This window comes from Vidua chalybeata, chromosome 13 (assembly GCF_026979565.1).
Source record: "Vidua chalybeata isolate OUT-0048 chromosome 13, bVidCha1 merged haplotype, whole genome shotgun sequence".
Taxonomy (NCBI): domain Eukaryota; kingdom Metazoa; phylum Chordata; class Aves; order Passeriformes; family Viduidae; genus Vidua; species Vidua chalybeata.
In genome coordinates this window covers 9030907-9167066 of record NC_071542.1, presented here as the reverse complement: position 1 = coordinate 9167066, position 136160 = coordinate 9030907, and the positions used below count along the sequence as shown (strand labels likewise).

The 136160-nt window shown below is 40.5% G+C and overlaps 4 protein-coding genes and 1 long non-coding RNA gene across 8 annotated transcripts; 2 read left to right on the top strand and 3 right to left on the bottom strand.

The window, feature by feature from the left end:
- Positions 1 to 19013: 19013 nt before the first annotated feature.
- On the top strand, positions 19014 to 64424 carry TNFAIP8L3 (TNF alpha induced protein 8 like 3). Its single transcript, XM_053955233.1, has 2 exons — positions 19014 to 19170; positions 61439 to 64424. Exons 1-2 carry the CDS (start codon positions 19119 to 19121, stop codon positions 61999 to 62001), a joined length of 615 nt encoding a protein of 204 aa, XP_053811208.1. The 5' UTR covers positions 19014 to 19118; the 3' UTR covers positions 62002 to 64424.
- A 2122-nt stretch (positions 64425 to 66546) lies between these two features.
- Positions 66547 to 87666, bottom strand: AP4E1 (adaptor related protein complex 4 subunit epsilon 1). 3 transcript variants are annotated; one of them, XM_053955025.1, is made up of 21 exons: positions 87505 to 87666; positions 87083 to 87154; positions 86093 to 86216; positions 83881 to 83954; positions 82420 to 82541; positions 81487 to 81646; positions 80830 to 80996; positions 80181 to 80254; positions 77978 to 78100; positions 77780 to 77889; positions 77378 to 77517; positions 75996 to 76108; positions 75738 to 75856; positions 74729 to 75031; positions 74057 to 74171; positions 73555 to 73690; positions 72724 to 72979; positions 71556 to 72134; positions 70048 to 70232; positions 69202 to 69359; positions 66547 to 68754 (listed from the first exon to the last, which is right to left on the bottom strand). In XM_053955025.1, the coding sequence occupies exons 1-21, from the start codon at positions 87664 to 87666 to the stop codon at positions 68594 to 68596; spliced, it is 3453 nt and encodes a 1150-aa protein (XP_053811000.1). In that variant the 3' UTR covers positions 66547 to 68593. The 3 variants fall into 3 exon arrangements, with proteins under 3 accessions (XP_053811000.1, XP_053811001.1, XP_053811002.1); XM_053955026.1 differs by having other exon boundaries at positions 87083 to 87150; positions 87505 to 87580; XM_053955027.1 differs by lacking the exons at positions 87083 to 87154; positions 87505 to 87666 and adding an exon at positions 85128 to 85413 and having other exon boundaries at positions 86093 to 86171.
- Positions 87667 to 91773: 4107 nt separating this feature from the next.
- Positions 91774 to 119894, top strand: SCG3 (secretogranin III). 2 transcript variants are annotated; one of them, XM_053955014.1, is made up of 12 exons: positions 91774 to 92029; positions 92727 to 92779; positions 93334 to 93379; positions 93474 to 93689; positions 94722 to 94864; positions 95986 to 96147; positions 96455 to 96632; positions 98499 to 98615; positions 109669 to 109752; positions 110399 to 110527; positions 112508 to 112576; positions 116655 to 119894. In XM_053955014.1, the coding sequence occupies exons 1-12, from the start codon at positions 91945 to 91947 to the stop codon at positions 116771 to 116773; spliced, it is 1401 nt and encodes a 466-aa protein (XP_053810989.1). In that variant the 5' UTR covers positions 91774 to 91944; the 3' UTR covers positions 116774 to 119894. The 2 variants fall into 2 exon arrangements, with proteins under 2 accessions (XP_053810989.1, XP_053810988.1); XM_053955013.1 differs by having other exon boundaries at positions 91775 to 92029; positions 112508 to 112588.
- Positions 100895 to 103250, bottom strand: LOC128794802 (uncharacterized). Its single transcript, XR_008433268.1, has 2 exons — positions 103119 to 103250; positions 100895 to 101105 (listed from the first exon to the last, which is right to left on the bottom strand). It is a non-coding gene; the product is annotated as an uncharacterized LOC128794802 (long non-coding RNA).
- A 2757-nt stretch (positions 119895 to 122651) lies between the features above and the next one.
- LYSMD2 (LysM domain containing 2) lies at positions 122652 to 134007 on the bottom strand. Its single transcript, XM_053955028.1, has 3 exons — positions 133766 to 134007; positions 129896 to 130233; positions 122652 to 123426 (listed from the first exon to the last, which is right to left on the bottom strand). Exons 1-3 carry the CDS (start codon positions 133961 to 133963, stop codon positions 123375 to 123377), a joined length of 588 nt encoding a protein of 195 aa, XP_053811003.1. The 5' UTR covers positions 133964 to 134007; the 3' UTR covers positions 122652 to 123374.
- Between the last annotated feature and the right edge of the window lie 2153 nt (positions 134008 to 136160).

Genomic DNA, 136160 nt, shown 5'->3' with positions numbered 1-136160 from the left:
TGGAAAAAAAAATCCAAACTCACCACTGTACCAACCAACAACCTGAATATTTCCTGAAATAGGGGCAATGATGCAGTGTGCAGTACTGACATGCAGAAATAGTGTCCAAATTTATAAACTACTAAAAACTCAGTTTTGCCATGTCCTTTAAATTTGTCAAGTTATGGATCATAAGTTTTTGAGCAGATTCAATAATGGACCTACTTAAATTTCAAAATACTTACGAAATTTTCTGTCTAAGCCTGCTAACATGTATCTGTTTCCACATTGATTTTTATAATTAAATTAATAAATTCTCTGAGAATTCAAGGAGTTCTCCACAGAACAGAGAGCAGGATCAGAACATGATTAGAGCAATAGGAGATTAAACCAATCCAAAGCATCACTTCAGTGTTTGTCTTCTGAAGAAGCTGTTAACTTAGAAGTGTGTTTCAGTGACACCATAGTCTTTCAAACAAAATACCCTGACTGGACTTGGATCAGATCAAAAACCCTTAATGAGTAATACTGGAGTGGAGCCTTTACAAATCCAGTGAGTATTTATATATTGGTCCAGTCTGAAAAGTTAAAAAAAAACCTGAAGTGTGGCATTTATTCACAAGCCTTTAGAGAACTTACAATGTGTGGTTCACAGGGGTTCATCTCAGTATTCTGAGCAAGTCTAATGAAATGTCATGTAAAGCCATTGGGATTTAGAAGTGTAAGTTTTATGATTGCTCCTGAAAACAAGGAAAATTGATCTTAAACACATTTTAAAATTAATAGCAAAGACTCCATGTGCTTCTAATTGATTAGCAATAAACAGCAGCACCCACATACAACATAAATCCTAGACTGTCTTCCTTCAGCCTGACCCTGAGGTACTGTACAGTTTACCTCATCTGCAGAGCTTTGACCCTATTTTTATAGTATTTTAATTCTGAAATATTAAGGTTGCACTTTGTGCCACAATCTGGCTTTGTGCATGGAAAACGTGTTCAGATTGTGATTTGCCTTGGAGAAAAAAAGCACTCATGTCTGAATTGTTTTCAAATCCATTTCCAGTAGATAGAAAAAAAAACCTTTTCAACTCTTGGAGATTTAACTTCAGTTTACATTCAGCAACAAATGCTCACAGGTTCTTATAGTAGCCAGACATCTGTATTAATTTCTGTATAAAAGTTAAAACACATATCTAGGTAAACTAAAGATTTAATTAACACCTCTTGAGAGCCATTTCTAAAATTGCCATTTGACCACAAGTATTTTCTAACCCTTCCGTATAATTTGGGGTTTTGGTATTACAGCATATGCAGAAATGGATGTGCCTTAACTATGCAAGACCATAAAGCATATGGTCTCCTGATTACTTTAACATGAGGAGAAATAATTGCCCTCCCCTTGCTAATGATGATTCTGCTGGGTTATTAAAGACCTTTTATACACCACATTTTTTGTGTGTAACCTAGTATGCAAATGGAGGAACAAGGACTCTTTCACCTACTACACGCATAGATACATGTAGAAATCAAAGAATAACCTGTACCTTGCTAATCCTATTTACTCAAAAATAATGGTGCATTCTTTTTCTGTGCTCTCATCCCAAATGTTTTTGTACTTAATGTAATAAAAAAAAAGAGGAAGGGAAGAAAATTTTAAACTATTTTCAGTCCCATATATACCAGTTTTCTAAAACATGCAGCAATACAAAAACAGTGTATCTGAGGAAAAAACCCCATGCTCCTAATTTATTAGATGTGATGGAGTTTTCTTACAAAGACACAAATTTTGTGCTCGCAGCTCATTAAACAAAAGTAAGCTCAAGAAATAAATTGGACTTTCTTAATCCTGGTTGCACAGAACTCTATTCCTATTCACCAAACAGAACCTTTTTGTCTTCCTCCCAGCCCTTGGGGAATTGTGTACCAGGGAGAGAAATGCCTTTGTAAACCACAAACCACAAAGACTGAAATAGGATCACTGGATCTAAACCACACAACTTCTCAAGCAAAAGCAATTGCTCCTATTGAGAACAAACTGGATGAACACTTGAACTCTGATATTATCCTTTAGAAGATGACAGAGCACCATGTGGATGAAATATAGACATCAAGAGCCATGCTTAGACAATACACTTGCCAAATAATTTCCAGTTTAATTAACTCTCAGGAGTAAAAATATCAGTTAATAAATCTGGACTGTGAAGTCAAGTCTATTGTGCTTTCAAAATTAAATGTACAAAAGAAGCTATATCCAGACTGTTAAAATTATTTAGGGAATAAGTTGCCTCCAATATCTCTTTAGAATTAAATATCTTTTGAAGACAAACAACAAGAATGAAACATTCATTACAAACTGGCTTAAATTCTTTTTCAGGTGTCATACATTAATAGCAATATATTTTGCCAAGAGGACATATAATTTTTGGGCCTAGAGCAATGACTCACAGAAATAATTATCTTTTATTAGACTGTTGCTTGTGCACAAGATAAACAACTGATAAGCAACAGAGCTGTCCATCACAACTATCCTGTGGGGCTGTTATTAAAGAATGTCAAAGGATTGATTGTTATGGGGGTGATTATATCAAGTACATGCGTGTATATAAAAAGTTGAACACTTTAAATTTATCCATTGGCAAAACCCCATCCCTGGTCAGAATACCCAACAAAAACTTTTTTTTCTTTTTTTAAATCCCATTCAATTTTGCATAAAAACACCAGTAAAGAAATTAAAAAGTCTCAGAACATGTATTAAAAGATGCAATAATTTTGCCTCACATAAGGCAGATTATCTGAGATATCTTGGCTGTATCTAATTCTTAAAAAGTAAAAGGCAATACAAAAGCCTAAACAGACTGCTGTTCCCATTTTAACCAGATTAAGAGATTTTGTCAGTACCTTTATTAAGGATACACTACATTTACTCTTTTGCAGCAAGAAGGCCTTTTGTTCTCAGTCAAATCTGCTGCAATATTTTCTCCCCATATCCATGACAGAGAAGGACATCATTCTACAGACCTCTCCTTCACACCAGTGAAATGTCTTTTTGGTATTTTTATGCCTAGAGTTCAAGTCAAATGCAACTCTCTACTAGTTTCCTCTAATTCTGCACTTTTCAGCCTTCAAAAGAAGATACTGAAAAAACTATAACTGTACCCGAACCAAAGAAGGCCTTACTCATGCAAACCCCAAATCTTGAATTCAAGTTCTTAATCATAATTAATCATGTGGCTTATTCATCACCATTTTTCTAACTTTAAAATTTTGACTTGATATCCAGAGTTGTGCAAATAAGAAAGGTCCTCCTCACAAGCCAGCCCAATCTCAATAAGGCTTTAATAATATGCTTTGGAAAGAGTATTGTTTTGTTCTAAAATTTTAACACCTTCACCATGCCTGTCAATAGTACAAAACAAAGCAGAAATGCTGTCTCAATCAAATGAGACTGATTCTTCAGTGTCCACTGTGATGGAACCAAGCAGTAGCATACATTTTTTGCCATGAAAAAGTCTTACAGGAGTGTCCTTGCCTTTCTACATGAAAGTGTGAGGTTCTGTCTTCCCTACCTCCAATCTCAGAAGCCAGGACCTTTGCCTATTTAACACATATGGACACACAGAAATCTGGGGTCTCTAGCTGGACATGATGTATTATTAACTTTGTTCAGGTCAGGCAGACAGGCCTGTTTCAGCAGCCCCAGGAAATCTTGTGGAGAGTTCTCTCTCTCCTCTTATCCAAGTTCTCCCTTTTGCTGCTCAGACATTCCAGTTCTTAGGTATTCTATGGGACATGTTGTACAGATCTCATTGTCATCGGGCACTCAGACACTCTGTATCACCACAACAATTGGGAAAGGCTCTTTTATCAAATTAAAGACAGCTTTTATTAGTCCTATTGAATTTATGTCCAGAAAAAAAAAAATCCACCCTTCTGACTGTCTGGTTCGGGTCTGTCTCTTCATGAGTTTTCACAAACTACTCCTTCCTCCTGCTTTTTAACAAATCTGCTGTTTGACAGCTCAAAAATCTTCTGTCTCACATCAAACCTCAGACAATTGTCCCACCACTGCAGCATGTGAGATAAATTCTATTTTGCATAAATCTCACTTGTGGTTTGCTCAAACTGGATGCAAAATTCTATGCAAACCAGTCAAATAGACCAGTTAAATACACAAAACTGATTGTTTGGACTACAGGAAATCTCCCTGAAACACATGTATAGCCAGCAAGACTTTCTCTCTATCACCTGTCCATGTATTTCTGTTGTGACATTGAAGTGTTTTGCCCTGCAGTCAAAGAGAGTTTCAATAATGGGGAATGTTTTTTTCCCAGGGAAATTTGCTAAAGTGCTGAAAAGGTAAAATTTGAAACTTCCCTGAGACAATGTAAAACATGCAAAATGATGCTGACATAGCTCCACAATCTCTGCATGACTGTAGTAAATTGTAAACTGAAAGCAATGAAGTACTCAGGATGATTACATGCTGGAGAAAGTCTAATTAATACAGCTGCTGTAAAAGAGTATTGCATCTTTTGATAATTGAGTTTTATCAGAAATGGAAAACAGGCATAGAATTAAATTGATTGATTAAATTGATCTATTGTTTTCAGGAAGAAAACGAACAAGAGCTAATTCTTGGCACGCACAGAAACAATCAATTTTTGAGAGACTGCAAGGTAAAACTCTAAAAAACCTTGTTAAAAGACAAATATTTCTAAAATATATTATATAAAAAAAAAAAAAGGTAGTAAAAGGTGTATTTTCCATTCTGAATAATCCTAATGCTTTGCTGGTCAGTCATGATACAGTTACCACAGCACCTTTCCATCTACCAACCTAATGGGAAAGCTTCTCAGAGCAACAGTCAGAAAATCCATAAACTCTGAATCAAAGTAGAAAATTCTGATATGGACTGTCAAAGGTAAATGTGTTTACTAATCACCCTTCCTTGTCTCTCTAAGTTTTAAAAAGGAATTACATTCAACAACCATTCTGATAAAGCAGCCAAAAATAATAATGCAACTGTCATAATAATGCAAATGTCCTTACTGGGCAACACAATGTTTGCTGAGTTGGGAATAATTCAGCAATACATATTTGGTTCATTCATGTGATTAAATAACATCTATGTAAGAAAGTTCTCCTGCATTTTAGACAGTCCTTACCTGTAAGTGGTCACTGGCTCATCTCTTCAAATTAATATACAGTATAAAAACACAAAACCAAATGAAACCACAAAACAACAAAAAAGTTAGCAAAGATTTCTACATAAAAGGGGCTGATTGTGGCATCCTCTCTTAAGCATCGTCCTGAAACACTGCTGACCCAGGAGTTCAATATTGAATAAGGAAGATGAGGCTTGGCTATTAAATATGTATACAGATTTCTGAACTGTAAGGAAGACAAAAACCTGTAAATTTACAGGTTTACCACATGTAGCATTCACATACAATTTTTCAGAGACTGGATACTGTGAACTTTATTCACAGTATTTCTTTATGTCCACTTTAAACTTGACAAGTCAAACTTGAAATCATTTCTCTAAACACCTTAAATTTCCAAGTTTGTTGAATTCAAACAGCCTCATATGATGTGATGGTTCAGGAAAAGACCAAAGTAACAATGTTCTGGAACTGGGATAAAGTTTCATGCCTTTTATACACAGTACTTATGCAATTAAGAGTTACGCTTCAGAGATTAAAGGTGAGCTCAATTAATTGGTATTTATGCAAAGAAAACGGATCAGCAAATGAAATTCTGCTACAGGATAAAAATGAATGCACTGACTGAGCTTTCTTTATCAGTTTCTATTTTTATTGTGTTCCTATTTTCCTCTTTGTTCAGTAATGAAGGGGAGGGGTTGTAAGCATCCAAGCTTGAGCCCCCATATGCAGAGCAAAGTTTCCATTGCTGTGCATTATCAAACTGGGTGTTAATTTCTTCCAATTTTATTTCAACTCTGCCATGGGACATCTGTTCCTGTATGCTGTGTTATATTATTAACACTTTCTACACTCTGTAACAAGAGCTCAGACAACAATTTTGAAAGGATGTTCCTGTTTTAACTTAAGAATTCTAGAATGTGCTTTTTAAAAATTAAAATGCCAGCACAGCTCTCTCATTATGGTAACAGCTGAGCATCCATTTCCAAGTTGAGGATGTAAGGAGAAACCAGATGTGGTGTGATATGTACTGCATGACAAACTTATTACTTAAAGTTCTGTGCCATACCATACAAAGAGGAGATATTTTCTGCTGCTAAGTCCAGAATTTGTGAACAATTAAGATCCAAATCACTCCAGATTCTTTGTAAGAGTGAAAACCCAACTGCAGTACACTTTTCTACAGCAGAATCAGACCCATTTGTTATCAATTTTTAGTGGAAGGGAGATTTCCCAAAGGGAGAATCAATCATCCAGATTCCTTTTCCACTCCAACGTAAATGAACTTCAGTTTATATAAGTAGACTAAGCTGAAATTTGTCTGAATCTTCAAAATTAACAGTGCAAAGACAACGTTGTGATAAAAAGGATAAGAAAAGGTTTAATTCATCATACAGCATTAGGTTAGAGCTGGATGTCAATTTTTTATAAAGTCACTTTTTATCAAAATGTCATTTGCCTAAACCAAGCATCCTCAGGACTGCAGCATTATTTGAGAAAAGGGAAACAAAAATCCCAAAACACTGTTTATTTAAAGCTGTTCTCTCTGTTGGCAAAAGTTTGTCTTCAGCCTAGTGAGCATTTCCATGCAGGTTTCATAGCTGAAAACAGTGTGAAGAGGTTTCCAGACCAATATGGGTTGTTCTAAGACTTAAATCTGGGAAAAAAATCAAAAGACACTTGGAAGATTTGGACCAGATTCCTAAATGTAATTGTAAAATTATAAATTACTTTCACTGATGAGATCTGGAATAATTGCATGGTAGCTGAAACCCAAGGCTGTGTGCCACTTCAAATAGGTTCAGGGTTTATTATTAATGCATCACTTGGACCATGGTTAATGGACATGGGCAGGAAAGAAAATAAAGTTCCTGGCTTCCAAACCAGTTTTCTTTGGATTACTCAGATACACAGCTTCTGTGTCAGCTTTCTTGTGCAGTGAAAGAAACAATATATGCACAAAAAACCCACCCATATGCCATATGCCTTGTCCATGTTACAGGAATCAGTCTCTGGATTTCTGTGTTGGCCTGATAAAAAGGATGCAGGAAAGGATGTACAATGCCTGACACTTGAGCCAAGGGCTTGGTTATTGCTCAAAATAAATCACTACCTAATTACACTTTGCCAGACAGCACACACAGCTTTCTTGTGGCACACAAGCAGCAAACATTCCTTACTGTAATACTTGCAATATTGACAACTTCAACTGACAAGATAGGAGTCTAACTCAATTTAATTTACTTTTTTCAGTGAACATTTCTGTGTTGCTTCTTACTGAAGGAGTTTGGTTTTAGTGGTTGCCACTTAGAAGTTCGGGAAGTTTTGGAAGTCTTGTTTTATGTGAAAAACAAAGCTAAAAAAAAAAAAAAAACACACTGCTACAAGATAAATACACAGTGCAAAGAGTTAACATTTCCACTCAGAGACCCTCATCCTGACAAGAAACTTCTCAGATAGATATGCCTTTAACCCTGCTAGCCTGCCAATAATCCAGCTGGGTTATAATGGCAGACACAATGGTAGGGGAGTGACATCCCCACCATAATAAGCAGCTAAAACAGAGACAATTTCATTACAAACCAAAACGAACATTTTGTCAGCTGTTACTATAATACACAACTGCTGAAAATAGGGTGTCACAAATAATGATAAATATTCATTAGGACATCATTTCACAGCTATGAGAGACATGGCTCAAGCAGAGCTGCCCTTGCTGGCTTTACAAGTCACTATCCCTTCTCTCGAGATGCTAAACTCTCTTCACTGATGGCCAGCAATGATTTTGCCTAAACATCAGCAGGAAACACAACTGTTTAGGATTTCATGGCAGACTCTCAGTGCCTCGCAGGAGTGAGCTTCTAAAGGGAAACAAAAGGAGAAGAGAGTCTACAGGCAGATGGCAGGCAGCCGGGGAAAAGACCTGCTGTGTTGGCTGACCAGCTAAAAAGAAACAGAGGGAGATGGTCCAGCAAACCCATTGTGGAATAGACAAGGGGAAAACTTGGGGGGGATCACAAACAGCTTGCTTCTGTTACTGGTGCCCCTATTCCCTGAAGCGCAGGGGATCAGAACGAAGGAGAACTTGGCAGAGAATATGTGATGCCATACCAACAAACCCTGGCACAACTGCCTCTTTCCTTTCTGCTCTTGGGACTCCCTAGGCTGCCACAGCTTCCATCAGGTTTTGTATTGAAATAGCTTTAGCCATCCAACAAGTAAGCAGGTAACAAAATACAGGCATGAGAGAAAGTCTCAGGTTGAGCCTGCCCTAAACAAAGGGATTACTGTATCATCAATATTGCATCCATTTGACCATATGCAACAAGGCTTTTGAGAAGTTCCAGAACAACATCTGCACTCAACAGTCATAGGAGAACTGCAACTACCATGTATATTTATGTACTTACAATGCTCCTGGAGCCTCATAACCTATCATTAACACATCATTGCATTATATTGAGACTGGCAGGCCTATTTCTATTATGGACCTTTAAGTTTTCATGATGCTAAAAAGAAATGCATTCAACCCCTCCACCCATCTCCCACATATATGTATTCATGCCCTGGCTTTGTAATGATCACCTGATTTCTACATGTCACCACCATCCCTAAAGGTTTAAAAGTCACAAATTGAGCAAATCATAGGTGTGAAGAAAAGATAGCTTAAATAATTATAACAGGGCCCATCTTTTGAAGCACAGGTTCTTGCTTTGTAAGAAATACGAAGCATCGAACGTGCAAGAGCTTTTTTTTGCAGTCGGAGCGCGCGGGCCAGGCCCGGCCAGGCGAGAAGGGCTCGGAGCAGCTGGTCCAGCTCTCCATCTGCCGGCTGCGCTCGGTGCCTGCGCTCCCGGGGCACGCCACCAATCCGACCGGCTGGACTCAGCCCTGCTGCAGAACACGTCACCTTTCCCACACTCTGTTCAAGGAGATTTTATCACCTGATGGATTATGCAAATTACAGGACATAGTACTTATAATGATACAAATTCTCATTTAAAAACAAAACAAACAAATCCCAGCACAGCGGAAAGTTGAACAGCCTGTTTCATCTCTTTACCAACCAAGACCTAAATCAGCACCAGAAGTTTCTTTGCCTAATTTTTCTTTGTTTTCATTTTATTCTAATTGATCACTGCTTATCAAATAATCTGGCAAGATAACAAAATGAGAATATGAAATTCATAAAAGGCCTATTTCTCTTAAAAATCTTTACCCACAAAACTACTTTAGCAGTAACATATAGAGTCCAACAGAGAAGAGGGGAGGTGAAATTTCTCCATTAACTCAAGGGGATGACAAAGAAAGGGAGTGAAGGAATGAGGGCAAAAGTCCAGATCACTGCCTGGGACAGAAGATGGAATTTTTAATAATCAAATATGTGAGACATAAAAATCTCAGGATTGTTCCAGGAAATGAACATATTACATTCCTCACTGAGCCCTTGAACCTCACTCATCTAAGTGCACAGGAAAGAGGAGAATTTCTTCATAAATCAGAAATAAGAGAAACAGTGTATAAAGGCTGAGTCATCACAACTAAAACTTCAGCTTCCACCTACACCTCTTACACATGCACACACAGAGAAGATGAACAGCATTGTTTATGAACACTCACACATCTTAATATCAGATGAGTCATAATACAAGGTATTTCAGGATTCATTTTATCATAGCACATTAGAGGGAAACAAAAAATGGACTGCTTAAATCCAAACCATATACACTTAGTCCAGTGCTGTCTAAGGTTGCCTTTTCATATTGCATTTTTCAATATCAACAGCATCTCACTTTAAAGTCCATTTCTGAAATTGAGGTGGTTATCCCAAAGCAGGTTTGGCTAGCAGACAGTATGGTCCTGGATGCTTTGTAGTGATAACTGTAGATATCCTTGTACTACTTATATTTATTTTCATTTCTACCTCTTAAATCTATGCATAACTTAAAAAATTTTACAAGTTACATAACCTAAGGATTTCCTCTCCTAACAGTTCCAGTACTTCATACCAAAATTTAACTGCAACTGTACTCCAGGTCTGGATATTTGACTCAGTCCCCATTTCTATTGTATGATGCTCTGAGATGACAGCAACAGCACAGGATCCTTTCCTCCTTCAGTGCTAAACTTTGCTTATCAGACCTCTTAAATCCCTAGAACTCATTAGAACAAAGAATGCTGTCCTTCAGTAAAATCATGAGTAGCCAGGCTCAGTTTTACCCCAGGTAAGATATTTTTATCTCCAGAATGATATCAGCTACTACTATGGATCCTTCTCTCTAAATTCTCAGTAGATTTATAACTTCATGGCACCTGGTTGGCTCTAATGAGGCTCTGAATGTTCTCTTTAGGGTTATGTTGTCTCATTTAGTCAGACTGGTGTTCTCTGGGTGTGATTTATTGTCATTTATTGGGTTCAATCAGGGTTCATTGTCCCTCAAAATGGTGGGAAGCTTTCTTTAATCTAAGGAAGGAGCACACTTGCTTCAGTACCCTGATGATCCCCTGCAGCATTTCACTTCACTGACTTTGGGACGAATTTCTGTGCTTCTTCAGACTCTTTTCTTATAATACCTGCTGCAGCCACTGCGCTGCCCTTGGGCTTGTGCTCTCACAGTGAGTCTCTGCAGAGACTCAGCTGCTCCCTGGGACTCTTGATGGGGAGCTGAGTGGTGTTACACAACCCACCCATGGACACCATCACAAATCTGTTCCTTCACTTTGGCTCTCAGGAAGGAACTGGGCCTCTCAGCCATGCACAGCGAGGGTTTGGAATCTCACATTCCAAAACACCTAGTGTTGTCTCCTCCTCAGGTTTTGCACCACGTGCTGCTCATCTGATCATCCCACTCCAGCACCCTTCACACCAACACTCAGTTTCCCTGTCAATCTCCAATCCCTTGTGGTGCTCAGTGCTTCCTGGGCCTCCACTTCCACCTGTTTTTCTGAAAATGGGAAATGCTCAGCCTCCCTCATGACCCAATCTTTACTTGGCATTCTTTTCAAATACCCAGACATTGCAATTTTAATATGACAAAAGCCTTGGTAGAAACAGTTGTTATAGGAATGGCAGGGTTATCATCTTTGGCTCTAAACTGCTTTCAGATAATGGATCTGATTCTCTCCTACCTACAGTTTTTGGTTTAATTCTTTAATTTTTGTATGTCTTTTACAGGTGCATAACAAACCAAGAGGGAAGATGCCCTGCAGGCTGGTGCTGTATCCTCTGAGGTTTGACTGGTTAATGCCCTGAGAGGCCTTCCAGGCTGGACTATCCTGTGATCCCAAGCAGATTTACAGCCTGATTGGCAGCCATACACATCACACTAGTTAAATTCAGCCCTAGTGCATTGTGCATTGCATAATCTTGTTTTTTCCAGCTACTTTTCTCTGCATGTCTTTGACAAATAAAGCACTGGAAGAGCAAAGGGAGTCCATCATGCAGTGAAAACAATCTGAGACTTCAAGCATCACAATGTGAATTCTTCCCACAGCAGCTCTGTCCCAAACTCCCACTCTCTATTCTAGGTCCTTGACAAGGAGCAGCAATGAAAGTCAGAAATTCAAGGTATTTTTTCTTTCCTTCAGGTTAATATTTCTCTTTCCTGAAGGAGCATAAACAGTAACCATGACCCCTCATACAAACAGTTGTAGCAGCAGGGAAACAGCTGCATGTGGCACCTCAGTGCTGAGGGTTGGTGCTAAGGTGGTGTTTGACCAAAGGTTGGACTCAATCTTGGAGGCCTTTTCCAACCTTAATGATTCTGTGATTCTATACTGGAAATAGGTAGAATTCACATAAGAGTGTTGAGTAGATATTATTACGCTGACACATCCCACAGTACTGATCCCAACAATATTAAAAGAATGTCTTAAGTCTTTTGTCTTAGCTGCAAAAAAGGACCCGAGATCTACAATCCAAAAATTTCTTTAGAAGCAATAAAGTCCCTAGATCTTATCTAAAGACAAATTTGCATTGTCCAAGTTGAATTCAAGTTCTTCATATATTGTATTTATGGGTACTCTGAGGCCCTCCGTGTGTGCAAGAGAAATAATTCACCTGAAAATGGCCTGGACAGCAAGTTTCTAAGTAATTTCATTCCCTTTAGTGGAACTGTTATAGGACTACATGTAATCTAATTGCCTATGTTGCATGTTCCCAAGACTACCCATAAAATGCAATTTTATTCCTGGGTTGATGATATTTAGTTATTTATAGATAGGTGGGCAGCAGAGTGCTTTTTGCCATGCTATTAGAGATGGTCATGAAGTAATGCCCACACAGTCAGATGAAGATGATGTTTCCATGCTGTTCCAAAAATCACATCAAGCTCTACAGAAACCACAAATGAGCATATTAACATTCTGCCATTTGAGCATTCGGATCCATTTGCGGATGTTAGTGAATTGCTCCACAAAATATTGATTCCTGCCTCTCAGAGGTCATGATTCCCTTTAGTTCAAAGGGTGCTACACTTCTTAGCAGAAACTCTACCCCAAGAGCAGCCCAAGGTGCTGCATCACGCTTTCAGTCACAGCTGTAGCACTCCTGTGCTGAAATCCACATCAGGGATTCTGTCATCTTGCCAGTGTGCAGGTACCACTTATGGCTGTGGAGTCACAGCATCAAATGTAAAGAAGCATCCAGACCCAGTCAGCTGCAAAACACTGAACGCTTTAACACTTGTCCTGATAATATCCAACTTATTAAGGTTCTACACAAAATGTGCAGGTCTGTGGATTTCAGCATTTTTCTTTTGTGGGAAAGTGTGACCTACCTGTTCTGATAAATGAGGATGCATAGGCATCATTATTATGTGAATAAATAACAGCTTTCCAAACACAACCTAATTTAAAATGCTAGGGAACTTGGGGTTTGTGTGTTAAATAAAGCTACACAGAAATAACCACAGCAAGAAAGCATTTTCTAGGATACAGAAGCGTGTAACAAACAGCATGACTATAAAAAGTGGATGCTAGCATAAAGAACAGGATTAGAGAAGTTAATTAAATAACTGATGCTACCTATAAACATTCTGGAAAGACAGTACAGTATAGGTCCTCCATGGTTTCCTAGCAACAAAATTTTCTCCGCTTTCTCAGAGTATGGTGAAGTTGTGGAATCCTCCTACACACAATTTGAAATCAGGGATGAAAACAAGGATGACCTATCTTCCAGGCTAGAAGCACAAAACTGCCTCAAAGCATCCTGAAACACAGCTCAGTACAAAGCACTGCCAGCTTAACTGTGTTTAATTTGCATATTAGGCAAGGTCAAAGGCTTAAATGTGGCAATAGGGTAATGAACCCTTGTACTGAAGGGCATAACACAATAACAGGTGAAAACTAAGGAATGTGACATATTTTAAAATAACTTCAGCGACCACCAGAAGAATTAAAAATAATTCCCAAAGAAAATGGCAGAAAGGAAAAAGGTGTAGACTGGCAGCTGTCCCCTTGGTTTCCTAGACAGCATCAGAATAGGAATAAAACAGAAAAAAATCCCCTGGTTTATTATATATTTCACAGTGATTCCCTTGAGAAAAATTCTTTAACATTTATTTCCCCACTCCCAGAACAGAGAAAGCAAAAATTTATTTCAGCTAATCAGTTTTAGCCTTTACTATTATTAGTATCCTATATGTAATGAGATTGAAAATAGCAGGTAAAATTATTTTAAAGCCCTGATAGTTATTTATAATGCCTAAATACCTCCTCATAAAAAAAAAAAAAAAAAAAAAAAGAGGGTTATTGTTTAAACAATAAAATTTCCATGCAGAAATTCCTCAAAAGAAATTTCCCACCAACAGAATTACCAGGTGGTTTTTCAATTTGGAAAGTAGCTTTCATTTCTTTAATCACTTAGAAAGCAAGGTTATGAATTCAAGAGTTTGCCAATATACAGGTAATTGCGTCTATAACATAGAGTTAAATCTTAAGAGTAACTTAAGAGTTATATCTTTCTAAGCACAGGATAAATTACCATCTCACACAAAGGAATGGTCAAGTATCTGTAAGAAAATAAAACTCAATAGCACTAAAGTAGTAGAAAACAATGAACTGCCCAGGCAATCCAATTTAGAGTTTAATACAGAAAGCCTTACTCTACAGGCAAAATCCTCTAAAACTGAACAGAAAAGTAACAACATCCTCATGGCCAAAAGTGTACATGAACATTTTGGCTGTTCAATTCCCATGGAAGGCTTTTTTTCTACAAGCTAAGAGGAAATGGGACAAGTTACTACTTTGCTTTTTCACTTTATTTCACTTGGAATTAAAATCCCCTGAGCAGCTTACAAGGCATTGAGATGATAGCAGTGAACTCAGGCTCAATCTTTAAATGTGGTATTCCAAACATCACAGCATAGGTTCACAGCAGTACCAGGCTGCAGTCTCAGCCTGTGACTGCTTCCTCAGCTCTGCTTTAAGAAGTCAGCACCAGAGGCAGAATATAATTCAGCAAGACCATGGCTAAAAATATGTCCATGCTATGGTAGGTATCCAGAACTTATGCTCCCCATCTCTTACAGTTACTTAAAAAGGGAGGGAACAGAAAATACTGAACTCTTCCATATTTATCTTCTCAACACAGGATGTACAAGCACTGCCTACATCATGTGTTGCAAAAACCTCAATCTTTGAATATCTACTGGCCCATGAGAAAGAATTAAAGTAACACTGACATCTTGTTCATCATTTGAACTCTAAATCAAATCAGACTGTTTGCAGATTACAATAGATGCATGATTGCAACAAAAATCTCCTAGCAGTGCACACAAAATGCATATCGGCAATGCATGCTGATTAGCTTCCAAACACCAGCAAGAGTCTAAGTTGCCAACATGACAAAATTGTTGACAGAGAATATACTGACACCCATTATTCATGTTCTGGCAATAACGGTGCAGGGTAGTTTTCTTCATTAAATATATACAGATACACCAGAAAGAAATTGGGAAAAAAAAAAATCTAAAACCTGCTGCAGCACATTTCAAGAGTGTGTCAGTCTGTGGGAGTTGCTGCTCTGTTTAATACATTCAGTAGCAATGGTGCTTGGCATTGTTAGGCCAGAGTGTGACTGCCAGAGGGTCTCATAAATGGTCGGACTGGAAAGGTTCCTTAACAAATACGAAAGAATTAAATAAATAATGTAACAAAATATCAGGCAACAAGTTTAGAAACAGTATAACCTAGGGGATAAATTTAAATAAAGAAATCATTTGTGAGGCAAAAATATAACCTTACATTTTTACATTTGGAACTGAGAGGAAGATACAATCCCATGCACCTGTCTGGACAGTGTAAAGGAGACAAGTCAAACAAAGATGGTAGAGGGGGTTCTGCTAGATGTAACAATGGAAAGAAAAGAGACTGCTTTCTATCATAGGTTTGAAGGCTCTGTTTCAAGGAGGAAAGCTTGAGTAGCAAACCAGAGGCAGCTTACCAGCCTCTTATTCAGCAGAAATGGATAACTGGATAGTTCACGTACAGCTCATGGGATTCAGGTGAAAGTCTATGCTCTACATTTGACTTCAAAACACAGATTCTCAGTACCTCATTTCCCTCTAAAAAAGAAAAATACTACTATCTTGATTTCACAGCAGGCCTCAAAGGATAAATGTAAGACATGGATGGAATGGTAGCTGGGCTACCTAAGCATTTAGACTACAATGAAATTGTATTTGTGTGAACAAGCAAGTGTGATTTGCCAATAGAACACTGCAAAGCATGAGTCCTAAAAGCTGTCATAGGCACATGTCCAGCACTCACACAATGAGTGGGCAGAGGAGAGTTTCAGCTAAGTTCCATATGGAATGAAGATCAAGACCAGATGCAGCTGAAATGTGAATGGAGGAGCCACACAGAGATGCAGCATCGCATAACTGGGATTGCATGGGGCAGCTCCAGTGTTACTGCCTCCCCTGCTACATCCTATTGGTAGAGATTTATAGACAAATAGATTAACTGACCCTTGAGAAAAAACATTCCAGATTCTAAACAGCCCAATCTTTAGGAAGGAATAAAGGAAGTGCTTGCAGAGCTACAGTCACAGAGATTCAGTTTATAACAATGAATATGTAATTGCACTATTTGTACCAAATGCAAAAAATAAATCACAAAATGCCAGCTTTCTCCATGTGGAGTTTCATGTAACAGGCATCCAGATAAGTGCCTATTTTGCTGTTAATAAACTTTTTGTGCTTTTCTCTGCACCAGTATTGTAAGGAGTGGAAACTATGAAGTTCAGAGCTCTAAGCATATGGAATTTTCCAGGTCACATGTTAGACCAAGTGCAGGACTGTGCTGGGCAGAGAACATTGAGAAGAAAAAAACCCCTGAATTCTAACCATATGCTTTGAAATGAAACAATATGCTCATTCTGTTACAGCTGAAAACTTTTCTAACTGCTTTATGGTTAGCTGTAATAAAAAGGGAAAGTAATCTTGAGGCAGAATTTACTGTGAAGTAGCAAGTAATTACAGCAGAGGAATGAGAATACCCAATGTATATATGGCAAGCATGAAGCAATATAATAATGATTGAGTTATACCATTTCCATCATTATATTTATTAGTGTGGTTATACAAGGATAAAAAACTGACAGGAATTAAAAGAAGTGGGGCTTGGGTCTTTCTTTTAAGTATTCCATGCTAAGACTTCCTCCTTTCAGAGGATCATGAAAAATAACTTTTCCTTATACTAACTGAACTATGATCAGTAGCAGACAAGTAGGACTATCCAAGACCTTAACATTTAATTCCAATTATAGCAAAGGCTATACACTCAGAAAAGAAAAAATGCAACACAGAAAATAGGATAAGGCCAATGTCTGGAACACACCTTGGAAAGGAATCCACAGCTGCACTGTATCAGCACCATACATGAACCAAAAATCACTGTAGAGGCAGCCCCCTTTGCCACTGAGAGAGCTGGAAGGGTTCTGCTGGACATGATCCTTCAGAAAACCACCGTGTTCCTCTGCTGATCTGATTACAGCCACTGCCATTAAATAGTCAGAATTCGTCCAGGTTAGAAATTATCATTAGTTTCTAAAAATTCAAGACAGTCCACAAAATTAATTAATTGTCCTCAAATACAAACTTGCTCTTCCTATTAAACTGTGCTTTTATTGATGAGGTGATTTAGGTTGCTTTAGACAATCATAAATGCAAACAAGAACAACAATAACAAAAAGAGAATAAAACTAAAATCCTTTTAGCTCTCAGATTCTATGCTTGGTGTGGCATCTGGGATTATTTCTGTAACATTGGGACTTTTCTGTTGCTACGTTGTTTCTGTTGCTGCGTTGTTTATATCACAACTGTAGATTCCCCACTTATTCTGCAGTCAAATTTTGCATTGGCTTTTCACCACAGAATCCTAAAATCACTTTGGTTTAGATGTTTCTCCTTACATGATACTAATTTATGAAATTATATTCAGCGGTATTTGGAATGTCATTTTAAACTTAATAAAAACATCTACGAACAAAAGTCAGAATTTGTTTTCATGGAATAAAACCCATAAGTGTCTTAACAGTATGGGCTCAGGTTATGACAGCAATGTCCCAGATTACTGGAGAACTACCTTTTCACTCCAGAGGTTGAAGGGTTTTGTGTCTAAACTGAACATAGCAATGTGTGCATTCCAGGGTCAGAAAGTTTGAGGTCTTTTCTCTCTTCAGGATCAACCTGATTTGAAGGCAGGGAAGCAACCTTAGAACATAAGCCAAAAGGGCTTCATTTTTTGTATTGTAGCACTGGAAAGAATTTGACAAAGCCCTTTGAGTTAAAATAAATACTTTTTTTTTAATCTCATGCTCTATGTTAAGAAAAAGTCTTCACACTTGTCAAGAGTGTCAAGCTTGATCTGATGCAATAGATAATTTTCTACATGCAGCCTGAAAGCAGCATGCAGACATGGCTTTTTCTAGCAACAAGGGTGGATGGTTTTGGGGAGAGAATTCCAGACTAAAGCTGTGGTCTACAGCTACAGGTATAAACCTCTGACTGGAGGTTGCAGTATGCTGCAGGTAAGTGTTGAAGGCCCCAGGCAGCTTTTAGGATGTGACATATCCATGGATCCATTAGAACTCCGAGGTCTGTTTTAGGATGGCATTTGGTTCCCAGTTAGAAAAGTAGTTTTTGCTACTACTTTCCTGAGATTCTTGTGCTAGAATTCAAATCACATTTGGTCTGTAACAGCAAGAAAAACTAGAAACTAATAAAAGCAAAGGGAAAGATCTGCCTAACCTCAGAGCTGAACAAGTGACCTCAACCCTCTGAATTAAGGGATGGCTCACAACTCTAGTAGCTTGTAGGACAGAAGTAAAGCCTACAGAATCTAACTTATACAATTTTTCACTTCAAAACAATTTAATGACATGGCCATTTACCAGATATTGCACTGTCTCCCTCAGGAAAACATATAATCAGGAAGCAACAGAATTCAGACCTTCATTATTCTTCTGGGCACTAATACCTAACAAGAACTGGCACTTCCCCATTGGATTCCTCTTCTAATTTTTGAGGACACTTAGCATTAAGGAGACAGAACCAGTGAAAAGAGACGAGGCGACTGAAGCTCAGGGGAGACGTCCACAAGAAGAGTGATGGAAAAAGACAGACGGGAGATGCGATGGCAATGTACAGGACGGTCATTTCGGTATTTTTGCGCTCGGCAGCGCTGCCTCGGGAGCTGCCCCGGGCCGTGCGGGCGGAGGGGCCGGGCAGCCCAACTCGTGTAAGACGCGGGCAGGAGCCGCTCCTCCGCCGCGCCCCCGCTGCCTCCGCCCTCGGCGCGCCCGCCCGGCCCCGCTCCGCCCGCAGCCAATGGCACTCGGCGAGGTGGCTGCATGTGGTGGCGCGGACCCAGCGCCGGCTGCGAGCGCAGGAGAAGGCAGCGGGCTGCGCTCCGCCGCTCCGGGCACTCCTCCTGCCAGCGGCGGCCCGAGCTGCCCCCCGGCCCCTGCAGCATGGACTCGGACTCCGCGGAGCTCAGCGAAGGCGAGCTGGTCTCGCCCGCAGGTAAGCGCCGGCCGCGGGCGCTGGGTCCGGGGCGACCGCGCCGAGGAAGGGGTCGGGTCCCTTCCCGTCCCCTGCTGTCGGGTGCCCGCGAGCTCCGGGCAGCGCTGGCAGGCTGAGGGCACAGGGCAGCGCCATCCCCGCTCCCGCGGCCCCGGCACTCGCGGGCACCGGCAGAGCCGAGCGCCGGCCCCGGTCCGGCCGCCGCTCCCGCGGGCTCGGGGCTGCGGCGCCGCTCCGCTGCTGCCCGGGGCGCGGGAGAGCTGCCCCAAGGGCTGTGACGTGACACCTGATTAAACAGCAGTGCTGGCGCTAGCTGATGCTTTATACCCAGAGGCTGCAAAGTTTTCGGGGGTTTGGCCGTGGCCACTCCGCTGTCGCTCCAGGACCACCGCGCCTGGCGCGCATACAGAAGGGGAGCCGCCCCCGTCCGGGGCGGGCACGCAGAGCCCCCGCGCTGCTGGGCTTTTGTTTTCAAGTCTTAACTTGTCACCAGGAACCATGCTGTCTGGCTGCTGCACCCCACATAGTTCTTGGATGAGACAGAAGGGAAAAAAAATTAAAACCTCTCCTGCCCTTTCCAAACCTTCACGTTCTTGTGTCTTACGCGAAACAAATGATGGTTTGATGCGCCGTAGTCCTGCACACACGGTAAAAACGGGGACAACGAACTTGTGTGAAACACACAGAGGTAGGTTCGCTCTACCAGCACAGCACGTGGCCCAGGGATGCGCTGTCACCTCACGGCCACACCTCTGGGTGCCCGGCCCTTGGGTCAGCGGTGGTGTCGCCCTGCCCGCAGCAGAGCAGGCAGCAGGGTGTCACACACAGGACAGGCAGAACAGGGCTGCAGGGGTGTCACACACAGGACAGGCAGAACAGGGCTGCAGGGGTGTCACACACAGGACAGGCAGAACAGGGCTGCAGGGGTGTCACACACAGGACAGGCAGAACAGGGCTGCAGGGGTGTCACACACAGGACAGGCAGAACAGGGCTGCAGGGTGTCACACACAGGACAGGCAGAACAGGGCAGCAGGGTGCCACACACAGGACAGGCAGAACAGGGCAGCAGGGTGTCACACACACACAGACAGGGCTGGGCTGCAGGGGTGTCACACACACGGCTGGCACATGACAGATGCTGGGCTGTCACTGACACCAGGTGCAGAAGGAACCTGCTTGACCTCCAGCTTCCCACAGTGAAAGTCATAGACATCCTTCTCTGAAGCCATTTAACTAGCATCAGATGCAAGTGCAATTGGAATGATGCCTGAAATAGTCCCAGTGATCATAATAAATCCAAATAGAAAGTTGCCATGTTATGTTATTAGATCTTTGAGAAAAATCTTTTCACCATAACCAGTCCAGGATGGTGTACTTCATGCCAGCTAACACCCTCCTGCATCCCCAAAAAGAAGGATTTGAACACCAATGTTCTAACTACAAAGGCAGAAAAGCATATTTTTTTGAAATATTTAACCTGTCCTATTAATACAGCAGTGATAAACAACAGAAGGAAGTCATAAGATAAATGTGTTTTCTAGAGTCCCAGCAGAACATTTCATAGCATAATCTGAAATCTAATTCAGTTTTAAATACTAGGGGTATTTACTCCTGGTATTTTGCTTTGTATATTCTTACTTGAGATCTAGAGAATTAAAGAAGACCAGCAACAGGTCACAGAGCTCCTTATATTCACAGAGCTCTGTTAGGCTGAACCTACTTGCAAAGACCACCAACAGCAATAATTTTTCATCCAAACAAATCTTCCAAGACATGCATGAAGAGCAAGTTGCAAACATTACATTTATAGACAAATTAATATAATAGAGCTCCTGCCAGAAATTTATTCCTGTTCTGAATAGGAATTTCTTTTAAATAAATATAAAATAACTATGCTCAGAGATTGCCATAAGTGGTTTTCATGTCATCACTTGTTAGCTGCCAGGAGTTGATGTTCATCAATCTCCTTTCCTCTTTTCTGTTCCTTCTTTGTTCTATTTAAGAGAAGAAAAATCTGGTATTTTGGCCATACATGGCAGATGCCTATGCACTAGAATAAAATTGGAATAGAGAGAAAACTTGGATGTTTTGTCTTACCCAGCTGCATTTTTTTTTCTGCACTAAAGAATTACATGCTCTTTGTTATCCCCCATCATCTTCTGAAAAATAGATCTTTTTGCTAGATTTCCTTTGGTCTTTTTTCTGTACTCTGCCATATGCACAGTGCAGCCTCTCTGTGTACGTGGGTGTTCAGTCAGGCTGTCAGTCACTGCTGCAGGCACAGCAGCTGAGGGGCTGCAGTGTGGGGTTCAGCCACCACCTTGCTCGGGGAGGTGCACACCCACAGCTCATAGGGCAAGCACAGTGTCTGGGAGGAAAATCTGGGATGAAGTCCTGGTGATGGTTTCATTTTGGACACTCATTTTAGTACAGCTAGACTTTTGCACTGAAATTGACAGCAAGCCCTGTGTTTAGCTTGCTCTCCTCATTACCAGTCCTCACACTTCCCCGGGTTTCAGCTGGCACAGTTCAAGCTGCCTGCAGCCACTGCTGAGGCTGTCCGATTGTTTGGGCCCCCTGGGATGCAGTTTGCTTTATCTCCAGGCTCCACCATGCTGATGCAACACAGATGTTTAAAGCATAGCCCATTTCAGGGATTGCACCACTCGTGCAATGCTTTCCCAGCCTTTTGTTCTGTCCCAGTGAGTGGCACCCTTGCCATTCCTGGACTCACACGGGGGTGCAGGAGGCTACCTAGTGCACCCCCACCATCTGCCATACACACGTGGCTTCCAAGAACCAGCTGGAATCATGCTCCAAGATCCCAGCAGCCTCATTTGCTTTAATAGCCCACTTAAAACTTGAGTCTCTCAAAGGAGGCAGAAATATTTTTTCTGTATTTATTCCGAACATGTTGTCACAATAGCATCTTCATAGTTCTTAGGTGGAAACAAAAAGCTCCTTGTATGTGAGCAGTGCAAGATGTTAGCTGTACTTTAAAGCAAACAAACAGCAAAAACCACCACACCTCTAACAACATTCAGCCCTACAGCCTTGGCTCCCACAAGTCTCCAACACCCATCTATGACTGCTTTGCACTTGAGGTGTCTATAGGGTCAAAAAGCTTTGGTTTTCAAAAATGGTTACTCATGAGACAGACTCCTATTAAGAACATTAAACAGGTCTTCATGATTCTGAGAAAATTATATATTGTGGTGCAAAAGAAGAAAAGTTACATGCTTATTAGCTAGTGAAATTTCTAGTTTTACTGCAGAGGTGACTAGTCATTTTCTTTTTTGTCCTACAGAAGAGCTTTTGAGAACTGAACAGGTAATCTTAAAATAGAATATGGTTCTCATTTTTGAATGTCCACCTATTGAGAGGTTGAGTTTTAAAAAAGCCCTTTTCAATAGAGTAATGATCTCCTTTCCCTCAGCTCTTTCATAGTCATCCTGCCACATGAAAGAATGATCCTCCATGTCATCTTTCAGAGTAACATTTCACAAAAATTCAGGTCATCACCAACAGAAATGATTTCGCAGTGGGTTTGGAAATTCTGCATACAGGAAAAAAAAGGTGTGAGACCTTCATTTGGTGTGCCTTGTCCTAGGTTCCCTGGCTGAAACAGGCAGGAATTTGGCCATGTAGCTTTTATGTGTACTGATTTAAGCCTTTATATAAGCCACCAAGTCACAGCATGGATTTCCATGTTTGTTTTAATGGAACTGTTACTTTACAGTAGTAACATAAGATAACCAGAGGCTAAATATGGTCTCTGAAACAATACAGATTATCCTCATGAAGTTTAACATACTGTGGAGAACAAAGTGTTGCTGGTCCCTTCTCTGGGTTTCCTTCCACAGAAGTCAAATATGCTTGGCCTAGGAAAGAGCAGCTTGTATTCCAAGTAGAGCTCTAAATTGGTGGCAGGGGTTTTGGTTTTTGGGTTTTTTTAAGAATTAACAGTGTGAAGCTTTCACCTTTGTATAATGGCAATGATAACAAGATGAAGGAGACCATAAGGGCAGTGGGAGCCTGATTATGACTTCAGTACCTTTTCAACACAGCCAAGATCTTACCCTGGAACCCTTAGCACAAAAAATGTTAATGCATTTAAAAGTATTTGATAAATTATCTGAGCTTGTCCCTGGGCAATAAATATATACTTGGTAAAAAACCCAACTGATTTAAACATTATTTACTGGTGTAAAACGACCTCTACAGACATGAATCATTTTTCTAAAGCTGTACTATTATTTGATTTGCAATGCTTAGCAAGTAATTTTTTCTGCAAATTATTTATCATGTTGTGTGAACTGTCTGTATTTCTGTGATGCTAATCTTTGAAGCCTGTTACATATTTTAGTCTCTGTTTTACAGAGTTAAATGCCATTAAAGAGTTAATATACTTGTAAATACAAAATTAATTAGAAAGTGTAACGAAGACATTTAAGAATTGAGGCATTAGTAACATGTTTATGTGATGTATAGTGCAAGTAGGCATTGTTTAACCTTTTGCAGTATCACACCATTTGAAAAAGAAAGCCTTTGCCCCAAGGAATATTTGTGTGAAGGAGGAGGGGTTTGGTTTACCAAAGCCTTGTCTTGATTCTACATAGAATGTTCCAAATCAGATAAACAGTAATATTTATTAGACTTCAGACAAGCCAGAAGAAATAGTAGATAACATGTTCCAAGTATGAAAACTAGAAAACTATTTTAAAAGCAAAGAATTTTTATTAAGTTCTTTCTAGCAACTATCTAATAAAGGCTCTCCCTTCGCTTTCTGCTGGACAACAAAGGAAAACAAAGCTAATTAAAAAACAGATGGACAGACAACAGACATGAGCTAACATGCCATGGGACTCGTGCACCAAACTGTTACAGGGCTGTCTGGATCACACTGCAAACTGAGGCAAGCACAGGTCCAGGTCTCTCTGCCAAGAGAGTGGGCAAGAGATGCTTTGGGATGAGCAGGCAGCAGCAGCCGGGGCAAGGATGTGAGCCAAGAGCCTGGTTGGGTGAATTTTTTCTTTTAGTGTTCCCTCCAGGAATTACCTGGGCTGCTGATTTGCATACAGACCCCTCATTAGTACAGCAGCTGCCAATTAGGGAGTCCTGTCCAGCAGGGAATAAAGAAAGAAAAAAAAAATAAAAAGAGTAAAAACTTTAAAGGGAAAAAAAATTCTAACCACACTGTAAGGATAGTTAAGACCATAAATAATCCCACTTTTGTCAAATTGACTAGACACCTTGGACAAACAATCATTCATTTTAACAAGTCAATTTTTTCAGGGTTCTGTTCTTAAAATCAAGTGAAAATATGAACTTCATGAAGCACTGGATGGAATCCCAAGCTCACTTGCTTGTGCAAGATTATGACCAAGCTGTTCCCCCACCTGAAATTTTGATGCTGCTAGCAGTCAATGAGCAGGAAGCCTCCACTCTTTCTAGATATGGACAAGGAATTTATGATGGCATGTTAAATTCATAAGTAGGAATATGACGCAACTGCTGCCACACAGCAATTATTGGCCATTCCTGTCTGCCTTGCCAAAGGTCTGGGATGAGACTGAGTTCTATTTAAAGTGATATTTTGGCAGTAAGGAGTGACCTGCACAAAGCAATGAGTGCACTGTCTCAAAAAACTCACACTTCCCCTTTGAAGAAATAAATTTTTTAGCCTTTCATCTCCTCTACAGCAAAGACTAAAAAGTCATGGTGGGAAGAGTGTGTCACTTTATTTAGCTGGTAACAGAGCAATCAAGCTATAAATCCCAGGTAAAAAGAACAACAATAGGACAGACAGATGAGAGAGTTTTCCTGAAGACCTGGCCTGTCTGAGAAACCTTTGGTACTGGCATTCTACCCACAGCATCAGCCTTAGGGTGACAGGCCCTCCCAGGAAGCGGGAGAACCCTGTAACTTTGAGACCTCACTGTTTTATCTGGTAAACTAAGCAGGACCTGGCTGTGAGCCCAAGCAGTGGTACACAATCCTCTAAACTGTTTATCTATTAATACTCTTCCTGGCACTGTTTCAGCCCGTGCTAGATAGCCTCCCACTAAATGTCCTGGCATGAGGCAGAGGATAACAGTGGCCAGTATGAATTAAACAACATTTGGAGTGTGGGAAAGAATTCAGCCTGTATCCAGATGGCACTACAATGCATGGACAAAAGGTTCTGTCCTGGTGTATCTACAGACAGGGACCCCGTGGTCAGAGGAGGGTGCAGAGGTTCTTCACTCTTACTGTGGCCTCCAATGCCTGCTCAAGGCTGCCCAGGCTCTTGGGCTGCTCAGGGACCCTGCTCAGGGCAGCTTCCCTGGGCTGAGACCTGGGTTTGGAGCCTTGCCCAATTAGAAGTGTGTTATTTGCTGTTTGCCTGCAGAAATCTCTTTGCCAATTACATTATGGGAGGTCGTTTCATGGGCTGACAAGTGCAGCTGGAGGAGATTCATGGGAGGCTGAGACTTGCTGCAATAACTACAGCTTTATAGCCAAGGATCAAACATCATCTGGAGAAGCCAAGCTGAGCTCAGACATGGGCTGGTAGCCAGTGAGTTTTTCTGCTCTTTAAGGCAGACATCTTTAACAAAATAGGCTGAGAAAGAGCAAGAGCCACTTTGATGTCTTTTCAGTGGTCACTAATTCCTCCTTGGTACAGATGCTGGTTTATATCAAGTTTGAGCAGTTGGCTCTGTTCAGCCTTTCTGCAGAGGAACAGAGTGACCAGTCCCTCTGTACAGGTGTAGATTTTGGCTGACATCTGTTGATATAACAACACAAAATAGAGCAGGAAGATTATGCCATCTATGAAACAAACACTTCACTATGGAGACATTCTCCTAGGTCTACTTACTAGTGCTAGTTTAACATGAAAGGCAATCTTCTGAAACACTAAAAGTTAGCATAATACCTCACTTATCACCATCTCATTCCTGGCATTAACTTTGTTTATCCAAGCAGTTTGTGTTGCAGGAAAAACTAAATTCTTTCCCTTTGAAGAAATGTATTAACACTGTTATTGTGTTAGTGCTTCCTTTCCAAATCATTTTCCATTTACTTTCAGAGCCTATAGTTTACATGGTCAAATCACTGACAGATGCAGATCAAATAAATACAAGTTTCTTAGACTTTTCAAAGTCAGGGGTTTTTGTTTTTTTTTCTTTAATTAAGATAACCATCTTTCAGCTTATTTTTTCAACAAAAGCTCTGTGCCATATAGTGTTATGCCAGGTGAATATCTGTAGCTTTTGTTTACTTGCATGTAATTTTAGCTTTGTGGTTTTGTGCATCATTTCCCTCTAACTCCCAGAAGTGAGAAGGAAGTAGGATAAAGGTATCAAGAATGACCTTCACGTTCACTTCAAAGCAAGTTATAGTTGGGGCCTCATTATTTTTATACATTATTAATCATCTCCACTGTTAGGAAGAACGTTTACTAGTAGATACAAAAGTAATCAGTACAGTCATCATGATGCACAGCTACTGGATTAATTAGACAGTGATAAAGAAATGGTGAGGAAAAATATTGACTGGAATTACAGTTTTAAGAATGGCATAAAAAAGTTCAAGCCTAAGTATACATAAAAACCACTTGCACAAACTTTGTACAGTGCCAGTGTGTCCCCTTCTTACCCCCTTGGACTAACCAGTGCTCTTTAAGTACACCAGGGTCTAGATAACTGAGAGGAAGTTTCTGTTCAGTGATTAAAACCTCACCTGCATCAGAAACTAGCTTCTGGTGTATGGATCTAGCCTGACCTCAGCTGAGGTTTCTCTGGCTGCTCTCTTACCTGCATTTGTTTTTAAGAGTCTATTTCTATACTAGTTCTTAAAGGTCAGATTATCCTGCATAAGAAGGATGTAACACTTTACATCCTTGGGGCAGATATAGCCCCAAGAGAGTTTACTCTTGCCTACAGCCTTGTCCATTCCTCTCCCCCAAAACAAAAACCCACAACCAAACACAAAAGCAACAAAGGGAAACGAAAACAACCACCAAAAACCCCCAGACCTGTACACTCATCCAAAACAGTCACCACTGGCATTTCACTGTAGAGCACTTCCCCTTACAGAAATCATACAGAACTGATGGAAAGCCAAGAACAAATTGTCTCAGGGACAGATGAATACCAGTGTTTTCCACAAGTCCGTGATTTAACTTCATCATTTGGATTAAATCAGATGCCGGAGGGCTTAAAGCAGTCCCAGTACTTAGTAGTGAATCAGCTGGCATCTGTTTATCCTCCAGACCTGGATATCTCCTGGAGTTCTGAAGCCAAACTGTGAGCTAGGGCTCTTAACTAGTTGCTGTTGTTCACTTCTGCACAACTTTCTCTTGAACTTGTTGACTTTACTGTGTGCTAGGTGGTTGAAAGCCTAGTTGGGGACAGACAGAAAATAGCCACTTTCAGTGTTACGTTGCCACATACTTGTGCTGGTATAAATGGATGTTCCCACTCCATCAGGAGCAGTGAGGGAGGACAGGCTGAGACTCCTCCTGCTTTGAGAAAAGCCACATGCAGGGGGCAAGGAAGGTCTAAAGTCTCCTTGCACCCTTGCTTTGACTGCCCCTGCCACCAAAGAGGCCAAGGCCCTTGCAGGAAGGCAGATTTTGGCTATATTCTCCATCTTCTAACCTCTAGAATACTTTAAAATTGTCTCTTTTCCTATGTGCTCTCCTATCTTAGACTAACAATTTGTGTTCATTCTCCAGATACCAACATCTTTCTGGGACTTAACTGATCTCTCACTTCTCCGTGCCCCAGCCAATATACTGTCCTCCTCAATTCTGCCAGTATTGATCTGATTTTTCTTCCTTAACTCATTTCTTCTCAAATGCTCTTGGGTTTATGATTTCTACCAGTGAAAGAAGGGAGTAAATGCTGTTAGGTTATATTTCAAGAAAGGGGAAATTGATGGAAGTAAGATACTGACTTGGCATTGTAATTAAAGGTTCTAGAAACAGGAACTGACCTGCCTCCTCTGGCAAACAAAAAATACAGACAGTGGGCTTGCAAGTGGGATCGGGAAAGTTAATTTGGTTTTGAAATACTGAAACAGGTAGATGCAATATTTGCCAGCAAGTGAGCAATAGCATCTTCACAGATAACAAAGGCTTCCCAGCTATTTCCAGAATGCATTCCTGAACAAACAGCTCATTGAAGAAACAGTGTATCCTCATCCATAGAAGTTCAACTCATCGGGCTTGAATAGCAGATCCAGGGAGAATTGCATCTGTCACCAGACACAGCAACTGTGACTGTCACTGATCAAACGAGGTCAGAGGAGGACACTGTTTTCTAGTGATATAACTTAACTACAAGGAATAAAGGAAATCAGAGCCTTGCTATTTTGCAGAGTATCATGTTGGATCACAGCATGCAGATCTCCCTCACACAAGGTAACAAATATATATTTATTAAAAAGTGACAATATACTTTCATTTAAAAAATATTAGAAGAGAATTCACAGAAATTGCCTCTAGAAAGCAATCAGAAGCTTTAAACAGCTGTGAAAAGGCAGTGAAAGCAAAAGATGCTTCTGTAAACTAAACTCATCTTCACTTGGGACAAGAATGTCTATTTTGATTTTCTTCTGCCAATAAGACAAGGATGAGAGCACAGAAATGCACTGAGGGAGGCTTCGGGGAAAGGGCTGAAGCACAGGAATTGCCAAGTAGGTACAGACTCACCAGAACACCAGCACAGTGCCTACATCCACCCTTCCACTCTGCTACTGACTGGCCTGAACTGAATCAAACTAAAATTGGGCCCATTCTGCCCTTTGGAGGGTCAGCAGCCACCCTGACACTCAGGTTTCATCGTCCATCACTGGGGAAGAGAAACAAGGTTCCCAGAAGCAGGGTCCCCATTTTCCACCACGGCATCTCTCCCTGGATTGCTGACTCTGTGCCACCCACCTCGCACGTCCTTGGTCAGCAGCACCCCGTGAGTGACCAGAGAGGGGACACAGTCCTGCCTGGCAGACAGGGAGGGCACAGCTCTGCCCTGCCCTGTTGGCCTGGTTCAGGGCAGCAGGACAATCCCCCACTACAGCATTGTGCAGCCAGAATATCTTGGAGATTCCCCAGAGCTGTGCCTTTGCCCATCCATGTCGGGATGATGAGTATCAGTGGCTCCTGCTCTGTTTGGAGCTCTGTGTATTCACCTTTCAGAACCCGGTGAGGGGAGCGGTGCCTTAGCAACAGCCAAGTAGTATTAAAGAAGAGACAAGTGACATGCAGGAAGAGAATTTAGGGTGATGGTGGGGGAGAGATTATTCAGTGTTTTCCATATTTTGGTATAACAGAATTTAATTTCCTTGAAGTTACTGCAGTCAATGACAAGCAGAAGTGTGCACATGAAATACCTCTGGCTGAGCACCGAAATAAAGCATGACTAGACATACCAAATAACCCATGCAGACTGCAAGGGGTTGTTTAAAAAATAATTATATACTTGTCACTGAAGAAGCTTTTCTATATTTATAATTCCTTTTTCCTCATAGCCTCATCTGATGGAATTCAGATAGCATGCATGCCATTATGTAAACCAATTCTGGAATACTTCACTCCTTTCCTCTCTTTCACAGGCATTAAGGCAGTAGTTACACTTCTTAATGGGCATTATTCTAGGGACAGTTAAGACCTATGCTTAGTCACTTCATCACTGACTAAAATACAAACTCTGCTCGTATGCCATTAAAGAGATTGAAAACAAATCTTTAAATAAGTACTTAGCTTGCTTTTAAAGCCATGTGGTTTCTTTACTATGATAAAGTGATAAAAATACATATGAGATCATAAAGCTCACAGTAATTTTGTTGCTGAAGAAGTTTTACAGCTGTCTACTTGAATTCATTTGGTTTGAAACTTGCCTTGGTCTAGCATTTTTTTGAGTTGAAAACATTATTTTATATAAACAGCATGTGATTGAATATAACTAAGCTTTTTTATACATATGTAAAGTGGACAAAAAATATTTTCCCTAAGTAAGGAAATGCTATATATAGAAGGAAATCTGAAGACTTTCAAGTCACAGACTTCAGGAGGTTTGTTAACACTATCCCCAGGGAGACAGAAAGACAAACAATAAAAAAGCAATTTCCTGCACAGGAACATACAGAACATCAGAAACACCTAGTAAAGAGAACAGAGTTGTGCAGAGTGGAAGTCATTTATCCTGCTGGTTCATGTTTTTCACTCTACTAATCATCATTCCCTGTTACCATCAATGGCAGGTGCACACACATCAGTAGGTAACACTGAGTTTTAAGTATTTTTAATAAATGTTACAACCTAAATAAGCCAGAGAAGCCTCCACAACTCTTGAGATGTAGAGTGTTAACAGCTCTGGGGAAGAAAGAATGCTACAGGGCATGATTGTGCCATTAGAATTGCAGAGCCACTGAGGACAGAGCAGTCTCTGCCCTCCAGAGCTGCCCCAAGCAGCACCATGGCCAGGAAACTGCATCCCTAGGGGGACATCATGCTGCTGAGGGAAAAATCCTGCATGCAGACCTTCTGCAACTTCTTCTCAGACCTTGAGGGTGGCAGACCTGGATTGTGGTAGGAGTTGGACCAGATGCTCTTACTTGATTTTTTTTTTCCTTCTCTTTTTTCTTTTTAGCAGACACAGCACAAAGGAGTTAATATGACCACAAACACACACAATTGGTATTCAAAGTTACTTCCACTTGGGCTCACAGACACACAGCTTTCACAATGACAAAGGGGAACCAGAAGCTTGTCCATAGCAAATAAAAATTAATCTTGGGACAGTGCTGCCTGAGCCATTGAAAGCAGGGGACTGATTCTGCAGTAGCAGTTATTTAGGTAGAGGAGACATCACAGAAGAAATGTTAGATGGCTGCACTGAAAGGGTTTAGGAAGTGCAGGATGTGCATGGATGTGTCAGATTTCAACAGATGGATTGCTGATTTGGGGTTTATGTAATTCAGAGCTGTTCTAACAGAGTACTGAGGGACAGACATGCAGAGTACCAGAGAATGTCAGTATTTAAGAAGCTTTGCCATGTTTTCACATGCTTATTTGGAAAAAAAAAAGATGGAAAGAAAATATCCAAATTAGTTTTTCCTTCATAAAAAGAACCCCAAACACATACACAAAAAAAACCCAACAAAACCTACAGTGGCAAGAATCCTTTCTTTGTGTGACATCCCAGTTAGGTTTGTGCACTAGTAACCCTGTATTCATATTAACCCAATTTAGTACATTGTAAAAGGCATCTGGAATTTGTATAGCTTTCAAAATACACTTTGCAGCTTTAGATTTCTGTTAAATAACATCTTCCTGAATTTCAAAGCAAATCAAACTGGAAATTTAAGGACACTGTAAAGATACTGGGATAATTTTTTTGTGCAACCTCCCATATGATAACTTTTCAAAATCTGATGATAAAGTACTGGACTGTCAGCAGGATCTTAATGACAGCCTTAAGCAAGTTTTTCAGTTGTATCTATTTCTCCTCCCATTCCTGTCTTGTCTGTTTTTACCTTCACTATTTTTAGGTGAGGAATGTCTTTCATTACACTTGTGCAGTAAGAACCCTGAGGTGTTTTATGAAAATCATGTAAATACTAATATCAATGCAGGGCATGGTCCCTCATGGTACTTTTATAGGTATATTATCAGAGGGCTTCCTTCCCTACCAGAGAGAAAATCTGCACTTCTGCAGTTCACACATCTTAAATGTGAAAGATACGTATGCATTCAATAAGGACTTCCAGAAGTTTTTTGTGAAAAAGACTGCAGTTTGTACACTACTTTATCTTAACCAGACTTGACTTTTTGTCACATAAATCAGATGACTGAAATTATTTTTTTCAATAAGCAGTGCTACTGCATATCATAAGACAAAGGAATGTTATAAGCAAAAGTAGAAAATTCATCTTTTTAGCAATTGCGCTAAAGAGAGCACACATTTTTCTCCTCCATTTTTCCATTTGTTTCTGATTCCAACTCTTTTGCTTTCTGGCACTGAAAGTATGTTTGGAATCAAACTAGACCCCACAATTTGAAGTTATCCTGTGTTACTTTGTTTTGCTTTTCCCTTTAATATATTCTTACTAAAATGAAGAAAGCCATTCACCCAGAGAGAATTTACCAGAAAGGGTTTGGCAGCATTAACCTGCTGATGACTGCTGGCATATTCTTTGATTCAAGTCTTTGCAGGGTGGGATCAAACACAAAAAAAGATCCTGACCAAGTGATTTGACACAGGCTTTCCTGCATGGCCCTCATACACACACCGTGGTGTAACACTACATCATCCATGAGAAACCTGCTGTAAGCCACAGGGAAAAGCATTCCCACCTCACCTAGAGCCACTTCTTTCTTTACAGCCCAAGTTTTAGCTCTTGCACCTAAAGGAGTTTGTGTGGACTTCACATATATAACCCATCTACACAATTATCTTCTCAGGAGGTGCTTGCTGCCAAGCTCCCTTGTGTGCAGGCCAAGGAATATGGACATTTTCCAGTCCTGTCTGTTAAGACTTCCCTGCAGGAAGCTGGCTTCCTAGGGTGTGAATTTGTGCTTTAAAACCATCTGCCCTGCACTGCTTCATCTCAGGCAGTGCCTTAGTGGAAGAAACAGTAAGTCCTGTTCAAAGGTCACAAGGGTGGTAACCTGGCACTGACCCTCAAGTTCTACAAACCCAGATGAAGCCTGGCCTGAAATACAACAAACTGCAAAGCCAGCTCCAGCCAAAAGACAGCTTTTCTTCGACTGAGCTCTGAGAATCACCTTGCCTGTAGAAACACAAGTTGAAGACTTCCTGGTAAACAGCTGTAGTGGATAATGTTATTTTAATTCTCTCACTTCCAAAGATCAGTTTATTTATCTGGAAATGAAATCATAGCAAGACAACGTTTTCCACAGTCACACATACTGGAAGAATACTGAACCCTGTTAATGCACAGAAGGATCAATGTCTGCTGGAGAGACAAGAAGCACTCAGCAAGTTTGCAGCCAGGGACATTCAGCCTGGCATTAGGAAAATCAGAGTTACAACCACTGAGAAGGAACGTGTGTCTTTAGGAACAGATCAGACAACTATCTCTTCTAGCCTGTTAGCCTTACCTCAGAGAAAGGAATGGATTAGATGATTGACGTAAAGGTTGTTTTTTTTTCCCTTCAACCCCAGGTTTCTATGGCACTGAAACAATACACAACAGTTCAAAGCTTTAGCTCAGTGATGTAAACCATTTTTTACACCAAACCTGACTCACTTTCCGTGTGAGGAGACACAATAACCTTTGCCAACACTCAGTCCTTAACTCCATCTCATTTTAACACTGATAGTCTTTTAGATAAAGCCTCCAATTGTTCTGGAGGGTATAATTCCTTCACTTAATAGCTGTGTAGATTGCCCCATCCTAACATCAGCCAAAGAGCCCTTGCCAGCTGTACCTCGTTCAGTGATCAGTTAGCTAATGACATTGCAGGTGATTTTTAACACAAAAATTGCTTTCCAAGGTGTAAATGCAGACAGTACAGTTGCAGAGGCTCATAAAGACGGCTGAAAAAAATATTTAAAAAAACATACTCAAATATTCTTATCCTCCAATCCGCAGCAAGCCAAAAAACCATCGTGGCATTAAGCCATGAGATCAGGTGCACCCCTTGTGTGTAACCCATGCTCTCAGATCACTTTCACAATCCATTCTCATCTGCCTAGATTCACCTCAGATTGATTCCTCCCAGCATCACCTCGGGTACTGCTGATCCTTAATTGCTACAGCAGGCACTGCCCTGCAGACTGGATTGGCCTCACCTGTCTGGAAGCCAATGTTCCTGCAGGAGCCAGGTGCAGCCACCTTCTGTGCCAGCTGGCTTTGAAAGCAGAAAGAGCCAGTCCAAATCATCAGCAGATTATACCTGGTGCTCTGTCAATAACATTTATACTCCCATACCCTATAGCCACTATTGACACCTCATGGCAAACTTCCCTCTATTAATTAATAGTAAAATGTATCACCCATAGGTAGATGCAACTTGACTAATGCCTACTAGAAGCACTTTGTGGGTATAAGTTACACCTGGAAATAGGGGAAAGTGGATTTAAATTAAAAATACACCATCTACTCCCAACCTGCAAACTGATTATACATTGATTTAGAGCTCAACAGTGCAGTGAGGCCAGGAGACAAAGGAATACCAAGTGTAGGTGCTGAGGAGGAGACACACTTTCTGTCAAACCAGACAATGTAATTTCATACCTTAAACATCTGGGTTTTTTTTATTTTAATCCTGTTATAACACAGCTATATATAGCAGGAAAAAAGAGTCTTACTAAAGTAGACCTGTTCCTGAAGTGACCTAAGATAGACTAAACAGACCATCTGTCAGGGAATCTGATTTTTAACCAGAAATAAAAAGGAATGTTAGAACCTATGAGTTATAGTTAGCCTTAGTCCTTATTTCATAGTGCTCTAACTTTCCCCTGGAAAAATGTAAACAGACTGAAAGAGGGGGAGGAAAAAAGGGTTTTCTAAAGTTTTATTGCCTAGAGGGAAGACAATGGGGAAAGTCATTTTTCCTCTCAGGGAGAGAGCTGCAAAGTCTCTCCGAGCTGTACAAGAAAAGCACAACAGAGCAAAATTACTGAAGTGCAATGTACAAACAAGACTACTAGAACAAAGAGATTGGCATCACGTTCAGCTATGCTGCTGCCAGAAATAAACTTATTAAGCCTTGATGATATTCATTTGAATATTAAAGGAGATATACATTCATTGCTCTTCTAGATGAAAATAAAATACCTCAACAGAAAGCAGCTAAAATGATAATAGAGCCATATTGCCAAGGACCATGTAAACTTGCACTACAAGAAAATACCCTTTCTGTGAACTCCTCTTGAGCATAGAGAATGTACTTATTTATACTGATTAATCCAATAGTTTCCTCTCTTTGTTTCAGACTACTAATTAATATCTCTGCTTTAAAAAAAGCAACAAACCAACCAACACAAAAAAAAAAGCCAAAACCAAACACAACAAAAAGGAAAACCACACAACCTGAACAAGCAAAAATCCAAAAATTGTCAATCTAGCTTTACTTTTAAAGTCAGAGAGTGAAGAGGTGTCCTTTAAACCCATAGTCAGACAGGCTAGTGGAGGTGTCACCACGCATAGTGCCAGGAGAATTGACTCCTTGGGTCTTGCAGAACTTTGCCAAATGCCCTGCCAGACACCACTATGAATGTATGACTAAAGAACTGTAGTGTCAGATTTTTACATTTAGCTTCTTTCAGCAAAAACAATGAAAAATTTATAGGAGTAGTTGTATCCATTCTCAGTTCTGTGAGATAACAAAACAAAACTACAGCAACTATGCAGACAACCCCAGGTTCCTCCTGTACCTGCTGCCAGAGCAACACAAAGGACCACAGACCCCTACCCTGTGCAGACCTGGGGCACTGTGACAAAGCCACCGTCTCTCACAGAGGTTTTGGCTGCAGGCCCCAAGTCCTGTTGGACAGAGCAGTCCCCAGGTGGGACCAGGGCTCCTTCCAGCCCAGCACACCATGTCTCACAGCAGCAAAACCCCAACCAACCACTGTGATACCAGCAAAGCAATTCCTCACAACAAACAGACCCAGGCAGGAAGACAAAGAGCCAGCAGCACTCAGGAGCTGCACACTCACCTTGCAAGTTGTGTGTCCCATGTTCCAGCCTTCCACAGCCACCTTCTCCTCCAGACTTCCCTGCAGGAATAGCCCCCTCCCCCACCTCTCCCACGTTTGTAGCCCCAGGTGCAGCTGGGCAGTGCAGCCCTGGCTCTGCTGATGGGGAGCACCTGGTGCCGTGGGGGGACAGCACCACATGCTTGGGTCAGGGCTCTCTCCCAGGAAGGTGCCACTGCAGAAGGGCTGGCAGGTGCCCCCATTGCTTCCTGCACCCCTGTTCTGCCCTCGGTGCCAGGTGAATTTGCCATCACAGGCTGCAGCCCTGCCTGGCCCAGTGGTGGTGCAGACACTGAAGTTCTGCATCCTGTAGGGGTTGTGCCCCTCAGGGGACCCATGAGACCCCCAGTACCTGCATAAAGCATAAAGCTCACCCCTTCCAGGGCAGATTTCCCAGCTCCCAGGAGAGGAAGTGTTACCATGTGTGTCTCCCATGGCTGCATGTTCTGTGTGCCTCAGACACATAATCCAAAATGTGGGTACCTGCCTCATCTGATTTTTGTCCTACTTTGGTACTTCAAAGTCTGCTTTTTGGTTTTCTACTTCAGTCATCCCTGTGTTCAAAAGCAGAATATAAATAGGATCACAGAAACCAATCTTCCATTTCTTCCAGAATAAAAATTAAATCTGCACTATTGACATCATCATATGCAAGTAGCAATCACAGAGTAGAACTACATAGCACGTCATAAAAGGATTCATCAAATATTAAAGAATTTGATTTTTAATTGAACTTTCAGTGGTCAGACTTTTTTTTTAATTCTGTCAATATTTTTGAAAAGCATGATAGAATTGTCTTGCAGTATAAAGTTGGTTAATACATAAAATAAGTATCTTCAGATCAGAGTAAGGTAATTTAAATGCTCAAAATACCTTATTAGGATTAAGAGGAAAAACATAATTGCTAATTTGTTACTAATAAAATAGATTTTTGTTTATTGTGATTGTGTAACACTGAAACAGGGCCTAACCTTGCAGCTTTAGTTTGGTAGAATTCCCATCAAATGAGGAACTAGTGCTAGACATAAGTCATCACATGGGAAGAATGCAGGAAATATTTTTCTTATTAAGCCTTACAAGTTTTTTTTTTGGAGTAGCCAGCAGGTATTCTCAGCTCTGAAGATGTTAAAGGCTTACATGTCATCATGGACTGGGAAAATCACACTGTCAAGAGCATAAAAGGGACATAGCACTGAAGTGGGGAAATAGAAATTTAAAATTAATTTACTGTCCCACTCTTAGTTTAGTCTAGGTGGAAGTTCTCAATCTCGAAATGATGGTATTTGGGTCTCTGTCTCACATCTTTTACATGTATTTCATGGTTGCTAAGAAACAGCAGCATTACAGCAGAGTAATCATTCGTACTTCAGTCTAAATTGTGGTTAATTAGCTGATGTGTGAAGTGGGATCCCTACCACGAGCAGAAAGAGATACCGTTTATGTTAAAAGCACAAACCAACACAACTGACAAGCTGAGGATTTGTTCTCAATCAAAATGTTCAAATGCCAAAAGCTTTGGAAAGTTTACATTCCCTGGAGTGGTCTGTAATACATGGGAAGGATAAAGGAATCATGAGTAGCTATGTCCCAAAATCTGTCCTTTTGCAGGCTTTAATGAAAATTCTCAGCTTGAGTGTGAAATCCAGTGGGTACAAAACATGGGTACAAAAGATGATATGATTGGATATATTAAAACAAAAGGAATTTGTTTTCTGACATGGATAATGTATACAGCAGGACAGGGCTTACAGCTTAGGAAAAGGTGGAGGTAAAAGATGCTACTGGGCTTTTTTAGAAGATTTGAAGGTATAATTTTATGTGGAAATTATTTGGGACTAAAAATGTTTAGGATATGCAAAATAGTTATCCTTGTCTTCTGTATTTCTCATTTACCCAAACAAGGGTAAACATCACAGTCTTGAACAGAAATCAGTCTTGGCTGTGTCATTTGCCAGGGAATTTTCTAATTAGTGCCTTTGTTGTAGTCAAACAATCTTGTCATTTGATTTCCAAACAGGAGTGAAAATTTGATATTTCATTAGGAAAGAACAATGAACAAGTGCCTGATATTTGAATGACAGATCCTTCCAGCAAATTTGATATAGCACTGATACTATTTTTTAACTAAGTACCTCAGAAACTGATTACTGTGAAACCGGGTTTTTTTTAGACAATTTTAGATAATATACAATTTTCTTAAGTTCTGGTTGGAGAGAAAAAGAATATTTTTCTGCAGTGTCTTTTCCTATTTCTTTTCCAAATATGGATGTTATGGAGAGACATTTCTAAGACAAGTGCAATGAACTTCTCAGTTCTTATTGAGCAGAGACTCTGACAGACTATCTAGGTGCCAAGTGTTAGCATTAATAACCATCTCAATCTAGCTCTGTTAGCCTTCATTTTAGTAGTTATTTTTAAGAGACAAAATGCTTTGTGTGATGGTTTATTAAGCAGGATATACACTGCAAACAAAAAGATATTTGTGTTCATTATGCTTTCAGAGCTTTCAAATTACAAAAATGTAGAAAATATGTTTTAGATCTTTATATGTTAAAAATATGTCTATTTTTGTGTGTGTTTCTATTTCCAGACTAGGATTCAAAAGTTATTACTCTGATTGTTTCTAAAGCTTCTTTTTTCCTTCCTCTCCCTGATGGCAGAAAGATTCATACATCTTGTAACAAATCAATGTTTATTTCATTTTGCTACTGATTGGGATGTCAGAGGGCTTTTAAGATGTATTGTAAATAAATAGTTTGAGTGAGGCCACATTGGCTGTGCCCCAGAGGAGAAGCTATGGTAATTTTTGGAGCAGCCCAGTGCTATTTTGGACATGAGCTGAACAACCAGCTGTTGTCACAGGGGCAGAAAGAGATTAAAGCAGGGGTGGATGCAGCCTGACCCAGGAGAGGAGGATTCACTGTGCAGCCAGGAGCACGTGATGAAATGAATGAACTGAGCAGAACTGGGGGTGGAAGTGGGATAAAACTTCCCTTTCTCCCACTCCTTCATCTGTTGATCCCAGCTCAGATTGTGAAATTCATATGGGTAAAAAAGATGCCCGTAAGGTGCACTTCAATAAAGACCTAAAGAATGTATATTGCTAAGGGCTTGTGTTGGTCTTCAGCAGTTTGGAGAGCTCTGCAGGGATTCTCTATATATCCTATTGCCCTCAGATAACACAGAATAAGAAAATCTTCAATTCTAGCAGTGAAAGATTGTCCATGGTGGATCATGACTGGTAAGAGTTTCACAGAAGATTGCTGGCTTGTGAGAATACAGTTTTCAGAAGCACGGTGGACATCCCACAGAAATCTGTTGAGGAAGTACTGTGTTGGAAGTACATAAGTATGTTGGAAGTACATAAGTATTTTAGTGTTTTGTTACTCTTTGAATGTCACTGTGTGAACTTTTGTTGCCAATTCCCAAATCGAATGCATCATTTGATTGTAAGGGATGTTACTTGAGGGACTGACAGCCCTGCCTGGGCCTAGCAGAGTGGCTTTACATTTCTTTAATGGGACTAGTCTGTGAGTAAAACTAACCATGAGCTGGAGTTGCTCAACTTTAGTAAGGACAAGCTCATCCACAGTCTTGTGAGTGCCCTTTGGCTGATGCCTCACAGACCACCTCTCTTCTGGCTTGCTCCTCGGGACTGCATTGCCCTGGAGTCCCTGGTGTTCTGGCTGTGCAATGTAAAAGAAAAGCAGGGATATTCTGCACATGGTCAGGAACCCTACCCAGGGCACATCACTCACTCACTGAATTCTGTCAGTGGAAGACATTCTCAGCAAGAGCTGCCATTGAATGTCTCCCACACAGAGATGGTTGTGGGTACCACCCATCAATGTGGGTGGTACTTCTGTGCCCAGAAAACTTGGGGTCCTGAAACCAACCCAAAGAAATCTTCATTGAAAACAGTAGACAGGTCTGTTGTTGCTGTTGAGTCAGGGAAGGAAAGAAAGACTCCAGTCTTCAGAAGGTGAACAGAAAATGCTTAATAGAAAGTAGCAGGTCTTTTATAACTCGACTCGCTAAGTTGAGACTTGATTGGTCTCAAAGTGAAAACCTCTCACACTATTGGTGAACTATGAATAGCACACTCTGGAAAATCATGTCTATAAACAACCTGTGCAGAAAGAGAGATAATAATTGTTTTAATTCTTTCTCTGAGCTTTCTCACAGCTTCCTCACAGCTTCCCAGGGTTATCCTGGGAGAGCTATGTCTCTCTCTGTTCAGAGGATATGTGATTACCACAGTCTGTAAGTGCCAGTCCCTTAAGGGATGGGCAGCATGGCTGGGCAATTCCACTCTGTGGGGAGGAGAGTGTGTTTCAAGCCCTCTTCTACCTGCAGGACTGCTGCACGTTGTTCCTGGGATGCTCTTAGAAAGGCTGGTGGAGATGCAGAATGTGACAAATGGATTTGGCTTCCCAAATCCTCTGGCTGAAACTCCTGAGTATGGCATGGGCAGCAGTAGCCACTGTTGCAGCATCTGAATTGTCCCAGCAGAAAGGGAGGAGCTGGCAGGACCTACAGCCACTGGGCAAGGACTGCACTCCTCCATTCCCAGTGGCAGGCTCTGGCAGATCTCTGTGCTCCAGTGTTTTGGCTTTCAAAGGAAGCTTTTGGAAAAAGGCTATGGAACAGCCACTCAGTTTCCACTTGACAGAAAGCAGCACTTCAGTCCCACTAACTGTAGATTCTTTTTAGAGAACAACCCTAGAAATGAATCAGTAAAAGGCACAGCACAAAATAGGCTGCTGTTTCAACTGGCAACTGCGGAATGCACTTGTGTTGGGCTATTTCTGTCTTCCTCGTACAGGAATAATTTCCATCATTTTAAATAATTTTTCCGAGTTACACAAGCTGGTTTCATTTTCCAGCACTAACCGAGGAGAAACCTTTATTTAAATCTTGTAAACGGTCATGGGTGAGTAGATGAACCCATAACAGAGCTAAATAAATGTGCCAGATACCCAAATGAGTTTGTTATCTGCTCCAGAGCGGTGAAAAAAAGAAACAATTCTGATTAAATCTTTGAGTGGCAAACTTCCAATCCCAGCAATAAAGGCAGGCCCTATGTACTCTGGAGCTGACATATTTCTTCAGCATAGAACAGAGTGAACTCTGCAGCAACGATGACTATAGCCAGCTATGGGGAGGAATAAGCACTCCCAAGGAATAAGAACCCAATAGTCTACTGCAGTGTTTTCAGTGTTCTATTTAATTTTGCAGATTATGTAACTTTTTTTTCAGTTCAGAGTGCTTACAGTAAATTTAGGCTTATAAAGACTTGACTAGGTTTTCATAATTACTTTTTTCTCAGACATCTTGGAAAAAGTTCATGGGCTGCTGTGGTCTGTATATCCTCCAGGTCTGCAGTCTAGGACTCAGCCTAGATATAAAGATGTAACTTTCTATAATATGCTTCACCCAGGAAATAAACCAGTGGAGAATTGTGGATTTTTTTCTCTATCAAGACCTGGTACCAGTGTGATATCACACATGAGTAGTGGTGCATGACCTCCCTGTAAACATCTGAGCTTCATCCAATACAAGGAGGAAAGTGAATACTTTAGGGCTTAGTGATTTTTTTTTTTTTTGTCCAGCATTTTTCTTTTTAATTAATTTGTTCTTTATTTCCCCTCTAATAAATTAGACATCATGGACTTTCAGCTATCTCTGTATAACCTGAACTGCACAGGCACAGCCATGGAAGTCAATGCTTTCAGCTCTGCACTCTTTACTCAGCTTTTTAACACAGTCATTATCAAAGACTGAACATCACAAATATAAATAAGCTATCTGAAGTTAAAAGCTTTGAAGCTTTGTATAACAACTAGTTCTAAATAAAAGCAAGGACTGAAACACCAGCAGCAGCACTTATATGGACAAGAAAGACACCTTTCATGTAGGGAGTACCTACAGAGACTCCTACTGCTCACCAGCACATGAAAGGAGACCAAAGAGGAGACGTGTGAGACTTCACTTGCACGAGGTTAATACATTGTCTGTTTGAATAATGAAAAAGCAGGAGCAAGAACACAGGACACTGAGAAGTTAAAAAAGAAAAAAAACCAAACAACTCAGCCTGATTTAATTGGAAAGCATCACTTGGCTGGCTTCTTCAGTAATTGCTGGAAGCCATCCCAACTCTTTGTATATTTAGAAGTGATACAATTCAACTCGTAAATAATTTTTTAATAAGCGACAGTGCTCCCAAAATATGTGACTTAACCCTTCAATGTGTATGACAAATAGGGTTGTTCCTTTCATGCTTCATACATTTAGAACATTTTATGATAACAATAATTTTTCTCTTGTATATTTTAGAAAGAGAATATCACAATACATGCATTTGCTGTCATCTGAAATGACAAAGGCTTCAGACAGTAGGTAACAATAACAACTGAAACAATAATAATATGCTGAAACAAGTATTAGTATTACCAGTCCTATGGTGTCACAGAGATGAAATTATCATTAAGAAGATCTACATAAGTGTATGCAAGATTAGATTTGATTAAAAGGCAGTCTTTGCACTGCAAAATCTAGTGGTGCTGCATTGTCACTGAGAATAAAAAATTTCCTGAAAAAAAAATATATTTGTGTAACATATCTATGCATAATTTTTTTTTCTGGGGTATTTGGTTTGTTTTGATGGTTTTGTTTAGGATTTTTTTCCAAAAAGACACCAAGTCTACATGACCAAGGTCAGTATCAGCTCTGTTAGTCTGGATTCCCTATTATATGGGAGAACAATTCACTTTTTCAGCCAAAATCGGTGCAGCAAGGCTAACTCAAATGGCAGACTCAAGAAAAAAGGGCTGAAAACCTGGGAGATTGACAGGAAATCACTAGGAATTTTAGAAAAAAATGCAGGCACTTCCAACAATATTTCAGCCAGCCAACATTTTCTGTCAAAATAGCTTAAGAATTCCAGCTTATTTGAATGCTAGAGACAGACTGTAACTTGTGGTTTTCCCTGTTCTCAACTGCATAAGTAGATAAAGCAGTCCAGATAAAGCATATTTGTCCAGTCTTAAGTCTCATTAGGTGCAGAGTGGGTATTGGTCTTCAGTCAACCTATTAAAAACAAATCTGATGAGGAGAGTGCTCCTTCTCTGGGTGTAGAACTGGACCAGTGTGCCAGCACAGGTAGAACTGTGCTGGTGTACACCAGAGGATTTAGCTTATTTTAAAGAAAAGCAAACCTTCTCAGAGGCTGATTCTGTACCTAGGGGCAGAGGATATAGGAAAGACCACAAATTATTTTTGATTCAGGGGTTATGTTTTTCTATGACTTCAGTGCAAATTTCAGCCATGCTCTGACTCATCTTTGGGATATTATTCAATATAGCTATTAAACATTAGATTGCATGAACAGGGTCACCTTAGAACTGGCAAAAATTTAGGACATATTTGAAAAGATATGAGGAAGGGGGGAAATCAATATTTTTTAATTCAATTTCCCAGCAAGGTCTGCTCATTTAACTCAGAACATACCCTATAAAATGACAAAGCTATTTACATTAGAAAGTTTAAGCAGCGCTTGGCTGTGAAATCCCTGGCTGTTAGGGAAGTGTGTTTTCATTAGTTTCAACTGGCTTTGGGTTTAAAAAAAGTAACAAATGGTGCTGAAAATCAGCAAGGTGCCAAGGCTGGCAACAGGGAGTCCCCTGAGCCTGCAGCCATTCTAATCAGGGTACTGCTGAAAAGCTCTGCTCTGAGAGCTGTTCTCTGGCAATGGAGAACGAAAGGAAAGTCTTTTCATTCACTTCTTCCCACTTCAGTGCCTCAGTCAGGACTGACTGGGGAGAAAAGGCTCCTTATGGCAGCTGCTCAAGGGATAAGGATTTTATATTTTTACGTGGGGGTGGCTTTGCTGGTGTGACCGCCCCTTGCAGTCTGTCATAGCACCTCGAAAGGGTTACTTTGTTCCACTTCGAGTGTTCAGTTCATTTCTGCACATCTCAATTAGGGAAAGTGGCCCCAGCAGCTTTCCTCTGCAGCTCATTCATGAGAGTGCTGCAATGTGACACTGCAAGCTCTGCAAAGAATCAGAGGAAACTTTTTTCATGGAAGCTTTTAAGGGTCCCACGTAAACCTTTGAAGACGAAAGTCCATTTTCCTTGTACGACAAAGAAAGATTGCACAAGCAGGACTGGAAGAACAGAGTGTGATTATAGTTGCCCATATTTAACCAAAATACAGTAATTAGCCTATGTGATAAAAATGACAGCCAAGAAATGACATAGAACTAAGAGTTTCAGAGATCTTACAAATCATTAGAGTTCGGTAGAATTAGCCTATTATATTTCCAAACTCCAGGGACTTTAAAGCATCCACTGCACACATTTCTGCACACATTTTACCATTCCTGTCTCTGAAGCTGTTTATTTCCTTTACTGCTTTACTGACCCATGCCTGTGGTCTCTTCACTTCTGAAGCAAAGATAATGCCATTAAAAGTCACTCCTAAATGTAGCAATTGACAGGAATAATTTATATCCCCATATTCCAGATGATTTCTATTATTTTGTGGTGAGGGAAAAAAAAAAGGAATGAGGAAAGAGCAGACACAGTAAGATTTCAGCTTGTTCTCTGAGAAGTTGTCTTGGTGAAAAATAAACATGACTAAAAGAAACCAGAAAATAGTCTTTCTCTTCATTTGCTGACTCAGTCCCCAGTGAGGAGGGTGAGAGCCTGAGTATGAGACAGACATACTTTTTAAATTCAAGACATTAATTCAGACTGGAGCCACTGTGCAATGCAGGGTTATGCTCTGACAGCTGTGGGAAATCAGAACAATAACACCAAATATCTTGTACCAAAACACATTCTGGAAAAGGTGGTGAAGCACACCCAAAAATATATAATGGTTCACTGGGATATGTCCCCTTTAAATAGTGAGTTCCCTCTGAAAGAATTGGGAAAGAGGAGCTGCTGGAGATTAAGTCAGTTTTGGATGAAAAGTGGTTGAGTCAAACCTAAGTACATCATGGAAAAAGAAAGCTCTGTGTCATCATATATGACATCATCATTTTACCTGGCCACTTTAGGCCATTATCACTTATTTCAGTAAAGACTTTCTCTCATGGAACTCTGAATATAGCAAAATAATTCTCATCTATGTAAAAGGAAGTAGAATGGAATCCTAAATCTTGTTCATATGCAACCTTTGGGATCCCCAGCTATTTCAGAGGCAAGTCCCCATACAGCAAATGCTCCTCCACAAGGCAGTATTTTCTTCACCTTTGTGAAGAAAAAAATGCAAGTATTTTCTTTAAACATTTTGTTTTCTTTAGCTTATCTGAGCAGATAACTTTTTTCTTACTACAACATCTTAGCCATATATTTCAATTTTTGTAAATTTCTTTTTGGAAAGAAAATGAAGGGGAAAAGCTGACTCCAAATGCATATAGTTTCATTGATTGTAAAATAAAGAACTTTTATGGGTAAATGTAAAATGAGAAAGCAATTAAATTGTATTAGAAGAAGCCATTACAGAAATGCCCAAACTAAGACATCCAAGTGTACACTTTTAGAATATTGAAATATGCTACATTCTTTTTATAGTGTTGGACCAAGTTTTATTCTGGAACAAAGCAGATTGCTGTACAATTGTCAAGCATCTCTAGAATTTTACAAACCGTACCTATGAGATTGTTAATGAGATTTATCAGGTTCCATTTGACCAGTTTACAAAGCAGTACCATTATTATAACCATCTTGATTAAGAAACTCAGAGCTGCCCTGAATAAACTGTGGCATATAATCCATTTATAGACCTGTGTTCAGAGCATCAGTGGTCTCACTTAACCAAAAGTCACTGGATACAAACCCTTCTTCAGCTGCTGCCTTAGGATGGATCCTTTGTGTGAGTTCCAAGAAGAAATCACATCAGCCAGCCACGAGCATGAGCATGGGACCAGAACACACACAACGACAGCTGACTTTCTTATTTTTACCCCACTCTTTCCATTTGTCAGAAATCTTGCAATCTCCAACATGCTGCTTGGATTTATAGGCTATCTCTCATTAGGTAAGAGACAGAGTTCTGGTATCTGGAGTTTTACTTCTTTGATAAAAGCTTCCCACAAGCAATTTGGTGTATATTAAAGTCAAATAAATGTCCACTGAAGCAATTTTACACTACCACCAGTGGGTTGCACTTAATGAGAGCTCACACAGTGGGGAGTCCAAGAGGCTCACTGGGGAGCCCATTTGCCATAGAAAATGCAATTTTATCACAGACATATTTTGCATTGGTTGTTAAGTAAGCCAAAAATCTAAATCTTCTACATGTGCTTTCTCTGTAAGCATGAGAGTATTTGATATCTGGGGAGAAAATACTGAAAAGTGGCAGGTGGCAAAACACCTTCTGTCTTAAGGCTTGGATAAAGGACAGACAGCTGACTGATGGGGAGGTGCTGCTCCTGAAACCCTTGAGAGACCCGTGGGCAGGGAGGGACCAACACTGCCAGAAGCTGAAGAAACGCAGATGAGCAAAGGCAGGCCTGAAGAGCTCCATGCCAAGGGGCCCTCAGCAACTGCATCAGGCCCAGAGAACAGATGCTGCAAAATAAACTATTTGAATAGATTTGGGTGGGGAAAAGGGGGAAAAAAAAGCTAAAAAAGAAAAGCAGGCCAGCTCTCTTTGGCAGCAAACCCAGCTCACTAAGGTGAGGCCCACTGGGTTAAATTGCTGCTCACTTATTTGCCAAGGGAAGCTTCAGCTATACTGAAGGGCTTGACAGCATGAGACTAGGAGCTCAGATTAGCATTGGTTAAAAGGAAATAAGAATAAACAAAAGGGCTCCTCTCCCAGACCTTTCCTGTTGAATATATAATGTGTGATGTCTCTATGCAGAGGATTGCAAACATTCTCTCTTTTGGTTTAAAGCAACCTGGGAAACTTCATTTAATTAATAATGACTGTTAGTAAAAGTTAAACTATTATTTTAAAGTATCATTCAGCTTGATGATAGAGTTTATTGAAGTGTTCCTGCCAGCAGTTTATTCCCTATGAGCAATACCTATATTCAGAGATCAAACACTGGATTATCACTCTTTAGGCTTTTTGGTGCAAACCCATAGGTATCTCAAAATTATTGTGGTTTATGGAATAATAGTAATGAATTACACATATGCAGTCATTCCTTTGTAAGGCTCCTAGCTCCATTTAAAAGCACAGAAATGTCTCATTTAATCAAAGGCTCTCTGCTTTCTGTTCATTCCTTGTGTACTTAGATGTGAATGTCCCTGGGTTATGCTATGGCAACAGCTGGAGCACAGGCAGGAACTACGGATAGATCTTGTTGCAGAGAAATCCAAACCCTACAAAAGCAGGAGCATGGGACTCTTATTTCTCCAGACAAGTGTGTGATAGGGGTTGCTAGACCCCCTCACTAAAGGGAGTTGGGCCAGTTTTGAGAACTGGGCTCCAAGCAATCTGGCCCATCCCTGCCTGACAAAGTCCTCTCTGGGGATTGCCCATCTGCAGCAGGACATGCCAGATCTGCTGAAATCCCCCTTCATGAAAGGAATTAACACTTTCCTTTGTTGTATGAGAAGTTGAATGGGAAACATAGGATTGGGCAAAATCCATTTTTTTCCTATAGGACTGATGAGAGCAGAGCGAGAAGTGGATTTTGTCACGTTTCTTCAGGCAGGAAGAGCCCTGAACCCAGTGTCTGTTGTAGCACAACATCCCTGGCTGGGTAATAATTAGCATTGACTCCATGATTCCAGAAGGCTGATCAATCACTTTCTTATACTATACTTATTAAGAAACCCATTGTCCTTACAGACAGTCTGGTACAGTTTTACCTAATTGGTCCTCCAATCCAAACACCATCACCATTGGCCAATTAAGAAATCACCCTTTGGTAAACAAATCTCCATAACACCTTCCACATGTTCACAACAGGTGCAGCAAGTGAAGGTAATTGTTTCTCATTCTTTTCTCTGATCTTCTCACAGCCTTCCCTAGGGTCTGGGGAAGTTGTGCCTGCTGCTCTCTGTGGCCAGAGACCTGCTGCCACAGTGTGTCCTCAGGCAGGACTAAGAAATGCAAGATTAATTCTCTAGGAAAGAACAATTTGCCAAGTCCTACAAAGCAGCAAGAAGAAAGTAAGCAGTATTTTCCTTCAGGTGGCTGCTGGTTTATCTGAGAAAGTTCCACAAGGTGTTCCGTCTTTTAATACCATGTCAATTCCAGGAGAGATAACATGGATCCAAACCCACCTTTGGAAACTTTCTAGGTCAGCCTCGAGAAGCTGCCTATGCTTAAAATGGCTCCAGAAGGAGCAGTAACAGGCCAGGGCCTCTGCTTCTTCAGCAGGTACCACAGATACTCTAAAAATCCATGCTGGAGATCAAGAAAGGGCTGCATTGACCAAAGTCCCTTCAGAAGTGTCAGTTGTTTGGGTGGAATGAGTTCCTGCTGGTGAGCCCAGCGTTCCCTCAGGGCCGTGGGACTCTGTTGTTCCATGCCCAGAGCCAAAGGCAGCAGCTCTGCTGGCAGCTGGAGCAGCCAGATGATAGCAGCGTGGGGGCTGAGCTGCATTGCTTTCTCTTAGCCAGATTCAGATTCAGATTTCTCTGGGCCAGATTCAGTTCTTGTGGAGCCTCTCTCCAGAGCCAATGTCACTGCTGCACTCAGAGGTTCCACTCTGCACTGCCCACTGGATGCTCTCTGTACACGTGTAGGCATCGTCACAAATCAGCCCAGTGCCTGTGTACTCTGAGATTCACAGAATTCAAACCATGAGGGATGGCACATTCTGTTATCTGTGTTTGTTGTTGAGGCTTGTCCTGTCAGGCTTTTCTGTAGGTAATGCAAAGGCAGTGATTTATGGTTTTCTCCTATGCAAATTCAATCCTGACTCCTTGGAGCTGCAGTGTTATGTAACGAGGATACATGTGCATACATATATATATATATATATATATAAACCCCACACAGCACATTGCTGTTACTCACATGCCTCAGAATAATGAAACAGACCTTCTAAGAACTGTCTTGACCATGTCAGCACTTTTCCAGCATCTTTCCCATTTCTGCTTTCCTGAAATAAAGAGTTGTACTCCAAGTGAACTTCAGCACCATGGGTGGTTACAGCCACTGCTGTTACAGTGTTATTAGAGACTGATGACAGCAAAAGCATCCCTGTTATCAGTGTTTCCCTCCTGGCATGATGTGCTTTGCAATGTGTATACACACAATGAACAAGGTAAAAGCACAAAACCAGATTATCTTCATGAGTGTTTATCCTCTGCAGGAGCTCTGGCTGTCAGGTGTTATTTATGCTGCGTGGGTCAGTTACCTCACTGTGAAGATACTGATGCTTAGCAGTTTACTTTAAACCCATAACAAGGAAACCATCACCAGTTGTCAAGTTTCTCCTCCTTTTTTTTTTTTTTTTTCCCAGTATAAATTCAGGATTTTTTCTTTCATTGGTGTGCAACATTAAGACATGATAAGTTTTGGCAGATAATATTCATGCAGATTTTGAACCAAGGAGGAACAGAATTGACCTTCAATTCTACCTTCCCATGTTTTCTGTCCTTCCAAAGGAAGGAACCTTTTGCTTGTACTGTAAGGCTCAGCTTTCATTAGCCCAGACTAAGTTTTCCACAGTGGTCATTCCTTGTGGCAGGATTGCAGAGGACAAGTGTGGAGAATACAGCAGGTGGTCTGGTTCATGTGGAATAGATAGATATATTATCCTGTGTCCTTTTTTCCACAAGGATGGAATTCATCACATATTCATTCCTAGTGTTTTGTGCATCTTGATCAGATGCTTGACCTGACACTGTAGACAAGCAGTGTGGAGCAGATCACACAAAGGGTATATTAAAGTCCAAATCAGACTTCATTTTAAAGGAAAACAAGGTTATAGATCACATCTGAGGCATAAGGCAACGTGTTCCTACCAATAAATCCCCAATCAGATGCAAAAAACTTGTAAAAGATGGAGGGTGTGATGAATCCCAGCTGCATTGACCAGCATTAATTTTTCCTTTGTTCATGAGTTTTCTGTTCAGAATCTGGGTTGGCTATCTCCCCAGCAACTAATCTTTCTCTAGGGACAGGGGGAAAATAAACAAAAAAAAAAAAAAGGAAAATAAAGTTACTCAAGGATTCTGCACAGCCTAATGTTCTGCAACCATAAAAATGTCTTTCCTTCTCTTTTGAATAACCAGGCAAACAGTAAAGCATTGTTCAAAATAATAAGTAAATGGAGACTCTTCTAGTTTTGTTCTCTTTGGGGAACAACACTAAACAGCAAACTCTTCTTCTTAGTCACATCTTCTGTCCTTTCAGTTTCAGCTTTGCTGTTGCTAACAAATACTTTACAAGCACTTTTAGAAAGAAAACAAAGCATTGGTTTCACCCTGCATCGAGGATATTGACACATTGAGGTCAGATTTTCCTGTAAAGGTGTGCAGAGCTCCAGTGCTCATATGTGGGCAGCTGTTTCAGTATAGCACAGGCTTAATCTCCTCTGTTGAAGAAGGGGGAAAATGCCTAAACTACAAGGAAAAGGAATTTACTCATTTGCTTGTCAGCAAGGAGAAGCCAGTGACATTTAAGAATAAATTTTCTCTTTTAAACTGTAACATTTCTAGCTCATTTATAACTATACCATTGAACTAACTCACTGTAGGTGGATTCTGCAATATCAGTCCTGGTGGTTATAATCAAACAGCAAACAGGGCTTGTTTCAGCAAGGCCACGGTGGGATTGTCTGTTAGAAGTCTGTAAGGAAATTGTTAAAAAAAAAAAAAAAACCTTCACATGAGTTAAAAGAAACCAGAGCAGGCATCATTCAGAAACTGATATTATCAGCAGCTCTTGCTCAGAAAGGAAAGGTACCCTTAGGTCTTTTATGAACTTGCATAAGCAACATTCCCATCGGGTATTGTGCTGGGCTCATAAAGCTGCAGCACAATCAACAACCAATTGGGGCTAGAGGGAACAAAACTGCTTCAAGGATCAGTGGAACCCTCCCTCCCACGCTGGAGCTCAGGTCTGCACCTGAAACCTGCTGTAAGTGCAACAGTTCAACACCTGGCTCAGAAATGCTGGTGCTCTCCACCCTGCAGTGGGACACAGCACTGGGGCAGAGGGAGCAAGGGATGCTCTGAAAGGCATGAGGAGAGTCCTTGCAGTGGGAGCCATGAATTAATCCAGAGCATCTTCTTTACCCCAAAAGACTTCACAAGTTGCATCAACTCTTCCAAATCTGGTTAAGTCCTTTTTTACCTCCTGCACAATCTCAGAATAGGAGCTAAAATTTTGGACTGCAGTCGGTGATAAATTAGATGTATTTACAACTCCAGGCCTTTGCATTCATGGAGGGAGTGAAAACTGTTATAAATACAGAGACAAGTGCACCCACATACCTCATAAGTAAAGACTCCGTGGCATAGATAATATCACTAAGGGGAGGGGTCAGAGAACTATTTCTTTAGTAATAGACACACACATCTGCAGAGCCTCTTCTAGCAATAGGTTTGGGTTGGGGTTTTCAGTTTGGTTAAAGGGTTGTGTTTGTTTTGTTGAGGGGGAGGGTTGGGGTTCGTTTTTTTGGTTTGGTTTTTTTTTTTTTTTGTTTGTTTAATCTGTTAAGGAACATCAGTCCATCATAAGATAAGCCTCACTTGAAGCTCCCTTATGCCCATACCAGGCTCTCATGTTGGAGCAGGTTTGACATCCTTTGTTTGTTTAGTGACACTCACATCACAACCCTACCCTTCCAGCTGTAAGACAGCACAGCTGTGCCTCTCTGTGCACTGTCAAACAGCAGCTCCAAATGGGACCCTCATCTTCCAGAGCTGTGAGAACTAATCAACAGCTTAAAAAAAAAATTTGCTGTCAGACATTTCTTGCCATTATTGTCCTCTTCACCTTCCCCTCATTTGATTTTGTTCTCTGGTATAAACAGAGTTTGGAAGCATGGCTGGAATTAAATGTGGAAATTAACAGCTCCTCTGGCCTTTTTATTTGGGGACCAACAGTATGTTTTTCCAGCTGCCCCTGGTATTTGACATTGGATTATTTCCCTTCCATCCATCACCTTCTTAATTCAAAACCAAGTGGTCAAGCAACCAAATACCAAATTAGGAAGACAATAGCACACAGTGTCCATAAAAAAGTATCTCCCTCTTTTGCCAGATACACAGATGCCATTAACTCATATCAAGCTTCAACAGCCTGTCTTTCCCCTGCACTCCCCTTGGCCTCTTCCCATTTCCACACACCCTACAGGTGTTACCCAGCCCAGCCAGCTCACACTGGCTCAGTGCTTGGAGCACTGCAAGCTGAGAAGACACAGTGCTGTTGTCAGGGGTTTTGCCTGTTTTTAAAACCAAAAGCACACAAGCAGAGTGAATTACAGCTGTGTTTCTCACACCCCAAAGAGCCTGCCTGTCCCACAGAGGGGAGCAGATGAGCAGTGTGTCTGGGATAGCTCTGCAGGGGTGGAGCTGCTGCCCCATCCTCTCCCTCTGGACATGGCACAGCTCAGCTCACACAGCCACTTGGTCAGCAGCAGCTGGACACCTGCTGCAGCTGCATCCTGGTGTGTCTTCTTTGGAGTTTATTCACCTTGACCTGGTTTAGCAGAAATACTTCCCCCTTCTCATGTTCTTTCAGCCTCGCATTAAGCTACAGAGAAATGCCATCTCAGTTTCACAGCATCTTCAGACCAGCTACCCTTGGGGTCCCAATTGCTTGCTTTCTCATGGAATTTTGTACATCCCTAGAGCATAGATGTGGTTATTTTTCATGCCATTCTTAATATATTAGAGTCAAAAATAGAATTATTCTATGTAAAAGGCAAGGACATTTTATCTCCGGAGAAAGAGCAGTGTAGTGCAACAGCAAGCAATTTGAAGGCACAAAAATAAACCCTCAACATTTTCTTCCTAAGAGGATGAGAAATGGGTGGGGAAAAAATAGCAATTGGTGAAGCAGTACCCAGTAGCTTGTTTCATAGCTGTACTTTAACTATTTAAAGCACACAGATTGCACAGAGGCCATGTTTAATATTTAGGGCTGATATTGATGGGCCTTGCTTTACTAACAGCATATTATTTTGTTCCTACTGGGAACAACCAGCTCCTGCATGCTAAAGAGACTTCTTTGGAAGGGATAGAAAGCATTTGAGCTGCAGAAGCACAGGGAAATCTGACCCTGCCCTTAACCAGGAGTGGTGCCTGTGGTAAGTGCCAAGCACCAAGCCCACAAAAGCACAGATGCCTCCACAGCCTTCCTCTCTCCCTCACCCTGCCAGAGGAGAGGATAAAAGAATACATGAAAACCATGCACACCCTCATCAAAAATTCAAGTCATCCATGAAACTGGACTGAAAGCCCCCAAGACCTGTGCATGTTCAAACAGCTTTTCAAGTTTCTGTTCAGAACAAATCAATCCGATTGGAATCACTGCAAGCAAGTTCTACAGATCATTGACAAAGAGAAGCTGCTACAAAAATTGCATCTGGATAAAACAGGACAGCTGCAAGATCTTCAAAGGTTTCACACGACTTTTAAGTCTCTGTGACAAACAATACTTTGGCAAGAAAATCCTTTCTTTCCTGGATAATTGTTACCTTAGTGTGGAAGAACATGATGGTTGAATCCTTTCAAAGAAGCCTACAAGTCTTCATTCCTTAACAAGATAATTGTTTATCATTCATTACATGCCTGATATTCCCCAAGAGCCTCTGTCCCTTCTAAGCAATAAACAACCCCTTAGCACATATCAAAGAACTCATTACAATCCTGTTGTGAAAATTACATGGCCAGACATTAAAACAAGCATAATTTTCCTATAGAGATAATAATTATTTGACTAATTGGGTATTTTTGCCACACAGTCCCCATGATAGCTTCTTTTTTCCCTGCTGTGTCTTCTAGAAAGGACAGTGTAATAAATGTGGTAATTGTGGGAAAAGCAAAGGACATGAAACACAAAATGTTTCAGAGGCTGAAGTTAATTTCTTCAATAGTTCCTGCCCAAGATTTTCTAGAGAGCTTATATTGGGGAAAAAAAAAACTTCACAGACATTTTGAAGGTCAAAAACTCCTGGCCAATTAAAGATGTCCCTGAGTGCCACCAAGGCATGGGCTGCTGGGGTTGGTGAGCTATCCATGCTTAAATAAGATCTGGCTGTATTGTTTTGGGTATGCCACCTCTTTGGTCAAAGGAAGTCTTTTAGAGTAAAACTAGCATTTTAAAAAGCCCCACATGAATATAGTCAGAAACACCTGTCTCAAAACAAGAACAGGATCAATAGATTGTTGCAAGGGTTAGTAACCAATCTTCCCTTGTCAAAACTCTGCTGTCAGTGGGGAACCTTTTTGTCTGGCAGTGTCAGGCAGAGCTAAACAAGCTTTTTCTGGGACAGGGGTGTTCACTCTTTGCACTGTATTTTGACATGAACATAAACTGACATCAAAAGACTTTAAACCTGTTTATAAAATACAGTGGTCAGTTTATCAAAACCTCTTTTAGTTGTATAGCAAAGCTTAGAAACCCAAACAACCTGGTATTTTACTATCACTCCTGGCAGACAGAATATAACTCCTGAGCAGTTCATTTAAGAGCAAAGCCTTGCTCACACTCTGGGTGTACCTCAGGGTGCTGTGCAAGCTCTGCATCGCTCACACTCACTGCCAGCTGCCAGGACCTAACCAGGTGTGTTTGCTGCCTTGGCAGAGCTTCCCCTGTGCTGCAAAATACAAGGTGCAAAGTTGAAAATGAACTCTTGAAAGTCACCCTACACAGCTGCCATTCCCTGAGCCACAGCCTGGTTTAGGCTTTGGTTCTGATTTACATTAGCAGGTTAATAAAATTAAAAGCTTTAGTGGCCACTTTCTGAGAGGTGTCTGCTGCTTGCATGTGCCCAGCTGGTCCCTGGCAGGCTGGGCCAGGGCTGGGCCCTGACCAAAGCAGCTGCTGCCTGGTCCAGCCCTTTGGTTTGTGGGACACAGTGGCAGAGATGATCCCCAGTGAGCCCCTTTGGCAGGGAGTGGCTTCCTCTCCCACAAGCTGGATGCGAGTTTGCAGGATATGACCAAGCACAGTGTGTCATTTGTAATGCCAAACAGCAGCCATACAAACTCCCAGCGTGGTGTCAGCTGGGCCATATATTCAAGGGAGTGCCTGGGAGGGTTTCCACCCTGTGAGCCAGGCTCAGCTATGGGACAGTGCTGTCACCCACACACCGCTTGCCAGCTACTGCTTTCAGACCCAGGAGAGCAGCACAGCAGTGCAGTTCAGTTCCCAGCCAGCTACCAGGGGCAGCAGGAGCAAAACTCAGCCAGACCCTTTTTTGGCAACTCCATCAGAGCTGGTGGAAACTGCAGCTGAACTCCTCTCCCCTGGACAGGCTCCTGGAGGCATTACCCAGAGGACAGCAGTCTATCCACTCACTCTGCACTGCTCTTCTCTTTACAGAAGGGCCCCCCCAGCCTTCCACCACCTCCTCCAGGTATTGAAAGGCAACTCCAGTATGTAGCAGCAATAGAGTACTAGAAAAGTAAATGCCAGATACAAATCAGCAGCAGAAGTAAGACTGTCCATTGGAATCTCCAGTCCCCAGGTTCCCAGACAGAGCTGTTTTTGTGGCATAGTTACTGCTCATCTACAGCACTGAAAGGAAAAATGGTCTTTTTTTCCATTCAGTCATATTTCCTCTGTACAGGGCTGTTGCTGCCATTTCCAGCATGTCTAAGTTCTGCTTTCAGACATTTGGGTACTGGTACATTCTCCCAGGATCATATAATTATCAGTCTGTAATCTCCTGCTCCACTGCGGATATGAGCAACCCTTTTATGCTCACAGTAACAATTTAGAAGTGTTAAAGTTTGAGCACTGGGCCCCTGGTGCTTACACGTGTTTAAATTGGCCCTCCCTGAAAGCTGATGTATTCCATCTGCTCTATTGGATTTCTTGGCTTAAAGTTACTGGAAACACTGAATGTTTCTTCTGCAGTGATCCTGTAGCTGTCCAAGAGTAATACACACACTCAGAGCTCGTGCCTGGGCTGCTCAGGACTAAAACACTTCACTACAAGTGGCTTTAGTAGACTTTTTTTCCTGTCTGCTTTTAGAGCTACATTGAAATCCTAAATCCTGCAGCTGACATTTCTAATCAATCCTATAACATGTAAGTAAGACTTGATGGATAAATAAAACACACATTTGCAGCTCATTTCCTCTAACCTTTTGCCTGAATTATGGAAATTAACTAGATTTTTTTGTATTTATGTCAAGAAAAGGAGCCATTACAGGAAAATCTTTAGATTATAAAGAAACAGTAAATTATCAACACCAGCAGCAGCACTGGATTAACCATTCAGATATCCACTGCAAGAGTTTTACAGTCCAACTGCCTCATTGCCATTCCCAGACTTCCAGGCTCAGGGGCAGGTATATCACTAAGTTAAAGTACACAGATGCATTCAAACTGAGTCACACAAGTCACTAAACCAGCACATTTCTATAACAGCTTTCACAACCCAGCTCCCTCACACTGTAGCAGACTCTGAGAGTGTGCCTGGCCCTTGGCTTGGTCCATCTCCCACGAGCCTGAGCAAATGCTAGCAGCTGGAGGGATGCCCACATTTCCAGCAGCACTGCTGACTTCTTGAAGCTGACTCCTTTTGCTGCAGAAGCTGCATTTTAAAAGTGAAGATTCAGGAGTATTAAAAATATTTCAGCCTCTTCATCATCTTTACCTTCTAATGCATTTCTATCTTGTTCAGTTAAGATTCAGCCCTTTGCTTACTTCCAGTACATCTGGAGCACAGATGCAGGGAACCTTTTCTGCTTCCCATCGCCTCCCATTCCTGCCAAGCTGCAGGAACTCTCTTCAGACCTGCAGCCTCTTCATGATTTCAGCTCAGACCTTTAATTTAAAACAGCTCAACTCACCTCTCCAGGATGCTCTCAAGCCTACTCAGTAGCTCCACCACGTGCACTCCTTGGCTGGAAAACACAACCACCCTGACTGCTTTGAGCTGGGGTTACACCCAGTGTAGTGGAAAATCAGGCAGAGCTCCATGTGTGTCTCACTTTGGAGCAGGTGAAGCCAATGGCTGAGGTAAGTGATTGCCCAGGACAAGCTGCACCAGGCACTGGGGTAACAGCTCTCAGTGTCAGGTGAAATTCCAGCCAGCTTGCTGATGCAATTAAAAATGCACTGGACAACCTCCAGAGAAACCCTTTGATCAACTCCTCCTCTCTCCATTTTTGTGGTGAAGCCACACTCTCTCCAGAGTTCACTTCAACTCAGCTTTCAGCCATTAGCCAGGGGAGAAAATATCCTGGCTGCAAAATGGTATCATGGCTTTGACTAAGTGGCTAACTGGGGGGGAAATGGATTCATTGTTCAGGAGGCTGGTTTCCATATCCCCATAATTGCTTCCAGCAAATGTTGACCATTCTCCCTCCTCACCATAGTGGAAGCATCTTCTGGTTGACTGCATTTGCCGTGTATTTTGTACAGAGCAGCTGAATGCAGATTTACATAAAAATAGTATTGCTGAGCATTTAGTTCTGACCATTTTGTACTTGGTACAGCCATCTGCAATCAAAATGTTTGGAGAATATTACAGATGTTCTTGCATGTTAGTCTCAAAAACTCCTAAAATATAAAACTCTTACATCCACTCTCTAGAGTTGCCAAACTTTTTCTGCACTTCTGTTATTAAGCAACTCTGTTATTAAGCAATCGTGTTATTAAGTTTAGTGGATGTGAGACATCTTTGTCATGTTCAGCACTGCATGCCAGGAGCTGGGTGCTCACTGCTGGGGAGTGGTGTCCTGCCCTGTCCATGGGACTCCCTGGACACAGGGAGCCTCTCCCCATCCTCCTGCCCACAGCTGGGCACTCGCCACCCTTCCGTGGGCACCACACAGGGGAAACACAGGGCTGGAGAGCTGCACTTCCAGAAGGATAGAAGATTGCTGTAGGATCAATCCCACCACAAGGAGCTTTTTAAACAGCTTTTATCATACGCAGCCCTCTAGATGACAGAGACAAGGTGAGAGCAGATCTGAAGCAGAACTGGCCCTTTCTTTAGTAAAAACTAAGATGTCAGATTTTCTATAATGGAAGCTAATCACTACCCAACAAAGCAGTGTGCTTGGAGGGTGGTTTTTCATTTTTAGCCTTGGTGAAATGTTCCTGAAAGCTAATAGCAACTATAATGTCGTTGCTGATTTGTTTTGCTGTATGAAAGAAAGCAGAAAATAGAATTGCTGTATGTAGGAGGTGAAGATGTATTTTGTGTAGTGAGCAATGTGCTGCAGTAAGAAAAGGCTGCCACGGTAAACATGCTGTCCCCACGAAAGCCTGAATGTAATCATGTGGCTAACCACTTGTGATCTTTGAAAGGCAAGGCGTCACCTGGGTGTCTGAGCACAGTGTGATTTTGGAGGCAGGAATCCAAACAATCAATCCAAACAGCTTCTCTCCCTCTCCAGCAGATGCTGCTGCAAAAGCTGCACACCCTGAATCGAAGCAAAGCGAGCACAGCCCTGTGTGAGCAGCCCCCACGCCGCTGTCTGGATGCACAAGTGGGCTGCTGGCTGCCTCCTTGCCATCCCACCCATCGTCTGAGCCCAGCAGCAGGAGCTCGGGCAGTGCAGGCCATGCCAGGGCCCGGGCAGGAGCTCCCTGGGCCAGGTGGATGCTGCCCTTCCCCTCCTCCGGAGCTTGGCAGCAGCTCCTGACGTGGGGCAGGGACCGTGGCAGCAGCTGCAGCTTCTGTGTCCAACAGACACCACAGTGCACAACAACCTGTGTCCCACCAGGCTCTGCTGTGCCCACTGGAACCTCTTCTGCCTGCTATAGCTGAATGGGATAAAGCACATGGCAGCCACGGTGCTGAAACCCATTGCCAGCTCCTAGAGATTGTGCAGTACAGAGAGCAGCACACGTCCTGGAGGGAGCCAGGGGAAAGGAGCTTGCCCAAAGGATTTGGGTCTGCCTGGTTTCTGAGGGCACGGCTGGGAGGCTGCAGATGCCAGGAGAACAAAGTGGGGAGGGAGCCACAGCAGCAATGCAATAATACATTTCTTTATTTTACTTCTAGAAAGATGAGGAGGAGCTCAGTCTCATGCTATTAAATAGTAGATCCCACACTTGGGACTCACTGTGGAAAAGCATTCCAGCCTTAATATTGAGTTAAACTTGGCCTGATGGTTTCCAGCTGTGCTGCCTTTTCACAGCCTGCACCTTTCACTGGGAGCTGTGGTATCATTGTCTGAGCTACCAAACCCAAGGGTGTCCCGGGAAGAGTCCCATGTTTGAAGGTCACACTGCCCAGTTTTGTGGGTAAGAGACAGAACTTTGGACACATGAACATACATCATACTTTATTTTCTGTGCCAGACAACTCTCCCTTCTGAAAAGTTCATTAGAAGATTTATGTGCTAATTTAAAATCCAGCTTTGTCTCAGAGATCACATAGGGGGGAGGGAAGCTGCACGTGTCTGTATTTAAGGTGCTGGTGGCTCTGCTGGTCCCCAGGGTGTGGGATGGGGATGGGATGTTTCGCTCACCCCAACTGCTGGCTTTGCTTCGAGCCACAGAATTGCAGCAGCTCTGCAGAGCTGTCCCTGCAGCAGAGCCAGGCACAAAGGATTCAGCTGGGCTCTCACTGGGCAAAGGGACATGAGGCTGAAGTGTCGTGAACTTCAGTAAAATTAATATCCTAAAAATCTACTGCAAGTATTTTCAGTTTTTGATCAAACCAGGTGCTGATCAACTACATCCACTTGATTAATAGCAAGCACTCACTACAGAAACAGACACTAACAATCTACCATTTCAGTGTGTCAAATGCACATAATTACTCATCACGGATACTATTTATATGCCCACGTACTGCTAAGTGAAAGAATGCTTTCATCCTGGTTTTATCATTTCTAGATTAAATCACAGTTTTTTCCTATTTCCTCCAGACAGCAGCTCAGCCCCACAATTTTCTCTCCAAATGACAGGCAATTCTTTTAAGCACATTGAATTATTTTTTCCAGGTGGTGGTTCAGTTGAAATTAAATGTTACTCTTTAACATTGCTCAACGGTACAGCTGTGGCACACAAAGATGACAACTTTAGTATTCCAGCCAACTTGAAAATCAGAATTAAAAAGAGGCCTTTAAATTCAGTGTTACTCACTCCAAGTGAGCACTGGCAGCCAGCAGCCCTTTTTCCTGGCGTGAGGGTGTAAGGAGCACAGGGAAGTGACAACACTCGTGTGCTGAAGGCTGGAAAGGGCCTTGGAGCTCACTCCACCAGCGTAAGGACTCACTCAGGCCCCACAATCAAATAAGTACTGGAAGATTTGATTTTTATTGTCATTTTTAATCTCTTAGTGGTTTGATTTCCCAGCAGCTGGTGAAGGACACGGTTACCTCCATCCCCCTGGGAGCAGCCAAGGCTCTGGTGTCCTGTGAGCAGAGCGAGGTCCCCAGCTGGCAGGGACACACGGGCACCTCCTCTGCAGGAGCACAGACTGAGGGGAGGTGTGAGGAAAAGGCAAGGAAGGTGTCTGGGAACAGAGAGGCCACTCTGGCATCACTCAGAGCTCACTGGCTGTCCTCCCCACATACACACCCTCTTCACCACCTGGCTACGGTGACAACGTGCCCTTTGGTCCAACAGAGGCTTTGCTGTCCCAGTATTAACCTGGGCAGTTATTTCATAGCCATATTTCCTTTGCTTTGTCCACAGAAGATCGGTTAGAAGCCAACATTAATGTGAAGAACAGAGGAAGGTCAAATTAATCTCGACCAAGAATTACAGAAGTTCATGAGATAAAGCCCAGCAGTAGCCATGTGTTCAGGTGCTCTGCTGAGTGAAATGTGCAGATATGAGTAAAAGACAAAAAATACAAAATATTTGTTTGATAAATGTAGAGTAAATAGCTCAGATATTTTTGTCTGTCAAGAACTGCATACACTGAGGCACCAACATTTTATAAAAATCACATTCTATAATTTTGCAAACTGATAACAAAAGGGCAAGGCATTGATACTACAGATTAAGGCACATTAAATCCATTCTTGTGAATCTGCTTAGCCTTACCATGGAACAACAGTGCCTCCCAATGACCAGAGTGTAACTCTGAAGGTTCATATATTGCTTGTCTCTGATACTTCATGTATTATTTCAACCACAACATCTCAGCAGATCTCTCTGCCAAGAAAGCTTTCATACTGAACTACAAAATTAAATTACTATCACAGAATCAGCATATATATCCCCTGCCAGAACATTCTGTCCTTTTTTTGTAAGCAAAAGCCCTCAGTGGCTGCAAGACCTGAAACATGGGTGTGTGGAACCCCAAGGATACCTGGCAATAGCGTGTTGGGAATGATCCTGCAGTTGTGACTGTTCTGGTCAGTCACACATCAGACACAAGGCGTCAGTTTAGCATCCAGGTACTACTTTTCTTAACTGATTGCAAAAATAATTCACCAAATAAAATTAACATTTCCCCTTTTTTTCTTCCCCAAACCAGGTCCCGATTATTTCAGCTCCAAGAATCTTGCACTGCAAGCCCAGAAAAAGATCCTGAGTAAAATGGCAACCAAAACCATGGCTAACATGCTAATCGATGACACAAGCAGTGAAATCTTCGATGAGCTGTACAAAGTAACAAAGGAACACACCAGAAACAAAAAGGAAGCCCATAAAATCATGAAAGACCTGATCAAAGTGGCCATAAAAATTGGGATCCTCTATCGAAATAATCAGTTCAACCAGGAAGAGCTGGAGATCGTAGACAAGTTCAGGAAGAAGCTGAACCAAACCGCCATGACAATCGTCAGCTTCTACGAGGTGGAATACACTTTTGACAGGAACGTGCTGGCAGAACTGCTGAACGAGTGCAAAGAGCTCGTGCACGAACTCGTAGGGCGGCACCTGACAGCGCGGTCCCACGGGCGCATCAACCACGTCTTCAACCACTTTGCGGATGTGGAGTTTCTGTCTGCCCTGTACAGCCTGGACGGGGATTGCCGGCCGTACCTCAAAAAGATCTGCAACGGCATCAACAAACTGCTCGATGAGAAGGTTCTTTGAAACTGCACTCAAAGGCAAGAACCCAACCAAAAACTTCTCTCTAGAACTGGCCACCCTTCCTAAGCCATGGTAGGCAAGCAAGCTTCCTTCCCATCAGTCTTACTACAGTCCCCTGCAGGGTCCAGAAGGTGCTCACCAGGCTCATGATGAAGTGGAAAACTTAAATCAGAAAGCTATCAGTTTTACTGTTTTGTTCAGATAATTCAGTCTTTTTCAAGGAGCAGAGTGAACAAGGCTGCTGATATATATTGTTCAGACACAAATTGCTATTCACCATGATATCTCTAGCTTTGTGTTCAAGGCTGACCATGTGAACAGAAAGTAAAATCAGATGCATGGCCATGTAAAAATAGACTGATGAAGGCAAGAGCCTTCATTTACCCCCAAGGCCCTTGGTGCATATATTTTTATTATTTCCAGGCTAACTGAAAAGGCTTTGACAGAAAGTAGGGCTGTAATGGATTCAGTTCACTCCTTGCAAAAGGATTAGGAATCAATATGAGAAAACATCTCTGATTTTACATGGTATATAAATCTAATAAGAGAGTAACAAATCATACAAATTGAAGCAGGAGAAAATATGAAGAACTGCTCTGTGAAGCAACAGTCTCATCAGTTAAGTTTTATACCTGCTAACAACAGAGAGGAGGTTTCATTTTAATTTGAAAAGCAGCTCAGTGGTTCAAGCTCAAAGGCAGATAAAGTAGTACAGCAGTTCCCCTGCTCTCAGGGCTTGTCTATTGGGTAACAGCAGGTGAGTTCAGACTGAAGGTTGTGCTGCTCTTACTGTTCTGCCTGACAGAACAAAGTACTCTTTGTGAAGATTTTGAAATTGCCCTTGTGAGGAGCAGCACACCTGAGACACCAACATTTACATCCCTGATCCTCAAAATATTCAGCCTAGATAATGCTCTTGGTTCAATGTACCCATGACAGTTGTGCCTACAGTAAATCAGAGGTGGGGTACAAAGGAACCCCATCCCCAATTCGTGCAGTGCCTCCAAGTGTAGCATGTCCACAGTTGTCAAAACAGAACAGCCTTATGACTCTGGTGAGTTTCTGGAGTGAGTTTTTGTTCAGAATGTTTTCAGTGAAACAAGATATAGTGATGTCTTCAAACTGAAAACATTTTGCCAAGAAAGAGTGGGTTTTGTACAGTCGTGGTTGGACACGGGGTGTGGAAGAAGAGTGGATGATCTGGCTGCCACTTGCAGAACCTGGGTAGGTGGAGACTGATCCAGAGTGAAAAACACATGTTCAGAAATCTCTCCTCTCCTTGTCCTCTCCATTTTATCCTCCAGACTCATCTCTATCTCCTGACACTGCAGTATCAGGAACCCTCTCCTTTCAGCTGACACAGAGAGCAGACAGTGCCATCATCTGGGGGTAATACCTTCCATATCATGTATGCTGTAATAGAGAGATGCATGTATCTGAAAGTTGACTAAGACAAGAAATATATTTGAAAGCCATTCCTCTCTAAGGGAAGCTTACAAGTTGATCACTCATTACTTCAGGATAAGGAAAAAAGCCCATGTTTCTCATTTAAATAAATTCTTGAATACTATGGTATTAAGAGAAAACTGTTCAAAATTCTTATTATGCCTGTCTTTCCTCACCCCAGAATAACTATATTTTATCTCTTGCAACAACAGTTTTTACTGTCATACCTTCATACAGTTGAGAATACACACGCACCCAGGTCATATACTCACTTGGGTTGTCCTAGATGGATTTTTACCTGTTCCCAGGAGAACTCATTTGAAGCACAGTAAAAATTAAAGACATTGGTAGAAGAGTTTTTAATGGTATAAATTTCCCCCTGTATTTCCTTTAACCATTAGAAGTAGATTTAATCTTAATGAAGATGGACAACTCCTTTGCAACACAGAAATGAAACAGCAACATTTGGGGTTGCAAGTTCAGCCATTGCAGAGCCATATTTACATGCATCATTACCTGCATTTCTTCCAGGCATGTACTTGTCAACTGATGCTTTTGAACTGTATTTCTTGTATCCAATGCTCCTGTCCCAGTGCACATGTCAGACTTTGTGTGTTTCATTTGTGGCAAACAAATTTAAGTTCTTCTTTTAAGGCCAGAAAAAGATTATTCAAGATGTTTAAAGGAAAGGGATATCCTGTATTTGTGACTTTTTGTGTGTTTCAAGTATCAATATTCAGATTCTGGTATTTTAAACACACCAGCTGAACATCTGTTGTTTTATTTAAAAATAATCTGAGTAGCCTTAAGGAAAGATATGTTTTCAAGTATTTCTCATACTTGCATATCCTGTATATTCATTGTTTACTTTTGTACTTGTAGCTTGGTATGAACATTGGTAAAATATGGGCAATGTTCAGGTCACCTTAAATATATTATGTATTATCACATTTGTGGATTAAAAATGTGTGATTACTGCCCTTTTTGTTTCCTTTTGATTTATTTATCCTACCACCTCTATTGTATCACAAGCACATGTCAGCAGCAAAGAGCAGGTACCACAAAATCTCACACTTCCAAGGACCTACTTGCAAGTTTCCCATTATATATTCAGCCCAGTTTAGCTTGATGTGATTTAAGGTAGATAGAAGACCTATTCCTGACAGATTTCACAGCCCTGTCCTAAACATGGAGATGCTGGAACCTACCAGAACATTTTAACAGGAAACATTTACTCTCATGTCCTTATTCCCAGAAAAGGCAAACTGTTTCAGCTGAAAGAGCTCAGGATTTGCAAACAACTCACATGGCAATTATACTGAAAGCAGTGAAATACTGGCACAGAGATAACTGACAACTACCTTAAAATCAAAGTTTAAAGCAATCTCCTTAAGTGGTGCTTTGAGCCTTCCTGCTGGTAAAACATTTCTGTCAGGTTAATTTTATTAATCATATCATGGCAGGACACAATATTCTTTGCTTCATCACTGCCAACTTTATTATATAAAGACAAGAATGCTAATGTTTAAGAAACTCTCGTGGGAGTGACCACTTCTGACATGTTAATGAAATGGTGCCTGTGCCACAGAGCAGCACATCATACTGAACACGTGATCTGATTTGTGCTAGAGAAATATTCTCAGAGACAGGCACATAAATAGCTGGCCCTGAAGAGAACCAAGCAATAAAGCACAAGTTTCACCACACAACAGAAATGCAAAAAGCAAGTTTTAACTGGATGACTTAAGCAGGTCTATTTTCGTTTTTACATAAATCAATGCCAGAAAAAGACCACACACAGTCTTACCCACACAGAAAAAGATAATAGAGCTTTTTATGGTGAAAACTACTGGTGGGATTCTATAGCAGAGAAACACTTTTCCAATACTTAGAAACCATCAATGTCATTTATGAGCTACTTGCATGTACAGGAAAACCTCAACATCCTGCCATCCATTACACAAATTTACTCTTTTGGGTCCTTACAGAATGAGGATTTGGGAATACTCAGCAGAAAGTAATACAATCCAACAGATTTAGTCTGTATCTAAGGAAACATCCTGCCTCATACTGCCATGTTGCACTTCCTCCAGTTTTCCTGCCGAAGTGTTGGTTTCAGTAAAAGCCTGAAAATACTTGGGATAAGGAGGTAGAAGCTGACAAAAGAGTTGAAATATGGATCCAATACAATCACTTTCCTGCTGACTCCCAAATGTCCAGAATTCACAGGGCACACAGCAGTAGAACAGTGAGGCCTCCTGGTACCCATGGGTTTGGTGCAGTCCCTGTTAACCTGCCAGCTCAGCACGACTGACTGGCCTCTGGTTGCCTCTTCAACCAACTCCTTCATGCACACTGGTTGTGCTCTCTTCCTTCTAGCCTGCTTCTCTGCACCTTATCTCCCTTCCTGGAAAACAGGTGCATCCTTCATGATCAACCAAGTCACAAAGAAAAGTAACTGTAACACTATGGAAGATAAGGATACTCACAGACTTTTCAAGACAGAACTAGATGGAATAATATTTCTTTGCAGAGTTACCTCTGCAGTTCTGTTTCTGAGACAACTGGATGCTCAAGATCAGAAGGATTGCCAGCACTGAAATGCTGACATGCTAACCCTGGGGGTTCTGCAGGGCCTGAGCTCCCCAGCTCAGCCAGGACTCCTGGAACACAGCAGCAGCTTTGTTACACCAAACAGCCTCATGGCTCAGCTCAGCGCTGCAACCACCTTCAATTCAGCCAATGTCACACTTCCCAAGTTCCCAACTCCACGGCACTGCCTTATGCTTGCACTGAACTTAAAAATATGCTGTTCCTGTCAGCTGTGAATAACAAGAAATACTGAAATCTGCTGTGATACCTAAAAACAAAATCACACTCTGGCAGTATTCCAAAAAATTGGATAATGTGAGCTGGCACACAATGCTGCTTAAAAAGCGTAGTCCTTCAATGTTTTGATATCTCCAACTGAAAAACAAGACATTTGAATTATTAATGGATTCAAGACTTCTGTGATGTTTCACTGATCAGATGCAAAGAGAAACAACATAGAAACTAGTTCTTAATATACAGAAACAGTGCTACATGTGATGGAAAAGAACATTTAACAAGTATCAAACTTTTTTTTAATAAAACTGAATTTTATTAAACTGCAAGAAATGCAAATATGGTGATAGATTCAGAATAGTATTTGTTGGGCAATCCAAAAATAATGACTGACACAGGTACAATTCCCTGCAAACTCCTTTAAGTGATGATACCATAAAGCAATTAGAATCAGAATACTGACACCTTCACACACACTATTCATACAGTGAGAAAGGTTACAGAGAACATTACATTAACAGTAGAAGGCATTGTTGTCTTTGCAGTTCTTTGAACACCAGAACATCAAACATCTCCTTGCTGAAATGGTTTAAATGCATAGGCCACAAACAGATATTTGTATCAGAGTTCCTATAATTACAGAAGTCCAATTGCATAACACAAGTCTGATTTACCAGCAGGGAAACCATCTGCTGGAAATTATTCCACTATAAATCAGTTTTCATTTATATAAACTGTCTTGAAGTGCCAAGTAAACATTTAAGTATGCAGAACATTAAATATATTTACACTTTCAGTGCACTTTAAATTCCTTAGTAAGAGGGTACTGAAAGAACAATAAAAAAGGAATTTTGCTTAGATGGTTATACTTGTGATAACACAAGTAACTTGACTGAAAAGAAAAATTGCTATCAGCACATTAACATTCTTACAACATTTCATGAACATTTACCAAAACATCAAAGTAAAAGAATACTTTATTTCCCTTTACAACCAGTGCTTATCAGGTGAGAATCAGTAATGCTGACATGTGAGAATTTCCTTGTTACTATTAAACACACAAAGTAGAGAACTCCACCACAGAATCCCTTTGTACCATGTCTGAACTGTGTGTACAATCTTGGATGTTTAAATAGAAAACGTGACCAGCTATAAATAATACTAACCAGTACTAATTTTCATTTAGCATCTAAATAAATTAAGATTGCTGGATTTTCAAGATTGTGAGGTTACTTCAGGAAGAGGAGACAATCTGCTCAGACACATTTTCCACATTTGCTGCTCTGATTTAATCCCTCATGCTTTGCTGCAGTTCCCAGGCATGCACACACAACACAGACACATCTCTGCAAGTCAGACATTTGATGAGTCATACTGAGGCTATAAATAATTAGAAGTAAAAATAAATGGAAGTTTTGCCCTTGTGAATTTTCAGGAATTTTGGCCAGATTAAATTTATAGGGTCAACTGGAAAGCATGAACATGTTCACTACCCAACAATCAAGGAGTCAATGTGTCCACAGCCAAGTGCCCCTGCCTCAGCCATCTCAGAGCTGACCCACATGGAACTTGATCTTAGACATGCACAGATACTCAGTGACTGTCACAGACCCCTATGGAAAGGGAATGTGACTGAGCTATGGGGCAGGAAGAACTGCAGACAGGAACTAACCTGAAGGGCTTTAGCTAATCCCCCAGGAGGTGCTCCCAAACAATTTCACATGCCTGACTCCTATCAAAAACCTATTTAGATGTTATCCCTTCCATGGTAAATATCAAAGATCATGGGAAGTGTTTTGCTCCCTAGAATCTTTTAACTGTTTTAAAACCATATATTTGTTGCTACATAAGTCATTTTATATAACCACTAATATGGGTCTTGTTGCCAGCAGTGCTTAAAAATAGCTTTAGAAAAATTATCAAAATAAAATTAAATAATCAATCATGTCTGACCTCATAATGGAAATATGTTTTCTTCAAAATCATATTTAAGTAGTTGCCATGAAGAATAAGTGTTGGCATCTATAAAAGCTGTGTAATAAAAATAAATACTTTCAGTCATTTACAACAAAATTAATATACATGTCACTTACACAGGTAACAATACTTTAATGTACTGTACAGTCCTGAGCATGTTTTTGCAGGGGTAATTTAGGTCACCATTTCCCCCCCACAAGTCCACTTGGACATTGCCAGCTGGAAGAAAACTTTTAATACTTGAAGAAGCAGTATCTTAGTTTAGCTTTGGTAATTATCTGTGCAACTGTATGAATCTTTGACTTGCTTTCACACACCAGACAGATTAAGGCAGGCACTATTGTTCTCAGGATTCCTCCATCACCTTCTGACACTGATAGAGCAAACCATCCGGAAGAGCAGCACAAGGGGATCTGAACCACAGGGCCAGCATCCCTGAGTGAGTGCGGCAGTGCAGCAGGCAGGGCACAGATGGAAGGAGCTGGCAGGCCAGGATTCCCTCGTTACCTGAGAGACCACAGCAGAAAATGAAGGAACAGTTAGCAAGCAACAACTGCTACAGCAGACTTGATAGAAAATGCATCTGTCACACTCCATGTCTGCTCTTTTCCCCTACTCTTACCTCTAACTCATGGAACACATCACCACAAATCATGCCAAAATCCCAGCTTTGTATTTGTCATAGAGCTTCATTCCCTTTTTGTCCATCCCAAAACTCTTCACAGTGCAAGTTTTCTCCTTTGTAAAATCCACTGTTTGCTCAACATTTGTACCTTTACATCACTTTCCCACAGACCCCGGAGTGAGGGGGTCCATGAATGAAGTCCATGGGACACCAATCCCTTGTTTACCATGCTCCCAAACATTCCCTCCCTTAACCTGTAAGATACTCTCTTCCAGGTTTTCCTGGGACAAATTCTCCTGTGAGCAACCCTACAGTGTACTTTCACTTGCCTATAACATCAACTCTGTGGAGTTTCAGCTTCTGTTGCAGTGTATCCAGGGCTGCTGGAAAGGAATCTTGGCAAGATGACATTTTTATATTCTGTTTCACATCATTGGAAAGAGACAACCACAGCTTCCCAAAGTCTTCTGTAGTCATTTCCATTGGCCTAAAAGGAAGTTCACCACATTTCTTAGCCAAATAATATATATAAATCAGAGTATCTTTGGTCTCAAAAAAAAATCCTGTATATGGAAGTAACTGGACAATAGAGCACACAATAAGTAAATATGTATTAGTCTAATCAAATCTCTCCTCTTTCCAGCTTAACATTTAAAAGATGTTTCAACGCCTTGCTTTAGATTTCTGAATTAAAAAAAAATAATTTTCAAATTTCACTTCAAAAGAAAAGTCTGTTGGACAAAGGACACTTGTTTTTTCCTACTCCTAAAATAAATGCAGTGTTCAAAAATGAAAATGAGCTTTCTTCTTCCTCTGCAAAAGTCAACCTTTTCATACAATGTTCTGATTTCTGCATTCAAAACACTTGCTTCCTCTTGACATGTTTACATTATGCCATATCTTAAAGCATCATGTCCTTCTGTTCTCTGTTCTGTTAGCCTCCTTAAAAACAGTTACAGTCAATATTCTCCCTGCATTTGTACTTCTTGTATTTTTTTTACCCCTGTTCTGCAAGTGTAAAACAATCCTTTATTATCTTTACCAGCTATCTCAGATTTGAACTAGCTGCTCAAGGTGAAGCCTTATTTTCATAGTCAATACCCAAATTATCCTACCCTTGTCTAATACTGAGTTGCATACAAGTGTTTTTAAAAACTGCAGCTTATTTTATTTACCTGATGAAGTCCACCAATGAAAAAGTTACTGAAAATTCAAGGCGAGTTTCCATCTCTGACTGGTAACTAACAGAGCCAGGAAGAATTGCCTGTGTACAGACTTGGTTCATCCTCACACTTTTCTGGCAATGTTCCACACTTTGAGCTTCAATTACAGGAAACTGGGAGGTGGCACTCTCCAAAAGCTATATAATGTCATAAAAGGAATAAAGAATGTAAATCTTGCTGTCAAGTTGTGCAAGTGATTCAGATACAGCTATAAAACTGTGTAAGTGCCTCTTATTTCTGTTGATTTTTCTTGGAGTATTTGACAAGTGAACAGAGCTACCATATCTCATCCCTCATGAAGGATAAATCAGTCATTAACACCTACAAACATTCTACGAGATGCATTGCACCAGTGAAACTGATCTCTGACAATTGGCTTCTCCCAGCTCCAAAGAACTGCACCAAGAACCAGAATTCTGTAGCTCAGTCCCAACATAAACTAATGTACAAGCAGCATCACATCAAGCTATACAGCAAAAGCAAGAAGTTGATAAAACATCCCTAATAAAAAGAAGGATTTCTAGATTACTCAACAGTCCCTGGCTCTCCAAACAAACTGGTAACAGAAATTCTATGGTGGTGGTCTGGGTGGGAATTTAAGTGAATGACAAGAAAAATCTAGACAAGAGATGCTCACTCTCTGTCAATGTCAAGACAAGTTTGAGTCAAGTCAGAAATGGAAAGGGACTCCATAACCAATTAGCAGTTCCTTGATTAAGTCAATTCTAAAAGAAACAATCCACCTAATTATTTTTATCCAGTTATCACTTGGTGAGTTGTTTAATAATTCTGCACTTCTTTTAAGCAAAATCTGTGGATTGGCAATTGGCAATTCCTAAATATCTTTCCAAATATTTATATGAAGTTTTAATTATGACTATTAACATGCCTTTACCAATCATATTTAAATCCCTAATGTAGCCAATGTAAAAAAAAAAAAAACTATCAACTCCTCTGCACCCTCAACTAAATGCACGAGAGTGAACCATGACTGATGTCTTGGAAAAAAAAACTGAAAGAAGTTTACACAAATTTGGTGTCAGGAAAGCATCATGTTTGCTTATCAGGTAAATACAAATGACTGCACACCCAGAGAAAAGAAAGCTACACAGTGAGGTGAACTCAAGTCATACCACTCCATGCAGGAGCAGTGAGGTTTGCATTTGGTTTAGTCTTTGCATTCAGAATGGAAAAATCACACGTATTCGTTACACAGAGGCAAACAAAATCAAGGTGAATTGAAGAAGTGAGAGGCTAACTTTTATAGCCAGTAAGTTTATAGCGAGATTTCTTTCACCTCCTTTTAAAGCTATGTGTAACAAGTGTACCACGGGTTTTAAGGAAATACTTTGGAAAAAGGCATGGCTATCACATTAAACCAAACACTGCACAGTTAAATGCAAGCAAAAAGCAAGAAGTTCTAAGTGAATTTAAAATACAATGGAAACAAAGTTTCTTACCTGAAAGTGTTCTGTTTCTTCAAACACTAAGTTCACAGCACAAAGTGCAGAAGTGGTTTTATTTGAAACAAAAACAATGAGCAACAGAGAGTCATCTGTCCACACCTTACATAAATGCAGAGCTAAGGCATCACTCTGACAAAGTGTCACTACTTCAGAGTGAGGAAGCTCCTCAAGTTCTCCTGGTAAGGAAGGAACCAATGGTGTTTCACTGGCACTTTCACACTGAGCACTTGAAGAAGGCTGAAAGATTTCCATATTGCTATCAGCAAACAAAGATGACTGTGACAGCCTGTTAGCTGAAATTCTGTCATCCAGCACAGATTTTCTGAGGGACTGAGGTGTTTCAAAGGCTAAATTGTCTTCTACAATATCTGAAGAACAAGGGGAAGCTTTCCTTAACCTTGTGTGCATACTTCCCTCAGAGTCTTCCACATTAATAGGTACTGTATCAAGTAAGGGACCAAAATCTGAAGCAGCACTGTTTTGGAAGTCTGATGCCTCCTCATTCAACTGTTGAGTTTCATTTATCTTCGATTTCCTTTTGAACTTCTGAGTAACTGTGTCTGCTTTGCCCATCTGAAAAGGAAAGAGAAAAAAAATGGGTGGAAAAGTTCCTATCAACCAGCTGTGTTACTGTTAATACCATGTAGTGAGGAGGTGAGGAAGGACCAAGGAATCTAAACAGATTACAAATACAAACAGATTCCAAACATTTTAATGGATCCAGGGGTTTGCTGTATCTCTTAGAGAGTACTAAATTAGCTTATAATGCAAGAATGACTCAAGATCCTCTTAAACTAAAAGCTCTTATTAAATTAAGCAAAGGTAGTATCTGGTTAACCAGTGCTAAGTGCCAAGATTTGAGCTGGCTAATATGATGCCAGTCTTAAAATATTACCTAATAGTGAATTCTTTTGTGTTCCACATACTACCATACATAAATTAAAAATGATCTTGACATAGGGTGTCAAATTCTAGCCTTACATCCAAATGAATGGTGACAGCTCTACAAGGCTGGCTCAAGGAACAGTTGTTCAGGAAAACTAACACTAAAACTTGGAGCACAACGTGTAAACAGAGTCAAGTTCCAGTTACCAAATCAGATCTGCCTCAGAGGTTGCTTCATCAAGCTGTTTCAGGTTTCAATAAAATATCAATCACTTACCAGGCTGACACCAGCACTTGATCCCAGCCCGATGAACAAAGTTGATGCTAACTGCTGCTTCTCTTTGTCTTCCTCAGACAGGCTGGCACCTTGATCAGGCTGCAATGCAGGAGGTTCCCCCACCTGCCCTGCTAATAAGCTGCCACAAGGCACTGTTTGTGGCTCGTTTCCTTTCCCTGTTTTATCTTCTTTCTTTGGAAGGTAACCTTCTTTTCCCCACAGCTTGCGTACTCCCTCAAGTTTCAGAGTATTTGTCCTAAACAGGCAAACAAAACAAAGCAGGATCAGCCATATGACAATGTCCATAAAAACATGCCAACACTCAAACACCATTCACTACTTTGGTGCTTTGACAGACAAGAGTGAGCAGTAAAACATAAAGATTCTGGAAAGGTTTCCTGCATACCAGTTTAGTAGAGTATAAATGAAGTTATTAATTTGTATGAAACTATGGATATGGAATTAATGTGTAGTGCACTAAAAATAAAAGGAGCATCTTACACTGCAAACCTTAGCCTCACTTTTATCTTTAGAAAAAGAAAGACAGCTGAAAAAATGATAAACAATGTAATCATCAGGCAATCCTGCCCCAATTTTACTGCACTATCACCCCAACTCAGTCTGTGGAGAAAGTGGCAGAAGAGTCTGACCACATCAGCTGTTTTCCTATTTATTACACAGATGCCCCCACCTGATTTTCTTCTTATGTGACACAGGTTTCCAAGTTCAACTGCATGCCTTCTAGTTCCATGCAATGAAGCAACAAAAACCCATTATAATGACAAGAACAGAAGCTTAAATGTACTTCACTTCAAACACAAATTAACTCACTCTTTGTGCCCTGTCTCAGCACTATTCCCAGATATATCAGAGCCAAAAGATAACCCAGTGGGGGACTGTCTGCCAGTGACACCAGATGAGGACACACTTGAAGCAAAGGACAATCCATAAGGTTCAAAATTCAGAGCTGCAAGACAAACAATTTTAAAATTACAAGGAGGCATAAAAAAAGTAAGAATTACATTTATTTTCTGAAAATAGATATCCCTGTACTGCTGGACGTGTCAGGCTTTCACTTTAATAATCCCCATAAATTTCAAATCCTCTAAGTCAGCAAGGATTACAGTAAGACTTTCTCACCTACAGAACAACAATCTATATACATCAGCTAGACAAAGGTGGAACTAAAATATAAGTTGAACTTAGCTCTTGTCTACAGACAAGAGCTGCGTTGAGATACTATTATTTTAAGAAGATAAATTAACTGTTCACTTTAATTGTTAATACTTCTCAGGCAATTTACCAGTATTAAATAAGTGCAGTTAACTGTCACCTTTTTCCTGAGAAAGTTTCTCCTCTTGTCTCTGGTGATGAGGCTTATATGGTGCTGCACCATGACCAAGTCCCTCAGCCACAAACCCATCCAGAAAAGATAAGGAAGCATCTACCTACACAGGATTTAAAGGAATGAAAAGGCAATGAAAATATTTGCTCTATGTGAGCCAGATGTTACCAGAAGAATATGGTGTCTTATCAGCAAATCAGGATCTTCATGTCACATCTCCCATATCTACCAGTTAAGATACTATACAGACAGAATGTTCTCCATCATTTACTGTGGAAATTTCATGGTCAAAATCAGTAGTTTTTAAATAGGGGGCAAACCCTTTGAATTCAAAAGCAGTACTAAAGGCCTCATTAAAGCAGGCCTACCTCATCTTTGAAAAAAACAAAAGACAAAATAAACCAGTGTATGAAATTATAATTTTGCTAAAAGTTACTCCAGCTTACTTAACTAAAACACCATGGTTCTTTATCTTCCAGTACAGAACACTATGATTCATCCCATATGCCTGAAAAAGTGTTTCTGGAAACTCACTTTAAGCAGACTTGCACCCAGTGAGAGCTGCATATACCATTCATTTTGGAAATACCTTTTCACCAAAATATTCATCCCCCTGGACTCCAAAGAGGTTCACGAAAAAGAACGTGGAATGTGTCTTACCACCAGGTCACTGCAACTAGCATCAAATGGAAGCAAGCTTTTCATCAGAGCTTTGTCTTCACACAGATGCTTCAATTCAAAGGCATATTGTCTCAGGCATGTATCCAGAGAGCTGCTGAATTCTTGGATTAGTTCATCCACTGTTTTTGAGCAGGAAGTGTATGATGCTATCTTGGTGACTGCAGCCATTATCCACGCTTTAGTTTCAGAAGTAACAAAAGTCTTCTTCAGCAGGCTGTGCAGCTTTGTCAAAATAACTTCTGGATCAACATCTGTAACAAGACTGAAATATTCTCCCAACACCTGTTCACAAAGAACAGACAAAATATGCATTTAGAGCAGTGCTCTCAGTTTTGAAATTGGATTATAGGATTAAATAAATAAATCCAATAAAACAATAAATCCATCTCACATTCAAGAAACTATTATTTAAACATGTTCCAAGTTATTTCTTCACCATGTTGTGCTTCACATGTCAAAGGGTTGAAGTGACCTTTGTCTTCACCTCAACAGACTCCAACTTTTGGCTTTTTAATAATCAAATAACTGTCTTGAAAAGAAAGCTAAACATAACTAGGCCCTGACAAACCAACATCTCCTCAAACTGCAGCCTCTCCCCTGGGTGGGAGCTGAAGCTTCCCCAGGTATCAGATAACACCAGAACAGCACTTGGCCAGTCATTTGCAGGGCTACAAGAGCATTTCACAGTCACATCTGGCTAATTTAGATTTAGACAGAAAGGCTCTCAGCATGCAGTCAGATTCAGGTGGCTGCTAAGCCATTCCAACAGTCACCTGCATAAAAGGGAGCAAGTCAGCTTTTCCACAAACCACAAGTTAATAGTGCTCAGTCACCAAAGAAATCACTACAATAGATTTCAGCATGTTAACTTGACTTTAAGTAAAAGTGACTAAAAATTAAAATTTAATAAATATTTATTAAAAACTTTATCACTTTTGACAGCTTCCTCAAATCTGTGTACAGAATTCTGACCCTGTCTCTACCTTACCCAACTCATAACTTGAAGGAATTTCTGTGGATACAATTTATCTTCCTCCTCAAGTAATGCCAAATAAGACTGTACTGCATACATCCGTAGCTGATGATCTTCTTTTTCATCATCAAATCCTAGACAGAAAACAGCAGTGTCTCTGTGAAACTCAAATAACATATCCTACCAAATATTTCAAAGTACATTTTAAGAAAAAAAACCAAATCCAGATTATTAAGGAACACGTCTAATTCTTCAAAGCATGTGGGGAGTTACCTTCAGCCAACAGCCTCAGGAAGTTGTTTGGGATATCAGAATGCACAACATCACCCCCAACTGAGAACACAGCATTCATTGTCTGGATGAACCACTCGTTGTTAGGGGCATACGTGTCCAGATGTTAAGGAATGAAATGCTAAGGCATAACTTTTTCTTTCTTTTTTAGTGTATTTCCAGAGGAATGCCCATCATGATCTCCCCAGCAAGTTGGGGATCTGATGGGCAAATATCAGCTCCACCTAACTAAAGAGGAAATATTCCTGTATCTTTTAGGAAGTGTTTCCTGTAAACATAATGAAAACTGGTGATCAGTTAGAAAAGCCTGAAGTTACTCTGTTGAAAAAGTTGAGTTTATGCAGGCCTCACGCATTAGGAGCAGATATGTTTACATTTGTCCTAGTCTATTTTAAACTCACACTTGTCCTGTGCTAGGCTTCCAGATTATCTTTTGTTTACCCAGCACCACTTGATCAATGATAACAAAACAGTTCTTTTCAGCAGTGCTTTGCTGTTGATTTATCAACTTTACAAAAACATTTTGAAGCACTCCATATAAATCTGCACTGTTTTTTTTTAATATATTTAACTTTTGATCAGCCTTTGCTTACTTTGAAAGCTGGCTTTTGCCTTCTCTCAGACAAGTCCTGAAAACACACAGTTAATGAATAGAAATTTTTAACAGCACAGAAATTTCAGAATTACTGCATCGTTTTTGCATACTGCAGGACAACAGAGCTTTTTTTAGTACAGTACTCCATGCCAAGCACTGCACAAACAGGATGATAAGGCAGCTCTCTGTTATCAAAAGCTTACAACTCAAGATATCAGACAAAAACACACACAGAAGTCAGGCAGTGGCAGGTCTAACAGTAAAGCCCATCATAAACCAAATCCCTAATTATTACTTTCATATTTTATGGCTTTTTTTTTTTAATCTTTTCTTTATTTCTATCAAAGTGTGCTGTTCTGAAAATCCATACACCAATGAAGAGTTCTATCAGGGAAGATCAGTCCCACAATTACAGAACAGCACCACAAGTAGCACTGAGACATCTCTCTCTATGCAGTGGCATAAGGCTTCAAAGTTTGAATTTAAAACACAAGGTTTTAATGCTAAACTCCAAAGCCAGAATTTGTGTGCAATTAGTTTCTCTCAGTGAAACATAAGAAACACTGTAGTCATTTTTGTATGTGCTTTCTTTTGCATACTTCCTTTGCATTTGAAAGGATGGGAAGCACAGCTCTAACACTTCCTACTTCACAAGATCATGAAAGATGCTTTGATAGGTATCAATGCTACAGGTGCCTGAGCCCTGACTTCAAAGTTTCAGAAAAATAAAAGGATATTTCTCAGCTAGTTCAGAAAAATAAAAGGATATTTCTCAGCTAGTTCTGCTATTTTTCCAACTAAGCTGATGATAGCATATTCTTCTTGGCTTTCTTTTAAGTAGTCAAGCATCTTCTGGACTATGACAGTTACATTCTGCCCATTTGTAATCCTGTAGAGAAGTTCTAAAGTCTGAAAGAGAAAGCACAAAAAAAATAATTCGTTCTGATGACTCAAAAAAAGAAGCAGCAAAACAGCAGCTTTAGAACACCAAATTGAGCAACTATTCTTAAATGAAATACACTGCTTCTGTACACAGCTTGTCACATCAACAGTGTTTGTAACTGCTCTCTCACCATTATGGAGACATAACATTTTTATACTACTCATTTTACAAACCTGATTTTCCACCTTAACAATTACCTCAATTTTTAACATTTAGAAATTCACTGACCTCCCTCTTAATAATGGGATCTGGATGGTCCAGACATTCAATTATTGTCATCTGGTGCTGAAGTGCCAGGTTTGGGTCCTGCTGGATAACATAGGTCAGAGCCTTTAAACCTGGAATGTAAGTGATTGCAAGTGATATAAGGCAATGCTACCACTATGGCCAAAGTAAAGACAGCATAATGAAACCAAGTATCCTTACCTAAGTATTTCAAATTAATTTTAGGTGACAAAACAAATTTTCCAATGCACTTGGCAGCCTTTTCAAGTAATTCCAATTTGGGATAAATGGTATAAACTGTTTGGACACATTCAAACAAGATGGCTGCAGGAGGAGAAGACACATAATTAATGTGTATTGAATAATTCTATAATCCAAAATTTTTAACAAACAAACAAGCTCAGTGTTCGTCAAGGACTGGCAGTGCTATCCCACTCCCACTGAATCTAACCAGAGAGTACCATCTGGCAGAAGGAAAAGCAGGTAAAAGTCTATTTCCTTTAGTACATACATGTTTTAATTAGCCCCTGCATACAACTTTCTGTCCTTAAAGTTCTTCCAACCTTGAAGTCTCCTACAGCTGCTCAAGGCATTGGACTGGGACAGTCTTCAGAAAGCCAACAAGCAACTATAAAGGATTTGAGACAAATTATTTTTGGTAACTCATACCATTTCTTAGCTACTAGCAACAGTCCAAATCATCCCAAGAATATTGTTAAAAAAAAAAAAAAAGAACCAATGAAAAAATCAAAACAGAAACAAAACCAGAAAAAAACCCAAAAGCTTTGTACAGTTGCTTGAGGAAAAATCTAGAAGTAAACTGCACAATACACAAAAAGTAATTACTCCTTTATGGCAACAATTTGGGCAAAGATTCAGACCAAGTTAGTCTCCCAAGTTAATTAGGGCTTAAAATCATCAGGTTGTTCTTGCAATTCAGTGACTAACTGAACTGTCCAACAGACAACCCCTTCTCTTCCTTAGCCATTACAGACTAAATCTCAAAGACTAGCACACAACAAAACTGCCTGTAAAACATGCCATAACCAATGACTTTTTATAAGAAAGAGCAATCACTCAGAATTATATTTTTATTTTGTCTGGAATTGTCAACTAGAGTTTTATAAAATGCTTGCCATAGGTGAACAAAAACTGCATACGTAAATTCTATGTTTTTGTACAAATCATAATGAACTGCCCACTTTGTCCCTTTAAGTGCTCAAAACAAATTTAACATTTAACTCCTGGCAAGTGCAAACAGTCTGTATTAAAAGTCAACACACCTCCCAATAATTTGTATGTTCTTGCCTAAAAGAACAGAAGCAATCAGCTGAATACTCTAAAACATCTGACAGATGCTTCATTTATTATTTACTAAAAGAGAATACTTCCCCAAAGCTCCCCTTTTTATGGAAGTGAGGGTTATACAATGCTTTACTACATATGTATGATGTAGATGTTAGACATCTTCAACTTTGAGCCATGTTCCTTTTTTGTTTCACCCCTCACTGTTGTTTTAAGTAAGTATCAATTTTCACTCCCCATTAGCACAGGGACGCTGGCACATCTGCAGGGCTTTATTTACAATTTAAAAAATGGGGTGGTAGGTTTTTTTAGTAGTCAAACAGCTTTTAAAGTAGGGTTCTAGAGCATCAGAACAGGGATTTTGGGGAGGTATTCAGACCTTGGGAGGAGAAGACAAAGAAAAAAGACAAATTGCTCAACTTTTTAGTAGGAAAAAAGTGCAACAATTTCTTTTGCTTTGTAGTAGCAACAAAACCAGCTTTCTCTACTGAGAAGACAATGAACTTCTACCAAAATGAACCTTCTGCTACGTTTTAGAAATTTTCAATTGAGACAAGTGCCAAAGACATCCTTTCACAGGCAGCACAGTCACTGAACTCTGGAGGTGTAATGTTTATTAACTGTGCCCAGAGGAGAAGCCCTACAGAGCTGCAAAGAACTGACACTCTCCTTCCACACTATTGCCTTTCTCAGGCAGAGAAAGTGAAGAGAAATCGAAGCATTTCTACCACACAGAGATGTATCAGCAGGATTTTCTTTTATTGCTTATTTCAACTTAAGCAATGTCCAATAAAAGCTTTCATGAAGCAGCTGACTTTGAGTATTTAAGGGCAGGGTCAATGCAAACACAGGATAAAGGCTTTTGAGCCAAAGAGAATTCCCCATATATAGATGTGTTTTACTTCAATGATAAAAAACTAATGCTGTACAGCAATGCATCACATGTGCTACTATTTACTAGTTGGACACTTGAGAATACAATTAATGTTAAGACTATAATCAGATTTTTCAAAAGTACTGTGTAATTATTTTAGCATAATTAACTACTCATTTTCTATCTTTTCAAATATTGATAATTACATAAAATAACCTTACCCACCATATGTAATATTATGATTAATCTCTGCTCTTCTTAAAGATTCATCTAGAACATCATACATCAATTCACTTGTCCTATTTAAGAAAATATTTACAATTAATTGCACCACTAATAAGCATGTAATCTTATTTTGCCAAACAGTTCAAAGCTATTATTGAAACCTGTAACACATTATTCATATTCACAAATTTGCTATAACACAGCAGAGCTCTATAACATGATCCTAAATGGCAATTAACAGGATGCTTGAAGCTTTCAAAAGAAACATTTACCATACTATAAGAACAAAACACTTCCCTTACTGCTTGCATAAATAAACAGGTCAGTAGGAAAAGGATCACAGACAACTGGGTCCTCACAAAACAAAATGGCAGCACTTTTTAAAAATAGCTTTACTCCAGATCTTCACTTTTATTTGGTAACGTTGCAATAGAAGTCCCAGTAAAATTACATTTTAATCATATTCCACAACAATCAATTGTTTAGACAATCCAGAAGCTAAGAAACTACTTTTGCAGAAATTAATCTGCTCACTATCTTGGTTAAAAACAAATGTGCAAGAATTTTGACACTGAGAGCCTCTTACAGTCTATGAGGCCAGGCTGTTACTGCACTTCAAATTATTAATTACAAAGAAAAATCCAGTTACCTTGGATCATCTTTTCCCAACAGCCCCAAAATTCTTAAAAGTTGGATTTGTAACCATGGTGCTGGCACACTGTGATAGTTGAAGTCAGCAGAGAGCTTTCCTCCCACCACCTGCTTCAGGATGGTTACAAAACTCCCAGTCAAGTCCTTGTATCCAGATGAGTTTTCCTACATAAAGAAAATTAAATTCAACTCAAATATTTCAATACAGCAACTCAATAGTAAAAATAATCCACAACTTGATTAAGATCAAAATATCTACTGATGCCATCATTTCTTTAAATCAGACTTGCTCTCAACCCTCAGCACCCATATGCTCTTCACTTTAAGCCTATGCTCTTTTCTCACACATTTGCAAAGGGAGCAGGTGTAACACATTTACAAGGAAATTTCCCTTTAACCCACTGTAGGACTTAGATCCACTAGCTAAGGACCCAGCAATGCTGAGCATTCAGATCCTGGAAGAAGTGGATCTGCCCAGCTAAATGAAGGACTGGCAGAAACAAACGTAACACACGACTACATAACTTAACTTTTCTAACTACTACAAATGAGTTTTTTTCTGCAAAACCTTTGTAGAGCACACTGTGTATTTAAAATTTTAAAAATAATTCTAATTTTAATTAGAATTTAATTCTAATTCTAATTCTTTGCCTACCTTAATCATTTGCAGATAAATATGCAAAGAAGCAGCCATGACTCCAGCATCTCTGTCACATAAAGCCTTCCGGAACTTGTCATGGATGTGCTGAACTTGATTAGGAGCAATGAGATAGAATTTGTATAAAGCTTGAACAGCTTTTCTTCGGATAATTTCCCTGAAATGAGATTTACACTTAACAAAACAAGTGTACTTAAAGTACTTGACTTTACAAAAAACTTGCCAGACCCCAGATTGTGATTTGTAGATATGAGAACCTGTGTTTTACACATTGGTAACAAATGACTCTGCAAATACCACCTAAGCGAGGAAGTGACAAAGCCAGCTTTAAAGCCTAGTAGGGATGGATGTCAGATTGATGATTTAAAACAATGTTCACCAAATCAAAAATTAACTAGGCCATTACTCATCTGCTGTGATCCAAAAAATACATGTCTAGAAGTTACTGAATTCATTCATTCTGCAATTCCCTTTTGAATCAATAATTACAGCATTTTCCTCTCTTTATGTGATATAGTAAACTACAATTCAAACAAATCAAGGGTATCCACAGATACATCTTTATCAGTTTCTCTAAAGAGCTTTATGAAAAAAGTAACAGTGAAGTTCAAGGATCTGGAGCTGTTTCCCCACCTACTCAACAAACACTTCTTCATGCATATTGGTTAAAAGGACTCCAGCAAATAAATTCAATTACATTTACCTATCCACACTGACTATGAGAAAATTTGCTATCTATTCAATACTCAGTCAAGCTGTAAATGAATTAGACAAGAATCCAAGAAAAAAACACAAGGAGAGGATTCATTTCTAAAGGCGATGACTAGAAAAGACCAACTGAGAGAAGAAACATCAGTTTACTAAAACTACCTACAAAATTAAGTTATTCAGCTGTACAAGGCCATTTGAAATTCTGTAATGAATACATACTTAGAATGCTGAAGCTTGTCTTCTATTAGGGGCAGAACAGCTGGAATCATCTCCCGTGGAAAGATCTGGCTGACAACAGTTAATGCCATGCACACCTCTACAAGATTAGTGCTCTGCAAGTCCTGTTACATAAAAGAAAGTAAATTTTTCCTGAGACTTTTAAATTCCACACAGACATTGCCCAAATCTTTCACCAGCAGGCTGGACCTATCCCCCTAGAGCCCACCCACAGCCAGCATCCTGCTCACATTTGAGAGGAGCAAGCTCTCACTGAGCTCATCAGGCTCTTCTCCTCCACAGGAAGAGGGAACAAGCAGCTCCTCACATTCATCTTACAGAACTACATTCTTATTTTAAATGTGTGCAACATTAACACATAGAGCTACAATCAATTTTTATTTACTGAAATGACTGCAAAAATATGTTCACTCTCTATCTGGATCAGGGAGATTAGTCACTTCCCACAGAATTCAATAGTACTCCCTCCACTGCTTTTGATTTAGCCAAAAGAATTTTTTTTAAATGAGCAAGCTCAATAATACTGCCAATTACCTATCCGTACACTAAAATATTACCTACTTCCTAAGAAGCAAATGCAAATTACAAGTAACATTCTACAAAACTAACGATCTCAGTCTGTCCTAAATACAATCAAATATAGTAGGTATGGCTCACTGTAACCTTATATCAAAAAAAAAAAAAACAATGGATGAACTTATGAAGACTACAATTACTTTTCAAAACAAATTAAATGTGTGAGATTTCTAGCTGATATAACTTGCTTGGTTCATCTCTCCCAGATAAGTTTCAGTCCTTATTTTGGTTTAATTCTTTGTGAATTTCAAGCTATATTTTTAAATACTATGAAAAAGTTTCCAATGACAGCAACAAAACAACCATCACTTTCAATCTGTAATTTCTGGGACTTTGGCCTACTGCAGTAAAAAAGTAAACATTACACAGAAAGAGTTATAATAAGTCATAATTGCTCCATGTAAGAGACATCAGTAATAGATTTTCAGTGGCACTCCAAAATGTATTTCCATTTTCTGTCAGTCATCAGATGAGCTCAGAGAAGGCAGCAGACACTGCAATATGCATGCACGGCTCCTCCTGGAGTTGAGAATGTATGTAGATTGGCACATTTATAAAGTAAAGTTTATGGCATATCTCCTCTGAAAGAACTTTTAAAATATGGCTTTAAGAGCAAGAACATCAAGATCAAATTAAAAAAGCAGGGAAAGGCATTTCAGACCGTCTTTGCTAATCAAAGTAATTAGATGTTGTGAGACAAAATGGGAAGAATTGGTCCAAGTTTTTCACCCCACAGCCCCCCCACCAAGCTGCAGCCAAAGCTCTCTGTTCAACCAGGTGTCCTTCCCCACTGGCTCATCTGGCACATGGAAACAGCCTCTCCTGTGCCTGTAAGGTATTTTATTTTTTTTTACAAAACCACTATACCTTCACAACAGTGTTCACAAGTAGAAGCAGCAGCTCATGATTTTCATGTAGAAATAGAGAAACTGCCAAGTAACCTACAAAAGAAAGCAGATTTCATTACTATTTTCAAGCAATAAGCAACTTTATCACAGAAACTTTAAGACTATGTGAAACACAAGAAGAGTTAACTCAGTTACAAAAACCCAACAAAAAATCCCTGTAGGGTAACAGTTGCTCCTGTTTAAAATAGCAAGACTCTCTTTTTCCAGGCAAATCAGTTACATTTAAGTTGCAGTAAAGCTCAACAAATAACAGCTAAGAATTCATAAGCTGTGAGAAATAAGACACATTACAATAGTTTTACAGCTAAAGAACAGTCAAGAACACCATTCTATTATAAATCACTTCCTGGAAAACTAATGTCTTCTCTGCACAGGGAAAAGTCTATTAATTTTGGTCTACACAACACGAGTGCACTTCCTAATAGCTGTTATTTTTTTTCCAAATAATAAAATTACTCTTCAAAGGAATTTTATACTCAACTTGGAATATACAAAAGTAAATCCAGCATCCTATGCCAAGAACTCCTATGTTATTTTTTTAACAATGAGGAAACCATTCCAGAACCCAGGAAAAGAAACGTGCCAGCAACTTTTTTTTCTCCAAGGCCCCTCTCTGCTTTTAAACTAAGGGACTTAAGTGGGGGGGTAGGGAGAAGTATGATACAACTTATAGCAAGAACTGTACTTCAGAGAGAGATTTTAGAGAATTCTTGGTTCATACAGGGCTTGGGAATCAAAATTAATATCTTGAAAATAAATTACTGTATTGGCTGGGCTATCAGCTGGATCTATCTGCTTATGATTATGGCCATGATCAACTTAGCACATACAAAAAGGGAGAGCTCACTCTCCTGAATCGAGGTTCACACTGGATAAAGGAGTCACTCATCTTGACCAGCTCAACTGACAATTCCTCAATACAAACCCGGGTATACTGATCAAGAACTGAGAAGATTACCCTCATATATCACATGTACTTGTAAAACAACAAAAAAAAAGAAACCAAAACACACACATACTCTCTTCATAAGATCCTTTTATCACATCAAAGCTTAAGGGCACTTTGTGCCCAGAGAACTTTAAGCAATTGACATTAAAAACAAAACCAAAAAAGTGCTGTTTCACCAAACCTTTCTCAAAAAGAGCCCTAGTAAGGAAAGGGCTCAATCTGATTAATAACAAGACACACTGGCTCTCGACACTTACAGAAGTCACAAAGTTTTCTTCAAAACAGCTTATCACTTGCCTTCCCAGGCTTGGCGAAGACAAAACTTGGCAATCCCTACCAGGGCATCTGTATACTGACTTTCATTACTCAGGGAAAAGCAACTTTAATTCATCACTTGTAATGGATTCTCTCAGAAACACCAATACTTGAGTGGATGATCCAGAAGAAATTCAAACAAAGGATATCAAACAAGCATATCCCACAAGACACTGCCTTCCTTCTGTGCATGCAGACATGGTATTGCTTGGAGTAAAACCATTTTCTCTGCAAACAAGAAGAAATGTCTTCACTAGGCAGCTGAATCAGCAACTGCAAGGAAATTCTCTGGATGACAGAGGCTGACAGATACTTCAAACTACACCTATTGGAAACAAGTTTATAGCCACGCTGGCAGGAAAGGAAATCAATCCCATGAAATCTCAAAGAAATCTGAACCAGCCTTCAAGATTTCTTTGGGAACTTCTGCCTCTATGCTGTAAGAGCCTCCCTATTTGCCTCATTCCCTACAACTCTTTCTAAAATAAAGAAAAAAATCCTACAAGCACCAAAACATAAAATATTTGTCTGACAGAACCATCTTCATCTAATCTTGCACTAGTACTTGGAAAATAAACCAGATCCTGACAGAAATTCATTTTCTGCTTGATGTGTTTAACAAATATTCTCTTAAATTATTTGTTTACTGGTGCCACAATTCAAAACAATGAAAGAACCGATGATTCAAAACAAATTCATTTCCCTGCCTTCTGTGCTGCAAGCACACACAGAGCACCTCACAAGTGAAGAATTTAGATAATTTCAAAAAGTAACAGACCATGAAACAAGACCAAGAAAACAGAGGAACATCTTAAGTAGGTTGTATTTGACATGAATTATAAATCCTGAAAAACTTTAAAACTGGGAGTTTGAGAACATTGTAAAGGCTACAGTTTCATGCACGTACCAACTCTCTTCTCCAGAAGATTCCCTTGCTGCGCAAGTTTGATCGCATGGATGTATCCGAAAGAAGACTCGTAGCCCAGCATTTCACAATAGATGAGTCTCACCATGCATTCTTTCATCAGTCTCTGAAATACCAGAAACAATTTATTGAAAATTTTAAGTCCAACATGTTTTATGCTGTTCTTCACTGCTCCACTGAAACAGAGAACTTTATCTCCTAGAAACACGTGAATTCATGCGTTGTCTAACATCTCAGTATTCACAATTTTTTCTTTGCCATGCACTTCTTCTGCAGTGTTAAATTTCTGCTAAAAAGGCAGAACTTCCCCTATTCTACCCCTAAAAAAGTTCTTATTTTGATTAGTACGCATGTGATCAACAGTAGATTAACTATGACAACATAAAAAATATTAATCATCTGAAGCATTATGATGATCACTCTGTTAGCACAAATTATTTTTTACCAATTACTACTCTGACTTAGGATGGTTTCTCCTACTACATGCAAGATAAAATTTCATTTTTCCCTTCAAAAATCCTCACTCGTGGGACTGACATATGTATTAACTAATTCAAACCAGAATACATCATCTCCTGAAATTCAGACACGACAACAGTGCATACAACAAAGCACAGCTTCTTAAAAAGCTATTGTAAATAAAAATAATTGTAAGAACAATGTCAGCCTGCAAAGAGCGTTATTTGATGGAAGCAGCTCATCACCTAGCTTTGCTGTCTGCATTACTTCAGAAACTACAGAATGACAGTAGGGTCACATTGTTAGAGTTTATTCACATCCATCAGAATCACAGTATTCTCACCATTTTAACCATGCTGCAAAAGCATATGTATTGGTACTTTTTAATGCTGATGATTAAATATCTCTAATGCAGATAACCTGCACATCCACCTGTCTTATAAAGAGTGAGAACACTCTGTCCTTCACCTTCGGTGTGCTGTTCCACAGCCTGCAGCTACTAACAGAACTTACAAGTGTTGTGGTGGGGGCTGAAACTGTTGCTTTCAAACTGGTTAGTTCCTGCTGGATTAATTTTTCTTCTTCCTAGAAAAATTAAACTTGTTTTAACCTCGCATAGATGTCACAGGCAAAATGTGAAAAAAGAACCAGAGGAGACACGGTCACTCAGCGCTGCCCCTCTCTCCTCACGGCAGCGTGTGCCTGTCTCAGGGCCGCTCGCCTCCAGCACAGCGGCCGTGCTTGCCCGGCCCGTGCCCCAGAGCAGCAGAACGCGGCCACCCACAAACACGGCAAGTTTATCGGGGGCTTCATCGTGGGCTCCCGAGCTCAGCCCCGCGGCCGAGGGGAGACCCCCGGGGTCCCCAGCCCAGCCCAGCCCCGCGTCGGCTCCCCCGGGGCGGGAAGGGAGAGGAGCCCGGCCCCGCAGCCCGTACGTGCTTGGAGGTGAGCGCCGTGATGCTCCGGATGAGGCTCCCGAGCCGGGAGGAGGCCGATACCCTGCCGGGGCCGCCGGCACCACCCAGGCCGGCGCCCGGGTCGTGCTGCCCCAGCAGCCCGGGCAGGGCGCTCAGCGTCCGCTCCACCACGTCGCTCATGCCGGACACACCGCCCCCGGAAGAGCCGGGCCCGGGCGGCCCCTTCCGGGGCGGGCCGGGAGGGGCGGCAGAGCCGGGCGAGGCGGAGCCGCTCCGCTCCCCGGCCCGCCCGCAGCCCGGCTGGACCGGGAGGGGGAGCTGGAGCCCCGCGTTCGGAGCGGGGCAACCCCTGCGGGTGTGGCGGGCACGGAGCCTTCGCCCCCGGCGCTGCCCTGAGGGAGCGCGGCCCGGGCCCGGGGGGGCTCCTGCTGTCAGCATCACGGAACAAAGACATTTCAGCGGGGGTTCCGCTGAGCGGCGTGTGCCAGCTTATCACAGAATCCGTTCAGTTCTGACCTCAGAGACCACCGAGTCCACTAAACACCACCATGTCAACTAGACCATGGTGGCGCTGAGTGCTACATCCAATTTTCCTTAAACCCTTCCAGGGACGGTGACTTCACCACCTCCCCGGACAGCCCATTCGAATACCTAATCAACCTTTCTGTGAAGAAATTATTCCAAATGTCCAATCCAAACCTCCCAATTATGAAAAATATTATTCTTAAAGAGTGGGTGGAAACATCAGGAGGTCTGTCCTGGCTGAGAAGCTTCCAGAGGGCTGATCTGAGTAATTCCCGCAACCCTGGTAGTGTTTTGTTCTCTAGGTTTTCACTAGGAAGCTTGTATTTCAGTTCAAAGGTAGTTTTTGTATTTCAGTTCAAAAGTAGATTTTTCTAGAAAAGGTGGGGAAAAAACTGAAATAATCCCTTCCAAGCTATTTGTTTCCAATGAAAAGGTATCCCTCTATCTCCTGCATACATCTGGACAGAAAATCATGCTGAATTTCAAAAACTATAAATTGATTTATTATCAGAAAAAGAGAAAAAACCCAACAGGAACAAACTGAGATCACTATTTTTAAAAGTATTAAAAGTGGGCATTTCCTTGAAGCTAAGATGAAAGCTATGGACTGGTAGTTTTTAAAGTTCACTTTACAAAATGAGTTGGTTAAGAATATTTCAGTTAAGAACTCCTCATGTAAAAACATCCCATTACATTGTAGAAGTGTGAAAAACTCATAAGCTTTGAAGACCAAAAATGTACATTTAATAAGCATAGGAAAAGCTCCTGGTAAAGTTGATGGAACTTGGATAAATGCTCAAAATGCACTAGCTTTGACTTTTTTTATTTTATTTTTCATAGTTCCAGAGTCTTAAATCCTTCTCTTTGCCTTAGGTGGTGTATAAATAAATGCTGTGTGTAAAATTATTCGTAGAGCACAATCCTCAGGCATGTGCATGGTTAATTGTTGATGATTGCATTGAAATCAAGAGAGCTATTCATAGTGCACACGTGTAAAATACATGACTTACAGTCAGATGATTATAGACAGACCTAATGCCTTACATAAAGATCACCAGTAACTCTTCCAACACTTCTTTTCCTTTTAAGCACTGTGTTATTTAGTGTATCATTTGCATGCTATGAGATAGAGAAAGCAAATCCACAGAAGTAAGGAGTGTCTACCATCTAGGAATAAACTTGGCAAGGTGGCTTGTTGTGCCTTTTTCCTGCTTTCATCTGCCTTCTTTTTTCACCAGCTACAGAAAAACTTTGAAGTGTGGTTATAAAACAACTGCAAAAGTAACACTGAAAGGCTGCATTTCAGTTATTTTTCTATGTTTCATATCAACTGCTCTCACCACATCAAGAAACATTCTAATTGTCATTCCTCTGAGTTCTCCTTGGCGTCTGATAGGCAAGTGGTATTCTTTCTGGCTCATTTCACATAGCTGGAAATAAAGAGTTCCAGAATAGAAAATGGGTTGATTGTGTATGAGCCAAAATAGAATCCAAAATAGAAGAGCTTGTGCTCTTCACCATGTTGTCGCTGCACGGGCAGAGGAGTGTGTAGTAGTAGATGATGTAAATGATGCCAAATGAAACAGGTGTAATGAGAAACCAATACAGCACTCTTACCCAGTCATTTTTCTGTGAGGATGAAACCTACTTTGTCATAATTAGCAGAGATTATATATTTTCTATCACATGTCACCCAGGCTCACCAGGGCACCACCAATGAGCAGGGGGACCAGTGTGCCAAAGCAGAGGGGGCAGTGCCGGTGTGCTCTGTGCTCACAGCTGCAGCACGTGGCTGGCAGTGCCCACAAACAGCTAAAGGATTTGTGTCTGAAGCTTTAGTGATGGCGGGTTTTGAATTCTCTTCTCTCCCCACCATCAGTCCCAGCCCCTGCCCTGTCCTTCTCATCATTCCTTGTTAGAGAGGGTTGCCAAAACAGTAGACACTTTAGCACTAAGGAAATAAACCATATGGATCTGGGAAATAATATAGAAAAGATTTCACAGAAATAGAAACATTTATCACATAAACTGAAGGATATCCTGTAAAATAAACACATTTGAACAGAATTAGATGTATCTTTATACCCAAAAAGCCATATGTAGATATATCACATAAACAGGCATGGTTTTGACCAGCACCTTCTTCATGCTGTTGTCTCTAATTAGAGCTCCTTTTCTGGTCTCAGTCCTTGACAGACACCTTCCTTTCAGCAAGTTTAAAATATTCACTGCTTTTGTATTGTTCAGTGCTTTTGACTGGATGAGAAATGTGTAGAGTCTTAGCAATGGATGCACATTTACAATGCGTTGTGAGAAATGTTTGAGTGGAATGGAAGTAAACATTGGGAAGGGTACCTGGAGAGAAGGTCCATGTTTTTGTTGCATTGAGAACATTACACAGGCAATGAACTGTTGAATTAATACCAGTCTGGGATGGAATATAAAACCACATTGAAGTAAGAATTGATCTTTTCATTTTTCTTTATCAGCACTATTGTGTAGGTCCGAGGTTCCTGTTGCTGTACATACACATCTGCTGAAGATGGCAGGGGAGGAGGTTTCGCTTCCTTGTGGAAGCTGCTTGTCTTCTGTGTTTCTAAAATGAGGGAAGGATCTGTTTATTATAATAGTTTTCCTTGTAGGTCACCAAGCAATGTGTAAATAAGGCTGTTTTCTTCTTACATGCAACCATGCTTAAAAGGATTTTATCCAAAATATCCTATAATTCCTAACTCTGGCTCAGCTCCAAGAATTACCAAACCTGGTAATAAGTGAGGATTCTGGGGCTATCAGTACATTTCTGGAATTTATTTTCATTGCTCTGGACGTGGAAGACTAATTTATAGAAGTGAATCTGATGTAAACTAGAGCATCATTTTATCTAAATTATATGCAAAGGCTTGACTATAATATACAGTGGCTGCTAAGGGAAAAAAAATGCAATTCTTTTTAGTGTTTGTGGTTCAATTAATTATCATTCTCTTTTTTTTGTGTGTGTTCTTCACAGTTTATGCTATAGTACTGTGTATATATTAATTGATAAAGGAATGAACGGTTCGGCTGTGTTCCTGCTTTTCACTTGTGAAAGCGCTGGTCCTTTTCATCTCTTCAAATAAGAGTTTTTAGCCATTTTTAGCAGTCAGCAAGACCTGACATTTTTAATGTTTAAGTATTTTCGTCTACTCCCTGAGTGTGTGCATTTGTGACTATAGAATTATGAGGTCTTTTCTGAAGAAAACACTGTGATTTGTTTTGGAAGCATCTTCTGTAGTCCTGAAAAGAGCTAGCGCTGCAATCCTTTGTTCTGCCGCGAACCGGTGAAAATGTCTTCCTCCGGTCCCTGGGGATTTGTCAGTGTTCTGCGTCTACAAGGGCTAAATTTTAATATTGAAAACGTTCAGAAATAGCTTACGTGCTTATTGTCATTTGTGCTACTGCTTTTTTAAATCCTAAATTTTAAAGAGCAGGATGTGCTATAATTAAACTTTCCGCGTCCTCTCTTTGTCGTAAAAAGAGTCACTGCCGACTGTGCCTTTGCTGTGTAATTCAGCCCCGTGGAGAGGCTCTGAGCGGACGACAGGCAGTGATTCACAAGCCCCCTGTGCGGGACCGACTTTCCCCTCACGCTCAGCCCGGGTGTGAGCGCAGCCCCCCGGGGGCCGGTGGGCGCCGCCAGGGCCCGTTCGGGCCCGCACCGCGGAGCGAGGGGCCCGCGCATGCTCCGGGCCCGGCCCGCCCCCCGCTCCTCCCCGTGCCCGGGGCCGCCGGCGGGGCCGGGCTCGACCATTTCTGCGGGCGCGGGGACGAGGGGCCGAGCCCCGGGCAGCGGCTTCCCGAGCTTCAGCACCGCGGGCCGGACAGCGCCCGCCGGGCCGGGCGGCTCCCGCGGGCGGCGGTGCGTGGCAGGCCCCGGCGGGGCGGCGCGGCCGCACCATGTTCCTGGGGCTGGCGGTCGCGCTGCAGGTGCTGGCGCTGCTGGCGAGCCGGGGGCACGGCTTCCCCAGACCCGCGGGCACAGGTAAGCGCCCGCCCCGGAGCCTTCTCGCCGTCCGCCGGGGATGGGGAAAGTTCTGCGGGATAGAGATAGAGGACGGTAAAAACTTTCCTTCCACTTGTCTAAAAGCAATGAGATCCTAAAGCAACAATATTCCTGGTGCGAGACACCGGTCACTGAAGCTGCAATCTAATATTGAAGTGAAGGCATAGGTGCTGGTAGAGGGAAAAGCTCTGAATTTTTCCATCTTTTCTAAGCAATGTTTTCATCCATTCTACAGCAGTGTCTGCACAAGTCTTTGCTTCTCCCAGTCTCCCGCTGCATTCTGGATGGAAGAGATTTTTAATCTCTTGGTTGTGCCAATCCGATTATTGCTATTTTAGTCAATCTCCTCCGGCACTTTTTTCGCCAATTCGTGAGTTTTCTGATCAGAAAGAGGTTGCTGAGTCTATATCTGTATTTCTGTCTTCTGTAGAACCTCTCCCTCTGCCCCAGTCATGCTTTGTTTAAAGGTTTGACTTTTTTTATTGTGTTCCCATTTTTCTAGGAACACAGAAATTTTTTTTGCAAGAAAAAAAAAATAAAGGATGCAGTTGGCATCCTATTTAAGACATCATGTTGTATTGGAGAAAATTATAAATTAAGGAAAAATGTCCTGTCTCTTTGTATGTATCATATAACTGAGTATATATATGTGTGTGTGTATGTGTGTTTATTCTAGATAAAGCTATACACAACAGACAATTAAGTGTAGAAAGACCTTTGGAAGAACAGGTGAGTGAAATGAAAAATATTTACAATCTTTTTTTTTTTTTTTTGTGGAATTCCTATAAATATTTTTAGCCTATTAGGTACTGGATCCATGAATATCATGAATGGCTAATGAATGGGTAAAAAATAGATTTGCCAGTAAAGTGATTATTGATGGGGTTAGATACAAAATAGGGTTTCAATAATTTTTAAGAACTGGCATAAAGACTTTCACTGTCCCGCATTCTAAAAGCAGGTTGTTAGTTCCAATAGCTCACAGATATGCCATGCCTTTCTATTGATGTCCTATGGGAATATAGCATGAGCTTGGAATGAAGAAGGAAAATGTAACTTGCATTTATCTTAAAGTGCAGCTTCTTGTAATGTCTTGTTCTGATCAGAGGATGGGTGGTACTGATGAAAATGTCCAGTGCTTATTTCTACTTATTCAGGCAAACTTCTTACTAAGAGTGAAAATCAGGCATTAAACCCTGTGCTAATACTGATAAATTAAGAGATCACACATTTTATTCCTTCTACCTATTTGCTGTTTTGTTTGCTTTATTTTTGTATATTAGATTGCTGAAGCTGAGGCAGACAAGAATAGGAAAATAGCTCCCACAGGTAAAATACCTTTCCTGGTTTTATAACAATACTCATAATGGTATTCAAAGAGGTATAAGATTTTATGTTATGTTGATATTGATGTATTTTCCAGAAAATAAGCCAGAGTTCAGGAATTATTCCTTTGTTGATGACCTGAACCTGCTCAAATCAGTAGCAGAAGGAGAAAGGAATGAGAAGGAGAGGGAGTCAATTAGAAGCTCTTTGTATGAACAGCAAGTGGCCATTGATGATGCAGACTCCACCAAGAACCGCAGGCTTGTGGATGACTATGACTCCACTAAAAGCGGGCTGGACTATAAATTCCAAGGTATTCCGTAATCTTTCAGTGACTTCTGGGTTAGATTTCTCTTGCAAACTGATTGCTTTCATGAATGTTGCATTCACCACTAAACATGAGCTCTATTTGTTACTGGAGTGCAGTTTCAATTATTTCCAGTTGTGGAAGCTTGTTGTATTACAGTTGGGTTTTTGAAACACAGTACAAAAGAATTGCTCTTGATTTTAACAGACTTCCGTGGAGGAAAGTCTAATTGTGTAATTTGTCTTTTAGCAATTTAGATTTGATGGAAGGAAAATGGGACATATTTTTGAATGAAAATATATTTATTGTGGTTTGTGAGGAAGAAGCACTTCCATATGCAGCTAAAACACATATTTATTTCAAATATTATGTGCAGTTTTAGATAATTCTCATAATCACAAACCTAGAAGAAATTACCAAAGGCCAAAGAATACTTGCCTTTGCTACAGGAGTAGTTAATTGACTTGTAGTTTAAGTGAGTCTTCTGAGAATTCTAAGCAACATTTAGCTCAGGATATTTTTAATTATAGCAAAATATGCTGATCACAGACCAAAGCGTACTCACTGTATTACCTCTCCCATTGTCATGATGATGCCTATTTGCCATAGGTAGCAATTACATAATTAAAAGTTAATTTGCTGAAATTCAAACAAGATTATGTGCCATTGTCATGAACTGTTTTGATCTAAGTGGCCGTACAATGAAAGTAGATACCAGGAAGACACAAATAAGTGGATATGGAAATTCTACCAATATTTTCTATAAACAGGAAAGTAAGCCCCTAAAGTTCATCTCTGCTCTTTCAGAAGAGCCTCTCAGAAAGATATTTTTCAGACGTGGAAAATTGACACAAAGAACTTTTCCCTGTGACTGATTTAATGGCTCGCAAAGTGTGTATCAGAGTGTATTCCTAATGTATCTAAAAATGCAGTTTTGTTCTGAAGAGAAAAAGATGTGAGAAAAAGATATTTTTTATGAGATGCTTAATCTAAATTAGTTAGGATGGTCAGCACACAGTAAAACTGTCATCCTTTCAGACGATCCAGATGGCCTCCATCAATTAGATGGCACTCCTTTAACTGCTGAAGACATTGTTCAAAAAATTGCTGCAAGAATTTATGAGGAAAATGACAGAGGAGTGTTTGACAAGATTGTTTCAAAACTTCTAAATCTGGGGCTAGTAAGTATCTTGGTAATTGTCACCTAACTGTTTTGGACTGGATTAATGCTCTTTCTAAAAACAATTCAGATGCACACTTTGTCTGAAGCGAGTGGGACTCAGGGTCTAAGCAAATTTCTAGAGCTATTTGGGCTTGCTGGTTAAGCTCTGCAGTAGCATTGTTGTTCCTGTGATGTCTTTGCAACAAAATAGGCCAAACTGCAGAATGTTTCTGACGTTGAAAAACATTCGCTGATTGTACTCCTCCCATCTCTGTCCTCATTTTTCCTTTAATTTGTCTTCTGATTTTCACTGAGTGCTTTTCTATTATTAATTTCTTTTCTATACTTAAGGGGAAAAGGTCTGAGCTCATTCCTATCCACCTAATGCTGATTAGTGTAATCAGCAAATACATCATGTCGCTGGCTAGTTGAGGATATTTTACATTACTGATTTTTAGGAAGAGTGGATTTGTCTCTGACCTCTGAATGTCTCAATGGCTTTAGCCATTGCCATTTGGGATCTTTATATTTTAAAATACTCACCTTATCTTTTGAGCACTAGATTTTGCAGCCAAGTATTGCACCCCACTGATTACAGACGGAGCTGTGGGACAGCTGCATGGGAGAGTTTTGTTCAAGTGACAGCTGTTATGAAGACAAGGGAAAATATTTTAATGATATCATAGAAAGCTGTTTGCTTTTTTCCCATTCTGTGTTACTGAACTCTGTTGTAATTATTCGGCTGTCCATAGATGTGTTGCAGAGCATATGCATTTCTATATACACACACATGGGGCGGTGCCACACTTGCAGTTCCATCTTTCAAGCTGCACTGCACTGTGTTAAGTCCTAAAGAGGCTTGGTTTGAAGGCTGTATGTGTGAATGGGTGGGATTTATGTGTACACACAGATTAGAGGTGTATTCCTATGTATATATGTATAGGAGTGTTATAAATGTACACATATTTACTTGTCTATATGTACATATGTACACACAGCTATTACACCTCATTTGGATGTGCTCAGCTTTGAAGCAAACATACAGCAACCTATTTTCATATTGATATCAGGTTTCATATTGATGTTAGATCTAGAAAAAGCACAGTATCTTATAAGTACTCTGCACAAATATTTTAACAGATCACAGAGAGTCAGGCCTATACCCTGGAAGATGAAGTGGCAGAGGTTTTACAACAGCTAATTGCAAATGATGCAAAGGATCGTGAGAAGGAGTCTGAAGACTTTGATTACCCTGCCAGCAGAACAGATAGTGATACAAAAGAAAAGCAACAGGAAAGAATGGTAATTTCTTAGCTAATAATTTTCTCTTGCTTGCCAAATGGTACTAGTACTGCTCTCTTTGGGGAATAGTTAGTTCAATCGGGAAACAAGAGGTGTTCTTAAAGGAATTCTGTCTGATGGAGAAAAGAATCAAGAATTTCTTTAAAATTTAAGCCAGATGTCAGTTGAAATAACTTTGAGAAAATACTATAGTCTTCACCTTGCAATTAGGACAATGTTGACATGAGGTTGTGTTTTGCTCTATTAGCTCTATCATCAAAAACAATGTGCTTAAAGACTTTTTTTTTTAATTATATCTTATGTGGAGACACCAAGCAAATCTGATCAGGATAGTTTCGTTAATGGAGAAGTTGATGATACACTGGATAACACGTGGTCATCATCTAATGTGTTGGAAAGAAGAAATGAGCTTCCTTCTGAAGATAATTTTGAAGACCTCCAATATTTTCCAAATTTTTATGCATTATTAAAGAGTCTTAACTCAGGTGAGCTTGTCATGTGATTACAGAAATATAGGAAAAAACTTTAAGATTCTCTGTTTTCTTTTCTTGTCTCTTCCCCACAGCTTCCCTAGTTGCAAGAGGCCATGTGCTTTGAAAATGTTCTGTAAGATACATAGCAGAAATTAATTTGATTAGTGATTTTGATGGCAAAACACTGACAGGAACAACACTCAGAACTGCAAAGAGTGTGACCTAGACAGCCCTTCCCATCTTGTGCTGTGTGATTCAGGAGTCCTGAATTCTTTTAATTCCTGTAAGGACATGATGAAAAGCTGGCAAATAGTTTTCCCCAGAGATCTTTCCAGTAATTTCCATGTCTTCTAAGCCAACAGAGATACAAGTAAGCCACAGTAGAATCCTCACAGTGGTGGTACCAGTAAATGAGCGTGAGCCTCCCAGCCTTTCCACAAACCACAGGTCTGCTGTTTATTGCAGTGAAAGCCCTGCATGTCTCTTCCTATTCCGGTGCTGGACATCACTGCCTACCAGTTATTGCCAGCAAGATTGTGGCTCCTTGCCACTGCCCTGTGTCATCACCCTCTACACACACCCATTCTCTGCAGCCACACACACTCTCTAACTTCTGGAGGGATGAGGGGTGGTATTTTGTAGATCCCTTGTCCTGCAGGAGCATTAATAATTGCTTCAAGTTGTCCCCATGTGCACCTGAGTGGAGAACTAAAATTAAAAACCTGAGGGCATATTTTGCTCAAGTCCAATCAACAAACTTTAAATTCTTCTTCCTGTTCTTTTTAATTTTCCCATGGTAATTCTGCATGCTAGTTCTTCTCCTTTTTCTACTCACAACACAGGTAGGCATGTTGGGTTTAACAGGTTATGAAGCAAACAGAACCAGGTCCACTGGCTGCACATCTCCTGCTTTATGTGTTCACCTGTCAGGTTGTATTGAGCTGGGGGAGAGGGATTCAGTTGCATCCTACAGCTGTGTGTTAAATTGCAGGCAGCAATAAAAAGCCTGTTCAGCAGCTCTCCAGAGTGGCTGGCCCTCTGCCAAGGTTGGGAGTATGTTTCTGACTGTCCCTGACTGACAGTGCCCCTGGCTCTGTTGGGTTCTTCAGTGACAGCCTGGGCAGTGGGGAAAGCTTGTGTGACTGTGATGGGGGAGTTTCACACTGCTAATGCAGAAAGAGCAGTAATATTGTTCAGCACATAAACACAGTGGGAAAAGAAAAGCTAAGAAGCAGGTAAATGTGGTCAAAACCTGATTATTTGTATAATTTTTTTTTTTTTTTTGTATCCTATTCTGAAGTCATGATCCTCCCAGCCATGTAATGCTTTGTCGTCCCAATATGCAAGTCATGGACCTGTCCAAGTAACAATCTCTTCTGGGACACTTTATATTTTTGTCATTGAACCCATGGATCTTATAGGAGAAAATATCTCTTTCATACAGAGCCAGACTTATCTACTAAATACTTCACAAACAAATAAAAGAAAAATGACATACTGTAGAAAAGTCTACCTATATCTGCCTTCCAGCCATCAGTTTGAACTGTCGGATCACTCCATCTTTGTGTGCTTAGTGTTCTTAGCTGTAAAATGGAATTAATACCCTTGGCCTTCCAAGCCAATGGTATTATGACATAGCCCCTCAAGACAAAAAGCTATAAAGAAGAACCTACCCCTGATGTTTTAAAGTATATTCAGCTGTACTTTGCAGGAACAGTTTAAAAAGAAACATGTATGTAAATTCTCATTCTAATCCAGCACAGCATTTTCTCTTTTAATGAGTAGGTCATTCTTGATGCATGAATTTTGCACAATTTGCGGAACAGTTTTTCCAAATTACCTGAAGGTTGACTAGTTTTGCTTCATCCCCTCACACAGAGACAGAGACAAAAGAGAAAGAGACCTTGATAACTATCATGAAAACCCTGATTGATTTTGTGAAGATGATGGTTAAATATGGAACAATCACACCAGAAGAAGGAGTTTCCTATCTTGGTGAGAGTACATACTTTATACAACTGTTATTAACGGTGTGTTCTTCCTCTACCAACAGTGATAATTATCTTCTCATCTTCCTTGCTTTTATGAAACCTGTTTCAGATTTGTTCATTGAAAATGCTAAAGCTTTTAAATGATTGATCATTTCCTACAGCAATGTTCAATTCCATACTGCTTTAATATTTCCATCCAATGAAGAAAAGGTAATGTATCAGATAGGCATTTTGAGTATTATTACACTTTCATATCTGTGAAGCACAATTTATTTCAATGATTTTATGTCAGGGGAATATTAGGGTTTTCTCTGTTCTATTAAAGTGGATTGGGTACCTGCATTTCTCAGAAATAATCCAGCACTTCAACTCTAATCTCTCACTGTAGGTAGCTGGACTAGATGGAACCTAATGCTAAGTTTGTCCACCAAGTAAAACTCCTTCCATCTATGAAGAGTGTTACATCTTGGCACAGGAGTAGATTTTGAAGCGCTCTTTCCTGGATCCATTTTAGAGTCTGTGGCTATGTAGGTTTTGTAAAATTGTTACCATTTCCTGAAGAGAAAATTTGGAATGGCCTGGTTTGTGTCTCACACACCTTTCCTGGCTTTGACAAACTCTCTTCTATTCACTGTAGGCAGCCTGTCTAGTTAAACAAGTTGACCTACAGAAGAAGGGCTCATCTGTACAAACTCTACACAGCTCTCATTTTTCTGAAGTATTTCTGGTCTGGATTAATCTAAAAAGTTTTTGTTTGCATCAGGGCAATTTCTCAGCTTCATAAATCAGCCTGTCACAGAGGGAGGACTGGCAATGGTCTTTCTACATTGCAGATACTTGATTGATGAAATTGTAACTGTATGGATTGATTATCAGTTACTGGTCTACAATAGATCCAGTGAATCATGACTCACATTCAGTGTATGATTGCACCTCCTCTCTAAAGAATTCATATCTGACCAAGAAATCTCCTTGAATTTTGGAATATTTGGACAACTTATGCCTCAGTCCAGCTCTTTATTTCTCTGTCTGCCAGTACATCTAAAGAAAGATGCAGAAAAAGAAATGGTTGATTTTAAGCACAGTGGTTTCAGTGTCATTCTGGAAATGAAGATACTATAGCTTGATCAGATATTGCCAAAACTTAATAGACTAAATTAATCCCTGATGCAAGACCATGAAGATAATGGAATTACACTAGGAATATCTTTTCCCTGCTAAAATTCAGGGCAGTTGTTCATGTTGGCTTTTGTTTGAGCAAATAGATACTGTAACCCTGGAAACAAATTGCCTTGATGACATAGTACAGAAGGCAAGGATTGGGTTAAGAGTTTGAGAGGTCTGATTTAGTCTGGATTTAAAGTAACACTATCAACTGACGTATCCAGACTCTGCCTTGCAAATGAGTGATTTATGCAGAGATGGATTTTGTGCTCCATCAAAGCAACTTACTGTAGTGGAAAAAGCTTTCTCATAGATTCTCAGGTTACTTCTGTGGTATTCTTTTTTTAGACTTGCTGTCGAGAAATTGCTTTAAAGCTGACCTTCATTTATTGAGCTAATACTCTAAAATAATGAGGAAGAGCATCCACAGGAGTGTGTTAGCTTCTTGCTCTATCCTTAAGCATGGCAGCAGTTTTATTGCCACTCTTACTGAACTAAAAGTTCTATAGTCTCTAATAGCTGGATAGGTACTGTGTATCTTGGTGCAGTTCAGATTAGAGGATTGATACACAGCTGTACTTATTCTAGCAGATAAAGGAATTAGTATGAATATCTGTCAGAATAAAATTTGTAAAATTTATAAAATCAGTGTAAAATCTGACAGCTTTTTGTTGTTTCCTCAGTCTATAATCAGTGAGCAGATTCTGTGCTACTTGGTGGAAAATACCTACTGGATATGTGCAGATGAATTATATCCTCTTTCCATTTTATTACAGTAGGAAACTGCCTAAATTAATTTTCCCCGCTCTGTGACTGAAGCCATGCATAAGCTAAGCCTCTGAATTATACATTCAAAATAATAAATCATTTACTGAATCAAGTCACAAGGTGCAGCTTTTTTTGCCTGTCACAGGGGTGCAGAGACAGTGAATTTGAATACATATACCAGTAACAGCTGGCTTGGGATTTGGAAACCACAGCATTATGTCATCATCATTGTATATTACTCTAGGGGAAAGTATTTTGCTGCAGCAGTGACTGATGTTATTTGGTTTAGCTTTAAGTTACAAAGGGTCTAGCTGCAGTGTGGTGCAAGAAAAACACAGATGCACATACAGGGAAACACAAGGAATAAGTTTATTTTTTTAATACATATATTCAATATTATGTAATACATATTTAAAAGCTTTCCATATGCTAAATGTGATCTGTAATAGAATACAGAAAGCTCAGACTGGCATCTTCATATATATGAATGAGGAGAAATAGTAATGTCTACCTTTCACAGTATGTGTTCAGAAAGTATAGCTCTGGAAGCATTAAAGAGAGCCTGTAACAAACGGATAGAAAATGTGTGTTCAGCTGAGGTGCAACTTATTTGATAATTATCCTGCTGTGGCAAAATGCCACAATTTTCTATCACTCTACTTTCTTAGCTATGAATGCTGTTAGAGAAAGCAAATTCTTCCGTGGAGCAAAAGCCTCATGTTTCTAGCCTGTTCAAAGGCTTTCAGAAATCTTTCTAGAAAGACCATCTGCCCTCTGAATATTGAAAGCTGCCTTTAAAATCATTTTTGCAGTTAGAAGAATGGACAAACGTTGTTTGGTACAGAAAGCATAAGGTAATAAATTATGACACAGGATCTCAGGAGCACAAGTGGCTTGTGAATTAGATCCAGCTGTGGTATTAATTTAGCCACCTTTGGGTTTGTTGGCAGCATCTAGCAAATGCTGCCTGAACAGCTGTAACTCCTCTTGCTTGCAGCCAGAGGCACAGGCTGCTCTCCCTGAACAAGCTGAGTTTTGGGAAGGGCTTGGGACAGTTACTGAAATGATGTTGCTATTGGCAAGGGTGCAGTGACAGAGGGGAATGGAAGTGTTGGAACACTCCCACGTAGTTACCAGTGGAAAGCAGCAAGAGGCTTTCAGATAAGTTATGACTGATTCAGCATAAAATATGTCATTATTCATGGCATTCACGACATTTATATTGCATAAATATCTGATACTGATGCATAAATATCTGATACTTCATGCACAGCTGAAAGGACAATATCTTTCACAGTGCTGAGTGCTTCAAGAGAAAAAGAACTGTTTGAGCCAAGAGCAAAACTCACTTTGATTTCAGCAGAGCACAACAAGGCATGCATCGCACAGATACTTGTACTGTTTAAATATTAGTTTGTGACTTATATCACACTTTCCTTCATTTTCCTTCTGTCTGTTGAGAAACATGATGGTGGAGATTCAGTCTGATAGTCTTTCCACCAAAGCCATCTATCCCAGATCAGAAAAATATTAAAGAAAAGCTTCATCTACACCACACAAAGAATTTTTTGTACGACAAGTGACTTTCCATGTATATGCCAGGCTATCTAACTAGTTTTAAAATGAAAGCATATCAGTCCACTACCATCTTGATAAAAGCTCTATTTATAGTAATTATGTAAACTATATTTTTGTAATAGATTTATTTTAATAATATTGTTGTCATCTTAGAAACAGGAACAAATGGTTTCAGCCAGTTTGTTCAGATACTGTTGTAAATCATCTCCCACTAATAAGACCAAAATAATTAATGATTTTTAGAATCATTCTAGGAAATATTTGCGATTAGAGGCTTGGGGCCATAAAAAATACAGTTTTTAGAGACGATGGACAAATTCTTAAGAGACACCAGTGTGTATATATGAATCCTTTTTACACAGTAGATTATTTATATTCTCCTGCTGTGTGCTGATTACAAGAGTAGATTTGTAGCAAATGTATTCATTGCCACCCCAACCAAGTGAAAAATAAGTTACTCAATAAACTACTACCCTAAAAATGCAGATTAGTTATGTGCACATTGTAGCCTTGTCTGGAGTTCTCATTTATTGACTAGCACATGTAGCACAAACTTTTGCCTTCAGTACTTCTCTATGTCACAGATACATCTGTGAGATAGAGAAATACTGTATCTTCCACAACTGGAGAAAAGAATGGAGCAAAGGACTGGGAAGAAAATTAAGAACTCTGTAGCTATCTGAAGGGTATTCCACTTTTTACCTCCTTGTGGTCAAGTATTTAGATTACTGGAGCCACAGTGTAGAACACATAGCCCACAGCAGACTGGTTGAGGAGCAAACCCCCAGTTATTTAGGAGGGAAATAGAGAAATCATTCCAGCTGATCAGAGTGCAGTGTTTGAGTCACAGCTGCCTTCTTCCCTAGGCCAAACCAAAGCCACCTCTCACACCTTCTCCCTTTGGCTCTGACTCACTGTCAGAATCCACACTGTCCCCCGTGACTGAGTAGGAGATTGTGTTAGTTGGAAATGGGCATGAACAGATGTCTCTGTTTACCTTTTCCACCCTCACATCAGTTGTTCTCCATGGACAGCAGGGGAGAAGACCAAGCTGCAGGACACGAGCAGTGGGAGATGGATTGTTCATGGGGAGCTATTGCTGAGGAGTACGAGCACTCATTCATTTGGTCCTTTCCTAAAGAACAGTTGATATTGTTTTACTGTAACACTGTCTTTTAGGCAGACTGAGGCTGCGTGAAAGGGGAAGGAGAAGAGGCAGAAAGTCTCCTGTGTTGAATTTTGACATGTCCCTGCCTCTCCATGCTAAGGAATATGAAATAGCTGTTGAGCCTTTCGCATTCATTCCCGGTACCTCCCACAGCTCCACTTCTGATGAAGATAAAGCTCTGTGATCTCCCCATTGTATGCCAGTGCACAGTAGCCACAATCTGGCCTTTCCTTGGGAGAGGAGAACTTGTTTGAATAATGTGACCAATGCCTGAAGTTCTCATCAGCTCAGATGCTGCAGGCCAAAGATCTGATCCTGATATTTGTTTAGTTAGCCAAGAACAGGCAGAGAGCCAAGAGTGTGAGGCAAAGTGCAGATCACAGCCCACACTGGCATCATCTTTCCTCTCCTCACTGTGACCATAAGTTGATGCTCCCAGATGCAGACTGTGATTTCAGAGGGTGAGGGAAAGTGTGACTAAAGCAGAGCCAGAGGCTGCAAGTGGAATATGGACAGTGTCTTGTTTTTTGTTCATTTTGACCTGGGCCATGAAGAACACTGACAGTGTTTCATGCAGGGAACCATTCATGCATAATACCATCTTTTTCTTTTTAAAAATCCTTTTTTCCAAAGGTCTCTTTGTTGCTACTGTGAATTTTCTTCATAAACATTAAATTATTTAACAAATTTCTCCCTACCTTAATTTTCCTTTTGATGATTTTCCTTACCCAGAATTTATCATGTGAATGATGCATACAGCTGCCAGTGGGAGTTATTTAATTTCAGGCAGCTCTTTTCTCTGCTATTTGTTTTTCATCTGATGAACTAAGGTCACACAGATGCCAGTATACTATACTATATCTGAAAAGTAGAAATCAGAGACACCTCAGATGGTGAGAGTGGGCTGAATACTGAGGAGCAGCAGTGATTCTGTGAAGTACATGCAAATAGTTAAACCCAAGATGAATTTGCATGGAGATAAGATAAAATGATGGGGGAACAGAAAGTGTGCAAAGGTCCCAGGCAAGACTGGAATCTAGGAAGTATATTGATTGCAGATCTCACTGCACCTTTATAGCTGTTTTTTCTGTAACCTCCTCCATGTCTGTCCCCTGCTACGTCTGCATTTAAATAAACATATGAATGTGGTTTTTTCTCCACTACTTAGATCTTACCTCCTATTTCCCCCCATTCAGACTCACTGCAGAATAAAACAAATGCGTGTGGAAAATCTGTGACCTCACAGTTCTTGAGATCCAGGACCACTGCACAGTACAGGAAACTGGGCATCACCTGAGGGTGACATTGTGTGTGAGGGCATAGAATTTTTCAGTATCCACAGGTTCTAAATCTTCTCAGATATGTTTTGGGAGAGATCCAGGAGTTTTAGTCTCACTAATTGCTTTTCCCACCACATTACATGATTATCAAATCATGTGTCCAAGAATCCAAATAAATATTTTACAGTTCATTCCTTTGCTTATCAATGTCTGCCATTTAAATTTGAAGTTATTTCTTGCAAATATATTGCCTCTTCTTCCATTTCCCTTCTTCTGTGCTTTCCCAACTGGATGGAAATCTCCATCTTCTCATAGTATCTTTTTTGACAAATATATTGCTGGGTTCCTGAAAATCTAGGTTTTGCACCCTCCCAAGTGGTTTGTGTTTCTAAAGGAGGGCAAAGCTTTTCTTTTTTCTCACTGTATTTAATAGCTCCATAAACCCCTCCCTACTTTCTGAATTCTGTTGACAGTTGAGCACTGAGACCGTAAGTTTGAGATGATTATGTGGGTGTGGGGTAAAGAAAGTGTCACTGAACATTTAAAACTCCATCCCACTCCTGCAGGAGAGGCAGCTCTGTGCTGCTTCAGTCCCAAACCATCATGCTTGTAAAGGGCATGCTGTGAAAACACATAAAATGTGTGCACAGGCCACAGAGCAGCTCCAGGATGGGAAAGGATTAGCAAAGGACTGCACCACACAGCTCTAAGAGACCTGCAGTCATGCAAAAGAAATGCCTGTAGAATATTAAAAGGATAAATCTGAGAAATAGCCTGTGAGGTAGGGAATTTAATAAGAATTATAAAGGAGACTTGGTCAGAGCTATGTTTACCTCAAAGCACATCTATTTAATTGTGTTTTACTTTTGGAGTTGCTTTTAACCTGATTGCCAAGTGATACTGTTGCTGTCCTAATTTCAGATCACTCTGACCATCTCACTGTAATCCCTTTGCAAGTGATGCCATGACCTGGGACTTGTCACCTGATGTGTCACTCCTCATGGCAGCATTAGGCTTCAGACACTCTATCACAACAAATCAATCAAACAGGAAGATTCAGAAAGAAAATTCCCTATCTTGACATGTAAGGCAGGGAGTTAGAGAGCAGCAGGAGATTTGCAATGCTGAGACCCATCTGTAATTCCACAATGGAGGAATTTGTCTTGTTTGGTAGTTTATGTGATATATGCTTGATACAGCTATAGCTGACCGAAGGTCAAACTCTGCTTTTGGCTACAATGGGGAAAATCCAATGGATATTGACAGTTCTTGGGCATGCACTTGTCCAAAGAATTAATCAGATATTCTCTTCCCATAGAATAGTCCCAAGCAAATGCTGAGATGTCTAGGGATTTTTCACAGATGGAAAATGGCCTTGCAAACTCTTAAGGATCGTCTACTGCAGGAGACAGAAAAGCCCTAGGAGAACTGTGGTTTCTTAATGCCTGAAATATGTGCATGTCACACAAGCAGTCATCAGCACGAAGCTTTCCAGCTGAAGCAGTTGGAGTGTATGAACTCATTAAGTAAATTAATTTTTTAGCTAGTGTTAAAAGTGATCTTAGGTACCTTGATGATCCCTTTTCTCCTTTAATAAACACAGTCTTTTTATGCTGTATGAAAACAGAACAGCAAAGCAGGTCTTTCTGTGGAGATTTAATGACACAGAATCTCAGCTTCAGTCAATTTGGTGAGGATAGAATGTGAAACTGCCTCCCAGGTACAGGATAATTATGCAGAAGAAAAAGCCCTTTGTAGGAAAATTTGCAAGAGTCTGGAAAACACCATGAATCTGTCTGTTGAGAAAGGTCCATGTCAGGCTTCCATTACCAATTCCATTAAATACTCAGATGGATATGTTAGTTCCTGCCTCTCCAATAAGAACAAAGTAATTTAATTTGTAATAGTTATCCATGTAGTATCTTTTCCCATGGATTTGGAGGGTGTTACCACAGTACATTCTCCCAGAGTAGAGATAAAACATTCTGGGTTTATGCAGTTCAGATTTTGGATGCCCAACTTGAAGGACTTTAGAGTTTCAAAACTGCTGGGAATTTGCATTTTCAGGTGGAATTAAGAGCATCTTTCAGTGTGTAGGAACTGGGCCTAGGATGTCTCAGAAAGCCGACTCAAAACAGAAGCCCTCCTGCAGCATGAATGCTTCAGCGAGTCACCCCAGATCAAAGAGCAAGTTAGAAAGTGAGGCAAGGCAGAAAGCAGATCTTGTGACTCCGGGTATCTGCTTGGATGATGAGATTATCCTGCTCTGCGGAGAGCTGCCGCCAGAGCATTGACCTATTTACCAGCGTAGGTCACTTCCATTAGCTCAGTAGTTATTGTCCTGTTGTTTTAATTAGTGCCATTTCAAATAAGTGGCCGGCTGTGTGGAAAGGTCAGTACCTTTCTAAGCTCTTCCTCTGTGCAAATTAGGTTGCTAAGGAGACGACACCGGAAAAGTAATCAATCCTTGTTAGACCTGCACTAGGACAGCGGTTGCTTAGCTGCTGGCCAGGCACAGCTCACTCGAGAGGATGATTCACTCCATCAGTGTAACTCAGAGCAAACACTGCTCAGCCCTGGCCTAGCCACACATGGCAAGTACAAACATGTTTTGAAACAATACCAGCTGTTAAAGCATTACTTTTGATGCGGAGCAAGAGCAATAAATCCTATTCAGGAAGAACTGGGATTATCTGGCAATATTCTCTCTAGGGTACACATGTAGGCACATCAAACAAGCCCTTCAAACATGGACTCTATCAGGAAATACAGCTGATTATAAATGTTCAGATCCATGCTGATGTGCCATCCAGCTGGCAGAGTAACTTCACCACTTCTCTTGTCAAATGTAGTGCCTGTTAAAAGGCCTGTCTTGAAAGTTTGTCTACATCCTTTCTGACAAAACAAAGCTTTGAAAATGGAACACGGTGAATATGGTATTCAGTTTGGCTTTAGTGGCAAAGCTCAGGTCATTAGCATTGCCTTATTATGCTTCATGGGGCTGGAAAGCAATTCTGTGGTCACAAAGGAGTGATAGTGAACTCACATGAAATTGATCCCAAATCAAAGGACTCAGAGAAACTGTACAATTCCTGAAGCTATGTATAGAAGTGAATAAATAATGGAGGAATATGAATCCCATTGCCTGCTGTAGCATGTGCTGTATGTGGATAGATGTACAACTTTTAAACACTACAATCTATTGACAGAACAAAAACTTTCAGAAATATCAGTGTCAGACATTTAGATCTAAAGATGTCTTGGCAGGCTATTAATCTATCTTGTGGTGGAGTCTTTATTTCCTGCTAATAGAAACTTACTGCCTAAATGCGGACACTTTAAAGGAAGAACATGAAAGGAACTTATGAATCAATGCACTTACATATGTGTAATATTTTAAATTTTTAAATACTTTTTTTAAAATACCACGTTTATACTTAAAATTAAGCCTAATTTAATAGAACATGCTGAATTAAGCTCCAAAATCAGTGACATTTTTGCATTGGCATGAATTAGTGAAGGAGAATAACCTATTCGTTTGAGTTTACGAAGGGTTTTTAAGCTGTGGAATCTTATCCTGAACACTGTGCCTCTTGCAAAAGAGAAATCTTTATATTCCTGTTAAAATACTAGTATGGTACTGATTAAGGATGAAAAATAGAATCTTAAAATGAACTGAAAGGGATGTTTATGGTCCTTTCAATAAGCTTTGGATCAAGTGATTAGTGAGGCATCAACACCACCACTATAATTCGAGCTTGTTTTTTATTTCACCAGGATGTCTGGTCCAGCTTGTAACACAGCCCAGACCTGTTTTGGTTAGGGCATATGGGGCAAGGTCAGATATTACATTAAAGGGATATGTACCAAATGAAAATAATCACAAAAAAACCATGATGTGATGTAGAATTGGGAGGCTGCAATCAGGCACTCGATGCCATGGTTTAGTTGAGGTGGTAGGGCATGGGTTAGACTTGATGATCTTTAAGGTCTCTTCCAACCTAGTCATTCTGTGAATTCTGTGAAAATATTATTGGCCTTATTATATCTATTCTGCCACAGTTCCCACATCACACACTGAATATTTCAGCTGTTTATATAAATGGAATTTTGATAAATTTCAAAATTAAGCCTCTCAAAAATACACACCAACAAGATAGTATGTATGAAATTTTGAATCCATATTTAACTGAACCGTTAAAATAATAATAACCTTTAAAAATAATCATTAATAAAATAATAATAATAATAAGGGAAATTCTACACCATATCCATAATATGACTGAGGAAACATGGCAGGTTGTAGGTGATCTGTATTTTGAATATCTACCAAGTGTGGTATCAAAAGGACTTTTTTCCCACATAACCATACAATGTTTATATCTGAAACATCCATCTTTATGAAGAGATGCTTTTACTTTCAAATTAGATTAATTCAGCCCTGAAATTTGTATGGAAATACATTTTCTAGTCTTCTAGATCTGTACACATGGCCACAGTTGTCTAGCTGGTTTTCAGGTAAATGCTTGACTTCAGCAACTTTAGAAAGTATTTGTTTTCATCCCTTCAATTTACATGTTTATTTCCTCTAAATATAATTTAAAACCTTTTACTATACTTTTTCCTAATGAAACCATATAAAACCGAGACACATAGGCAGTTTGGGGTAGTGTTTTCCCACTAGGATGAAGCACATATTTCATAGTCTTGTCTTTTTTGTGAAGTTAATTAAAGCCTTTCATTGCTTTCATCAGAATAAATTGCTACAGTCATTGGTATATTGTGACTTACATGACTGAAATATCGAATATGATACACAATTTTACTGACTTTATGCACATTGGCAGTATTTGGTACTCTTATTATCATGATTCAGTTGTTAATTTTTTTAAAATAAGATTGATCAATATTCCATATAGCTATTTCTTTGTTCTTTTAGCATTGGCTCTGCGTTAATTGTTCAGGGGCAAGGATGAAGGCTGTTCTTTTAGATTTCTACTTACCATTCACATTGGTGTTGAGGAGAATGTAGTATGGATTCAGCATGTTATCCATTGGAGAATAACTGGGGTTTGGTTTTGTTTCACCTTGATTTCTAGAAAACTTAGATACAATGATAGCTGAGCAGACAAAGAAGAAGCTTGAGAACCCTTCCACTAAAACCAGGACAAAACTAACAGCAGGTACTTAGTCTACAATTTTCTTTTCTGGAATAACACTTTTTTTAAACTATTAAAAGTTAACTATTTTTTTAACCTATTCAGTTAACCTATATTATTTTTTAACCTATTCAGTTAAATTGCTTTGGCAGCCAGATTGCTTGTTAAAGCCACAGTTTCTCAAGGACCTGTACCAAGCCATAGCTTGGTTGTCTAAGCACACAACTAGAGAGAAATTTTCACTTAATTACCCAGTCTTTGAGAAGTATATTCACTCTCTTTTTCTTCACTTGAGTCCAGATTTTACACATATACAAAAACAAGTTGTATCAGTGCTTTTTAATACTAAAATAATAATGAGAAAGCATTATTTGTTGATTTTGAATGTTGCAAATGCAAATTTCATAGAATTTTTCTCTGCACAAAGAAATGTGCCTTTGCATTGCAGTCACCTGTATTCAGCTATTGCTTGTGAGAGCAGAAACAATCATTCCTCTTCCCAGACTTCTGGAGTAGAGAGGACCTTTAGGAACCACTTTGAGACAGGCTCCAATGAGGCTCTTCCTCAACCAGCAGTCAATATGCTTTATTTGCCAAGGTTGTATTGATGTGATTGAGAAATGCTCCTGGACATTTGATACAAAATTGTTTGCTTTTGTTATTTCTTTAGACAAGAGCAGTGAAGAAGCAGACAGTACGAAGGAAGAAGCAGCTAAAATGGAAAAGGAATATGAATTTTCAAAGGATTCTACAAAAAATGAAGGACAAAATGCAGCAGGAAACAGTGAAGAATCCAGAGGTACAGAATATTGCTTTTCCTCCAAGTGATTGGAGTATTTTCCTCTTCTTTATATTGATTTTCCATGGTGTTAGCATAAATATCTTCAGTCTATAGTCACTGGGAGTCAGACCACAAGAGCTTCATTCGGAAGTGTACTTATCTGCTAAGTTTTAAACATATGACACTACATCCCTTGCTGAGCAGACATTCACAGAATTCATAGACCCTTTTAGAAATATGAAATGCAGTTTGATGCAGTAGTGCAAAGAAATTTTGCTTCTTTGCATCTGTGGCTTTTCAGGATGGCCAGAATAGTCAATATCTGAGAAGGACCATTGATTTCTATAGTTTGTGTTAGAGCAAGCTGGTACTCACAGGCAGTGAAGAGTTCTGCAGTGATACAATTTACATTTCCCACTGCCAGAGGTTAAAGGTTATCAGTAATCAACCGATTTTATATAACACTGAAAATATTACAGTAAGTTACTGTCTCCCTAAGCAAATGTAGCAGAGTAGTACAGTTATTTTTGTCATGCCTCAGCATGACCAATAATGCCACGTGCTGAATTACACTGTACTGGCTGAAATCTCCTGGGTGCAAATCAGCTACTCTATCTGAAAACAAATCTGCAGGGGACATCGTGCCTCCTTATTGTGCTGAACTCTTGAAGGAGAACGTTTGTTTGTGCAGAAACCTTTCAGTGAGTTCTTATTGCAAAGGGTCCAGCATAAGTATCTGTGTTTTGTAACCAGCTGGTTAAACAAAATTGCTTCTTTTGCAATGCTGTCTGATGCTCATACTTTTTGGAATGCAGTGTTTTCACTCAGGCTGCTCAGTAATGAATTGCAGAAATCAGGACTGCAGTAGATTGTAGTCCATCGGTCACCTGGTTCGGCTCTGTGGGCAGTGCAGCCACTCACAGAGGGAAGGTGGCATTTTTTTTCCAGCAGCTTATTTATTTCAACATGAAAGAGGAAAATAGCTCAAAATGGCTGTCTGATTTCACAGTAAAGAAAAGTTATCTCAATGCTTTTTGGTAGGAAGTGATAAATAACACATTTTGCTCATCTCTTGAAGATTTGTCTTTTCAGTTTGGTTCAGGTTATTTTCCTTTATCTTCAACCCAATAGCTTTTCAGAAACTCAGATTGGATCAATATTTATTCTTTGTCTCATCATGCAATGCCCTTGCTCTTTCACAGAGTAACTTAGTGTAAAGTTACTGCACTCCCAGCTCAAAAATGAGGGTGTATCTGATAGTGAGCAGACATGGAGCAGACATGCATAGTTGGCAATAGTAACCTTCTACACACTAATCACACTAGGTTTTTATTCCTGACAAATGTAAGAACATTACATCAATAAAGCTTCAGCCAAGCTAAGAATTCAAAATCTATTAGCTGGAATATTTTCTTAGGGGCCTTATTAGGTAATCCTTGTACTAATTGTGGCTATTTTCTGGTCCAAAAATAGCCGTCACTTTAAATTTCAGCTATAACAAGGAGTTATCATGGTAATTGTAATACATCCTTTTTCTCAGTAAATACAGTAACTATATTTCAAGTTGTCTTTCCAAAATGCCACAGTTTTAGGTTTGCTGTATGCTGGTAGTACTACTGTATGGAGGAGTTTTGATACTGAAAGCTCTCAGCTCTAATTGAGTCATTTTTTGTTATCTCTACAGCTTTTTCTTTGCTGAACAATTATGATGATCATAAAGCTAAAGGCTGTTTTTAATCCACATATGTAGTTTCTGTGGATGTCACCAAAAGTTATGTATAAAGATCAAAAAAAACATGATCCTAGATCTGTGTATGACTAATCTTGCACAGGCAACACCTGCTAACCATCTGTGGGAATTTTGCCTGACTGAGTTTGACAGGACTCAGGTTTTAAACAGAAGCTAAGAATAGTTTTAATCTGCCTTTGCTGTGACCAACTTCACCCAGTTAAGCAAGCTGCATCAATCAATGATTTCTCTCTCATCCTTTCCTCCAGGGAAATCTGAGGCATATTTGGAAGCAATCAGGAAGAACATAGAATGGCTGAAAAAACACAATAAACAAGGTAACAAAGAAGGTATGAAGTAAAAGGTCTTGACATTGGGGTGGGCACCATATGTATTAAAAAGCAAGTAATTTATATTGTGTTGTATAACTTGTGTTATACCTTAAATAATAGTAATGTGAAACTGTCCTTGTCGAGATTATAGTGATCATTAGTGGTGTTAGAGTTAAATAATGCAGGTCATGTAAAAGTTAAGCCAATGAACATAAATAGTGAACTAAGGTAGATTAATGTAAACTGGGTGGAATGGCCACTGGCCACAAAACCCACAGAGACTGACCAGCAGGGAGTTAGTCATGTGCCATCCACACAGTCATGGTGGTCTGCCTGCCACCAGGTAGCTGTGTCAGCTTTGTCTAGTGCTTCATTTCTTAGCTCATCATGTTGTAATTACGGCTTTGTAGGTGAGATTGATGCATTTGAAATGTCTGAACATGTCTAGAGAAGCTCGGTGCATCTGGCTAGCATCAATAGCAACAAGTCTTGTTCCATAACCAGGAACAGTTGAGATCCAAACTTATGTCAGTAGCACTGTAATACACTGGATTGCTGCCCAAATCACCTGGAATGACTTGTAGCTCTCCCATGCAAAGCTGTGTAGAAGGGGGCAGTGACTGAAGCAGCTGCACAGGGTTTGCTCACCAGCTGTCCCGCCTCCTCCTCGGGGCAGGGCTGTGTGAGAGCTGCTGGCAGGGACGGAACAGCGGCAGAATTTCTCCTTTATTTTTCACAGATCTTTATTTATCCATACCATCTTTTTTGTCGAGTTCTTACATAAAACCAGCCTCCCATCCCTATTCTCTGCCATGGCTGTGTGTTCTGCCATGGCCAGCTCTGGAAGTGAAGGTTCCTAGCCAGGGGATCTATCCCTGGGCTATGACTGGTGCCTGATGAGAAGGATCCTTCTTGCATCAGCCAAGCAGAGGGTGATCTGAGATGAGATTAGCCCTGGGTAATCTATCCATCCTCTCTGTGAGTTGAAGTGTGTATGAATTCCATTTCAGAGATGAGTGGATGCCTACAGCCCAACACATTCATTTTCTGTACAGAAACTCTAATAGGAAAGACTATAAAAAAACCCATTCCCATCTCTCAAATTGCTTCCACACAATGGCAGCGATGCAGCAGGGCTACATATTTGCTTGAGAGTTTTCCTGCCAATTTTAATTAATGGTTCTGTTTAGCAATGTACTCATTGGTGTAATTAGATCTCTCATGTGTGATTATATCTCTGTATCACACATACTGCCTGAGCAGCCCCTCGCTCCTCTTTGTAGTAATCTTTCTTCTGCACTGCTGCAGTCTGAAAATGGCTGTGACTGCAGATCAATAGCATTTTATCTGCCTGTGAATGCATTAAGATATATATATCTGTGTAGATGGATTTTCATTTGCACTAAAATATCTTTATTGTCCTCTGGCAATGGAAATAGGCCTTAAAGTGAGTGTAAGTTATGACAAAATTAGAATAGTATTCTTACTCTTCTGATACATCATCTTTATTGTGCCTTTTCATACTCTTTATTTTTGTAAAATGCTAATTCAGTTCCCCATGGATGATGTTAAAAGAAGTACAGTCAGGGAAAGCTTATCTAACCATGAATGCATTGCGGTGTTTCTTCAGTGCAAGATTAGGTGGTGTTGCTGTGCTCATCAATCATTTCTCCACTTCCAGCTAGCACCTGGGGGCTGTGAGAAAAGTGATTCTGAAAGTAATTAATGTATGAAAATGGCCAGACTTTCCAGCCCTACTCATGGATTGGGTCACTCACCGAATACTCTTGAAGAGGTTTAGGTTTTCTTCAGGCAAATGTTTGTGGGTCCTTCATTTTGTGTGCATTTCAGTAGATATTATTCATTCAATGAATAATAACCATGGAAATGTTGATTTGCATTTCTGCAGTTTGGAAGTATCAATTGCCTATTAAAGAGGCTGGTAAGCTTGAGTGGCTGGGATGATTTAAAGATAAACATGTCAAAAACCTGGATTTTGGGCTCATTGCCATTTGTGTCCAAAGTTTGTTTTGCCTGTGTACAGCCTACAGACTCCATGGGCCTGTCCTTCCTATCTCCCAGACCTGGCTTGATGCTTGAAACCATCGCAGAATTGAGCATTTAACCAATACTGGCAAAGAGCATGAGTGCATTGTTCAACAAATACTTAGGTACTTCAGAGCTTCACAACACTAACAGCAGCCATTTAGAAATGAAAGTAAATCCTATAATTAATTTCAATGGCAAATAGCTTGATCTGAATATGCAAATAAGAGCTCACTTCATGTAATGCTGCAGCTGTTGCAGTGAATCAGCATCCAAAGCTGATTTTTCTAATTACAATAGATTTGAAATAAGTATTAGAAATTGGCAGCTATCAAATTCTAGAACAAAAAAAAAAAAAAAGTTTAAATTGCTGTGAGATACACAAATTAGCCTGAATTGGATAATATCATAATGGTTGTGATCCCATACAGGATGTTTAGTAATTAAACCTTCACATCTCCACATAATAATCTTAGAGTTAGAAAAAGTATTCTAGAAGTAAAATAAGCACAGATATTTTAATTTGAAAACTGTGGCTATTCAATTGATTTAATATTTGTTCTTCATTCATTTCCATTCCTTGGTATCTTTCAATGGTGACCCTCATTCTGTCAAGGTGAATGAAATCTCTCACCCCAGTTACAAAATTGCTCAGTACTATTTGTCCCTATTACTCATACAGGATGGAGACACAAGCAGGTTACATTCTCATAAGTAATGACAGTAACAGAGCAGACAAGAAATCCTCACCTCAGTACAGCAAATGGCAAATTTCCTGCTAACTCAGATATGGAGAGGACACCTCTGCAGGAGTGGGGAATGTTTAATATAAATTTTCTGTATTATTCATTTGAAATTGCTTTATGCTTTCATAAAAATGATAACAAGCATCAATTTGCTTCTTAATATCTTTCTATTTCTATCCTGATTTGGACAATTTTTGAAACCTAAAAAACCACAAATTCATTATTGTCTATTTTGTTAAGAATGCATCGTTTGAAAAAAGGTTCTTCCATATACTGCTGTATGATGTTATACATTGTACATTGCAAAATTAGTTTTAATGTATTCTGAAGGCTCCGTCTGTGAAATAAGTAATTTATACTGAAAAATTCAGAATGTATTCATTCTTGTGAAAGATACTAATTCATTTAACTTAGTGAGAACCTTTAAAACATTGATGTTCTTCTTCTGATTCTAACAAATTAAGCTTTACATTTATCCAGCTAATTATGTAACTGAAACTTTATTGTGTTTATATGTGAATATACTGAATGTGCTGCCAGAGTCACAACTACACAATAGGTTTCCTTTCTATGTTATTTGAAAAATTGCTCTGCAGTAGAATTCTTTTCATGGAAAATAGTGATGTTCTCCAGCATAGGAAAAGTCTATTTAATGCATATGGTGTGAATCAGGCTGCATAGATGCACTCATCTATTGGAAGAGGAGGAAGGATCTTTCAGCACTCTGTTGCAGATTGACAGAGGAAGATTGTCAAAAACTGACACTAACACTGTCACAAAGGCTGCTCACTGCAGTAGTTTTCAAACCAGAATATCATGTTCTGTATCAAGGTAAATAATTGTATTATTTTGATCTATTTTCAGGGAGTTGCTTTCATGAATTTCCACTACAATGGTAGTAAGTGGGAATTTTACTGGGATTTCAACTGGAAATAGTCTATTTAATACTTTCTTTTGATTCCATAACAGTTGTGAAAATAATAGGGCACAACAGCTTTTGCTGTGCAGACTAGAACATCAAATCCCTGAACTGGAAAATATTCTTGCTTTAGCATTTGATAGCAATCAATCAAGAGCGAGAGATGATTATTTCTCTTGGATAATAAAAGCACTGTGGTGTGAAAAAAGACTTTGTACAGATGCTTTGGGTTTTTTTATGTTTTCACAAGCTGCACTTAGAATTCTCTTCATGTTTGATAAAGTGGTTGGATAAACTTTACAATGACATTGATTCTTAGGTGAAGCAGTATAATGGTAATGACTCATTGTGCAAATGAATTCTTGTTTTTCAGACTATGATCTTTCAAAGCTGAGAGATTTCATTGATCAGCAAGCTGATGCTTATGTGGACAAGGGCATCCTGGACAAGGAAGAGGCTGATGTAATTAAACGCATCTATGGCAGCCTGTAAAATGTTAGTGACTGCCAAACCTGTAGAAATCTAGTCTAGTTTCCCCCACTCCTGGCTCAATGACTTATGATCTGTTAATTTGAGGATATCATTAGAAATGCTCTGTTTACATTGTACTGACAACTCTAGACAGAAATTTAGAGCTGTAGTGCTCCATTCACTTTCTGCATACTGTATTTTCCTACATTCACAAATCAATCCTAAACACCAAATTCTGACACTGAATTTCTATTTGATAAGGTAAATATTTCTGTAATGCTCTCTTTGATTTATTGTTCGTGTTTGGTTTACTTTTGTAGCTAAACCAGTCATTTCTGATGGAAATTTCTTTTAATGCTACATTTTTTTTGCTTTCACTCAACAAGCTTTCTATAGATGCAACTATGTAAAGGGCATTATTAGAAAATAGTTCATAGTTCTTTAAATAAAGTATTTGAAAATAATTTACCTATTAAAGTTTTCATTAATCCTAATTTTATTTTATATTCATTTATTTTCATTTTAAATACTAACACTTTTTTTAATCCTTTTTTATTTCTATATATAGTATTCTGTAATGTGGACTGTAGTGTCCTACAGCTAACTGATAAATCTTTGACATTACAATGCCTTCCATATTAGAATATTCTCTTCTTCAGCATGTGTGAACATTCTCTTTGCACCATTTGATGATTGTGCATGCATAATTAGTTGAATTCCTGATGTGAATATCCTGATAGCAAGTGTAAATAACCATTGCTTTCTCTAAAGAAAAAAAAAAAAAGAAAGCAATCCAAGTCATTTTGTATGGAAAGGGAAGTTTGCAACTAGCGATGGTTTTTTAGGATCAGTGGCTCTGCTTTTCAGAAAGACTTAAAGAATCTATTGTATCTCACTATCTCTGAATATCAAGGTTGTGGTCTGATTACTGACCTCTGTTCTGTGCTGAGCAGTATTATCTTGGAGAACTTCTTCTTTTGGGGGGGTCTATATATGCTAGCATTAGCCAAGAATTTGGTACTTCCCAAAGAATCAAAAAGAAAAACAAAAATGTTGTCCTTATTCTTCTTCCTTAACTAACAAAGTTTTGGAAGAATGGTTTATGAGGTCTTTTACCTTAAAGTGAGTGGATAACTTTATGTATGAAGAACTGACGAAGCAAGATCAGAGGTAAAGAAGCATTTAGAAAGGTAAATTTCAAACAGAGTCCCAGAAGATGTAAGGCCTTAGACTCAGTTGATTAGAGGAACTCCAGGAAAGCCCTGTACTCTTTACTTACAGATTCTTCATTTGTAATTGAGGTTATCCCTTCCCTGTTTGGTTTTTTTTTTTAAATCTTATGATATCTCTAAGATTAATACAGTTAAAAATGTTATCTGATGCAGAGGTTGGAATTTGCCTGCCAGTGAATGGAGATATTGACTTAGAGCACTGCCTGCACAGCACAAAGTTCTCTAAGTGTTAAGTCACTCCTTGGGTCATTTCCTTCCTCACAGCTGGAGACTAAAGAGGAGGAGATTTGAGCAATGTTTCTCAGCCAAATGAAGTAAACTCTGGAATCCCTGCAAAACATAAATTGTCAACTGAGCATTATTAACCAGTATTAAGTGGATGTGATAGCACTGAGGTGGAACAGCATAACTCCTTGCAAACTGATGAAACATAAGCCAGTGAATGTTTTCTAGCATCCACAAAATACATCATCACTGCCAGCTCTTACACATCCTGATGTGAATCACTGAATTGCACTACCAGTCACTAATGGTAAAAACTGTATTCAAAAATGTAATCAATGTAAGCTTCCTCTGACAAATAGTCCCTTAGAAACTCTATAGAAAAAAAACTAGGGAAAAAAATTAATGTTATTTTAAGTCAGTGCATTTGTTCTCATCAAAACCCTCTTGTTTGTTTATTATTATTTGCTACTCTTCCCAAATATCCAAATTTCTTTATGCCTCTATAGATCTCAGTTGCATTCTGCAACAGCTTCTGACTTCCTTTCTTATGTGACCATCACATGGGAAAAGCAAACTGTTTCCCAAATTTGGATTTATGACAGAAATCAGGAAGATGGTAACTAACCATAGACCTCTACAGAGAGGGAAGTGGCAGTGACCTAGGACCTGCACTTGAAAAAACAAAAAAGGACAAACTGTGCTTCTCCAATGACATCTTGTAAAAAGACTTCAAATTTCCTTCTCCTGTCAGTATGATAAGTAGTATAAGAATAACTGCAATTTTCACTGGAAGTTAGTTTCTTCCTTCATCCTCTCACGAGTCTGGTACTAAAGGGCAGATGTCATCAACTAGTGACCAGTGATTATGAACAGTGTGTGGTGATATTTTGCAAATTTTAAAGCTTGAGCAAAGTATTAGTGACATAATTTAGGAAAACAAAAACCCAACAATGAGTATGCCCTGATTGTATTTCAGAATATGCACATTCTTGGAGTTGTTCTGTACTTACCCTGCTGCTGTGCATCCCTGGGGGTACGCATGGAGATAATTGGAGCAGCCTGATGAGTAGCTGAGAACAGAGCAAGCCTCTGACAGGTAGACCAGAAATCACAGCTATGGTTCCTCAAACTAAATTCACTTTCCATCCTGCCCAAGCCCACTAAACTTGTTACTTGAATGCTTCAAATACTGGTTCCATTGCTGGTACATGGAATGAACATCTATCTGTACATCACACCCTTCAGAACCAGACAGTGAAACACAGCCAGCCTGATGAATCACCCTGCATTCCTAAAGGACTGTGACTTACTCGAAATAAAATGAAACCAAGTGATGTAAGTTTCAACCTGCATCACAGATCAGTACTTATTTTGCAGGGAACACTTGGAGCACATTAGGACTTGACATGTGCTGCTATGTGTTTAGCCATAATTAGTAAATCACAGTGCTTGCTTTCTTCCAGGCAAGAAAGGTATTTTCAACAACTGCACATCTCTGTTTCAAAGCAGACAAAAATCAGTTTCTGTGTTGTTTCTATCTCTGCTGGATCCTTCAGAAATCCTTCACTTCTAAATTACGACTGAAAATGTAATAAGTACAATATATATGGTATTCACCTTTTGAGCTTTTCTAATAGACTATTGTTTCTGATACTGTACTTTATTAAACACTTTACTACAAGCTACATTAGTGTGCGGCTTTTGGCTGGGGTAGGGTTTATTTCTCCACAGTAACCAATTCAGGGCTATGTTTTGGATCTGTGCTGGAAACACAAATGTGTTGATAACACAGAGATGTTTTCATTTCTGCTGAGCAGAGCTTGCACAGAGCCAAGGCCTTTCCTATTCCTCACCCCACCCCTGAGGAAGCTGGGGGTGCATAGGGAGCTGGGAGGGGACCCAGGCAGGACAGCTGATCCCAACTTCCTTAACCCAAACCCTATCCCTAACCCCAAACACTAACCCAAACCCTATCCCTAACCCTAACCCTAACCCTAGCCAGGGGATGTCCCAGACCATGTGGTGCCATGCTCGGTGTGTAAAGCTGGGGAAAGAGGAGGAAGGGAAAGGGCTGTTCGGAGTGGCAACGTTTGTTTTCCCAAATAACCGTGACCTACGGTGGAGCCCTGCTTTCTTGGAGATGGCTGAATATCTCCCTGCCCATTGGAAGTGCTGAATGAATTCCTTTCCTTTGCTTTCATGCCCAGCTTTTGCATTACCTATTAAACTGGCTCTATCTCAGCTTGGGAGTTTTCTGCCTTTCACCCTTGTGGTGCTCTGCCTCATCTGTCTCTGGGGGGAGTGAGTGGTGGTGAGGGGCTGAGCTGCCAGCTGAGGTTAAAGCACAAGAAGCACTACAAGGCTGCTGTTGTGTATCAAAGAGAATGCATCTTTTCTATCCACTGCCCAGCTTTTTGAGGCTATGGCCGTTTTCTGTCTGGGAAAACAGGTGCAAGTGCTGTGTGTCCTGCAGGTCCTGCAGCCTGCAGGCACAGGCCTGCCCTTGGAAAGGCCCAATTGAGTTGTGGCTTCCCAGAGGTTGGCAGGAGGTGCAGTGTTCCTGTGTCAGGGAGCTCTTCTGACCTGCTCAGCAAAGAACCCCTGGCCTGGCTGTGCTGGAGCACTGGGGAGTATCACTACAGCAGGTCTTCTGTAGAAAAGGATTACATTTTTCTGTGGAATAATAAAATATAGCTGGGCTTGAAGCTAGGGTGGCCTTTGGAAAAGTAGTTCATTCTGGCTTTGTAATGATCTAATGAAATTAAATGACAACAAAAGAAGTTATAATCATGTAAGGAATAGATACAATCCCAATATAAGATACAAGACCTAAAAGTAATCCACCAATCTCTTAAGAAAAATCAGAAATTCCTTTTCTCAACTCTAAACTTTTTCTTTTCTTGTTAATTTGTGTGCCACTGCAGACCTTCTCTTTAGGACAAGCTAGAGTTGATTTGAATGAGCCTGCTGGCTCTGAGCTCCTGCCAGCTCTAGGGAAATCCCTCACCTAGGGTAAGGGTTACACCTAGGGTTAGGGTTCTAAAAACCACAAAGCCCAGAGTTCCAGGCACACCGCAGCTGCAAAAGGCATGCCAAGGGGAACACAGAACTGCCAAAACATGGCTCCCTCCACAGCTTTCTCCTTGGAACCAGCCAAGGCCCAAGGCTGCTTTTACTGCTCTGCCTAGGGTTTGGGCTACGCCCAGGGGTCGGGTTCTGAAAAGCACAAAGCCCAGTTTGCAGCATGTCTGCAACGAGCTCTATGAGCGACCTGCACTCCAGAGCCCGGAGCACTCCCAGTTAAACTGCTGACCAGTGAGGTGAGAGAAGGTCTTTGTATGGAACTCTAAACGCTGTTTATTGCAATGAAGAGGGTCCAGGAACAGAGACAAAATGGGGCTGAGGACACAGGGTTTTATATGGGGGTAAAAGGGGCAGAGCATTTCAGTATGCCAGGACCAATAGGGGACAAGAGAGGTGAGAACATTCTAGGGGGAGTACATATAAGGAAAAAAGGACAGTTGAACTTGGAAAAGCCAACAAAACCTGCAGCATCAACATGAGCCAGCAAATGCCCATGAGCGAGACCACTGCATTTAGAAGGGTCTCTCTTTTACCATGGTCACCTTTGCCCTGAGATATCAGAGTTCCAATGATAGGAGCGTGGGTCTCCACAACGGCTTTGTGGTTTTTGGAACCCTAACCCCAGGCATAACCCTAAGCCTAGGTGAGGGAATAAAAGGTGCATGGGGGTGAGGCTGGTTCCAAGGAGAAAGCTGTGGAGGAAGCCATGTTTTGGCAGTTCTGCGTTCCCCTTGGCATGCCTTTTGTAGCTGCAGTGTGCCTGGAGCTCTGGGCTTTGTATTTTTCAGAACCCTAACCCTAGGCATAACACTAACCCTAGGCAGAGCAGTAAAAGCAGCCAATTCCTGCTGAGCTTTGAATTTTTACTTCTGGTTTTAGTAAATTAATAAAACCTTCCATGTTTTATATTATCATACTGCAGAATAGGAAAATACATCTGTTGCAGTGGGGATCCAGCAAATCTTTAATGTCAAGAGTTTTGTGAATTTTATGGAATACTTGGGGAAAAATATAGTATATTTAACAAGACACTGCTAATACCCTAACTTCAGGGCAACAGTGATTGCAGGGTGCACTCTGCCTCCCTGAGCTGCAGATGGGGTCCACATGCAGACCTGAATACTGGCACATCTCAGAACAGGGAAGGCTTGCCAATGTGCCTCTTATTCATCTTAACAGACTGCACAACTAGGGCAGATAGTTCTTGCAGGTCTCACTTAGGAGGGTGAGTTATATGGACAGGGTAAAGACATTAGTTACCCTGAAATTAGAATCTAACAGCTCGTGAAACTAGACAAACCATTCTTCCCAAAAAACAGGCTAGGACCAAGCTGACTTCATTATGAACACACACATCAGTATTTTTTGTATTTTATTAAATTAAAACCACACAAAATTTAACTGCACACAAGAACACACATCTGATATTCCAATGTCATATCTCACAAAAAAAACCTCTTTTGTAACTCATCCCTTTTATGAGTAGAAATCCAATATGCAAACAGTTCTTTAACCAAAAAGGCTTTAACTCATCAACACAAGCTGAATTCCCCTTTCTAGGAATACATCATAACCACACACAGACACACATAAGGTTCACAGACAAGTTCTGCAGCCCTGAAGTAGACAAAACTTTCACAGCAAACTTGCCTATGTTTGCAGAATAAGTAAATTCCTATTACTTCCATCATTTGTCATTTACAAGCAAACTTATTTAATATTTTTAAATACTTAAAACAAATTTCACTTTAACAAGTATTTACAAAATCTTTACTAAAGATCAACATCCTGCATAAAGGTGACCTCAGGGATATATAGTTGCTACCATGCTACAGTTTGCACAGAAGGGGTAAAAAGGCCATTGCTAGTTTTGGAAGGCTTAAACCTTTTATTGATATAGCATAAGGACATTAACCTGTGGAAGGCAGAAGAGGTCATAATTTCAGTGCAATTACCCATTCATGATTTCTTTTAAGTACAACAAGAGGATGAGTCCAAAAGACTTGGGTTTTGAATTATTGAATGCTTAGTTCTGTAAGAACTGATTTCATGGAAAGTTTTCAGGCCATCACATCTGTCTTCTACTGGTGATACGAAGAAGTTGCATAGGGACCTTCCTCATTCTCCTCATCTCTAGAAAGAAAATGATCATCAGGTCAGGAGCATACCATTCTCAACAGTAAAACTGTAATGAAAATGCAGGTGACCAGTTTCCCTAGTAGGTCAAAATAGGCCATGCCAGCCTCACCTAACAGGAATATTTGCAGTATAATACTGTAATTACACATCTCTGGAGTTTCTGAGATGTTGAGAACATAATGCTGAAAGCAAGTAAAGCTGTATAAGTTCAACAACATCAGAATGTATTTTAAAAAGTATTCTTGATCAAATCAATAAGAAAAACTTAAAAGGATAACAAGGTGGAGGGCATGCTGGAGTTCCTGCACTGTTGCTTTTCATTTCTTCTTTTAAAAAAATAAAGCTTAGTTAGAGGTTTGTTTCAACATTTTGAATGGCAGGAGGGACAGAGAGATCAAATTAAGCAGGAGCAGTCCATCATAGCTGTGGGTGGATCCGTGTCCTGATGCTGCAAGGCTGTTCCTGATGTATATTCCCTTACATCAATCCCCATTGAGACTGATCACTTGGATTTTCTTAGGAAATAGCAATTGATCCCAAGTGCTATTGTTAATGCAATAACTGGATAAAGCAAAGTAATGTTGCTTTTAAAACATCCTCATGAAAATCAGTCTGCCTGCTGTTCACTTGACAATACTGCCTTTAAAAAAAAGGAGTTATGTAAACCTATTGCAGTGCAGCACCAAGGATGCCAGTTCCCCAAAGGTCATTGCTTTGTACTACCGTAGCTTCGAAGTTTTGTTCCTGAGAGTCCAACCTTAAAGCTGCTGCCAAGTTCAGTGTTTTGGTAAGAACAGAAGGGCTTTACAGCTGCTACACTGTGAAAGGATTGCTTTTAATATTGTGTGTACCTTCATACAAAGGTACAGTTATCCAAAGAGTCTAATAATGGTATAAGGTAAAAAGTAAGTATTTCAATATCAAAACCATGAAGACTTCCCTAATAAACATGATTATTTATCTGCAATTTGAATTTCATATAACCCCCCAAAACAGAACCCTACAAACTAACCAAACAGCAGAGTAACTTGTCTTCCCAGGAAAATTATCTTAAGCCAAAGGCACAATATGTCCTTTGCCTCGAAACAATCTTGTCAAAACCAGAAACCTCAAAAAACCAAGTCTGGGATGAAACTGGTTGTTATTGCAGGGATGTGTGGTTACAGTAGTACTGAGAACAGATTTTTAGTCTTCCTTACAAATCTACATCTATTTATATTAGTGATGCTACCAAGCCAGTACCAAGGATGCAGATATCTGTATACATTTAGATAGTATCCTTTGTTTTATCCAATTCTGCATCCAAAACTGCCATGGAATACTACAATTTTAATAATGTATCCTTTTCAGAAGCTTTCCATGATACATGGCATGACAGTAAAGTAAGAAAACAAATAACTCATGTTTAGTCAAAAAAGCACTAAGCCACTTTTCCTTATAAATTTTCTCAAGACATTTTAAAGCTTTTTTCAGAATTGAAACCTATCAACATACCAAGCTTGTACGACTGGACTGCAGGAGTGTAAAATTCAACCATAACAACTTGGCCAAAGCTAAATATTTCAAAAAGTACATTCTGAAGCTCCAACACATGCCTTCTGGAGCAATGGGTGTCCAGCCACATGTGCAGAAGTTAGTTGCAAATAGCAATCTCCTGCTAGCTTGTGTGAGGATGAAGGAGAACTTTTTTATTTTCAGAGCTTAGACTCTAGTATGGGAAAAACTTACTTTCTATGCTGTACACTGGAAATTACTTTCTACTACTTAGTTTTGTTATGTTTCCTGTTTTAGGAGAATAAAATGTGGCAGAACTACAGCAAAAAGACCTTCCTTCTAATCAAAGGCTGCTAGAATCAGATTTTTCAGACATTCTTCTTGAAAGCCTTATAGGAATACCATCCATCCTGACCTGGCAACACTGGACTGAAATTAGTTAATTATTTTTATATATATATTTATATATGTCTATATAAAAATATAGACAACTGAAGAGCTGAAATATTGATGTTATATCAGCAGCTCTTCAGACGTCCAAGCACCAAAACCATTGTCTAGGCTGTTAGTTCCCACCACCCTTGTGCAAGGTGCACTCGGATACAGGTGGCAGTTGTCAGCAGAGAGCAGAAGGCCAGCACTGGGGTTGTGGGAGCTTTGAGAGGCTTCTCTATAGGGCAGGGACTTAAGAACTATAAAGCAGCTTGTTATGCTGGAACTGAAGCAAAGCAGTGACCGGTGTAATGTGCAAGTACACTTCTGACCAAGGCTTGGAACTGCTCAGCAAGAACAGCTTCTGCTTTTCTGTTCCAGGCTGCAGTGCCAGGCTCTGCAACACTACCCCAAACCAGGGTAACAAATAATACTCATATGGATCTTAGAACCATACATAGCAAGGACAAGTCTGTTCTAATGGCTTAAAAAGAAGGTGAGCTTTACATGAAATAAAATTATATAGGAGTATCTCTCATCTGTGACCCTCAAGCACCACCATGGCAGTGTGTGTATGTTTAACGACCAAACAATTTACTTCACTTTTAAGATGCTTAAAATAGCAAAGTGCTAAGTCATAACAACATTCTCCTTCAGGGGATGGAAAAGGAACAGCACAGCATTACAACACTCTGTAGTGCTGTCTCTTCCCGTTTGCTGTCGCTGCTTTGCCCAGTGGATTACAGGAACTGAAAGAAATCTCCTGCAAGCTATGGTGTGCATCAGGCCACAAATAACTACTTCTATAAGAGCAAGGACACCTGACTGTGAGTAAATGCTTGGATGCTTCTAGAATGCACAATTAAACAATTGTGCAGCAATCTGAGTTGTTAGTTTTGGGATATCTGAAAGGATTCTCCACAGACAGCCTCCTTTGTTGAAGCATCTCTTTTCTCAGCTGATAGCCAACAAGGGTGAAAAATTATTGGGAAAATTATCTCAGTTGTGAGTTTTGAAGGCTTCAAGACCATACTCTTTCCTAGGTCAAGGCAAGTGAGCAGATGACAGTACAAGGTTCTGTTCCTATGCTGACACCAGTTATATTGGCTTGAATCACCATCACTGATTAGAGAGGCTCTGTTCAGTTACAAGATTTTCAAAATTAGACACTCCAAGGCAAATGCAGAAAGATGTGACCTGTTCCAAAAGCACAGTATATGGTTTAAGTCTATCTTAAGGACTCTACAAACAGCTTTCATTAGATATCTGCTGTTCAACTTTCTCATATTCAACTATCTGATAGAAAAAGCATCACTAAAGTAATTTTCAGTTTTGGTGTAATAGCATTTTGGGACAGGTGAAACATCACTGTATTTTCTCAAACTATCACAATTGCTTTATAATGAGTATTCTTTCCTAACATACAAATACATGAATTAATAACATATGCTACAGATAACTGTATTAATCCTTTTGCATTTCTTCTGGCCTAGTATAAAAACATTGCTCAAAACAAAAAGGCTTTATTGCCTTGAGCTGCATCTTGGGTGAATATGCATGATTAATGACTCATTAACTCATGATTTCTTGCACAATTAAACTCTAGTAAAGGTACTATTACATGTAGATCTAGCCATGTGCTTATATAAACTCTAATAGTGAAAGGAGGCTGGCACAAACTGAGTGGATCACATTCTATAACCTTTTATGCTCATCTGCTTGCACAGCTATTATAGTTCAGTATCTAGTCTAAATCTGCAACCATGTACTCCCCAATATTTCTACCTAAACTTTATTCCTTTAAGAGCACTTAAGGGAGTGACTTCAAGAGTTCTAATTAAACAATATAATTCACTCCAAGCTGCCTTTGTAGCACAGGGCAGTTTCTGACCATGAAACTTCCATGTGTGGTTTAATCCAAATCAGTGTGTGTGTGCACACGCATTCTTGGCAACCTAAAGGAGGCTAAAGTAATGAGCAATTTAGTAGATGTGGTTCTCACCATCTGTCAAATCAGGCTCATGGTATAGTGAGAAGTTATGGCTCTTTAAGTTCATGAGCTGATAGTCTGCTTCTGCTTGCAGTTTTGTGAGCTCCAATGTCCCTTTTGGTGGTAGTGGATGAGCTCCAGGTGCTCCTCTGGTACTCTCAAGCAGGCACGGAAGTATTCAGCAGTGTTGGGACATCAGGTTCTAAACAGGCCTTGACAAGGCAACCTGAATACAGGCCAGAGCAGCTGGAAACAGCACTCTAATTTCATAAATGCTTTTCACTCTAAGAATAGAAAATTTGCATATTCATGAGGCTGGTTTATTAACATGGCTGTCCAATTTCCAAAGACTTCCTGCTCCAAGAAAGGGACACAAAAGGACTGGGAAGGAAGGAGAACACGTGCCTTCTGGGGAGCTGCTGGAGCAGAGAAAGGAATGTTGCCACCTTGCAGTCTGGACCCAGATATACCATTGATGGTACACAGCTGAAAAGTATCTCCAAGGTTTTTGGCAACAGTCTGTCTCTACTCCTGTTCTCTGCAGAGTAAACACTGACTTTGGTCCTTTGCCCCTTCCTGCCAGACTATAAAGGGGTCTGTCCTTTCCAACTGTGTTGGAGAGGACAAGGCAAGGATGGCTTTTGTGAGCCATAAATGAAAGCCAGGGCAGTGATGTAGAAGGGAATATTATGAAGACTATCAGATGCACAGGAAGCTATTTCTCTTCAGAAGCTTTGGGCAACATCCTGCTCAGCAGATTGCCTGCAGCTCTGCACTTCATGCTTCCTGTAACATCCTGACCAATAAAAATCTGTTACATGCATTTAACAGAATTATCTGCTAAATCTGAACAGGAGGTGGGAAAAGAACTCATCCTCCTGTATACATTATTTCTTGGGAGGTGACTTGGTACCAGGTCCATATTTCCCAATTTGTAATTGAAGCACTATAGGAAATGGGTATTAGTGGCAGCAGTGTACTATTTGTGCAGTGTCACTTCCACTGTATTGGCTCTGCTCATGGTGCAGCAATGTCTAAGTGAATTTTCTTCTTCAAATTAACGTGTTGTTTTGTTGAAGGGATGTTAAAATAATTGCCTTCCTCTGGAAGGGACTGTGGTTTCCTGTTATGTAGTTTAACTGCTGGGTCAACACCCACTCTGATCTGTGGTAGGTACATACATCTAATGATCTGAAAGTCAGCAGCAGCAGCATATTTTGATAGGTGCTCTATGTTGCTTCAAATATAACACTGGAAGTGGATGAGTTTGAACAGAGAAGGTTCTGAGTTCCAACAGCTCTTTTTCCTTTTATGCAACCAATTCAAAAGAAAGTAACTGTCAAGTGTGATAAAATGTGAAAGCATTCCAGCCTTCCCTGAGACTCTAAACCAGTGTCCAGGCAATGGAGAGTTGTATGTGGGGATATTTCTCCAAAGGAGGCTTGTCTAATAGCTAAATACAATATACTGTTCTCCTTCCAATTTTTGTCTGCTGAATGAAGTTTTAATGTTACTGAAATAATTTCTTAGTTTAAAGAAATGATGCAATTCTGTACTCAATAAATTTGGTCCTGAAAGGTTACCTTCTGCTTGCCCTCAAAACCAGAGTATGGAAGTGAACCAAGAAGGTGGATGAAGTTTTGCATTGAACAAATTTGTAAAAGCAAAGCACATATCTGCAGGTGTAACTTCTCTCCAGCTCTCTGGTAAGAGAAGCAGTACCAGTCCCCTGCAGTCATACCTTCTATTGTGAGAAGGACCACCTCAGCATCCCCCACTGAGGGGATTTCTGCAGCGAATAACAGCCAGCCAGCCAGCCCAAGAGACTGATTGTGAACAAGCTGAGGAAGCTTGTCCCAAGGACATGGAAAACAAAGACTACTGAAATCCACTCTTGTTCTGAGTCTTTCTGTGCTCTCCATAGGATACCTACATACCTACTGAGGGGGTATGTGCCACTATTGTGGCACAGAGGTCAGAAAGTACTGCTTTTTCTATGAGTAAATGTGTGGGAGCTCCTGACTGTGGAAATACTGAAGAAAAGATGAAGTCTGCATAGGTGGATCCACAAAGTGGGGTGAACTGCATAGGGAAAAGAGATAGGAAAGCTTAACTGAAACTACGTCATACATGGAGAATATTTACACAATGAGGCAATTTGGGACAGAAGAAAAATAGAATCATGCCTTGCTGTACACAATCAGCTTCTTCATAGGCCTTTGCTTAGCACTCTACCAAAAACTATGTTTTTGCTTAAATAGTTGCCTACTTACACAGCAAGACATCTTGGAGAATCCTGGCCTTCTGGCTTTTATGAAATAGTATTTGTATTCTCCAAATAATCTGTTGTGAGGCAGCCTTTCTAACTGCCATGGCAAGGCACCTGCAAATGCTGTGCTCTGAATGTACCTGGTGCATGAGAACAGCAGGCACTTGCTGTTGATAAATAAAAGCCACAGATGCTGAGACCCCACAAAGAGGGGTCAGCTTAGACTGCAATGCCTTCAGGGTGAGATTACGATGTTTAACACCAAAAGTGGCATTTACCTGACATTGTCATCTTTTAGTTTTCTGGCTGCTTGTTTGGATAACTTAATCTGCAAGTCCAATCTCTGTAGGAAATCTTTGGCAGATAATTCTTCTGGTGCAGTGGGCTGATTGTCAGGCTCTGGAGGACTGGGAGAAGAACTACTTTCTTCCTGAACTGCCACTAGTCCTTCATCACAGGAAGGGGAGCTGTCAACAGTTTCGTTCTCAGGAGACTCCAGTGAATTGAGTCCATTAAACAGTAATGGTTTCTCTGATATAACCGGAATATTCAGGGTTTTCCTCAGAAATATACAGTCATTAGTGAAAAGTTTATTTGCCCTCTTTATCTGTTCCATCTGAAAAAGACAGAAAAAATACAAGCTATTAGGTTTTGGCAAAGTATAAAGCATTAACTTTCTGAAATAGTATACAACTTTTAGTTAAAATAAATCTATACTTTCTTTGCAGCAGCAATTATTTCAGGAAAGAATTTGTTTGCATTCAAAGTGATTTCAGACTGCATGCTCTGTCTCAGCCTTGCTAACACCCTAGCTTTATGTGCACTTGACTCCACAATACTGCTTTTTTCAACATCTTACACTACCTAAAGATGCTGTCCTTGAACAGTCTTGCAGTCTCTATGCAGGCTCACACAAAGGTACTTTTGATTTGGATTTATATTAGAATAAGGCTCAGAACTGCTAGCAGCTCCTATAGGTGAACTCTCTGGTAAAAATGATGCAGAATCCAAACAAGGGGGATAAAGCTACCATGAGGGTTCAACCTGTTGATGCAGGTGACTAAAATGGTGAAATGTTAAGATTTAATAATCCCATTTAAAAACTGAATAGCTAATATACAGTGTCACCAGCAAGAGAAGATCACTACTCCTCCAGCTCCTAAAGTTGGGAAACCATTTTTAGTAAGGCTCAAAGACCAGAAGGGTACAAGTTCTCTCCCAAGCTGAGCACCATCTGAAGGGTATAAAAGAAGCTCTACCTGACTCAGTAAGACTTTGGCTTTATTGAGACTTCTAATGGCTCTAGTGTAAATGTCAATTGTTAAAATCTCTATAAGTTGTCTGTTTTGATGGGTATAAAAAAAGTTTAACATACTAGCTGGAGCTTTTCTGGAAAAATACAATAGAGAAGCTGAAAACTGAGAGCCTGCTGCAGGGGAGTTGGAAGGTGATGCTTCAATAGCTGATAAATAATGCACTGCACAGCTATTCTCTCTCCTATTTCACTGTAACTCTACCTCTGTTTATTTCTTCCTAAAATACCAGCTCAGAGCACTTGGAAGTCTGTACCTCTGCACTGAGCAATAATGAAAAGGAAAGTACTTGGTTCTAAAAAGAACATCCTTCAGCCCTGAGCAGGTTACTTTGTATGTGCAATGCAATTCCTACAACTCCGTGTGACTCTGTACATTCAGAGGTGTATGGAGAGCAGGATTTAACAAGAGTTTTCTTTTTTTAGTGCTAGAATGACTGAAATAATGCCCATTAGCATTCTATCATAGTGAACAAGTAAAAGATTCAGCACATGCTTAATATTTTAACTGAAGCTGTAAAGTGGTGCTGAACTAATTAATCAAAACTACTTATACTGACAATGAAATATAGTCCTCATCCTTCTCCCCTCAAAAGGGATACAGCGCTTGCACTGAACCATAAATTGGCTGAACCATAAACATGAATTCCCAGTGTTAATTTACTCAAAAGGAAAATACAACAAATGCAAATCCTAAAGATTAATAGACAGTATCCAGGGGAGGGGATGATGGGCAGAGGATGAGGCCAAACAAAGCACACTGATCCCTCTCCCCCAGCACGGTATTTTTATCTATCTTGAACTGTCTATGCCAAGTCATGCAAGGCAGCCACTGGACAGGATGTCTCTGGTTACAAATTAACCCCCAGTGAGGAAAACCACAAGGGAAACTCTTAAAACTAGTAATACTGGAGGCAATGGCAGCCAAAGATAATTCTGATGTTGCCATTACAACTCTCTCATTTCCAGCCAAGAATACATGATGCAGGAAGCAAACAGAAGGACTCTTTAGAGGAAATCTGTCTTTGTCATTGTGTGAACACACAACAGCCTGCATTTTGCTAAAAGCAAATGTGTTTGCCTTTGTTCCTACCCTGGGCTGAAACCCATGAAAACATAAACACAATGGCTGATTTTGCTGAACTTGTCATTGCTCTGAGGGACATTTCATGTCAATTTAACCTCTCTCAACTGCAGTCTATAATGATGCACCTCTGGCTTCTTAAGCAGAACACTTATTAAAGCAAATTACCAATTAGATGTCGGGGAAAAGCCCCAACATATGTATTTTACATCATTAGCACAGCAAAAACTTATCAAACTCATATTATAAACAAAATTTACGGTTCACAACTTAGAGGTGTTTGTACAGGTTTGATTCACAACTTCACTTTAGCTGAAAGGGAGTTGTAAATCTCTTAGAAATGCCTTTTTTCTAGAAAACTACTATTTTAGTGATCAGCTTGTATTTCTCACTTATTGCAGTGACCAAACACACTTCTGAAGAATAATATGGTTAAAACATTTAGGCCAGAGACTTTGTCCATTATGGAAAGTCCTGCAAAAAACAAGCAAAGAAATGTAACATCCAACGAGCTGCTTTGCCCTCTTAGTGAGCAAAAGTTTCCTTTAATGTGGACCAGTGCCATTAACCCTGCTGCCAACAAGAATTGGTCAAAAGTGGTGTACTCTTTCAAAAGAGAAGAGAAATAGACTTTGAACCCTTTTCACGACAAGGCTGAATGCCATTGAAGGTGATAGAAGGCTTTAGTAGATCCTGCAGACCAAAAGAAGGAAAAATTTGGGACTACACTGTAGCTCTTCTAGAAAGGTGCTGTTTGCAGCTGATGTCAAAGCGGCACTGACTGTACCAGTGCCACACTCATCAGCTGCTCAGCCCTGAGCAGCTTTCTGTGTTGGGACTACTGAAGCTGCACACTGGAGTATGGGCCCCACATAAGTGGGAATGAGGGAAGGTAGGTGATTTCTGCTCCATCTGGAATGGTAGTAGAAGGGCTTGCTGGTAGACTTTATTGGACTTGGCATGTCCTAGGCTGGCATAAGCCTTTCAACATTTTTTTCAGAAATGAACTTTCTTTCTCCCTAGAAAGTGAGCAGAAAAGCAGCAACACTTTCAAATCAGTGGTAGATGTGCCTCACTTCTGGACTGGTAGGCAGATCACAATGGAAGAATGTTTAGCCCTGAAGCTACTGGAAGAAATTCCTTCTCTTGTCACAGCCTATGTGTCAAGCTCAAAATAATGCTTTTTTTAAGGATAAGTTTAATTGCACTGATTTTTTTTTTTTTTTTTTGACCTGCAGTGAGTGTGGTGGTGAACAGCTGTGTGAGGACAGGTTTATTGGGTGGCAGCAGGTGTGTGTCCTTTCCCCAGGCCCCATGCCCACCCCGGAACCCAGCGCTGTCAGTTCAGACCGTGTCAGCCCCGGGCACCAGCGCTGCGTGCTGACCCCTCCGGGCAGGCCATAACTTCTGATGTCAGCATTTTAAATACTGAAACTAAAACTAACACCGTTCCTGCCCACTGTGTGTAGGAAATGCCCTATGGGACAACTTCTTGCTCTCACCTCGCGTCTCTGGGCCCAACTGTCCCCGCTGTCGGGGTACAGCCGCCAGGCTATGGAGGAGATGCCTGCCCACATCCCTGGAGGTGTTCAAGGCCAGGCTGGATGGAGCTCTGAGCAACCTGGTCTAGAGGAAGGTGTCCCTGCCCGGGGCAGGGGGTTTGGAACTGGATGATCTTTAAGGTCTCTTCCAACCCAGGCCACTCTCCGGCTATAAGCGCCGCTCCCGGCCCCGCCGGCGGTGCTCCCTTACCGTGACGCCGTACTTGAGGGCGATGCCCTGCAGCGTGTCCCCGGCGCTCAGCCGGTGCTCCACGTAGCGCTCGGCCAGCGGCGCGGCCACGCTCGCCGTGCTGCCGTACGAGCGGGCCTTGGTGCGGGCGAGCCGCTGCGACAGCTCGGCCTCCGACTCGGGCCCGCCCGCCGGCTCCTGGCGCAGCGCCTCGGCCATGCTCCCGCCCGCTCAGCGCCCGCGGCCCCGCGCCGCCGCCCCGGGCATCGCCCTGGCCCCGGCCCCGGCCCCGCGCCGCCCCCGGCGCGCCGGACACGGGCCCGGCCCCGGCGGAAGCCCCGGCTCGGCCCGGCAGCCCCGCCCGGCGCGGAGAGGCCGCATGCGCGGAGAGCGCCCGCCCCGCGCCGGCCGGGCCGCGCCGCAGCGGCTCTGCGGGGCCGGGGCAGGGCAGAGCTGGGCTGGGGCAGGGCTGGGCTGGGGCCGGGGCAGAGCTGGGCTGGGGCAGGGCAGAGCTGGGCTGGGGCCGGGCCGCGCCGCAGCGGCTCTGCGGGGCCGGGGCAGGGCAGAGCTGGGCTGGGGCCGGAGCAGGGCCGGGCCGAGGCAGGGCCGGCCGTCCGCAGCCCTCAGCGGTCCGCGCAGAACGCACGGTTGCCCTTTAAGCGCTGCTGAGAGAGCCGGCTCCGAGTGCCCCTGGCTGGTCAGACTCCAGCGCGTTTGCCAGCGGGAGGCTCAGCAGTGCCGTTCGTCAGAGAAAGTGTAAAAAGGAGTGACTTCGGGCATAAGTGCACAAATACGAAAATCTGATTATGCCATTTATTGAAACAGACGTGGGAAAATTCATTCGAGGAAAGTATTGTGACTTAGAATCATAGAATCTCTAATTTGGTTTGGGTTGGAAGGGACCTTAAAGATCATCTAGTTCCAACCTCTCACTTTTCACTAGACTACGTTGATCAAAGCCCCATCCAGCCTGGCCTTGAATACGTCCAGGGATGGAGCATCCCTTAACTGGGAATCTGTTCCAGTGCCTCACTAGCATCACAGTAAAAAAATTTTGGGTAATATCTAACCTAAACCTACCTTCTTACAGTTTGAACCCATTCCCCATTGTCCTGTCACTAGAGGCTCTTGGCAGATAGTCTTGCCCCATCTTACTTCTGTAAGTTCCCTTCGAGTATTGGAGTACCATGTTATACTAAAATTAATTGTAATGACAGTGTTCTTAAGTGAGTACTTCTCACCAAGAAACCTGGCAGTGGGCTTGGAAAGCTGATCCATTATTGCTGAACTGGAGCTTTCTAACAAAACCTGTATGTCACAACTAGATGGTGCAGACATGTGCATCCTGTACACACATGATACATACCAAAATACCAAGAAGTCCCCTCAAAGGTCACTTCCAACCTCAACCAGGCTGGGATTCTGGGAAGTGTGTGTGTGTAACACCAGCGTGCTGTAGATTTTTTTTTCTGTGAAGTCCAAGAAAGATAGATCTCCATCTTAAACCTAAGCAAAAAAGTCATGCATGTCATAACCTCAGCATTCCTCAGTCCAGGATGTATTCAATGTATTCACACAAGTATTTGCAAAAAAAAAAAAAAAAACCAAAAAAACACAACCACAAAACAACAACAAAAAGCATCAACGGACATAATACCTAGTTGTAGTTTTCAGATTTTCTTCAGTGGTGGTCATGGAGTCTCTTTAAGGAATACAGTGTAAAAATCAAGACAGATCTCACAAATATTGTAAATCTGGCCACAAGTTTCCAGATATAAATCAGGAAAGTACAAAAATTGCCCTGCAAGACACACAAGCTGCTGATAAGGATTGACACATCAGCACCTCACCATCACATGAGAAGCTAGTGTGACAATCCTGAACAGAGGGACTGTAGGCAGTGCATAGACAGACCAGAGCAGTACAAGAGACTATAAACTGATGGCAAGAAAAGGTTTCGTTTAATTTTTCTGCAGTCTACAATACATTTGGGAAGTTGGAGGCTCTCCTAGGGATGTCCAGTTGAGTTTATACTAGGTATAGAAAGTGAGCACCAGACTGTGACATCTCAGTGCTTCAAGTCCTTGTAAAGCAACTTGATCTGCTGAACTGCATCAGCACTTCACCCATGACCCACCTAGCAAACAGCTGAACTGCAGGTCAGCATTTATTAAAAATGTCTGCTGTGTGTGCAGTGTGGAACCATAGATCAGCTTCAGCCTCTTCAGGCTGATTAATGGAAGTTACAAACATCTGGATGCCTGCCTAGAGCTGGAATTACTCAGACTAGTTACTTCAGCTAAAATGGCTTTTAGTAAAGGGGAGCTGCAATTTGAGAAAATGGAAATGTTGTTTAACATTAGTGATACAATGAGCTGAACATGCAATATCCATTAGTTTGGAAATGTGCTTGACA

Excerpts from the sequence above, each read along its gene's own strand:
- SCG3 (XM_053955013.1), top strand. The coding sequence starts at position 91,945 with ATGTTCCTGGGGCTGGCGGTCGCGCTGCAGGTGCTGGCGCTGCTGGCG. Across the intron at positions 96,633-98,498 it reads ATTAAAGAGTCTTAACTCAG|AGACAGAGACAAAAGAGAAA; the intron begins GTGAGCTTGTCA and ends CCCCTCACACAG. Across the intron at positions 112,589-116,654 it reads TAAACAAGGTAACAAAGAAG|ACTATGATCTTTCAAAGCTG; the intron begins GTATGAAGTAAA and ends CTTGTTTTTCAG.
- AP4E1 (XM_053955025.1), bottom strand. The coding sequence starts at position 87,666 with ATGAGCGACGTGGTGGAGCGGACGCTGAGCGCCCTGCCCGGGCTGCTG. Across the intron at positions 81,647-82,419 it reads GACAAGCTTCAGCATTCTAA|GGAAATTATCCGAAGAAAAG; the intron begins GTATGTATTCAT and ends ATCTCATTTCAG. Across the intron at positions 68,755-69,201 it reads CCACAGAGTTGATGTTATAG|GTAACGAGGGAATCCTGGCC; the intron begins GCAAGTGAAAGT and ends GTGGTCTCTCAG.
- TNFAIP8L3 (XM_053955233.1), top strand. The coding sequence starts at position 19,119 with ATGGACTCGGACTCCGCGGAGCTCAGCGAAGGCGAGCTGGTCTCGCCC. Across the intron at positions 19,171-61,438 it reads CGAGCTGGTCTCGCCCGCAG|GTCCCGATTATTTCAGCTCC; the intron begins GTAAGCGCCGGC and ends TCCCCAAACCAG.
- LYSMD2 (XM_053955028.1), bottom strand. The coding sequence starts at position 133,963 with ATGGCCGAGGCGCTGCGCCAGGAGCCGGCGGGCGGGCCCGAGTCGGAG. Across the intron at positions 130,234-133,765 it reads CCCTCAAGTACGGCGTCACG|ATGGAACAGATAAAGAGGGC; the intron begins GTAAGGGAGCAC and ends TGTCTTTTTCAG. Across the intron at positions 123,427-129,895 it reads CTAAAAGATGACAATGTCAG|AGATGAGGAGAATGAGGAAG; the intron begins GTAAATGCCACT and ends TTTTCTTTCTAG.